Source organism: Mobula birostris, chromosome 12 (assembly GCF_030028105.1).
Source record: "Mobula birostris isolate sMobBir1 chromosome 12, sMobBir1.hap1, whole genome shotgun sequence".
Classification (NCBI taxonomy): Eukaryota; Metazoa; Chordata; class Chondrichthyes; order Myliobatiformes; family Myliobatidae; genus Mobula; species Mobula birostris.
The window spans coordinates 24,810,656-24,954,834 of NC_092381.1; the positions used below are offsets into that span (position 1 = coordinate 24,810,656).

Here is a 144,179-nt window from a genome sequence, read left to right on the forward strand (position 1 = left end):
CACAGATGCTGCTCAACCTGCTTCCAGTATACTGTGCATTGCTCCAGGCACCTACCATTCCTTTAAACTTATCCCCTCTCACCCTTACGCATGTCCTCTAATACTTGACATTTCTACGCTGAGAGAAAAGAAGATTCTGGAAAAAAGAGACAGTCTACCCTATCTAATTGACCGTGCAGTATAAATAAATAGTGTTTTTAAAACTCCCTGCCCTTTCAAGACAAGTAACGTAAACAGACCTTTTTTTTGGCTGAATGTTAAGTCGCCGAAGAGCTCCAATGAGCTCTTGAGGGTGGTGAGACAGGGAAGGGATGCGTTTAACAAGTGGAGCTTCCTGTTGAGACGACAGAGATCGTGGTGGTGGAGAACAGCAGGGAGAAGGAGCTCAGCGTGTAAGAGAGGGTGAGGATAAAGGGCTGGCTGAAAGGGGAGAGTCTGCCAGCTTTCACTGACTTCCGAGAGCCTCTCGCTCTCTCTGGCAGCGTGACCGAGAGGATGGCAGGCGGGAGACCGAGACGGGGTCTCTAAGCGGGGAACCGGGAAAGGGTCTCCCCTCTCGCCGGACGGGGTGAGGGCCGCGGTGACCTTTGAAGGATCAGGCGCTGAGGTGAGGGTCGCGCCGCGTCCCCTGAGCACCCGGCCTCGGTACCCGGCCCCCAGGTAAAGGCCGCGCCACCCGGGAGAGGGGAGGGGGCGGTGAGAGAGGTCCTAGGGATAGAGAGGGGACGAAGGTAGAGAAGATGGGGTTTAGTGAGGGATGTGAGGGGAGGTAAAGAAGGAAGAGATGAGATAGGGTTTAAGGAGCGATGAGATGGGGTTAGGGAGGGATGAGAGGGGAGCAGGCCAGAGGGAAGCCAAGAGGGGAGGGTATGAGGGAGAGATGAGATAACTGGGGAGGTAGGGAACGATAGAGGGGATGTAGGAAGGGCCTGGGGTAGGGGAAGATGTAAGGGAAGTGGGGGATGGTGTTACAGAGAGATGAGATGATTAGGGAGATAGTTGGGGAGGGATAGGGAGGGATGCCAGGGTTCAGGAAGGAAAGAAAGTGAAAATGGTTGTGAGAGGTATGGAGCGGGTTGAATGGAGTCCTGCAGAAACGGTTATACTAGCGAGGCTATTTCTTGTACAGCAGATGAGAAAAGTAAATTTGAAAGTAGTTCAAAGAAATTGCAGAAGTGCTGAAGATAAAACAGACCGAATGGGGGAGAGGGTGAGCATTCCCTGAACAAGAAAACTGTCTGTGCCTGAAGCACTTTTTACTGCATGGGAGAGAAGATGATGTAGTTATTTGATTTATTGAAATTTTAACAATTGTATTGCAGTGCCCTTAGGCTTTTGTGTTGAAAAGGAAGTTGGTTCGACAGGAAGTCACTTGTGTTTCACCAAACTTGTATTCTTAAAAGCCTGAAATGGTTGATGGAAGAAAAGAGCAAAGTGTGGTTAAAGCTGCACTGTAGGCGCTTTGAAAGTATCAACCAGATGATGAACTTAAGTGTTGATTCAAGACTGGAATTAATTATTTAATTGTTTTTTTCTGATTAAGGAGAAACTATTCGATATAGAATGCCTGTTAATTCTTTCAGTTGTACTCCTTGTAATATGTGGAAAATCTGTACAAGGCAGTACAGTTGGTTGTGTTAATGTGGAGTAAAACCATTAGCTTTTGCAGCACTTTCCTAATGTGTGATTCATTTTTATTTTTAAATACAACTCTTGCAGGCTAAATACTTTTAATGTGTTTTTATGCTGACTACATACTGTTAAAACTATACATAGTATTAGACTATGACTTTGTGCTCATATAATAACTGTGGTAATTTTCAAACTTCACTGAGAATGAAACATAGAAAACCTACAGCACAGTACAGGCTCTTCGGCCCACAATGCTGTGCCAAACATGTACTTACTTTAGAAATAACCTAGGGTCACCCATAGCCCCCTATTTTTCTAAGCTCCAGAAGTCTCTTAAAAGACCCTATCGTATCTGCCTCCACAACCGTTGCCGGCAGCCTATTCCACACACTCACCACTCTTTGCGTAAAAAAAAAAACCTACCCCTCTGTACCTACTTCCAAGCACCTTAAAACTGTGCCCTCTCTTGTTAGCCATTTCAGCCATGGGAAAAAGATTACCAAAAATAAATATAAAACTCTATTCAAATGAACCCACTAATCATTTGATATGTTTCTGAAGATCTTTTACTCTCTGTTCCTGTTTGTTTCTGAAAGGAATGAAACTGTTATTGGAATACTTGTGTGATGCATATTACAGTGCTTCATTTCAATAGCTGTACCCTTGCAGGGCTAACTTGTCTCTTGTCTTGGTTTAGCACATACAGCTGCTCAAATTTGTTTTGCTATTCATGGTGATGATCCTAGAACAACATTGAGGGAAAAAATGTCTGCCTAGTTGATATAATTCAGAGTTATAACTGGATATAACCTTTTGTGGTTATGAGGGACCCAATTGGAGTTAGATCCAGTTTGCACTGCTATTTCAACGACAGATTTATGCCTTTTCATGTTTGTTTAGTGATCATATTGATACAGTACAGTATGATTTTACAGTGGGGAGAGGGTAGCATAAGGTGGAGGCATGCTGTTGATGCTCTTTGCTAAACAAGGGATGAAAGATATTCCACCCAGTTAAACAACTTCATGATTTGAATTTGAGGATTTTTGTGCAATTCAGAATAAAAAAAACACAAAATGCCAGAAGCAGTTAGCAACTCTTCCACCACCTTTTGAAAGAGAAACAGTTAATAGTTTAGATTGTAGGCTATTCGTTGGAACACTGATGTTTTATTTCAATTTCCAGATTTGGTGTGGTTTTCTTTTGATTTTGGTTTCAGTTCAATGATAGGTCAACACCTATAGATATGTTTTTTTTGGTTCAAAGTACATTTTATTATCAAAATATGTATTCATTATACAACCTGGAGATCCATCTCCTAACAGGCAGCCACAAAACCAAGAAACCAAAAGAATCCATGGAAAAGAAGATAGTCAAACACCCAATGTTCAGATTTTACACAAGAAGAAATGGGAAGAAGAATAGGTCCTTTGGCCCCTTGAGTCTGCCCTGCCTTTCACTAAGATTATGGCAAATCCAGCATTTTCCCTAAAAAAAAGATGGTCTGACCATAACTTGGATCATCTCAATAAACCTTCTCGAAACTGCCTCCAATGAGATATCTTTCCACAGTGAGTGTATCATAACTGTGGATGTAATCTCATTCATACCTTGTATCGTTCAATTCCACATCACACGCCGGTGTTAATAATCTTGAATCTGATTCTGAGTTCAGTAGCACTTTCTGCTTTAATACTAAAACCCCATTTGGCAACATGTATGGAAAGAGAAACAGTTAAAGTTTTGGGCCGATGAGTCTTCATCAGAACTGCGAAAAAGAGGGAAGTTGTTATCTGTTCCATCGTTGTTCCTTCCAAACTGAACTACTTTACATTTTCCCATATAATATTCTTTGTTATCTTTTTGCTTGTTAAACTACAGTGTCTCTCTGTTAAGGTATTTGCATTTTTCTCACAGTTTGCCTTCACCCTACTTACTCATCTACAAATTTGGTAAGAGTACACTTGCTTTTTTCCTTCCTTTAAATCAGTAAGTATATATTTGTAAATGGCTGTGGTCCCTCACTGATCTCTGTGCACCCTACTTGTTGTAGTTCGTCATCCTGGAAGTTACCCCTTATGCCTAGTCATTGTTTCTGGCTAGTTAGTCATTTTTCAATCCATGCTAATATTATACCTCCAATAGCTCAAGCTTTTACTATGCGAAGTAAGCTTTCGTGCAGCGTTTTGTAGTATAGCACTTGAAAAATCCAAAGTGGTTGCCTGCCATGAACTTTGGCTGACACTTTCTTAAAGAACTGTAATAAACTTGTCAGACAGAATTTTCTTTTCATGAAATCACACTGACTCTGCTTGATCAGATTATGACTGTCCAGATTTTACACTATTAAATAATTATAATGCTCTTCCAATAATACTGTACATGTTGGGTAAACCAGCTTGTCGATATCTACTTATTTTTCTTACCCTTTGATAAAAAATGATCATATCGGTAATCCTTTCATACTACTCCAGAATCCACCCCTTCTGTAAACACACTTTTTAGATTCCTTAGATGCAAATCATGAAGTCCAGGAGACTTGCTTGGCCTTAATTCCATCACTTTGTCAAACACTAGCCTGAAAGTGGTGCCGCAGGTAGACAATGTGGTGACAAAAGCTTTTGGCATCCTGGCCTTTATCATTCAGGACGTTATGCATAGATACCGGAAAGTTAAAATGAGGCTGGTCAGACGGTTCTTGGAGTACTGATGACACTACTTGCAGGAAAGATGTTATTAAACTGGAGAGAGTGCAGAAAAGATTTGCAAGGATGCTGAGAGACTGAGTTGTAGGAAGAGGTTGGACAGTCTTGTTTCCTGGGAGCAAAGGAGTCTGAGTGGTGATCTTAAAATCATGAGAAGCATAGACAGAATGAGTGTACTCTGCCTTTTTCCCAAGGTTGGTGAATTGTGAACTAAAGGACATAGGTTTAGGTTGAGATGGGAGATATTTAATAGGAACTTGAGAGGCAACTTTTTTACACTAAGAGTTGCATCCAAGTTGAATAAACTAGAGGAAGTAGTTAAGGCAGGTATGTTAACAACATTTAAATGACACTTGGAGAGGTACATTGATAGGAAGGGTTTAGAGAGAATTGAGAATAGTTTAGATTGAAATCTTGGTCAGCATGAACCAGTTGGGCCAAAGGGTCTGTTTCAGTGTTGTATAACTCTATGATTAATTCTCGTGATTATAATGGTATTTAGTTTCTTTATTGTAAAATTTATGCATTGTTCATTATGTCTTCCATAAAAAATTAATACAAAATATCAAGTTTGCTCTACCTAGTCTTGTTTTCTAAGGGACTTGTTTTTACTATGACCTTGTCTTTTTAATGCATACTAGTTACTTTTATTGTTGACGTTTATATATCTTAATAGCTTACACTCACAGTTTATTTTCTCCTCTTTGATTTCTTTTATGTCCTCTTTTGCTGGTTTCTGATTTTATTTACTACTAACTCTTGTAGTTCTGGTATATAATCAGATCCTCTTCTGAATGATTAAAGAATATTTTAAAATTAGAGATTTAGAATGAGCTTTTGATATTTGTAGATTTGTGCCCTTAATGAAGTCTGACATCTGGTATAGGAATTGGAAATGCTAAGATGTATGGCACCTTACCCTCAATTCTGCTTATTTTAGCTTGACGTGTGTACTGAGGAAGCTGTTTAGACTGCTGAACCAGAACTGCTGAGATACTGACAACAATCTAAATCTTGGTTTAGTTGATCTGAACAACTGCCTAACTTCTAATCAGTTCTCAGGTAATATAATTATTTCCTAGTATTATGCTTTAGAGAAAGTTAAATCAGATGCAAAGTAAGTTAATATTTTGATCTTTTTTTATCGGAAGCCCTTGCTCTTTTCTTTCCCACCCCGCCCCCCCATTAAAATAAATGGTGGTACTCTTGTTTGCATAATTCAACTTGCTGATCCCTGCCTAGAATGTTCATATCATAAGTGATAAGAAAAGGATAAGACTTTTAGCCTATGAAGAATTTTCCCATGATGTGTATAGATATAAAGCAGTAAGTATGAGTTAAATTTCTGCATGCCGATGCAGATGTTCTCTTCGTGAGATCCATTGGGGTTGAGGATGACTCATTTCAATTTAATTTCTGAAGAGAAGTCAATGTGCGATTTTTGAATCTTTATAAAGCATAGTGTTCATTGTGTGCTAGCCCAGTGGTCCCCAATCACTGGGCAGCGAGCATGTGTTACTGGGCCGCTAGGAAATGATATGATTTGGCTGTATGAAACGATATGAGTCAGGTGCACCGTTCCTCAATCCCTGTCATGCCCACTGTTGAACTTGAACACACACGAGGTCCGCAAGAATATTGTCAATATTAAACTGGTCCACAGTGTGCAAAAGGTTTTGAACCCCTGCACTAGTTAACATAACGGTCCTGACTAAGCAAAATCCTGGTCTTGATGAATCCATGGTAAGGAGATTGAGGATTTTTGGAGATCAGGTTGTGCTGTGCACAATTAGCACATACAACTCTGTAGCCATGTGCACTGTGTGTACAATTTCAATTGTGCAAGGAGAGGTATGTCATGTGTTTAGAAAGCATTAAGTTGTTACTTGCTCCATAGTCTGTTCAGAGCAGCAACAGTTGCACATTGGAGGGTTTTTAAATTGCCATTTTTGTATTTGTATCTGTTATGTTTGGATTGTCCATGAGTTTTTTTGAAGGTTTAAAGGGGTATTGAACTTGCCTTGCTAAAATTTGTGTTAAAGATCCAAAGGACTTTTTACATCAAACAATCCAGTGGAAGACCTCAGCAAGTCAAGCAGCATCTGTAGGTAGAAAGAAATTGTTAACAATGTTGAGTCAATACCCTGCATCAAGAGAGTTGACAAATTCTTTCTCCATATGGATCTTGCTCAATGCACTGAGTTCTACCAACAATACAGACACAAAATCATGAAGGGTCTCGGCTCAAAACATCAGCTGTTTGCTCTTTTCCATAGATGCTGCCTGGTCTGCTGAGTTCCTCCAGCATTTTGTGTGTATTGGATTTCCAACATCTGCAGATTTTCTGTTATTTGAGTTCTACCTGCAGATTGTTTGTTGCTTCAGGGTTCCAGCATCTGCAGATTCTTGTATTTCCAGAAGGACTTGCATGGCTTTAGATGATGTTTTGACTTTTGTTCATTTTCCTTAACTTGCTGAACTTTATAGGCAGTGATATTCTAAATGAATAGATAGGGAGCTCACATGCACCTATGAATTTTCTTCAGTATTTGTTTCTGTTAGAATTCTTTTAGGATTACTGTAAAAAAATCAATTGCTTCATGATGACTTGAACTTCCAGTAGATGCTGCCTGGCCTGCGTTACACCAGCATTGTGTGTGTGTGTGTTGCTTGAATTTCCAGCATCTGCAGATTTCCTCATGTTTGCATTTTTAAATTCACTACTGCGAAGCCTCTTCCAGTGGTGCCTACACTGAAGAAGTTTAAATCTTCTCTTCGGGAGTTTAGTGAAACCCTCTCTCACTGCTCCCCATCTATAATTTCTTTGGCCCTTCAACTTTTCGACCACATTTTGACTCAGACTCGCTACTACAGCCATATATCCTTCCTTGGAATGTGTCTCCGCCGCGAACTTACTCCATTTGGCTTTAGGATTCGTTTTCAAGCCCCTCAATTGGGACCTTCTGAGGATCCCAGATACTCACATTTTATTGACTCTGCCTCCCTTCGGTTCTCCCGTCAAGCTCTGAAGGCGATCCTCTCCGCCATGAAGAGGTACTTGGCGTCGCTATCCCAGACCCTTCCACACTTCCGGGACACCTTCTTTGCCATTTATAATGGACCTCCCCGTTATTTCATCCTCCATCGGATCCATGCATGCAATCGCCATTTCTTTGACTTTGTCATGTTAGGCAAGCATCGCAAGATCTTCCATCTGCAGACCCCAGAGCCTGCTGGCTCCGATGCTGGCAGGCATGAACTTCGGGTTGTGGCCCCCGCCATCGATCTTGGCGGTTCACCAACCCAGGGCATATTCAAAACCCAGACTCCAGCACCATCAATGCGGATTCCAATGACCATGGACACCTTCAAAGCAATTGTGCAACCTCCAGCTGCGACTCCAGCCTTGAACTCCAGGCCGGGTCTTCACGTGCTGCTATTGTGACTCCCGTCTCCCCTTACCCTACCACCACTCTGCAACCCCATCTCCCTCAGATCCCACCGTCAGCTCCTGGGCCCTCAGAGGCTCCATCTTCTTCTCACCCCAACCCTCCCTTCTCCACTGACACTACCAGCCTCCCTCCCCCTCCCCCCTCTGATCCCAGCTCTCATCCGTGCCAGGTCTTTACCATCTCCTCCGACCTTCAACTCTCGAGGCAGAGCGCCCTGTCCTCAGTAAGGGCCTTACCTTTGTCCCCCTTTGCCCACACCTCAGTGAGTTCGGCGTGCGCCATAACGCTTAACTTTTCTTCCGCCAGCTCCGTCTTCGAGCCTACTTCTTCGGCAAGGACTCTCCCACCCCCACCGATGACCCCCTCTCCTGTCTTCAAACCTCCTCCTTTTCATGGACACCCCGCTCTGGTCTTCTGCCTGCTCTGGATCTCTTTATTGCTAACTGCCGACGGGACATCAACCGTCTCGACTTCACCACACCTTGTTCCAATTCCAACCTCACTCCTTCCGAACGCTCTGCTCTCCACTCCCTCCGCACTAATCCTAACCTTACTATAAAACCCACCGATAAGGGGGGCACTGTTGTAGTCTGGCATACTGACCTCTACCTTGCCGAGGCACAGTGACAACTCGCGGATACCTCCTCTTATTTATCCCTCGATCATGAACCCGCTAAGGAGCACCAGGCCACTGTCTCCCAAACCATCACCAACCTTATCAGCTCAGGGGATCTCCCATCCACTGCTACCAACCTTATAGTTCCCACACCCCGCACTTCCAGTTTCTACCTCCTACCCAAGATCCACAAACCTGCCTGTCCAGCTTGCTCCTGCCCCACCGAACTCATTTCTGCATACCTCGACACTGTTTTATCCCCCCTTGTTCAATCCCTTCCCACCTATGTTCGTGACACTTCTCACGCTCTGAATTTTCCCAATGATTTTAAGTTCCCTGGCCCCTACCCCTTTATTTTCACCATGGATGCCCTGTCCCTATATACCTCCATCCCCCACCAGGAAGGTCTCAAAGCTCTTCACTTTTTTTTGGATTCCAGACCTAACCAGTTCCCCTCTACCACCACTCTCCTCCATCTAGTGGAATTAATCCTTACTCTTAATAATTTCTCCTTTGGCTCCTCCCACTTCCTCCAAACTAAAGGTGTAGCCATGGGCACCCGTATGGGTTCCAGCTATGCCTGCCCTTTTGTTAGCTTTGTGGAACAATCCATGTTTCAAGCCTACACTGGTATCTGTCCCCCACTTTTCTTTCGCTACATCGACGACTGCATTTGCGCTGCTTCCTGCACGCATGCTGAGCTCGTTGACTTCGTTAACTTTGCCTCCAACTTTCACCCTGCCCTCAAGTTTACCTGGTCCATTTCCGACACCTCCCTCCCCCTTCTTGATCTTTCTGTCTCTATCTCTGGAGACTACTTATCTACTGATGTCTACTATAAGCCTACGGACTCTCACAGCTACCTAGACTATTCCTCTTCCCACCTTGCCTCTTGTAAAAATGCCATCCCCTTTTCGTAATTCCTCCGTCTCTGCCGCATCTACTCTCAGGATGAGGCTTTTCATTCCAGGACGAAGGAGATGTCTTCCTTTTTTTAAAGAAAGGGGCTTCCCTTCCTCCACCATGAACTCTGCTCTCAAACGCATCTCTCCCATTGCACGCACATCTGCTCTCACCCTATCCTCCCGCCACCCCACCAGCCTCCAGGTCCAACATGTAATTCTTCGTAACTTCTGCCACCTCCAACGGGATCCCACCACCAAGCACATCTTTCCCTCCCCCCCCCCACTCCGCTTTCCGCAGGGATTGCTCCCTACGCGACTCCCTTGTCCATTTGTTCCCCCCACCCCTGATCCCTTCCCACTGATCCCACAGTTCCCTGGCACTTATCCTTGTAAGCGGAACAAGTGCTACACATGCCCTTACATTTCCTCCCTCACCACCATTCAGGGCCCCAGACAGTCCTTCCAGGTGAGGCGACACTTCACCCGTGAGTCGGCCAGGGTGATATATTGCGTCCGGTCCTCCCGGTGCGGCCTTCTATATATTGGCGAGACCCAACGCAGGCTGGCAGACTGGTTCGCTGAACACCTACGCTCTGTCCGCCAGAGAAAGCAAGATCTCCCAGTGGCCACACGTTTTAATTCCACATCCCATTCCCATTCTGATATGTCTATCCACGGCCTCCTCTATTGTCGAGATGAAGCCGCACTCAGGTTGGAGGAATAACACCTTATATTCTGTCTGGGTAGGCTCCAACCTGATGGCATGAACATTGACTTCTCTAACTTCTGTTAATGACCCTCCTACCCTTCTTACACCATCCCTTATTTATTTATTAATTCCCCCCCCCCCTTTTTTCTCCCTCTGTCCCTCCCACTATAACTCCTTGCCTGCTCTCTATTTTCCTCTGGGCTCCCCTCCCCCTTTCTTTCTCCCTCGGCCTCCCGTCCCATGATCCTCTCCCTTCTCCAGCCTTGTATCCCTTTTGCCAATCAACTTTCCAGCTCTTGGCTCCATCCCTCCCCCTCCTGTCTTCTCCTATCATTTTGGATCTCCCCTTCCCCCTCTCACTTTCAAATCTCTTACTATCTCTTCTTTCAGTTAGTCCTGATGAAAGGTCTCGACCCGAAACATCGACTGTACCTCTTCCAATAGATGCTGCCTGGCCTGCTGTGTTCCACCAGCATTTTGTGTGTGTTGCTTGAATTTGAATTTGCAAAACCTATCTTTGGAGTCAGGCAATGTGTTGCGTGTGTAATATTGCAAGTTTCTGGGCTATCTGTGATTTGAGAAATGGCTCATGCTGGGTGTTGCCTCTTCGTATCCTGTTATTAGGACATCACCCTAATTGCTAATTCCCAGAATTTCAAAAACCAGTACTGACTTACAATGGTTGCATGTCAATCCTCAATTAGCAAACTGAATTTAGTAAAACTCTGGGGGGGGTGTGTGTGTGTGTGTATATTTTATGTGATGATCAGCTCAGCAGTGTTTAAATTTTTTTAAAGGTTAGAACTTACAGGATAGCATTTTGGTTCAAACTAAGGGTTAGAATTTAAACAGTGTTACCTGGAAGAATAAGCACAAGATTTTGCAGAATCTCTTATGTGTAGATTCCGCAGACACAGAAATCCAGATAAACAAAAAATTTTGGAGGAACTCAGCAGGTCAGTCAGCATCAGAAGAAGGGTAATCTGTGCTTTTTTACTGTCGCGTTGTTTGCTCGGTTGACGGCAATTGTGAGGACAATTCTAATTCCTTGATTCAAGGTTAGAAGTCTGACTCTGCGACCTTGTGTTGTTGGATAATGAGACAAATATAAATATGGATTGTAAACCAATTATATTTTATCTTGTGCAAACAAATGTTACTGTCAAATGTTCCAGAGAGTAAATATCTCTTTGCTTGAAAGGGGTAATGTGAATGCCCTGGCGGATAATCAGGATAAATATCTTTCACGATCATTTTATTGTGCATACATACAAATGAATAAGGGATAGGAGCAGAACCCTTTGCCCTCATGCTTGCTTTGTCACTGAATAAGATCTGAGCTGAGTTGATTGTAAACTCAGTTCCACGTTCCTGTTACCACCTCCTTGCCTATTAAGTATCCGTATACCTCTGTGTTATTTGAAAACTCTGTTGTCTTCCTCCTTCTGTGGAAGGGAGTTCCTATAACTCACAATTGAGAAAAAAGTGCCTCTTCTGTCTTAAATGAGCAACTCCCTGTTTTTAATCAATGTCCTGCACTTTGAGTCTCCCATAAGAAGAAACATCGCATCACATTCACCTTGACAACATTCTTTAATCTTATGTTTCTGTCAACTTTTGTCTCATTTTTCCTAACTCCAATTGAGTTTTTATTGAACCTTTTCTCATAAGACAAACCCCTCCATTCCTAGTGTTAGTCTAGTCGACCTTCTTTGAACTGCTTCCAAAAACTTAAAAAGATGAATACTGTACCTAGTATTCCTGCACATGTTCTCACCAGTGCTTTGTATAACTAATGCACAACCTCTCATCAGAAAGGCTGTAGATGTGAAAAGTTCCAGCAGGATAAATTTATCTCTGTTGACTGGATACCTACATGCTGGCACCCACTAATCTGTCCACACTGCGCCACAAAATCTCTTTCTGCTTGCTGTAATATAGAACCACAATGTAATGATTATCACATACACCCCAACCCTGGAACTATAGAGAAAAATGTTGCCTTTTTTCGTAAGGGGAGACTAAATTCTCCTGGAAGAATTCAATGCCAGAGTTGGAAAGATTGTAATCTTTTTGAGGGGTGCAATCAGCAAGACAGGAATAGGGAAAGTGAATTCAACAGGTCTCTGACCCAGGCACTGTTATGTGTTAGGTTATGAAATTCTGCATGTAAGTGGCTGCAAATATGCGTGCATCTTCTGCACCATGTTAGATACCATTGATACTTCCACTAACCATGGTCTACTCTTTATTTCTAATATCCTACCCTAAACCAATGGCAGCAACAGGAATGCTGCTGCTAACAAATTATTGTTGAAGGGTCCCATCCCATAGCAACCTACACATTCAGCCTTCCTACCACCAGTCATTGATAAAGTCTAAGGTCATCTGTCGAGAAATAAGTTCCCTGGCACAGATGATATCACTACTGAAGCTTTAACAGATGATGTTGAACTTCATTCACAAATCAACAACTTCGTCTCTTACGTCTGAGGGGAAATATGCAACATCTCCACAAAGTAGTGAGAATCCTTAGCACATGACTGTTCAAAGGAGAATTCCGGATAACTGAGAACCTCTGCGCGCCCCCTGACCTCTCCCAACTGTGGAAGAGTGTGGGCTCCTCATTGACTCCATCAAGACTTTGATGAGAATTTCAAACTTTGAACTCACAGTGGTGGGAAATCACGCTGAATTCCGAGAGACCGCTGAAGGGAAGAGAAAATGGGTGCAGGAGAATCTTGAGAATATTCCCAGCTTCTGTTTTTGTTTTCTTGAATTTCTTTTAGTTTAGTCCTTGAAGTCAAAACTAGGGATCTACTGATCTTTTTAGATTCAAACTTTTCTTAGAAAATTAATTTTATTTTCCTTGGTTCTTATTAATAAAGGGATTGTTTTTATTGTTCATTCTGTATGTGTGCTGTCTAATATCTACTATCAGTTCTTAATTATCCCTGAAATTGAGTGGCTCCTGGTTCACTTCATAGAACCACATCAACCACATCATATGATCTACCAGAGACTGAGCTTGGAGGATTTCCTTTCATGATAAGGCATTTCTGAAGCTGAGGAGTTTTTGATTTCTATTACTGATTGCAAACTTATATTTGAAATTCCAGATTTATTAATTAAATTTATATTCCCCAGGTGCCATGGTGGATTTCAACTTGTTATTCATGTAAAAAGCCCAAGCCTATAGATGCTAGTCTTGGAACTTAACTTCTGTGCTGCCAAAAGCCGTGTTTGGAGAGGTCTGAAATGTCAACTTAAACCAATGTCTGTTGGATTAATTTAGTAGTCTTAAATTTACTTGGAACATTATCACTTTTGTTTTCTTACAGAAGTCGAGTTGTAATGGCTTCACTTGACTGGTTGGTTACAGTAACTAGTTTCACGATATTTCAAATTCTGTTCCATTATTTAAGTGCGAAAATATCAGTTTGTTTCTGCAATGGTTATCAAACACTGACTGACACTAAGAGGATTGAATGGAACTCCAGGTATGTAGTCGGGTGATTTTATGTGAAAAGGCAATTCAAACAATGCCAATTATGAAATGTTTTGCATTCACTTCACTACAATTAACATAACTACAGTTCTGTTTACACCTACTCTCAGTTAGGATTTTCTCCCTCTGATCTTTGTTTTTTGCTTCAGAATTCCCTGATGAAAATGCTATTTTTTTCCCCACTCCTGATGCCTACGTTAACTAATCTTGAAATATAAGAAGGTATTAGATCAAGACAATCTTTCTAAGGTGCAATATCTTCTCAGACAACTTTTCCAGAGTAGTTTCATTGACAAAATTATAAGGTAGAGCTGAAAATAAATTGTACTTTTCAGGTGCAGTTTCTTTGAAAACCAAACTTCATTTAAGAACTGCACTACATATAGAGTATATATTTTCTCTATAAAATCCTTTTTGATTAATGGTTAAAGATTGCAAAGTAAGCTTGCTTTGCTTTAAGCATTATTATTTTTAGGATGTCAGTCTTGGTAGACGGCTGCATATTTTGGCATTTATTGTCTATGCCAAAATATGGTCTTGTTCTCTTTCACAACTCAACATCTGGAATTGACCATGTAGTATATATTGGAACAACATAGGCAGGATCTACACGAGGGATAGATTTCCATTTCCAAAGGAGCCTTTACGACTCCTTATCATTCTCACCCAGAGGAGTTGAAAGCTAATGTTGCTTACAGCATTTTTTGGTCATAATGCACAATTGATCAGATTTACTGACTCAGTAAGAGGGGTGGATATCTAAGTTCACATCTTTTAAATTTCCATAAGTTGCAAACTGAGTACACTATTGTGCTCATTAATCAGCAAATTTGTTTTTAAGAAAAGCTATTATTGGGAAATATTTTAAAATAAAATGAGTAAGTTTTATGGAATCAGTGTAGTTAATTCCATAACTGCATTTCATTGGCTTTGTATCTGTACCCGGCACAATGACAATCAAGTTGAATCTAATCTAATCTAATCCTTAAATTGGCAAAGGTCTCTACTTCAGCAAAAGGAAAATGGAAAAAGTAGGATGCTAAAGTTCATGTGCAGTTTTTAATTAGAATATGCTGTTTGATGTGCGATAAGAACTGGAAATAGCACAAAACAAGATATCATTTGTTTTATATCTTGTTCTTTGATTGGGAAAAGGAAGTGTCAACCTGTAATGGGTATTTGTTTCTGCCTGAAATTATTGCATTTGTCATCAATTGTTCCACAGTTCAGTGCAATAGTCTTAGGCACATTTTAAAACAAATCTGTAAAGTGAAGAAGCTTTCAAAGATAACGAAAAGTTTCTAAATATTAAACAATACTATTAAAAGCAGTAAACAGTAAAAAACTAAATCAAATCAATATTTGGTGTGACCATCCTTTGCCTTTAAAATTGCATCAGTTCTCTTAAGTAGACTGTCCTGCAGTTTTATAAGAAAATCGGTTGGTAGTTTGTTCCAAGCATCTTGGAGAACCTGCCACAGTTTGGCTGTCACGCTTGCTTCTGTTTCTCTAGGTAATCCCAGACAGCCTGGAAATGTTGTGATCAGGACTCTGTAGAGGCCATACCATCTGAAAACATGAAAAAAAATATAGGGTGCCTCTTTTGCACAGTACTGTGCTTATAAATATTTAGTTTATCCTACAGATTTATTATCCCTTACTGAGACAATTAAGAGACTTAAATCAAACTCCTTTTGTTGTGTAACATTTGTAGGGTTAAAGCGGTTTTAATCTGTATGTGAGTAGAATTGAATAGATTGGGATTCTTTTCATTGGAGAACAGTTAAGTTAGATCTGATGGAATATTTTCAAATTTTGGTAGAGAGAGTGTAATTTTGTAAACAAGTCTAGAACAAGGGAAGAGATCTAAAGAATAACCACCAGCAGACAAAAGATATTTGTTCCAGATGCTTTTACTGGCCAAGAATGAGCATGCAGCTATGGAATGATCATAGAGGATTAATTATAGAGTAGCTGGATGTACATATCAAGGAGAAGGGAGCTATGTTACAATGTGGGAAGGCATAATTTGAAGAAGAAATTCTTTGCATGGAATAAAAAGACCAAATGACCCACAGGGTATGTTATACATAGTTTTACATAACTTTAAGGAGTAATCACTACTTCAGTTGAAAATAACTTAATTATGGGATTAAGGGAGAGGGTTGCTATTCGGTATTACTGAAATCTGTAGCAACAAATTTGGCAATCGTAGTTCCTCAAACAAAATGAAGTATTTGGGTATTGTGATGAGTGGAATAATGCTTTAAGATAAGCACCACTTAACAATATCATCTAACATTGACCTAAGAAGAGCAATCAACTATTTATTTATATTAAGGAAGAGAGAGCAGGAAATTAATCCAGTAGATGGGTTGAGCTTGGAAAGAGCAGTAAATGGGTTTTTAGCTTTGGGACACTACATAATATTTTTTGAGGTAAGGATTAAAATGAGAGGGAGGGTTATGAAATTTTGGTGCCAAAAGTATCAAATTTTCTATAAACCAAAAAGGCCCATCAATGTGCAATCAATGTTGCCTCGTCTGACTTTTCACTTCTTGGTTTTTTTAGGGTAGTGTCCACATTTCATGCCCTGCTGGTTGGATCTTTGTGTCTGTACCTGCTGTGGTTTGATGATGCCACTAATGTAGATCCTATCTGGTAAGAAATCTACCTGAGTTATCATGTTAAGCCTCTCTGCTTGGTTTTATAACTTTCACTGATCAGAAACTTGTGTTGAAAATGTATTCTATATGATAATTATACTTTAAAGGAAAACATTAACTTATTCTGATCTAGTCATCAGCATATAAATATCATGATCCCTAATGTTCTCTAATCACAAAAAAGGTATTGGCCTTTATAATCAAAAATTAGAATATAAGGGGCAGAAGTGTTTCCTCAGCAATACAAGTCCCTATTTAAAATAATTTTGGTCGATTGCGTACAGCTTTTTAAGTTGATTGTATAACTACACCACTGGCCACTGAGGTGAGGTTACATTTATTAGGTACCTCCTGTACCCAAAAGAACTGGCCTCTGAGTGTATGTTAATTGTCTTCTGTTGCTGTAGTCCATCCAGTTCAACATTCAACGTGTTGTATGTTCAGAGTTGCTGTTCTGCCCACCACTGTTGTACTGCAGGGTTATTTGATTTACTGTCACCTACCTGTCAGCTTGAATCAGTTTAGTCATTCTCCACTGACCCCTCTTATTATCAAGACACTTTTGCCCACAGAACTGCAGTTCACTAGATGTTTTTGGTTTTTCACACCATTCTCTGTAAACTCTAGAAATGTGTGTGTGTAAACCCCCCATGATCAGCAGTTTATCAGATACCCAAACCACCTCATCTGGTACCAACAATCATTCCAAGGTCAAAGTCTCTTCAAACACGTTTCTTCCCTCATTCTGATGCTTGGTCTAAACGACAACTGAACCTCTTGACCATATCTGCATGTCTTTATGATTGAGTTGCTGTCACATGATTGTCTGATTAGATATTTGCATTAACAAGCAGATGTACAGGTGTTCCTAATAAAGTGGTATGTCAGCTGGTGGAAGAATCTGAACCAAAGTGACGTAACAATAAATTTGGTGTCAAGGCAATTCAGTAACTGTAAATCTGAGAATGACTGTCCGTTGCTAGCTAAGATTGTTACTAAGGGGGTTAAACCGAGGCGGATAGATAGAAAACAGATACAGATCAGTTGTATACCTGTTAAACCACTGTCTGTAAGGAGTTTCTACATTCTTCCCATGACTGCATGGGTTTCCTCTGGATGCTTTGGTTTCCTCCCACATTCCAAAGGCATACGGGTTAGTAGGTTAATTGGTTTCGGGTGTAATTGTGTGGCCCGGGCCTGTTGCGCCAGAGGGGTCTGTAACCATGTTGTATCTATAAATTAAATAAATGTGGATTGTCCCAAGGGACTTCTTGTTAAGATTCTCCCAAGTGAGAAAACAAATCTATAATTTAACATTGACAGTAGCCAGAGATAGTTGGAAGCAATGAGTAGTGTCTGTGTGAGATGGGAAAAGAAGCATGTTTCATTACTCTTGGTTCCAAAACCTTATTGGAGGTTGTCTGGTTTTAGCACAGTAGCCAAATTGTTTGTATGACTGGGAAGGTAATTTTCTATGCAACATGCTGCTTATTTATTATTGTTCTATGGAACAGCAAACGGATTAAGTATTCTGAGATTTCTTTTCTAACATAAAACTTACCCTAAATTTGCAAAAACTTCAAACAGATAATTTACAGGCTGCGGAATAATATGAGGTCATTCAGCCTGTTTGAGTTTGCAACGTTTTTCTGCAGCAGCAACCTAACTACTTCTCTACACTTTGTTCTAAACCCTACAGCTATTTTTGACACCATAGTTGAATCGATGTCCACTACACCACACTGGCATTGCATTCCAGATCCTCAGTATTTGCTAGTTAAGGCAGACAAAAGTCTTCTTAAGTCGCTTGGTCCTTTTGCCACGTTCATTCCATGACCAATTATCTCTCGATCTCTGTCAATGTCTTTCTTTCTGTTCTGTTTAGATTCTTTGCCATTCCTTCCTGATTTCAAATGCCTGTTAGATCACCTACTTGCTCTCTTTCGAAGAGAACTATACTATTTTCTACACACTTCTAAATAAGTCCCTGATCCCAAGAGATATTTTTATAAATTTCTTTTTGCATGCAATATGACCTTCATTTTCCTAAAGTGTGCTCAGAACTGCCAATATTGGTCCACTTGTTGTCAAGCCTGTATTTCATAAAGGTTCATCATGCTGTTGTACTCACTGCCACTCTTATAAAGCCTTAAATCCTGTCTGCTTTTCTCAGCTGTATAACAACCTACCAGGGCACTTTTAGTGAACTATGCACATATATCCTTTGATTATTGTTCCCGAATCCTTTTGGAATAGTGCTATCTAATTTATGTAGCTTTTCCTTGTTCTGCCTGAAATGTAATAATTAGAATCTTCAGCAGCCTGCCTATAATCTCCTGAAGTTTATTACTAATCTCTTCACAGTTCATTACAGGTGCAGTTTTTGTTTAATTTCAGCATGAGGCTTATTCACGTTGACTTTTAATAATTAGAACAAATGTTAAGGACCACTTTATTCTTCCAAGTCTTTCAACTTCAAACAAAAATTAGAAATAATTAGTTTTTGCTGAGGAAATGTAAGATTTTAATAATGGCAAAGGACGTTGATTAAGCACAAAATTATTGAGGAAGTTTAGAACAGATGAGGAGGAATTTCTACAGCCAGAGGGTGGTGGATCTGTGGAAGTTATTGCCACAGATGGCTGTGGAAGCCAAGTTATTGGGATATTTAAAGCAGAGATTGATAAATTCTTGATTAGTGAGGGAGTCAAATGTTACTGGAGAAAGACAAGAGAATGACGTTGAGAGGTAGTAAATCAACCATGATGAAATGTAGAATATTCTAGACAGGCCAAATGATCCATGTCTTTTGTCTCAAAATTATAATATGGAGTTAACTTGCACGTGAAATTGATGTAAAAGTTCCATTACATTTGTCATGTGCTACTCTTACCTGTATTCTCCTATTCAATTCTCCTGTCTCCTCCTTTTTCTCAGTTACTGTCCCCTTATAGGAATACAGTTTGTAATTGAAATTGCTGATCTATGATATTTGATGTTTTTGGCAAGCTATGCATCTGCAAAGCCATCGCGGTTGGTCTCAGTATCGGTGCACCTATAGTATCTAGGATGGGTTTCCTGGTTAGTGAGTCTGCTATGATTACTGAACAAACTGCAGACTGTTTTTACTATTTTGACTCAGTATTACAAAGATTTCATGCTGCAAGCAGTAATTATTATTTTTGTTAAATTTCTGCTTCTTGATATTTACAGGGGAGACCCTACACTAGTAAAATTAAACTTGGGTATTGCCACAGGCTACCTAATTTCTGGTGAGTATCCGTTTTAGTAAAGTTCAAAGTAAATTTCTTATCAAAATACTACTACATTTATATCACCATATACAACCCTGAGAATTGTTTTCTTGTGGGCATACTCAGTAAATCCAAAACCATAATAGAATCAGTGAAAGACCACACACAACAGTACAAACAACCAATGTGCAAAAAACTGCAAACTGCAAATACAAAAGAGAACAAAACAAAAATAATACATAAATCTACAGTAAATATCGTGAACATGAGATGAACAGTCCTTGAAAGTGAATCCATAGCTTGTGGGAACAGTTCAATGATGGGACAAGTGAAGTTGAATGAAGTTTTCCCCACTGGTTCAAGAGCCTGATGGTTGAGGGGTAATAACTGTTCCTGAACCTGGTAGTGTATGTCCTATGGCTCTTGTACCACCTTTCTGGTCGTAGCAGCAAGAAGAGAGTATGACCTGGGTGGTGGGGATCGCTGATGATAGATGCCATTTTCCTGCAACAGCACTCCCTGTGGATGTCCTCAATGGTGGGGAAGGCTTTACCTGTGATGGACTGGGCTCTATCCACTACTATTTGTGGGATTTTACCATTCAAAGGGAATTGATGTTTCCATACCCCGCTGTAATGCAGCCAGTCAGTATACTTCCACCGCACATCTGTAGAGGTTTGTCAAAGTATTAGATATCATACTGATTCTTCACAAGCTTTGAGAAAAGCAGAGGCACTGCTGTGCTTTCTTTGTAATTGCACTTGTGTGCTGGGCCCAGAACAGATCTTCTCAAGCGATATCTAACATTGAGGAATTTAAAGTTGCTGACCCTCTCCACCTCTGACCCTCTGGTGAGAATTGGCACGTGGACCTCCGGTTTCATTCCCCTGAAGTTCCTTGGTCTTGCTGATACTGAGTGAGAGGCTGTTGTTGTGGCACCTCTCAGCCAGATTTTCAATCTTTGTCCTATATGCTGATTACTCTTTCAGATTCATGTAGAGTAAAACTAGGAACAAGCTGAGAAATATCTTCTCGCACAGATTTGTAGCAGACATGCATAAATGTTGAAATTATTTGATGTGGGAATGCTGGTTTCATCATAGGCGGCATTGTAGAGTAGCAGTTAGCATAACGATATTACAGCATCAATGGTACAAGTTCAATTCTGCTGCTATCTATATGGAGTTTGTACGTTTTGCCTGTGAAAGTTTTCTCTCACTTTCCGAGGACGTACAGGTTAATAGGTTAATTGGTCACATGGGTGTAATTGGGTAATGTGGGCTCATTATTGAGCCAGGTATGTCTGTTACTGTGTTTTATCTCTCAGTAAATCATCTTTCTGTGTACATAAATAAAGGCCCACTGGAGAAAGAGAGCCTTTTGGGAATGTATCCTGAGAAACAAACCAGAATTTTGTTTGAGTGAGGCTGCTACTTGGAGACTAATCTAAGAACATACAAATGCCACTTTAAATTTGCACTGATCCATCATGCTTGTAGAGGTGAAGGGAGGGAAGAACAGAATCACCTTTCTGTCTTAGTGTCTAACAAAGGACCTGGAGTCTGAAGGGTTATACAACAGCAGAACAGGCCCTTCACCCCAACTCATCCATGCCGACCAAGTTGCCAATCTGAGTTAGTTTCATGTACATGTGTTTAGACCATATTCCTCTAATCCAAAGGTTCCCAACCTTTTTTATGCCATGGACCCTTACCATTAACTGAGGGGTCTGTGGACTCCTGGTTGGGAACCCCTGATCTAATCTTTTCCTTTCAATATAACAGTCTAAATGTATTTTAAATCTAATTGTACCTGCCTCTACTATTTTCTCATTCTGCATAACCATCACTTCTCTTTGGTAAAAATTTGTTGAGCTCCTTTTAAATCTTTTCTTTCTCATCTTAAATCTATGCCCCTAGGTTTTAGAGTTCCATATCTTGGGAGAAAGACTGACCATTGCATCCTAGGATATGAATTGGCCTCTCCTATTTCAGATTTATTGGATCTGCTAGACATTTTCAGTGTCTATCTTCTGTTTTCTTCTTAAGAACACATATGCTTCAGAAAATTAGTCTTTTTTTATAGTTAATAATTCTGTTTTGATTAGATATTTTATATCCATATTTGTGCTTTATTTTTCGATCAATTTTTGAATAGACATTTATGCAACTTTGGAAGAGAACTTTGCTACATTCCAAGAATTCTTTTTGTAATAGCAATCTCCAAATAAGTAGCCAGGGTTATTTTGAATACATTTAAAGTAACCCTGATTACTTATTACTGTTTTGTGAATGGATTTTCTGGTTTGTCCAAGTTTAAAAAGCCAAAACTAGTGAACCCTTGGGTCTCTTTTTCTGAAGGTCCTGTGTGATTAAACATTCTCTGTACTTTACTAAGTGCAGGAGGAACTCAGCAGGTCACACAGCATCTATGAAAATTAATACACAGTCAAGTTTTTGGGCCGAGACACTTCATCAGGGCTGGAAAGAAAGGGGGCAGACACCAGAATAAAATGGTGGGGGAAGGGGAAGGAGGACAAGCTGGAAGGTGATAGGTGGCTTCACTAAGAACAGATTTCAAGGGTGCATTTCAAATGAAGGTTACATTTATGGTTCATGTAACATTTGTTGTAGCTAAATGTGAGTAACTGAATAAACTCTCACCTCACACCTGTTTCTAATGTTATGTTCTGTGTTGCTTTTTCTAGATCTCCTCCTTATTTTGTGGTACTGGAAAGCAATTGGAGACGTTTACTTTATAATCCACCACTTGATCGGGCTGTATGCCTGCTATTATGTACTGGTGAGTGCTGTATTAGACAATAGCAGTATCTGTAGGCAAGAATGGACCAAGAGGAAACAGCAATAGGCTTGTCCTTTAGCCAGGTGGATGTTAGCAGGTAAATTTATAGGATAATATTAAAGGGGCAGATAGTCAGACAGTGTATACATATCTTGCAAACCCTTCAGTAGTTGGATAGACACCTGAAGAGCAGATTATCTGTTGGATGGAAGTGACCAACAACTCTGATAGAGGCAGATGCCAAGCTTTTAAGCTCACCAGTGGGAGGTGGTGCTTTAGCACTGCTGGCCCACCACCTCGAGGGAGTCTTGATCATTAGCGGGCCGAAACTCCTGAAGACAGGTGGCAAATCAACTGATGATCCCACTGGTGATAGCACAGGACAGTTAACATCTTAGTCCACGTGTATTTTGTAACTCTATAGGATAATATTAAGAAAATAAGTAATTGAATAAGTAATAAATGAAATAATAACTTAATGTTCAACATTAAATTACATTTAGTGTGACAGTTCTCTGAGTCTCTATTAGGCTTCTAAAATTACATCATAAACAATAACAGGTGAGCATACTTTACACCGGGGTTCCCAACATTTTTTATGCCGTGGACCAAAGCCATTAAGCAAGGGGTCTGGACACCAGTCTGGGAACCCCTGCTTTAAACTATTGTGATTTGTGTACAGTAAGAACAGGGTAGTTCATACAACCTTCATTTCACAGACTGTTAAATCACTTGTGCGTAACTGTTAAATACAATGAAGACACAAGAGGCTGCAGATGCTAGAGTCTGGAGCAACACATAATCTGCTGGAGGAATTCAGCGTGTCAGCCAGCATTTGTGGATGGGGAGGGGGAGAGGGAAGGAGTAAATAGTGAGGGACAAAGGTTTTAAGTTGCAGAGAAAGTGGAGATGCGGTGAATAGGATAAAGCAAGTCTGTCTGATAGGATATGGCCAGATAAAATCAGTTAATGTTTGCAGGTAATGGATAAGTATACTTTGTCTGTGTTAGGTGTTGCTAATAACAGGACTTGTGGGACATGTCAGCAAATTGGACACAGAGAGAGCAAAACTGAACCAATGACTAGCAGCAGTTTTGTTACATACTGTAGTGTGCCAACTTGACAAATATATGCCAGTAAAGTTCAGTTTCAAAAGTTGCATTAGACAGCTTTGGCCCAAGCATAGGTAAGAGCAGAATTCCAGAGGTTAAGGGGAAATGCCTGCTCTTGTATTGGAGTGTAATTCTTAGAAGCTGCAAACCTTCCTTAGCACAGTGATCAAGGTGCCAACAGCCTTTTAACTTTTTCCCTTTCCTCCCAGCAAAGATCAGAAATTAGGACAGTCTGATTATACAGAAGTTTTCATATTGCCTTGAAACTGCCCAAATGCACTGATTTTAAAACTTGGTATGCTGAAATTTAAGTAGTTGTACTGAAATGTTTTAAATAGCTGAGGAATGGCAGATTCATCTTTTAAAATGTCATGCCGTATTAGAAATGGGCGAAGTCACTTTGGCTTCAGGCCTGCCTCTGGCTGTACACTTATGGTCCAAAGATTCAGGGGATTTGCATACTGGGTTAGATGATTTCTCTACTGTATTTTTGCATGCAGTATTTGTTTGTAATAGGGACATTCTTCTTCCATCTTTAACTATTGTAACAATTCTTACTCGTACACTTCTCTTCTTGCTTCTAAGTATTTAACTTTGCTTGTACTATCATCTTTAATAAAACATGCTTCCTACTGTTATCCCTGAGTTGTGTTGTCATAATTTTGTTTTTTGTTGTGCTATTCCTTGAAATTTGTCTCATGTCAGGATGTGGTTCCATGAGTAGGCCAGGACTAGGTATATTTTTTTGTTAAAGCTATAATCGAAAGCGTTATTCAGTAGGGGTTCATCTGCATTTTTCCAAGGACCGCATTTCCAGTGTCATTTTATCCTCTCAACTGGAGCCCTGAATGCTAATATTGTGTTTACTTGGCACAGTCCCACACTGATGGAGGTACCCTGAGACACCCTGAGTTGATAGGCTGGTCCTGGACTTATTTCGTAATTTACTGGCATAATTTACATATTACTATTTAACTATTTATGGTTCTATTACTATTTATTATTTATGGTGCAACTGTAACAAAAAACAATTACCCCTGGGATCAGTAAAGTATGACTATGACTAATAAGTCAAAGAGGGTCTTGTTTTTGAGATTTTTTGTCGTAATGGTTTGACACCTTTAAATGAGAATATTAGCACAGAGGATCGATTGAAGTAGCATCGCAATTAGTGCATCACTGTACAGCTTGGGTTGTTCCATAGTTCAGAGTTCAATTCAACACCCTCTTTAATGGAGTTTGTACATTCTCCCCATGAGTGTGTGGGTTTCCTCTCACAGTCCAAAGATCTACTGTTAATTGGTCATTGTAAATTGTCCTGTGATTAGGCTATGGTTAAATAGGTGGATTGTTAAGGGCCTGTTCAGTGCTGTGTCTCTAAATAAATAAAACGATATTTTCCAAAGCTGACATTTTTGATGCACAAATACTTATGCATACTTTATCACTTATGCATAACCAAAGTACTGCCTTGAATGGAACCCACACTAGCAAACTAGTAATACCTCACTACCACATTATAGTGTGAATAAAAACTCATCAATAAATTACTGTCCTAATTTTGGCATTATTGTTGTCTAATTGAAAGTTCTAAATACTGCTACTCTTAAACTTGTTGCCATCGGTGTTTGCAAACCCATTGTATCCCAGGCATCTGCGTTTTAAATTATGAACCCATAACTGTGGGGAAAAATGTGGCTACACAGATGCTGAAAGGATTTCTGCAACAAATAAAAAGATAAATAGATTTTACAGTTCTTGTTGGCAACAGCAGTGCAGTTTGCTGACAGGTATATTGCAATTAGACCTGCTGACATGAATCCGTATATTGTACCTTTGACATCATGATAAGACGGAGGCCAAATTTGCTTTTTTTTGAAGAAAAAAGTCATTCATTTTGTTAATAAAGAAAATTATCCACTGTTCAATTTGACTTGTGATGCAGCATATTTTAACTGTATGTACTGATATTCAAAAGTGCCCTTACAGATGATTTTCCTGCTGTTAGTAAACTCAAAACATTTGAAACAATGTGCAAAGTATACGTTTCTTTTTATTTAAAATATTTCTAATAGTAGTTCGTAAAGCAACACTGAGTGCTGAAAATCCTAAATGAACTGAAAACAGTCTTTTATAATAAAAGTGTGTCGTTTTATGTAATCAACATGAAGGAGCAACAACATGTTTTAAATTAATTCTTTTTGAGCACATGCTACTTGGATAAGAAATCCCGACAATTTTGCTTCTTTTTTTTTTATTTTACAAGCTATTAATGATTCCACTAGAAGAATGGCCAATTTGCACAAAATTATTTGAGTTTGTTTTTTGACTAAAATGACCCCACTTATTATGTTCTAAATGATCTAATGGGAATTACTGTTACTTTTGTATTTACAATGGAGATTGGTAAATGCTTTTCTGTAACATCTTGAAAGCATGCTCCCCTTCCTATATGTTGCTAGTGTGAATGGGTAGAGGCAAAAGTGGTCATAAGTGAAACTTTAAAGTTCAAAGTAAATATATTATCAAAGCACATGTGTCACCATATACAACCCTGTGAATAATTTTCTTGCAGGCATAAATCTAATAACCATGATAGAATTATTGAAAGACCTCACCAACATGGCGGACAACCAGTGTACAAAAGACAACAAATTGTACAAATATATTAAGAAAGAAATAATAAATAAATAAATAAATAGACAAGCAATGAATTTTGAGAACAAGAGATAGTCCACAGGTTGTGGGAATAGTTCAGTGATGGGGCAAGTGAAGTTATCCCCTCTGCTCCAGGAGCCTGATGGTTGAGGGGTAATAACTTCCTGAACCAGGTGGTGTGAGTCCTGAAGCTCCTGTACCACCTTCCTGATGGCAGCAGCGAGAAGAGAGCATGTTGGGGGGGTTTCTGATAATGGATGATGCTCCATGTAGATGTGCTCAATGGTGAGGAGGGCTTTACCTGTGATGGACTGGGCTATATCCACTACTTTTTGTATTTTGTGTTCACCTGTACTGTCACTGATTCTAGGTTACCAGAAAAGGTTTCTGTTTTCCTTTATTGTCTGTTTAAATATGTAGTGTGCACATAACATTCTCAACTTTGACTTTAGGTGCACGAGTGTATTGCTTTTCTGCTAGCTGATGTATCTCTAATACTTTCCCTCTAATACATCTTAACTTTATTCTGACTATCCTTACCAAACTGAAAATGCAAAATTACAAAATGATGAAGTCAATTGATCTAGTGAGCTTCTGTACTTCCTTGCCTGCATTTAGATACTATTGCTGTTTATAGAACAATTATATTGTCTAATACTAAAATGGACTTACCAGAATATAATGGTACTAGTATACAATGCTTCAACCTTGGTTGTGAATCTTTTTCTTTGATTTTATTTATGAATACTTGCACCTATAACACAGTAAGTAAACTTTTAATTATACATAATAGGCATCTGCAAGATTACTACTTTTCCTCACAGGTGTAAAAGTGCATTTGTTGTAAACAATTATGTTTATTTTATATTTGCTAGGGTGTAAGGAGTGGCAGGAATCAAAAAAAGTGTGTCAGGTACTGCAAATTACATAAGTGTGCATCTTACTCATTTTGTCATTATTTTGTTTCAAGTCATCCTTCTGCACAACTTCTAGCTCATGGGTGTTGAAATGTGCTTCTCATAATTTAATCCTATACTGTTGCCTTCGCCCTCTCTGTTACAATATGACGAAGATAAAGCTGTATGTGAATTGAAACCTGTTCTGTGCCACTGCATAAGGTCCTAGAATCATTGCTCTGAGTGTCAAGCATCTAGTTATACTTGTTCCATTTAGTTAAATACTTGTTCCATATGTTGGAAATTCAAATGTTTGCCTAGGTCATCAAATGTTGTGACTTGTTCTATCGCCACCACTCCCTCAGTTTTGTCTTCAAGATTTCAGATGGTCTGCCTCTTACCTTAAATCTGTCCTCTGGTTTTATTCAAATGATCTGGGACATTCAATATTTGCCAGTGAAAACTGAAATCCTGCCCCAGGCTCCCTGGTGAAAGGCATCTGGGAATTCATTGGCTTGAGGCTGTGTAGCAGATATTAATATTTCAGGTAATCCTCCTTTAGCTTCAGAAGCATGAGGGTATAGTATGAATGAATATCTTTGAACTGGACTCTTGGATTGAGGCTCAACAAAGGATCAATATGATTTTTACTTAAAAAATATGAATTACTTTCAAAGCTTTAAAGATATACCTGCCAGAATCAGGCACAATAGGTTTGCCTTCACCTATTGTGACACATCGTCATCTGTAGATTGTAACTTCAGTATGAAACTATCCGCTCTTTTGAAATGATGGACATAGGAATGTTGAGTTATGCTGAGTTCCCTATAGTCATGCTCCAAGCAGATAGAAAACTTATCAAAGGCATTTAAATTGATTTTAAATGTCTTAGAGGCATTTGAAAATTACTCAATGATTTAAATAATTTAAATATTAGAAATAAAAATTAAATGATAGAATACTAGCATATTCAAAGCATTAAAGTTAAACAAGTAAGAGGTCAACCCTTGCCTTTTCCCCCAGGTTAGTGATTCATTCAGATGAATGGAGTTTTTATTCGTATGTCAATCCTTCTTAACGTAAAGCTAAGAGCTCCATGCAGTTCATCTGTGTAGCTGCAGATGGACTGCATGCTTATTTAATGTGGCACAAACTATACTGAAACAAAATTAAATCTAATTTCTGTTGTTAATAGTGGTGATCACAAGGTTGGCACTGTGCCCCGGCATTTTGGGTGATGGAGAAAAGGGATAGATCACGGCAAATTAATTCCCTTCTGTTTAAATACAGGTGGTTGTTAAGAACCAGATACGATGATTTGGGGATAAGAGGCACGGTGTAGAGGAGGAATTTTCAACTTAAGAGGGATGGAGGGGGAAGTGACTTGAAGGTTTGTGAGAAGAATGGAATGGTAAAATATTTGACATTTAACCAAATACTGCAGTTGGACTATTCTTAAGTATTTAGGAATAAGTGTGTTCTCCTTAACCTGCTGTTTCCCACTTGACTAGTGGAGTATTGTCCAGATATTATCACTGACATGTGTCATGAAATTTGCTAACTTAGCAGCAGTAGAACAATGCAATACGTGATAATATAGAAGGGGAAAAAATAAGGAAATCATTAACAGTATATATGTATATTAAATAGTTAGATTAAAATAGTACGAAACAGAAATAATATATTTTTTAAAAAAGCAGTGTTCATGGGTTCAATGTTCATTCAGAAATTGGATGGCAGAGGGGAAGAAGCTATTCCTGAACTGCTAAGTGTTTGCCACTCAGTCAAATTCAAAGTAAAATTTATTATCAAATTACGTATATGATACCTATGCTACCTTGAGATTCATTTTTTGCAGGCATTTACAGAAAATTAAATGCTTTAGAATTTATGAAAAACTACACAAACTGAAAAGCAACTGTTGTGCAAAGGAAGACAAATTATGCAAATTAAAAAAACAGATATTGAAAAAGAATACTGAAAAATAATTTGACAATTATTTCAAGAAATATGCGGTAATAGGAAAAATATGAAGCTGTTAGAAGAACAGGGTGGTAAGGTTTGAGAAATGTGGAGTTTTCAAAGGCTTATATAGCTAAAGGAGGTCAGAAAGGATAGGAACAAAAAATATTGAGTCACAGAGAAGGGTAAGGAGACTGGGCCCTTAAACCCATCAAGGTACCACTGACCATCAAACATCCATTTAAGATAATCCTATATTAACAGGAAGACAGAGTAGGGTAGCTAGTAGAGCTACTGCTTCACCATACCAGAGACCCAGGTTCAATCCTGACCTTGAGTGTGATCTCTGCAGCATAACACATTCTCCCTGTGGCCGTGTGGGCTTCCTCTGGTTGCTCCAGTTTAATTACTGCTGAGTATGTAGGTGAGAGAATCGGGGGGTATCACGATGTCAGAGAATTTTAAAAGGAGCTAGAGAACAGTAGGGCAAATGCGAATTAGTGCAGGATTGCAGCAGAGTTTTGGATAAACTGGTGTCTAAGTAGGATAGCTGAGAGGACATACAAGTATTTGAGTCAATAGGCAATGGGAACATGTTTGAGGATTTCAGTAGCTGACATTGGGGCAGGGATAGGTAATGAGACAGATGAAGCCAGAGTCTCTTGGTGATAGGCGGTTTGGAAGCAAAAGTTTGCTTGGGTCAAATAGAACACCAGAGCTGCAAAAAAAAACCTGTTAGCATGACAGTGCCAAATGGAGGGCGATGGAATCTGTCACCAAACAATGCAGTTTTTCTCAATTATGGCTTTGTTACCTTGCATGTTCAATTGGGAAACATTTCTGCTCACCCAGGACTGGATGTCAGATGAGGAGCTCCCTAAGATGCTGGTCATACAGAAGTTGAGAAGATTAGTCTTAAGGTGGAGATAGGTCTTATCAACATAGATGAGGAATCAGATTGATCTCATTATATTGCACATTTTGAACAATTTGTTTTAGATACTTTTAAAATAGATGTTTCTATTCTTTTGCTGAAGATATGTCATTTTTGTCTTTGTTAGTAACCTACTATGTTTGAACATTTATTTTGCCTGAATGAAAATAAGGAATATATGTGATAGGGTATGGTCAGAGTTTCTATAGGGATACACTGTAGGTGAAGTAATCTAGTTCTTTTTAAGCAAAGGAGGCCAATTGGAGAGATTGAACATGGACAAAAGAATATAAAAGTTGCAAAATGCAGAGCGGTAGGAAATGTCCAGCAGAACAGGATGTTCTCGTAGAGAGAGGAAAAATTGAGACAATGTTACATACAAAAGAATTAACTAATTCTAATATTGAGAAAGTAAACTAAATGTTGATATTATTGAGTTCAGTATTATGTTTTCCCACCTTACATAGAGGTCTGTATAACAGTGTTAATTAGAGCAGAGATAGATGCATGTGACATGAAGAAGGCTGGTCCTCTGGATTGAATGCAGGTGCTCTGCAAAGTGGTTGGTTACCAATCTGCATTTAGTTGCTTCATTGTAGAGACCGTATTGTAGACTGCAAATCCAGTACTCTAGACTGGAAGAAGTGCAAGTGAAACACAATTTCGGTTCCTTGATATGAAAGGAAGACATAAAAGGCACAGGCCCTTTATTTTCTGTGGTGATCTGGAAAAGTGCCTGGACAAAGGGAGTGATTGCTGTAAAGGGAAAAATAGATTAGGGAGTTGCAAAGAGGATGGTGCCTTTGGAATGCCGAAAGGGGAGGGGAGTGGAAAATGTCTGGTGAAGGGATCTCATTGAAGCCAGTGGAAATTGCGTAGAGCATTACTATGATATGGTGAGTTTTTCTTACCGCAGTTAGTTCTTGTTAAAGGTTTGAGATCACATTGTGAAATGTACTTTACAATGTGGGTCACTGGCTGTTCACTAGCTTTTGGCTTCAACAGATATCTCATGCTACAACTCCCAGTAAGTGTAAGGGTCAAGTTTTGCTGTAATTTGTTTGCTGCTGATTCACTTGATAAAGTCTCCAATTAGATCAAACATTTTGTTTCTTTAGTGCATTTACAGAATAATGCTTAATATTTTCATCAAGAGGTTCGTGCATTTCAGCTGTTCTGTCCCTCTGTTCATACTAAGTATTAAATTCATCTCTCTCTTATTCTATTTCCACACTATTGTATTATATAAAAGTTAATCCTCTGGTATGGATGAAATTATATTACCATCTTCCACCAAATGAAGTAGCTTTCTGTTTATGTGTAATATTTTCTGCATTTACAAAGGTTTTATAAAGTTTATAAAGGTTTTTGATGAAAAATATATCTGGGGAAAAAATTAGAGTTCCGCTTTCCACGAATAACACCAGAATTATACATAGGCAAGTCATTGTAAGAGCATGAGTCAGTATACTGTGTAAGAGTGGCTGGTCAGAGCATGCAAGTAAAGTAACACAAGCAGTAAAATTTACTTCTGTAACAAAAATTACATACAAGGCTTTGTTTTTCAGTGATCACATTTGGGCTGTGTTATATTTAACTAACTACTTTTTCCTTTGTTCTGGTTTACAGTTCATTCAAGATATCAACAATGTAACATGTTTATTGTTCTACTTGCAACATATGTTAACATTGTGATTTTTAATTATTTATGGAATATAATTGATGGAAGGACATTTAACAATTTTAGTTTTCCAGCCAGAGATACTTTTAATAATCTAATTGTTTAATCATATGTATTATAGATAAACTTTGAATTTTTAACTTGCTGTTTTAGGTTGATGGAATGCTGCCTTATTTTGCTAACTTTCGTCTGATTGCAGAGTTGTCAACTCCTTTTGTTAACCAGCGGTAGGTATACTAGTACTTATAAATAAAATGACACTCATATTTGTAATGCTTTATTGTACAAAAAAATAAACAGTTGTATTTTGTTTCTAGTTGCAAAATCCTAGAAAGGTCTTTAATAGTTCATATGTGAGTCTTGCTTAAGATCAGATGTGAACAACTTGATGCAAGGAAGAACTTATTCAGTAATCCATGAAGCAAAACAAGTTGCTGAATGATTTACAGTACATCCTTCTGCTTCAGGTTAATGAAATCTTGTGTGTTTTAAGAAATTGCATTTTCATCTAAACTGAACTAATTTCACCATAGAAAGTTGCAAGTTCTATTGAATAAATTATTTTGTGTTCCTTCAGTGCAAATCAATCCCCCCAAAAAGAACAATTTAACATTCCTTAAGACAGTTTTTGTTAGATTTTGATTTTAAATATCTTTTTGTCTTTCCTGTCTTTCAATCCATTTTTCCCCTTTGTAATTGATATGACGTCAGTACATCACGTTTCCCTTTTCTGAACACGAGAAAGCATGATGTACTGACAGTTTGGTGGTGGTGTTAATCCTGTTTTACAGGAAAATCTATTTGCAACTTCAGCAACCAATGTGACAATAGTGCTGAAGGCTGAGAGGAAATAAGTCAACAAAAGAGGCATTCACTGGAAAACCTGGGCAAATATCATTTAAAATCTGCTCATTTTGTTATTGAATTTATTTTTAAAAATAGGATATTTTCAATAGAATGAATTTCAAACGTCATCACTGATTTAATATTTTATACTTATTAGGATCTGGGTACCTTTTTTTCCCCAAGATATTTGTGTGGTAGTTTGTAATTATTTTATCTTCGATGTTATGTGTTGCCCTCTTTTTCTGTTTTTGACTTTCTTGTTATTTCTTTCAACAGTATCAGATTGTGCATACCTGTATGTTCGAAAATAATAGAAAATGCTCAATACAGGTCAAGCAGCATTCGTGGAAAGAGGTGCAGAGTTACTATTTTAGATTAAAGAATGGGAAAAAGTTACGATGAAGGGATTTTGACTTAAAGCATGAACTCAGTGGCTCTTCCATGGAAGCTGTGTGACCTGATGAGTGTTTACAGCAACTGCATTTTTTTCTTTTAACTGTTGTACAATTTGTGTGTCTGGTTTATGTGAAAACTGACCAAGATGTCTCTTTGGTGATGCTCCAAATGCATATGGGGTGGCTTTGCCAAGCACCGCCCTCATGTTCAAAGTTCAAATTAAATTTATTTTCAAAGTATGTATATGTTACTGTATACTACTTTGAGATTCATTTTCTTGCAGGCATTTATAGGAGATAAAGAAATACAATAGAATTTAATGAAAAGCTGTATATAAACATACTGACAAACACCAATGGGCAAATAAAAATAATACTGAGTGCACGTGGAGTCATAATCAGAGTTGTATAGTACAGAGTTGTATGTGCTGACGTTGGAGAGGGTACATAGAAGATTCACTAGAATGATTCCGGGAATGAGAGGGTTAACATATGAGGAACGTTTGTCCGCTCTTGGACTGTATTCCTTGGAGTTTAGAAGAATGAGGGGAGACCTCATAGAAACATTTCGAATGTTGAAAGGCATGGACAGAGTGGATGTGGCAAAGTTGTCTCCCATGATGGGGGAGTCTAGTACGAGAGGGCATGACTTAAGGATTGAAGGGCGCCCATTCAGAACAGAAATGCGAAGAAATTTTTTTTAGTCAGTGGGTGGTGAACCTATGGAATTTGTTGCCACGGGCAGCAGTGGAGGCCAAGTCATTGGGTGTATTTAAGGCAGAGATTGATAGATATCTGAGTAGCCAGGGCATCAAAGGTTATGGTGAGAAGGCGGGGGAGTGGGACTAAATGGGAGAATGGATCAGCTCATGATAAAATGGCGGAGCAGACTTGATGGGCCGAATGGCGGACTTCTGCTCCTTTGTCTTATGGAACAGGCCTACCAGCCCAACTTGTCCTTACTGACTGAGATGCCTGCCCAAGCTGGTCCCGCATGGTTGTAGACTCGCTACCTGGGAAACAAACTATGACTATCTAACTATTTAATACCGTGGACTACACAGCTGCTACCGTGGACTACACAGCTGCCATGGAACAGCAATGAGGATGGGAATTAAAATGGTTGGCCACCGGGAAATTCTGCTGTATTTGTGGATGGAGTGGAGATGATTGACAAAGTGGTCTCCTAATCTATGTTGGGTCTCACCAATACAAAGGAGGCTGCATCGGGAGCAGCAGATAGAGTAGACAATCCCAACAGATTTGCAGGTGAAGTGTTTGGGGCCCTGAATGGAGGAGGTGAATGGGCAGATGTAGCATTTGGCCACTTGCATATTTAAGTGCCAGGAGGGGGATATGTAGAAAATGGAGGAAGTGCAGGTGAGGGTAGCGTCAATGGTTGAGGAAGGTAAACCCTGTTTTTTAAAGAAGGAGGATATCTCTGGGTGAAAAAGTTGTTGCGAAATGGTATTCGTATCAAAATTCAAAGTCATTTTGTTATCAAAAACATATTGTACCTCAAGATTCATTTTCTTGCAGGCTGTTTACTGGAAAATAATGAAATACGATAGGATTTATGAAAAAACACAACAGAGACTTGACAACTAATGCAAAAAGGAAAACAAGTTGTGCAAATTATAGAAAAAAATACTGATAACATGAGTTGTAGAGTCTTTGAAAGTGCATCTGTAGGTTGTTGTGTCGGTGCTGATGTCTTGGAAAGAAAAGCCTCATCCTGGGAGCAGATGTAGTGGAGAGGAAGATGTATGGGAAGAGGTATAGGCAAGATGAATTCCTACACCACTAGGTTCAGGAACAGGTAATACCATACAACCCTCTGGCTCCTGAACCTGAATGGATATCTTCATTTCCTGCTCGGAACTGATTCTACAATCTACAGACTCACTTTCAAGGTCTCGTTATAACTTGTTCTCAGTATTATTTTTATTTAGAGTTTGTCTTTTGTGGATTGGTTGTCAGCCTTTGTTTATATATAGTTTTCTGTTATTAGTGTACAGTCATCAGGTTCCTGAACCAGCATGCATAACTTCACTCACCTCAACACTGAACTGACTTGACAGCCTTCAAGGACTCCATGACTCATGTTATCAGTATTATTTTTTTTGTATAATTTGCATGTTTTGTCTTCCCTTTTACATTGGTTGTTTGTCAGTCTTTGTTATGTGTAGTTTTTCATAAATCCTATTGCATTTCATTATTTTCCTGTAAACAGCCTGCAAGAAAATGAATCTTAAGGTAGTCTATGATGACATTCACTTTCTTTGTTAACAAAATTACTTTGAACTTTGATATGAATACTATTTCACCACAGCTTTTGCCTGACTTTCAACATCAGTTCTCACACAATTAATACCCTTAGGTAGCAATTGACTAGCAATGTAATTGGATCAGAGAGTGGATGAGATTGGAGGGATAGTCTTAATAATTTATCATGAAACTCCCCCTTATGAGGCTAAAGACAGGAATTTGGTGGATTGTTTGCCATTTGCCTGATTTGCTGTAGCTGCCTATAGCAAATATAGGTTAAAACCTAAATAGGTTATTTAGGTTGTGAGTGCCCTTTCTCCTGCTCTCTGTATTGACTCATTTTACCACTGCAGAATGCACAACAGCAACTCTCCAAGCTTCTCAGACTTACAGCATTCTTCTATCAAAAAGAATAAGAGTTGGACTGCATTGCGTCCTGCAGTTCTCTGCCAAATGCCTCTGTAAAAATGCCATTATCAAGAATACCAGAGCCATTTCAGAAGGGCCATCACTGCTTAATCATGTCTTTAATACGCTTTGAAAGTGTGATGTTTTATTCAAGCAAGTGAAAAGTGTGTGACTGTTGGACTGTGACAAACTGAGAACTTGACCTTACAATGCTTGTATATCTAAATACTACGAGCCTGCTTTCTTAGTGCCAATATGGCTAGGTAGCAAATTAGTTAATGTGTAAACCCACCAGTCTTGTAGTTAAGATAAATATTCCAATTTGAAGCAAAAATTAGAACAGCGATTTTAAAACTAAATTTGCACTGTTCAAGTTCAACCTGCAAATGATTAAGTGTGACAGACTTAATGTGACTGAACCAAGATAGGGTCAATGACCTTCCTTGTCTATAAACAATCATTGCATTAATTTAATTATATCCCCAATGCCCTAATGGTTGTCATCAAAACTGAATGTCAAAATTGACTTTTCTGTCATCTGTTTAAACAAAAAGTGCACTAACCAATTCACTGGAGATAAATACAGGTAATTACACTATTTGATTACCTGGTTTTTCTTTGTGTTGGTATGGATGATGGAGAAAACTCAGATTTTTGATTCAAATTCCTTGATGTTAAGAAACAGGGTCTTTTCATATAAAGCTCTATAGCTTTGTGGAAAGGGAACAAAAGACTCACAGGAAATTTTGATGTCATCCTGTTGGGCATCTGGAAGATTGTGGCAAAGTTTGTGCAAAATCTTCTGCCTCCATTCATACTAGCTGTTCTAGTTTGATTTGCATTGCTTATAAAGCTGTATGTGTTGCCAGGAATTATGGTTTCCACACAGATAATCTTTATTGCAGGAAAATATGCAGAAATGCTATTAGACAGCTCTCTACAGATATATCTGTAGAATTTATTTTTTTATTTTAATTCTTTAGTCCTGAATACACTCAGTGGCCACTTTATTAGGAACAGGTTGGAACTCACTGTGATCTTCTGCTGTAGCCCATCCACTCCAAATTTGATATGTAGTGCATTCAGAGATGCTCTTCCGAACACCACTGTTGGAAACGCATGGTTAATTGATTTACTGCTGTCTTCCTGTCAGTTTGAACCAGTCTGGCCATTCATCTCTGACCTCTCTCATTAACAAGGCATTTAGGCCCACAGAACAGGATGCTTTTCTGTTTTTTGCACCATTCTCTGTAAACTCTACAGATTGTTGTGTGTGAAAATATCCAGGAGACCAGCAGTTTCTGAGATACTCAAACCGCTTTGTCTGGCACCAACTATGGTCTATGTTCTATGGTCAAAGTTACCTAGATCACATTTCTTCCCTGTTCTGGTGTTTGACCTGAACAACAACTGAACCTCTTGACCATGTCTGCATGTTTTTATGCATTGAGTTACTATCTCATGATTAGCTGATTAGATATTCGCATTAAATATACCTAATAAAGTGGCCACTGATTGTATACTCAGTTTTGCATGAATATTGCCCCTTTAATGAACTTCTAACTATTGCAATTGGGAAGAGAGAGTGTGACGTAAACATGTGATCTGGACCACAGTTACATTTGGTCGTCGAATATGCTGTCAATTTGTAAGTTTACGGTGGAATTTCCCCATGATGATGATGGTGCAAAATCATAAATTGTATTTTCATTGTATGTTAAATTCAAAGTGTTTCTTATTATTGTGTTTGCTTTTCAGGTGGTTTTTTGAAGCATTATGTTACCCAAAAACGTCCAAACCAAATATTATTAATGGGCTTCTGATGGCAGTGATATTCTTCCTGGTGAGAATTGCTGTTATGCCCCCCTACTATAACAAAATGATTTCCGCATTCGGAACAGAGGCCTTTGACAAACTTGGACTAAAAGCACAACTTTCTTGGATCATTTCTAGTATTGGCTTAGATGTTATGAATGTAATGTGGATGTATAAAATTGGAAAAGGATGCCACAAAGTTTTGCTTGCCTGCAGGAAGGATAAAGCAGATATCCAAGAAAATGGAAAACAGCGATAGAGACTCCCTTTTAACTGTGTCATCTTCATTTTTTTTATATAAGGTACTTGCAGTTGGGATTCTGTACACATAGCCAAAAATGTACTGTTTCAAAGTAATGTACAGCAATACAGGTGTCCATTGCATCTTAGAACTTAAGCTCATAACATTAATGACCATCCAGAGGTTACGTAAGCAAACTGCATATTCACTGAATGATTGATCATTTTTCTTTTGAACCAAAGAGTAAATGGAGGCATTTGAGCTACATCCAAGTTACATCCTACTCTGCGAGATCTGTGTAAAGGCACGCTTTTAGGTTTGCACTGTTTATTTTGGAAAGCTTTGTGATGCTCGGAATGTTATTAGCCAATTGTATGCCCTTATTGGAATCTTTTCTTGCCAAGTTACAATTTTTTTTTGAAACTTGCAAATGACAGCCTTGAGGATACTCAAACCAACCACCTCCAACAACACTCTTCATCTCTGGAAACCTGCTAAAGAATGACTTGCATTTACATTGTGCCTTCAGTCTAGAAAAGAAAGTCACAAGATGCTTTCCCCATTCTTGGGGAATTTACTCCCTGCAGGCTGGGAGGATCAAATTTGTCTATATACATGCAGGAATGAAACTGTTTAATATTTTTAAATCTGCATTTCACTGTCTAATTTCAGGAAGTTTTATCATGAGAAGTCAAAGTTGATCTGCTGGTGATCGGAACATTGTGCACAAGATTGTTGGTTATTTTAGGAGTAATTAATAACTGTGCATTATAATATATACTATAACACACACAAATATTTACATGTTGAACCTCAAAGCTGTTAGTTCTACATATTCATAAAAGTTATAACCACAAATACATAATTTTAAAAATTAGTTTTGCAAAGTATTTACTGGTACTGCAGTACCATTTGTTTCTTGTTTAGAGTGTTATTTTGGTTGAATATACATTTAGGCAAGAATTGTAGATTTTAACATATTAAATTTGGTTTCTTTTAAGAACAACACATAGACATTAAAACCTTTGTTTACATGTGCGATAGTTGAGGCTATATTAAGTGTGCCTTGAATGTAGCAATAACATCTAATCCAGAGTCTGCTAGGACTTGTTATTAAGCCTGTCAATCTCACATTTTAATACTGACAAAAGCTCCTAAATCATGACCTCAATGCCCTACACATATTGGCATTTCTATGTTTGCAATACAGGATTGATACAAAGATTTGCTCCACTTCGATTCTTCTCCACTGTGGAGGCTAATTTGAAGCTGTATGTTTATGAACTCTACACATGGTAGAGTCATGTTTGCATTATTAGTTAACATAAGCATGAAGGTGAACAGCTGATGCCAAAAATCCTAATTTGTAAACAGTTATGCCAAGCAACACCCTTTTGTACTTTGTTTCATGAACAATTATTATTTTTTTTAACTTATTGAAATTCAGGTGGGAATAACCACTTCTGGCCCTTTGAGTCACACCATCCTGCAATCCCCAGATTTTAATCTGAGCCTACTCAAGGGACACTTTACCTGCCAATCAGTACGTCATTTGACTGTGGGAGGAAACCAGGGCACCTGGAGGAACCCCATGCGGTCACGGGGAGAACGTACAAACTCCTTAAAGGCAGTGGCAGGAATTGACTCCAGGTCGCCTGCACTATAAAACATTTTTACAGGGATTCTGTGAGGGAAGTAAGATAAATGACAGTGAACTTAGTTTTGATTGCACAGTAACAGGTAGTGAAGCTGCTGCTCAACTCTAGTGACCCGGGTGAAATCCTGGTCTCTGATGCTGTCCATATGTGGGTTTCCTCCAAAAATATGTGGGTTGGTTGGTTAAGCAACACACGTAAAAGTTGCTGGTGAACGCAGCAGGCCAGGCAGCATCTCTAGGAAGAGGTGCAGTCGATGTACTGGGCTGAGACGAAGGGTCGTCTTCCTCTTCCTAGAGATGCTGCCTGGCCTGCTACGTTCACCAGCAACTTTTATGTGTGTTGCTTGAAATTCCAGCACCTGCAGATTTCCTCGTGTTTGGGTTGGTCGGTTAATTGATCACTAGAAATGGTCCCTTGAGTGGAGGTGACCGGCAGAATGTGGGGAGAGTAAAATGAATGCTGGTAAGAAGGGAGCTTGATGATTGGTGTGTTCTCAGTGGGACAAGGGGCCTGTTTCCTGTATCTCTCTTTGCCACATTATTTTCACATTCACCAGGATAAAAAAGAATGAGTACACTGAACCTCAATGGGCAGCTAAGAATGCATTTATCCTAAGTGAAATCAGATAGGTAATGGCCACTTTTTTATTTTTATATTTAAATATATGTATATTATATTTCCCTACTCAGTAAGGTCACATGATACACCTGAAAACTAACTAGAATCAGAATGGTACAGGGTAGTTGCTCATCACATAGTTCTCTTAAGTTATGCTAAAACACACTTGTTAGATCCATTATCAGTCTACTGTTCAGATGCACCAAGTTTTCTTTAGCACTGTCATGATATGTTAAACAAACTGCAGAGACGTGCATCATTAAACTTTTAAAAAGATTTATTTTAGTTTATCAAACCTTAATTTATTTTGTATATTTTTCCTACACATCAAGTTATTGCCTGTGTCATTGTATATCTGATTTTTAAGATCATTTTTCACCATATCATATATGCTAGTTGGAGAGGTGACCTACCTTGTTTATTATTACTAGAGTATTGTTTTACATTCCTTTCATCAATAGCAATACTACCTTTTCTCTTCTGGTAAATCAAGGAATACAAAAGAGTCACAATTTATATGAAAGAACTATAAGCTTGTATTGGAATTTGATTGTATATTGCAAAGTTAAAGAACGCCTCACCAGTCTGAGGGTACAGTTTATCTGTTGCATTTTAAAGCTATTGTTCCACATCTGTATTACCCAGCCAGCCAATGTTGAAGTTGTGTGATTCAGCAGTCTTCATTTTTGATAAAGTGTGGCCTAACTAATTTGTTGTAAATATGATCATTTAAAATTTTAATTCTGTAGTTCAATACTTAGTTTTGTAGGCTCTGTATGAAGAAACTAATATAGCATGTTTATATACCAAGTTTTCAGGGAATTCTTGTACACCAAAATAAATAGCTTGTGTTTATTTCAGCCACCCTTTTGAGGTATAGATATATGCATATTTAATATTTTTATTATGTAAAAAGTTGAGAATCATAAAAATTGAGGTTTTAAAATTGTTTTGATTTTCCACCACACTTTGTTATTTCAGTTGTTTTATATTAGTCTTGGTGATGGTGATTTAAGGATAGAATTTAGTCTTTTATATATAACATTGCAAAATGTTTACTTTTTCATTTGAAGTCTCATCGAACTTTTGAGCAGATCAAAACTCACCTTGGAACATAAGAAAAACTGTAGTGCCTAGTCATTTGGACAAATTTGTTCCCAGTTTGATTTCTGTTCTGTGAATTTATTAATCTCAGATGAATGTGACATTTAAGCTCCCAAAGACTGCATAAGGAGAAAACTGACAAGGGTTCCCAGTTCTTATTGTTGCCTTTTCTTTAAAAGTATGACAGTTTGAATGTCTGGTATATTATTGTGATATTCTCACTGATTCAGTAGCTGGTTGAAACTTTGCTGTCCAACATCCACATGTGAATCTGATACCTTTATTACAAGTTGGGGTACTATCATATCTGTGCAGTTACCCAAGCAAGAGGCAGCAGCTGATAAAGATAGTTCTTTTTATATTAAACAAATATATATATATTTATAGCATAATTATTCCAAAATTCAAAGAACTATTTATTCTAAAGGAGAAATCTTGAAAGGATTATTATAGTTATATTTCCTCTTTGCCTGCTTTATCCATACATTTTGTTAATGAAGCAGAGAGTGATATTCTTGTAAATTATTTTGAAGCATGATTTGTTCAAATGATGATTAGTCCTGAATATCACTTACATTTCTAATACAAGCTAATATAGTGAGGCAATATCAATAAACTGTTTTATTAAATATATGTTCAATATAGTGAAATTGCTGAATATTAGCACAGTGTGATTTGTTTTCTATTTAAAATCTATGCAAAATGTTAGCAAGTTTTTATAGGAAGGTTTTGATGAGTATGGATTAACTGATTCCAGTGGTGATTAAAGCCTTAAAAATGAAGGCAATTTGTCATGATCTGCCTAACAAGGTGGTGAGTACAGATTCTGTAATAATTTTCAGAATAATTGAATAGATCCTCCAAGGAGAAATATTTGATGGAAAGAAGAAAGGAAAAGTGTTGATTTGAATTCCATGAACCACTATGACAAGCTGGGATAATTGGGCACATGCCTTTATTTTGTGACATGTCTTTTTGAATGATTAAAGATTTCATATTATGAATTGCAGGTTAGCATGACTTAAGAATCAGTAAATTCAGTTCACCTTATCATATGTAAATATTATTTACATATATTTTTGTATGTATTGTGCTGTTGAAAACTTAACCTTCTGAAAATCATACCTCAGATGATACTGAAAGCATTTTATGTAGTAGTTTATTGTTTTAGCAATTTTTAAATTTCTGATTAATGTTTTTCTCATTTTGATCCAGCCTTTGTTTGATATGAATGATTCACTGAAAGATCCTATTATAAAATCAAAATAAAGCATATGCTCTGGTTATTGGTTTTCTGAATAAAAGCATCAATTCCAGCTTGACATTTCAGAAGAACTCTACATGTATGGACTTGTGGATATAACACTGAAAGAAAAACTTGTCAGTATAACATAGTGTCATACCATCAGGTATACAACATATGTAGAAAAATATAAATTGAATATGAATTATAAACACTTTTACCACAAATAACACAAAACCAGAAAGAACACTATTTCCAAAAGAAAAGTTCAGTTCCATTGTGGTGCAAAGTGTAGTGTTGCTGGTCTGAGACACTGATTAGGGTTGTGCAGTTTGGTTCAAGACCTGAGTAGTTGAATCTGCTGCTGTAGCTATATGAAGATGGCATGGTTGTAAAGGTGGGAATCTTTGGTAGATGTTGCCTTCTTAAGACAACACCTCATGTGGATACTCCCAGCAGTGGGGAGCAATGTGCTCGAGATGTATTGGGCTGCTTTCACAATAAAGTTTCTCACGTACGAATTGCTGTACTAGGTCTTAATGCAACCAGTACAGGTGCCTAAAAGAAAGTGGTTGTAGACTTCGTGATGGGTGTGTCTGACTGAATAGCAGGAGAGAACAAGATTATATGTGCAAAATGCTGAGATATGGGGCAGTTAATGGTTTCATGATGGGGGCAGTTTTCTGTCTGGTTTATGTGATATGCGGTCGTCCTGACAAACTTAGCATTAAATTCTAAACAAGGGTTAGGGACAATGAAGCATAAGAAGTATTTGTTCTCAGAGATTACATGTCTGTATAACGAGTGGAGAAAGTGTTTCAAAACAGCACTAGAGATCACAGACTTTATAAATGGGAAAATATTGAACCATTATGAAACATGGGTACAGCTGCATTGGAATGTTGAACCTACATTTGGCCACTATTTTAAGAATAGATGTAGAAAACCAAAATAAGATGCAGAAAAGTTTCAATGAAACGAGCTTGAAATGAGGGATTTCAGTTACGGACAGACTGTTGAGTATGAGATTGTTCTGAAATTTGATTAAAAAAATAAATTACAAAAGGTCTAAGCAAAGGGTATTAAGGAAAATTATTCCTATAAATTCAGGATTGGTAATGAACATAGATTTCAAATAACCAAGGACATGAGGAAAAACTGTTTCACGTAGCAAAAATAATGACTTGGAATTTGGGAGCTGCACGAATAGAAGGAAGTTACCGGGAAAGTGGATGAAGGCAAGGCAACATTGACTTTAGCAAGGCATTTGTCAAGGTCCCGTATGAGAGGTTGGTCCTGAAGGTTCAGTCGCTCGACATTCGAGATCTGGTGGTAAATTGGATTAGACATTGGCTTCGTGGGAGAAACCAGAGAGTGGTAATGGATGGTCGCCTCTCTGGAGGCCTTTGACTAGTGCACTGTGGAGGGATCTGCGCTAGGCTTGTTGTTTGTCATCTATATAAATGGGGTTAATTGGATCACCAAGTTTACGGATGTCACCAAGGTGGGGGTGCAGTGCACAGCAAGGAATATTATCATGGTTTGCAGCGAGATCTGGATCGGCTGGAAATATGGCAGATGGAATTTAATACAGACAAATACGAGGTGTTGCACTTCGATAGGACCAACTAAGGTGAATGGTAGGGTGGTGAGAGTGCGGTAGAACAAAGGGATCTGGGAATACAGGTACATAATTGAACGTGGCGTCACTGGTTGATAGGGTCCTAAAGAAAGCTTTTGGCACATTGGCTTTCATATACAGTATCAAAATATTTAATACAGGAGCTGGAGTGTTATGTTGAAGTTGTATAAGGCATTGCTGAACATTGTGTGCAGTTTTGGTCACCTACCTACGGGAAAGATGTAAATAAGGTTGAAAGAGCGGAGAGAAATTTTACAAGAATGCTGCTGGGTCTGGAGAAACTGGGTTATATAGACAGATTGAATAGGTTAGGTTTTTATTCCTTGGAACCTAGAATATTTAGGGAAGATTTGATAGAGGTACGCAAAATTATGAGGGGTATCGATAGGGTAAATGCAAGCAGGCTTATTTTCCACTGGGGTTGGGTGGGACTAAGGTCGTATTAAGGGTGAAAGGAGAAAAGTTTAAGGGGAACATAAGATGAAACTTCTTCACTCAGAGGGTCATGAGAGTGTGGAGCGAGCTGCCAACGCGAGTGGTGCATGCGAGCTTGATTTCAACATTTTGAATTGAATTGACTTTATTTCTTACATCCTTCACATACATGGGGAGTAAAAATCTTTACGTTACGTCTCCGTCTAAATGTGCAATCATAGTAATTTATAATCACTTATAGTAAATGGAATAGTCAATGTAACATTGAAATACACTCAGATCAGCGTGGGTTAATCTGTCTGATGGCCTGGTGGAAGAAGCTGTCCCAGAAACTGTTGGTCCTGGCTTTTATGCTGCCCGGATGGTGGCAGCTGAAATAAATTGTGGTTGCGGTGACTCGGGTCCCCAATGATCCTTCGGGCCCTTTTTTCACTCCTGGCTTTGTAAATGTCCTGAATCGTGGGAAGTTCACAACTACAGATGCGCTGGGCTGTCCGCACCACTCTCTGCAGAATCCTGTGATTGAGGGAGGTACAGTTCCCATACCAGGCAGTGATGCAGCCAGTTAGGATGCTCTCAATTGTGTCCCTGTAGAAAGTTCTTAGGATTTGGGGGCCCATAGCAAATTTCCTCAACCGTCTGAGGTGAAAGAGGCGCTGTTGTGCTTTTCTCACCACCCAGCCGGTATGTACAGACCACGTGGTGAGATCCTCTGTGAAGTGATGCCGAGGAATTTAAGGCTGTTTACCCTCTCAACCCCAGATCCATCAATGTCAGTGGGGATTAGCCCGTCTTCATTCCTCCTGTAATCCACAACGAGCTCCTTTGTTTTTGCGACATTGAGGGAGAGGTTGTTTTCTTGACACCACTGTGTCAGAGAGATGATGTCTCCCTGTAGGCCACCTCGTTATTGTATGAGATTAGGCAATCAACGTAGTGTCGTCGGCACATTTAATTAGCAAATTAGAGCTGTGGGTGGCGACACAGTCTTAGGTATACAGGGAGTAAAGGAGGGGATTTAGTACACAGCCCTGAGGGGCTCCTGTGTTGAGAGACAGAGGAGTGGAAGTGAGGAAGCCCACTCTTACAACCTGCTGGCGATCTGACAGGAAGTCCAGGATCCAGCTGCAAAAGGCAGGGTCAAGGCCGAGGTCTCTGAGCTTCCTGTCGAGCCTGGATGGAATTATGGTGTTGAATGCTGAACTGTAGTCCAAGAACAGCATTCTCACAGAAGCATCCTTCTTTAGATGTGTAAGGACGGTGTGTAGAGCAGTGGCTATTGCGTTGTCTATCGATCGGTTGTGTCGGTAGGTGAATTGTAGGGGACCAGTGTGGGTGGTAGCAAGCTGCAGATGTAGTCCTTGACCAGCCTCTCAAAGCATTTGCTTATTATTGAGGAGAGTGCGACAGGACGCCAGTCGTTCAGGCATGCTACCATGGTCTTTTTTGGTGCAGGGACAATGGTGGATAATTTGAAGCAGGAGGACATTCTACAGCGGGTGGGGGAGAGATTAAAAATATCTGGAAAGGAGGTTTGGCATATGGATGGTAGGAATATGGAGAGCTATGGTCCTGGTGGAGCTCGATGAGAGCTGGCAGTTTAAACGGCTTGGCACGGACTAGATTTGCCGAAGGGCGCGCGCATGCGCGCGCCATTTCTATTGGTTACCGATTATGCAATCCACGATTAGTTCTTAACGAACGGCAGGCATACTACCCCCTCCCCCCACACACACAAACGGACTAATCACTGAACACATAATAGACGAGCGAAGTAGATCACCAACATGTTATTGAGATTCTCTTAGTGTTGTTTAGAGTAGGGAAGATAGATTTTCATGGATACCAGGGCATGCTGGGGTGAAGGGAAATGAAATTGTGGATGGCATTGCAAAGTCTTCCTTACAGAGCAGGCAAGTAGAAATTAGAGTTCCCCTAGGCAGAGCAGAATTGAGAAGTAGGATTAAAAAAGGTATCGCGAAGAAGTGGCAGGAGAATTGGAAAATTGAATTAAAGAGCAGGCATTATTTTTCTAGTCACCCACTAGTTAAAAAGGTCTCAGACTGTTACCTTTTAAGTCATAGAGATATGGTGAAATTTACAAGACTCAGGTTGGGGCATTGTGGGCTACTAAACTATTATTTAAAGATAATAGGAAAACATCCTACTGGATTATGTGACTCTGGTAGTCCAGAGACAGTCCAGCATGTTTTGCTGAGCTGTAATCGATACAAAATTGAAAGAAGCATGTTGTTCAAGAGGCTGTCTGGCTTAAATTTATTTTGGTTTTCTATTAAATTTTTGTTTGGCAATCAAGAGAATCAACATCTGATTGAAGAGTATTATTCAGTTTATACGTGAGACTAGGTTGTATTCGAGAATTTGAGTTCCTTGAAGTTCTATAATTAATTATACATCCTGCGGAGGGCTGTAACACGCCTAGTTGCGTCTAAACAGCTGGAAATAGAAGAAGAAAAAGAAGAAGAAGAAGATCAACATTTCATTTGAATTTGTACAGATGATGTTGCCTAGCTGGGTAACGAAACGTCTGCAAGCTAACAAGCCAGCTCGGCGAGCCACTCAACAACAAACCGAGCTACAAATCTTTTCCAGCATCTTAAAGCTCTTCATACAACAAACCATTCAATCCTGGAATCATTTTTGCGAACCTCCTTTGAACCCGCTGCAGTTTCCGCACATTCTTTCTAAAAACAGAGGCCTAACCCGGTTCAAAATACTCCGTGAGGTCTCAGCAGTGCTTTATAAAGTTTCAACATTACGTCCTTGTTTTTATATTCTAGTCTTCTTGAAATGAATGATGACATTACATTTGCTATCCTCACCACAGACTCAGCCTGCAAATTATCCTTTAGGGAATCCTGCACAAGGACTGGTCTCGGCCCGAAACGTCGACTGTACCTCTTCCTAGAGATGCTGCCTGGCCTGCTGCGTTTACTTTGATTTGTGTTGCTTGAATTTCCAGCATCTGCAGAATTCCTCGTGTTTCCTTTTCCAGATATGTTTGCTCTTGCGGAATACTGTGTTGAGTTGTATTGGGTCTATGATCTTCCTTATATGTCTCAGTGGTTCTGTACAATTATATTTCCTACTGCACAGTACAACTTCATTGCTGGTTGTGAGCAAAATTATTTAAGTAACTCGCAGTCCAAGGAAATGTGAAGAAAGCTTATCAGGGACTGCGGGACATAGCATAAGAAGAAGGATATTAGATGTGCTTTACTACAGGAGCTGAGAGTACGGCTCGCCACCAACTTTTTAAAGGCATGCAGGAGCTGTGCAACTCACTGTCGCATTTGCCAGATGTCAATTGAGAACCTAGCGACTCGAACTCGGAAACTGCGGGTTAAACAACACTTCAACTCGGAGCGAGGAGCGACCAGGAACAATAGGAGGAAGTGACGCAGCCTGGAAAGCGGTCTATTGGTGCAGCGGGCGCGGGGTGTTGTGGGAGCGACGCCTGCGTTCACCTTGAAGACAGTCAGTGGCGGCCCGGAGTGTGTGGAGGTGAGAGGCAGGTAGGGATCCGGTGGAGGGAGGAATGGTGTCCGGAGTCAGGGGCCGGTTAATTGATGTGAGGGGGACGGAGTTGCTGAAACAGGAGTTAGGGCTGGAGAAGGTTCATCACAAGCAGAATTAGGCCACTCGGCCCATTGAATCTGCTTCGCCATCACATTATGGCTGATCTATCATCCCTCTCAACCTCGTTCTCCTGCCTTCTTCCCATAACCATGACTAACGAGGAGCCTATCAGACGCTGCTTTAATTATACCCAATGACTTGGCCGCCACAGCTGTCCGTGGCAGTGAACCACAGATTCACCACCCTCTGGATAAATAAAAAATCCTCATCTCTGTTCCCTCTATAATGAGGCTGTGCCCTGTCGTCCTAGAGTCGCCCAGTGTAAGAAACATTCACTTCACATGCCCTCTGTTTAGGCCTTTTAATGTTTGATAGATTTCAGTGAAATCCCCTCCGCCATTCTTCTAAACAACAGCAAGTACGGGCTCAGAGTCGTCAAACATTCATACATTAACCCTTCATTCCCGAAATCATTCTCCTGAAACCCCAATGAACCCTCTCTAATGCCAGCAACACACGCAAAATGCTGGAGGAACTCAGCAGTCCAGGCAGCATCTATGGAAAAGAGTACAGTCGATGTTTCTGGCTGAGACCTTCAGGACTGGAGAAAAGACAGATGAGAAGTCAGAGTTAGAAGGTTGGGGGGGGGGGAAGAAACATGAGGTGAAACGTGAAACTGGGAGGGGTGAAGTAAAGAGCTGGAAGTTGATTGGTGAAAGAGATACAGGGCTGGAGAAGGGAGAATCTAATAGTAGAGGACAGAAGGTTATGGAAGAAAGAAAAGGGGGGGAGGATCACCAGAGGGAGGTGATGGGCAGGCAAGGAGATGAGGTGAGAAAGGGGATGGGGAATGGTGGGGGGCAACACCAGAAGTTCGAGAAGTCGATGTTCATGCCATCAGGTTGAAGGCTACCCAGACGGAATATAAGATATTGTTCCTCCAACCTGAGCGAAGCCTCATCGTGACAGTAGAGGAGGCCTTGGATGGACATGTCGGAATGGGCATGTGGAGTGGAATTAAAATGGGTGGCCACTGGGAGACCCTGATTTTCTGGCGGATGGAGTGTAGGTGCTCAGCGAAGTGGTCTCCCGATCTACGTCGGGTCTCACCGATTGTCAAGAAGCCACACAGGGAGCACCAGGTCCAACAGATGACCCCAACGGACTTGCAAGTGAAATGTCGCATCACATTCTTTCTTAGATAAGGGACCCAAACAGTCTTGTGGGGCTTGGGGAGGATGTTGAGGAAATATTTTGCCAGCGTTTCAGGTTGAATCCCTGCAACATGAGTAATGCAGGGTTTTGACCTGAAATGCTGACAATTCCTTTCACTCCGTGGATGCTCTTCGACCTGCTGTGTACCTCCAGCATATTTGTTGATTCAGATACCAGCTTGTACAGTCTCGTCTTCCTTTGTGATTTCAGCCACTGGAGGATTTTGATGTCCACTGACTTCAAGCTTTCCCAAGACATCACGATAGTACATTGGTCAAATTCTGCCTTGGTGTCACCTTCAGAATTCAGCTGTTTAGTCCATGTTTGGACACTATGTCATTATTCTTTTACAATTTTTTTTGTAGTTTTATGTCTTGGTTTGTACTGTTGCTACAGAACAACAAATTTCACGTCATACAGTTCAGTGATAATAAATCTAAATCTGTTCTGTTCCTGAATCTGATTCTGAATATTATGATGTGGTCTGGAGTGATTCTGATGAAACCCAAGCTGGGCCTCTATGACTAGGTGAATGCAAATCAATTGATATGGAATATTCCTAAGAAAAAAAGGAACTGATATTGACTTGTTAAGTTTAAAATATTTTGTGTAACAGCTTGCTCAATTAAGAAAATTGATCTGAAATGCATCCAATGATCCTTTATCCTCTGCCAGCAGGATTGGGATCTCACCACCAGTCACATTTTCCCCTCCCCACCCTTTTCTGCTTTGACAGGGAAGACCCTCTGTGACTCCGTGGTTTACGTTATCCCTCACCGCCATTCAGGGACTCTTCCAGGTCAAGTACAGGTTAACGTGCATCTCCTCTAATCTCATCTATTGTATTCGGTGCTCTTGATGTGGCCTCTACATTGGCAAGACCAATAGACGAGGCAACCGTTTTACAGCGCACCTGAGTTCTGCCCGTACTGGCCATCTTCAGTGTCTGGTTGCATGCCATTTCCACTGCCACAACGAGGCCAAGTGCATACTGGAAAAACTATTCTTAATATTCTGTTTGGGTAGGCTGCAACCAAATGGTAGGAAAATGAATTTTCTATTCTCAGGCCTCTGTGTGCCTTTCTTCTTATTCATCCAAGTTCTTGCTTTTTTCCCTTGCCTCCCTTTTACCAAAATCCAGCTCCCCATTATTGAATTTCCATCCCTTCCCTACCTGTTTTTATCTGGTAATTACCCATATACACAACCCACTGGTCTCCTATCCCTTTCCCCAACTGGTTTTACACAGATCCCTTCTGGATCTAGTTCCATTTATTACCATTGTTACATGTCAGATTTCAGCTTCTGCTCTCCTCTCCCCCATGTGGCTCCAGCTGCCCATCAATTCCTCACCTTGTTCTCCTTTCACCTGCCAGCCCCTGTTTCACTAGTCCTGCCTCTCACTCTCTCGTACACTAAGACCGGATGCATGGTCATGACCTGAAACATTGACTGTCTTTCTGCCTGCACAGATACTGCTTGATTCACTGAGTTCCTTCAGCAATTTACTTTTGCACCAGATTACATTATCGGTAGCATAATCTGTCCGTGCACTGCTAGTTATGTTGATTTCCTCTCAGTTGTAGCATAGCGGAATGCAATCAGATGGTAAATGGTTTAATATTAAATGCATCTGCAGTATTCATCAAATGCTGGCATTCAGATACTTGAAACATTCACAATACAGTCAGGCAAATAATAAGAATATTTGTTTTTTCTTCACTTTTTTTATGGAAGACCTTTGCTGACTCAAAAGTATGGGAGCATCCACTTCAGCAACATCTAACGACGTGCAAGCAGCTTCAGCTACACCACAGGCAAAGTCCACGTTGTCAGAATGCCCGATGCATCAGGCCAAGAAGGAAGGTAAACATTTTAATGTCATAGACTGAATTCAGGTGTTTGACGTGAAGTTAACTAGTAACTTTCTTCTATGGAAATTAGTGTTTTGCTTTAAACTATTTTAAATACTAGATCTTATTAAGTATAGTGGATTCTGGTTAATCGGGACACATCAGGACCTGTAGATTTTGACTCAATTAAGTGGTTGCCCCAATTGGCCAAAGTTTCATGGAAATAGTTTAAAAAGCCAAATTACTGTTTAACTCAGTCACAAATTTTGTATTTAAATGAAATACAGAACAAATGAGAACACTGTCAATAATACTACAGCAGGGGTCCCCAACCTTTTTTGCACCGTGGACCGGCCGACAGCGGGGGGGGGGGGGGGGGGGGTTGTTAGTCAATAGTGATCATGACAAGGAATGAGGAAAGGTGCAGCTGAATCATATCGTTTCATATTGCCAAATCATATCGTTTCCTTGCGGCCTGGTGGTTGGGGACCACTGTACTACAGTACTACTGAATAAAGCTGTGTATTAGTTTGCGTCATAGAAAAGAACAGCACAGAAACAGACCCTTTGGTCTCTCTAGTCTATGCAGAGCCATGTAAGATGCCTAATCCCATTGACCTGCTCCAGCACCATGGCCCTCTATATACCCCTCCAAGCATGTACCTATACAACATTGAAATCAATCTCACATACACCACTTGTGCTGACAGATCATTCCACGTTGTCAAGGCTCTCTGAAGAAGTTTCCCCTCATGTCTCCCTTAAACTTTTCACCTTTCACCCTTAACCCATGTCCTACCTAAGCTCAGTGGAAAAAGCTTGCTTCTGTTTACCCTATCTGTGCCCGTTATAATTTTGAATACCTCTATCAAAACTCCTCTCAATCTTCTATGCTTCAAGGAATAAAGTCCTAACCTATTCAATCTTCCCATATAACTCAAGTCCTCCACCCGGCACCGTCCTTGTAAATCTTCTCTGTACTTGTTCAACCTTATTTACATCTTTCCAATAGGTATATGACCAAAATTGCATACAGTACTCCATATTAGGCCTCACCAATGCCTTACAGAACTTCAACAAAAAAACCCATCTCCTGCACTCAATACTTTATGACCCTTTCAACCTGTAACATCACTTTCAATGAATTATGGACCTGTATTCCCAAAACCCTTTGTTTTACTGCACTTTTCAGTGCCCTACCGTTCATTGTGTAAGACCTATACTGGTTGGTCCTACCAAAATGCCACATCTCAAACTTGACTGCATTATCTGCCGTTTTTCCGGCTGGTTCAGATCCCGCTGCAAGCCATGATAGTCTTCCCTGTGTCAACTACACCTCCAACCATGGCGTCATCTGCAAATTTGCTGATCCAGTTAACCACATTTTCATCTAGATCGTTGATATAGATGACAAACAACAATGAACCCATCACCAATCCCTGCAGCACTGCACTAGTCACAGACCTCCAGTCAGAGAGGCAAACATCTACTACTACTCTCTGGCTTCTCCCACAAAGCAAACATCTAATCCAATTTAATACCTTATCTTGAATGAGAAGTGACTGAACCTTCTTGACCAGCCTCCCACGTGGGACCTTGTTAAATGCCTTACTGAAGTCAATGTAGACAACACCCACTGCCTTGCCTTCATCAACTTTCCTGGTAACTTCCTGAAAAAACTCTATAAGATTAGTTAACATGATTTACCATGCACAAAGTTGTGATGACTATCCTTAGTCAGTCCATGTCTATTCAAATACTCATATATCTGGTCCCTGAGAATACCTTCCAACAGCTTTCCCACTACTGGCTCACTGGCCAATCATTTCCTGGTTTACTTTTAGTCTTTCTTAAACAGTGGAAGAACATTGGCTATCCTCCAATTGTCCGGCACCTCACCTGTCGCTAAGGATGAATTAAGCATCTTCGCTAGGGCCCTAGCAATTTCTGCACTTGCTTCCTGTAAGGTCCGAGGGAAAACCTAGGGATGTATCCATCCTAATATGCCTCAAGACAGCAAACACCTCCTCCTCTGTAACTTGTATGGAGTCAGTGAAATTGACATCGTTTTGCCTTACTTCTGTAGACGCTGTGTCCATCTCCGTCTGTAAATACAGATGCAAAAAATGCATTTAAGATCTCCCCCATTTATTAGTTTCCAATAGTTATTGATAGAGGAATTCATACAGTGTACACTACTGTGTTCTTTTTGTTGACTGTAAGTGAACAAAATCAGCGCAGACACCTAGTGCAGATAATGGACTGTCTTCATTCCCTTCTTGCATGAAGTAGTGTCAAAAGTTACTGCTTTTTTAATTTGGCATTGGTCGGCCCCAATGAATGACATAACACAGCAAACACAACTGATGCCATTTGAAAACCGTTTGTTCTTAGCATGCTGTAGGGCGTAACGACCACACAAGTATGCATGACCTTCAGTAGTTAGAAACTGTTGCATCCTCCAAATCTTCAATTTCATTGTAACATTCAAGATGAATTGTTGATACCTTCAAATTCTTCATATTTCCTAACTTGCTGAAGTAGTGAAGTTGTTTCATTTTCACTCCTGCCCATTTCTGGCATCTCGAAGCTTGAGTGCTTGAAACCGCAGTCTTAACAGCCACAAGAGTGCGCACGACTGATGCTAGTTAGAAACTATTCGGCAACAGTCTCCTACGACAATTAAGCAGCTTGGTGTCCCAAATAAATGAAGGAAATCCTGTTATTTTCTCAATTAATTTTTGTTCTTAAAGAGTTGTCCCAAATATTCGGCTGCCCTGATTAAATGATGGCCCAATTATCCAGAATCCACCATATTTAATCACAAACTACAGATGCTGGAAATCTAAGCAACACACACAAAATACTGAAGGAACTCAGCAGGCCAGGCAGCATCTATGGAAAAGAGTACAGCGGAGTTTTGGTCTGAGACCCTACAGCAGGACTGGAGGAAAAAAGGTGAGTAGATTTAAAAGGTGGGGGTAGGGGAGGGAGAAACACAAGGTGATAGATTGGAGGAGGAAGGGGTGAACTAAGGAACTGGGCAGTTGATTGGTGAGAGATAATAGGGCTGGAGAAGGGGGAATCTGACAGGAGAGGACAGAAGGCCATGGAAGAAAGAAAGGGGAGGAGGAGCCCGACAGGGAGGCGATGGGTAGGCAAGGAGATAAGGTGAGAGGGAGAGGGGGGTTGGGGAATGGTGAAGGAGAGTGGGGGGAATTACTGGAAGTTAGAGAAGTCAATGTTCATGCCATCAGGTTGGAGGCTACCCAGACGGAATATAAGGTATTTCCATTGTATGTCACATCTATGCTCCATCCGCCAGAAGAAGCAGGATCTCCCAGTGGCCACCTGTTTTAATTCCACTTCCCATTCCCATTCTGATATGTCAATCCATGACCTCCTCTACTGTTGCGATGAGACCACACTCAGGTTGGAGGAACAACACCTTATATTCTGCCCGAGCAGCCACCAACCTGATGGCATGAACTTTGATTTCTCGAACATTCCAATAATTCCACCCTCTCCTCCTCCAACCCTGTATCTCTTTTACCAATCAACTTCCCGGCTCTTTACTTCAGCCCTGCCCCTCCCGGTTTCACCTATCACCTTGTGTTTCTCCCTCCCTTCCCCCACCTTTTAAATCTACTATTTGTCCTTTTTTCTCCAGTCCTGCTGAAAAGTCTCAGCCCAAAACGTCAACTGTACTCTTTTTCCATACATGCTGCCTGGCCTGCTGAGCTCCCCCAGCATTTTCTGTGCACTCCACTGTATGTAAGATGTATCTTTGCTTTTGTGTATAGTCTTAAGAAAGAGATCATCCAGTTTGAGTGATATAACTTGGCAGGTTTGAAAGAATGAATATTCTACATGTGACCATTTGTCTTCAACATGAACAAGTACTTTGCACACCTTAGCCTCAGGTTACTGTGTGAATGCTTAATACTTAATGTTCTTGTTGCCACAGCTGTCATGACTTTTAACTGAACAAAAGATTTTAGCGTTGTACTCTAAAAAAGCAACAGAAGAATTTTGAGGTCATTATAATAAAATTGCATTGTTTCATTTATATAATTTTTTTTGCCATTATGCATCAAATCAGGTTGTCCAATGCATCAGGCAACTGCAGCAGCCACTTCAGAAGAAAAGATATCTTCCTCCGACCCAGTGCCATCACATCAAAACAGAGCATATGAGTACGTTGAGTGCCCCATGAGAAGGGATGAGAGAACAGAAACAGACCAAATTGATCCCAGTAATATGGTAAGAACAATGGGTTCATTTTAATCTATCAAATATTATTCCCTGAAATCGTAATTCGGTCAATTTGTTGTGCAGTTATCCTTACTAAGTTTTCCACCGTAGTTAAGCATTTAGACAGAAGCTCTCAGGTTGGCTTTAAATTCTTTTGTAAAAAGGATTCAATGAATACCTTGTTAAATTGTAATGTTTCCATCAAAATTTACCTTAGTTCTGTCCTATTTGTTAATGGAATCTATTTGGCTGCACAATCAAAACCTGGTCTTTAGAGCCTCTGGCCGTCCCCAATCTTTTTGAACTCCATTGAGTACGTGCCAGAGATGGCAAGCATTTTCCGAATGATTGCTTTCATTATATTATTTGATAGATGACAATTTCTACAATTAAGATTTTAGTTTAAAACCAGCTTAAACAGCAAGAAGAACTAAAACACTTATCTAGCCTAACCTCCACATACCAATCAGGCTACATTTTGCCATTGTCCATCTGACCATGCAGCACCTCTTTTCCTGCCTCTTGATCACCAATCAGTCTGTCAAATTATATATTTATTTTATTTATTAGATTATGAAGGCATGCAGTCCTCTTTTATTGTCATTTAGTAATGCATGCATTAAGGAATGATACAATATTTCCTCCGGTGTGATATCACAAAACACAGGACAGACCAAGACTGAAAAAAAACTGACAAAACCACATAATTATAACATATAGTTACAACAGTTCAACAATACCATAACTTGATGAAGAAGTCCATGAGCACATTAAAGGTTCAAAGTCTCTCAAATGTCCCACATCTCACGCAGACGGGAGAAGGAACAAAAACTCTCCCTGCAATACCCGACCACGGCCTGACTCTTGAGTCATCTGAAAACTTCGAGCTCTGATCAGCTCTCCGACACCGAGTACTGAGCGCCATCTCTATACGAGCGATTTGACCTCCATCTCGGTCGCCAACAGCAGGGGAATTTGAGGCCTACCCTCCGAAAGATTCGTGACCACACAGTAACGACAGCATCGAATGAGCGCTTCAGAAATTTTTCCAGGTGTTCCTCTGTGCTTTCACGCCCATCTCCATCAAATCAGAAATTGTCCACGGCCCCTATTTAACAGATACGATATCATTTTCACCGGAGGGCTGCGCACGCACAGCGTGCTGTTTCTTCTCTCCTCCTTCATTAGAGATAGCGTGGTTACAGGCTCTTCCAGGCAGTGAGCCTGTGCTGCCCAATTGCTACCATGTGACCATTTCACGTGTAACCAACCTATAGCTCTTTGGAATGTGGGAGGAAGACAGAGCATTTGGAGGAAACCCAGACAGTCATACTTCTTACAGGCAGTGGCAGAATTGAATCTGGGTTGCTGCAATGCATAACTGCAATGATGTTATGCTAACTGCCATGCTAATGCTTACCCCACGAGACTGATCATTTGATTTACTCTTGATTAATCTTTAGAGAAGATGAGCTTGTATATGTCTGAGGAAAACTAAATTACAAATGAAGATAGCATTAAAGTAATGAGTATCAATAGTGAATTTAGATTTTTTTCTTGTTAAGATTGTAAGTGAAATCTGATCTTTTTTTGTGAAGTAGCTGTATTTACTTTTGTTCAAATATTGATTAGTATCAAGAATGTTTTAAATGCTATGAGAAACTTAACACTTTTGCTTTGTAGATGCCACCGCCTAACCAGCAGCCTGCACCAGATCAGCCATTCTCCCTCTCAGTCGTCAGGGAGGAGTCTTCCATTCCTCGATCTAATTCAGATAAGCGTTGGGTATATCCTTCTGAACAGATGTTTTGGAATGCAATGCTTAGGAAAGGGTACGTAGATGCTCTCTGGTTTCTATTCACAAATATCGTGTATTTTTAAAACTGCCTTCATTTCTCTGTGGAGCCCCATAAGAAAAGTGTTCAAAGAGTAGGATTGACACTGACCCATCAAGGCGCACTTTGGTTGAAGATTTTAATTTCAGTAGTCTGGTTAGAATTCAGATCTACTTTTGTTCAAATTTAATATACACAAAAAGACAAAGCTTCCTGGTTTTACTTTATTTAATTGCCTTCACACAAGAAACCCCAACCCAAAAGGAACAGGAGTAGGCTGTGCAGTTCTGTGCAACTGTCAATGGGATGGGTTAAAGTGCATCTTTAAACTGAATAGTCGGTTCAACAGTTTGGAAACGTGAGGATAAAGGGAAAGAGTACAGGAGGATTACAAAAGTCTCCGCAATAAATTAAAAAGACAAAGTTTAGCATCTGTGTTATAGAAGTTTGGTGTCTGAGTTATAGAGGTTGAGACTCAGAAAAATGATCTAGATATTCCCATGAATTGCTAGGGTATAGAAGACTGGTCTGAGTACTGGTAAATAGAATTGGAATAGATAGGTAGTTAATGGGTAGCATGGGCAGGGTTAGCCAAGAGGTCCGTTACTTGCTGCATGACTGATTTTAAGAAAATTATGTTAAAAATTGACAAAACTGACAGTGCTGCATTTCAGGGTTGTACTTCATTTCCCAATTGTTTTACAGGTGGCGTTGGCGTAATGAAGACATTACAGCCAGTGATATGACAAATATCATTAAGATCCATAATCAGAATAATGAACAGGCCTGGAATGAAATACTCAAGTGGGAAGCACTCCATGCCAAGTTAGTTCAACTATTAAAAGTACACGTGGAATGGAATGGCACAGTGAATGCTGTCTTAATTTGGATTATTTTATTTCTCGAGTGGAGTTGACCTTCAAATGATCAAACTTCGGTTTATTGAAGGTTAAATGCCCACTAATCTTCTCAGAAGACATCTTGTTTCTGAAAATGTTATTTACCGTCAGTCATTGATGCGACAATGTAAGGATGTGAGAAAGATTTTTATCAATTTGTTGAGCTTCTGGCCTTTCATGCCTCACTACCCAGCAACACCCTAGCCTAATCACGGGACAATTTACAATGATGATTAACCCACTAACCAGTACATCTTTGGACTGTGGGAGGAAATCAGAGCACCCGAAGAAAATGCACAAAGCGTAGATTTCTTTGTGGCCACCAATTTGCTAATATTATTTAGGCAGGGTGTGCAAAAACAAATTACCAACTAGGATATCTTCTCTTCTATGTTGAAAGCCTTGTCACACAAGGACTTTCTGTCTCTTTTCTAGGATAGATGTGAACTAGAGTGGGGTTGGGGAATATAATTGTTAGTAACTGTCTAGTTGAATGGATTCCACAAAAGTTTTGACAAATTTGTTTTTGTATTAGTGAAATTTTAGTCATTAATGTATTTAGACAAAATTCATTCATGAGATGGATTTGAGACTAGAAGAGACTATTTAGCTCCTCGAAGTTTTGCTATGTTTAATCAGCGACCTAATTTTGCACTCCCTCTTTTCTTTTATACCTTCTGGTTAATGTAAATATGTCCGACTCCAAAATTAAAATAAGGAATTGAAGCGTTCTGTTAGAGTACCAAGCATTGACCACTTTGCATGTAGAAATGCTTCCTAACTATGAACCTGAAAGGCCTGGCTAGTTTTTCAAATAGATTCTGTCTATGATGACAAATTTTAAAAACTGCTAATATATTTTTGTGTTTGTTATTCTAGAGAATGTCCCTGTGGGCCTTCACTAGTTCGCTTTGGAGGGAAAGCTAAAGAATATTCACCGAGAGCTCGAATTCGTTCTTTAATGGGGTATGTTTCACACTGTTTATTGAAATTATTTTTCAATGATTAGACATTATGACATGCTTTAATATGTCTTGTTTGGTGGAATGTTTGGTTTTTGAGAAACTGATTTTTGAGGGAGGGATTGGTGATTGGAGGAAGTTACCTTGTAGATAAGATACATGTAGTTGATGTGGAAAGTGTATCATGACAAGTGCTTCCATTTGTGCTTTTGTAAGATAGCAGAACTCTGGCAGACCATCATAGCAGAAATATCACAAAACACCACAGGAGTGTCGATAAACCAAAGGTTGTCTCCAGTCTCGTGAAATGAGATAAGCAACCATATGATTGGTCAAAGGGACTGCTTTTAAGGAGTGTCGTTAAATTGGTAGGGAAAGAATTACAGAGTTTCGTTACTCCATGACAATTAAGATGCCTTTAGATTATAAGGACACACAGTCCTCTTTTATTGTCATTTAGTAATGCATGTATTAAGAAATGATACAGTGTTTCTCCAGAATGATATCACAGAAATACATGACAACCTGACTGAAAAACTGAGAAAAACCACATAATTATAATATATAGTTATGACAGTGCAAAGCAATACTGTAATTTGATAAAGAATAGACCATGGCACGGTAAAAAGTCTCAAAGTCTCTTGAAAGTCCCATCATCTCACGCAGACGGTGAACCTCCAGCGCCGCAAACTTGCCGATGCAGCATCCTGGAAGCATCTGACCACAGTCCAACTCCGAGTCTGTCCGAAAACTCCGAGCCTCTGACCAGTTCTCCGATACCGAGCACCGAGCGCCATCTTTGCCGAGCACTTTGACCCCGGCAACAGCAATAGGCAAAGCCGAGGATTTGGGTCTTCCCCTCTGGAGACTCTCGATCGCACAGTAGCAGTGGCAGCGAAGCGGGCATTTCAGAAGTTTGTCCAGGTGTTCCTCCGTGCTTCTCACGGCTGTCTCCATCAAATCAGGATTGTGCATGGCCCCCTAGTTAACACGTATACGATATCATTCGGAACGGCCGCGCGCGCTGCATCATGTCACCATCTTCTCCTCCCTCCTCCCTGCCTTTCTATTCTAATGTAATTTTCTTGTAATGGGGTCAGGGCTGAGGGGACAAATTGTGATTATCCTACCTTGCCTATGCCCCTCATTGTTTTATAAGACTCTGCAATGTCACTTTTGGGGTTCCTTTAGTCCAGGGAAAATAGTCCCTACCTATCCACCCTTTGTAGCTCAAGCTCTCCATTCTAGGCAACATCACAGTGAATCCCATGTGCAGGCTTCCTAGTGCTGTTGCAGTCTGGCAACGAGGACTGCACACAGTGTTTCAAGTGTAGTTTGATGTTTTGTACAGCTGCAACACGACGTTTCAACTCTAGAACTCTATACCCTTCAAAACTAAATGCAGGTTGAGTACCACTTATCCAAAATCCGAACATTTTTGAGCGCTGATATGGCGTCACAAATGGGAAATTTCACAGGGTGCTAGGAAGGTTTCCAGGCAATAGGCAGGTCTTCGTGCTCCACTGACAGTTTTGAGAAGTGACCTCACATATGTAATGAACAGACGTTAATGACAGATAGAAAAACACTGCATAAAGTGAAAAATAAAGTTCTCGATCATGTATTGAAAGCGTGGATTCGTCAGGATTTGGGTGAATATATGCTGCTTAACAGTATGCTGATCATGGAACAAGTAAAGCAGAGAAATCCAATGATTTTGTGGAAATGGTTGCTGATGAAACCCTTAACACTAGAACAAGTCTACAATTCTGATTGGTTTTTATTACCTTACATAATCCTTAAAAAAAGTGAAATACAGTCGGCCCTCCGTATCCGCGGGGGATTGGTTCCGGGACCCCCCGCGGATACCAACATTTGCGGATGCTCAAGTCCCTTATATAAAAGCCTAAGAGAGCTCGTAAGGGTGTTATGAAAAGCGAAAATAGTGTTCAGCATTTGTTTTGCAGCAAGCCGTTAGAGAGGCGGCACGCATCCCGAGCAGCGAGAGTGCTTTATCTCGATTTATTTTGTGCATTCGTTAGCAAGATGTGTCCTAAGGTATCAGAAAAGCCTAAGAGAGCTGGTAAGGGTATTACGCTTGGTCTAAAACTGGATGTAATTAAGCGTTTTGATTGTGGTGAATGAAATAAAGACATTGTGCGTGCGTTGAACTTGCCTGTGACCACCATTCGTACTATTTATACACAGAGAGAAAGAATCTTGAAAGCTGCTGATATTACTGTTGGTTCTGCTAGTAGCATATCATTCCTGCTTTTACTACATGTTAGTGTTATTTAAGGTTTTATGTGTTATTTGGTAGGTTATTTTTTGGGTTCGGCTTACGAAAGGTTTCATAGGAACGCTCTACTTTCAGATATGGGATACTTGTACAGTATTTTCGATCCGCGGTTAGTTGAACCCGCGGATGCGGAGGGCGGACTGTACAAACATAGTGTACTGTAACCTTTTAATCAAGACACGGCATCGTAGGTGAAGACTGAAAGCCTGCCGTTGTTTGTTGTTGAACAGCTGATTCGGATATTCTGATGCTGCTGTGCTGCTTTTGTTACCCTGCACACATTACGTTTTCATTATATGTTGTAGTTTTTAATGTTAAGTACAAGACTTCAAATTCAGAGTCAGAAATGATGACAATCCCAATCTATCTCATTATATATTCCAAAATTCAAAAGAATCTGACACACTCCTGACCCCAAGCATTTCAGATAGGGAGTACTTGCCCTGTACCACCACCACCACTACCTTGTCCACCTGTATTGCTATCTTCAGGGAGCAATGAGCTTGCATCCAAAGGTTCCTCTCTATATCAACATTTCTAATATCCCTTCTGTTTACTATTTACATCTGGCCAGTATTAGATGACCCAAAATGCATTACATTACATTTGTCTGGATTAAATTCCATTTGCCACTGCTCCTCCCAAATTTCCAGCTGATCTTTGACAAACAGCAATAGTCCCAGCACTGATCTTGTGGGCAGTGATTACAGATTTGAAATCAGGAACAAAAACCTCTCTGCCTTATAGCCATGCCAAGTTTGGATCCACTCCATCAAACAGATTGGACTGCATGTGGCCCAATTCTCTGGGCCAGCCTACTGTGCAAGATCTTCTCAAAAGCTTTGCTGAATTCTGTACATATCGCGTCCATTGCCTTAGCTTAATCAATTTCCTTAAAAAATATATATTTATCATTTACAAGTTCCCATTACAAAACTCTTCTGGCTCTCTATCTATGCCTTTCCAAGTGATTATACATCCTATCCCTAAGAATATTTTCTGAATAGTTTCCTGACTACTAACATAAGGCTCATCAGTTTTTTGGCATGCCCCTACTGCCCCTCTTGGATTTGGGAATAACATTTACTAACTTGCAGTCTTCCGGAACCTTGTCCCTTGCTAAAGATGATGCAAAGATCATCTTTGGAGCCCCAGCAGTCTTCGCCCTTGCTTCCTAAATCTCCGTGGATAGACTTCGTCTGAAGTGGGGGGGGGGGGGTGTAAGATGGCTTTTGAAAGGAGCAATGTGAAAAAACAGGATTTAGAAGAAGATGCAATCTGGTGTCAAGGTTCCTGCACTTGTGATCTGTAAAACAGTTTTCTGGGCAAATAATTGAAAAGTCCAGTATTTATAGTAAACTAATGTTACCTTTTTTGCAATTATTTGATGTTTATATGAGGTGTTGAAATCGATTGCAGTTTGTTATTTTGTTTATTTGGAGATACAGCACGGAACAGGCATTTCTGGCCCAATGAATCACACTGCCCAGCAAACCACCTATTTAACATTAGACTAATCACAGGGCAGTTTACGATAACCAATGAGCCTAACTGGTATGTCTTTGGACAGTGGACCCATGCGCTCACGGGGAGAACATACAACTCTTTACAGCTGGCGCTGGAATTGAACTCTGACCTCTGGAAAGTCCTGAGCTGTTACAGTGTTGCACTATCTGCCATTCTTCTGTGGCATCCCAAATTCTTTGAGATGGTCATCCGAAGATGTCATTGGCATGGAGGGTGGTTATTTAAATTGTCTTCCTTTTTTGTTTGTGGTCTTTTAATCACAAATGCAATTTTCTCACCCTCTAATTTTGCACGCTCAGTAGTTCATCAAAATGTTAATGAATTTTTTCATTGGTGGATTTGAGGCTTAATGGCTAAAGAAACATTTCCAAAGAATCAAATGTGGGTAATTCTAGCTGGACAGATGTAGCAAAGCAAGAAATATTTTTAGATGGTAATTGGAAAAACAGATGAGGAATCTTGGAAGTTGTAAGAGGGATTAACTTTATTTTTATCAAATATGCATCAAAACATTGAAATACAGTGAAACACATAGTTTTGCGTCAAAGACCAATGTTGTCTGAGGATTGTACTGGGGGCAATCCACAGTGTTGTCACCTTTCTGGCGCCAACATAGCGTGCCCACAACTCATTAATTCTAACTATGTCTGTAGAAGGTGGGAGGAAACCAGAGCACCCGGAGTAAACCCATGTGATAATGGGGAGGAGCATACAATCTCTTTATGGGACAGCGACATGAATTGACCCCTGCTTGATGATCGATGATGCTATAAAGTAATTGTACTAACCACTATTCTACCATGCTGCTAATTTAATATCCAGGATCTAAGTGTAAAATATGTGGCATACACAAGAATAAAGAAATTTGCTTGGGTGAATGCAAAATGAATGGGGAGCAGATCAGAACAGGTTAGGAGCTAGACACCCAGAGGTTAGCTGGTTCAAAGATCAGTATATCAAAGAATACTGAGTGGATTGACATATCGTGGGTGAGTTGGCAGAAGTCAGTACTTTGGAGAAGGAGCAAATATTTTAGTTTTAATATGAAAATGTTTATAAGTCATATACATATGGCTGTATAAGCTGAGCTACATGAATTTGAAAGCACAAAATAAGATGAAGCGGCACTAACAAAAAAATGTGTAAAGTTAATGCTTTGAAAAATGTTATCAATTCATGACCTCACTTCCATGTCATTGCAGGTATATAGGCTACTATAGCTCAAAGCTTCTGACAGTTTTAAATGGGTAAACCATTAATATTGTTTTACAAGATGACAAACATTCTTTATATAGTTGATTTATTTTAAATTTCTACTAGGTATGAGCTACCCTTTGACCGGCACGATTGGATTGTGAACCGTTGTGGAAAAGAAGTACGATATATAATTGATTATTATGATGGAGGCGAGGTTGACAAGTCAACTTACCAGTTCACTGCTTTGGATGTGCGTCCAGCTCTGGATTCCCTTGGTGCAGTGTGGGACAGAATGAAAGTAGCATGGTGGCGCTGGACTTCATAAACTTTAAATGAGTTGTATTATTTACTGCACATGCACCTATGCAAGCATTTTGGAAATTAAAATGTAATTAACTATGAATAATGTCTAGACACAGTTGTACACACTCTGCACTAGCTTTGACTAGATATTTCTCATTTGGAAGATCATCTACTTTACACTCTACTATTTCTGTGCATACAGCTGGTCATTATCCATATACATTGCGTATGGTTTACAATTTTGCTGTATTGAATTCTACATGTGATGTTTGTAATTGTTCAGACAGGTTTAAAAACTCATCTCATTTACTATGAAGTTATTGAAAAAAATGCTCCTGGGAATTGCTATTTATGGGTATTTCAATTTTAGTTTCAAAAGTTACACCTGATGGCATTTCAATTTTTACTTTGAATTTGAGGCTAGATGGAATACCAGGAATATTGTAGCTATTTGATTGTTCATGTGATTTACTTGAAAATTGTTGTGTTGCCAGGGCTGAACCCAGTACTCTCTTGCCTTTGGTACTAAGCTAAAGCATGAAACTTCCTGATAGAAATGGTTGAATTTGCGTAATCGTCCATATGTACCGGGGGCTGATGCATTGTGAGAAACAGATTACAGCTACCACTTTTAGGTTTTCAGTGAAAGCTTTAGAAAGCCACTGGTCTGTCTTGTTACTTTTTTGGAGTATCCTTATCACCTTTATGCAGACAAACTTATTAATATCTTTAATCCAGATTATTCCTTTAATGGTAGTTAAATTGACTTGATTACCTGTAAAGCTATTTTCCACCTGACTCATATTCACCTGGTTCATATTTGACTCTAATTTTTGATATTTTAGGAGATGGGTCAGCTGTCAGTATTCATCATAAGCACAAAACCATTCATATCCACCGCAACTATACCAACTTTCATGTAGCTACCTGTAATTAATCCTTTGCAAACTTCCACTTTGTTTTTTTTTATTTCCATAGATAATGCCTGGCTTTCTGAGTTCCTCCAGCAACTTGTGTGTGTGTTGCTCTGGATTTTCAGCATCTGCAGAATCTCTTGTGTTTGATGTGCTGCTCCACTGCAAAGTATTCACTTCTGTTGATGCTGCCTGACCTGAGTTCCTCCTGGATTTTCTGTGTGTTACTCTAGATTTCCAACATCTGCAGAATGTCCTGTGTTTATATTTGTTTCTCCATATGTAATGTATGCTCTAGCAAGATGTTCCACACCAGTGACTTCATTGTTGTCCTTTCCCTCCACCACATTTGACAAAGCTGCCTCTTTATCACACTTCTCTCACCCCGCCTTCCATGTCAGAATAAGGATGGAGTTCCTCACCTTCCACTCTTCTAGTTTCCACATTTGATATGTCATCCTTCATAATTTCTACCAGTTTAAACCAGATTCCTTCATCACATACACCTTCCCCATCTCTCCATTTTCAGCTTTCTGGAGGGCTGATAATTCCTCCGTTTCCACCAACTAGGCTTTTTGTTGGTGCTTTCTCAAGTAACTGTGGGAGATGCAATACCTGCCCTTGTGCCAGTCCCCAGCATTCATGGACTCAACTGTTCTCTTCTGCCTATTTTCTAGTGTAGTGTATTGGGCTTGGTCAATGTGGTGCTCTCAGCATTGAAGAAACCAAATGCAGATTTGGTGACCATCAAAGAGTTCTGTTCAGTGTACAAGGGATAATCTAAGCTTCTAGTTTATCTATCTAGTTTTCCATTTCATTTTCACACTGGCCCTATATACTGTGTGCTTCCAGTTAACCAAGAAAAACAATGCATATCTCATCAGGCTATCTTGCAGCTCCTGGTGTGGTATTTCATATGACTTGACTTGGAAGTCCATTGATAAGAGGTGATGTTTAGGAGGAATGGCACGTCTGGCAATCAAATAGCATTGTACAGAAATTAGAACATTATTATAATGTGGCAGCAAACACATCCTCTTGAAAAATGAACTCTCACAACACACTGGAGGAACTCAGCAGGTCGGGCAGCACCCGTGGAAACGATGAGTCGATGTTTCGGACCGGAACCCTTCGTCAGGACTGTAGGGGGGAGGGGCAGAGGCCCTATAAAGAAGGTGGGGGGAGGGTGGGAAGGAGAAGGTTGGTAGGTTCCAGGTGAAAAACCAGTAAGGGGGAAAGATAAAGGGGTGGGGGAGGGGAAGCAGGGAGGTGATAGGCAGGAAAGGTGAAGAAGGAATAAGGGAAAGCACAATGGGTATTAGAAGGAGATGGAACCATGAGTGAGGTAGTAGGCAGCTGGGGGAGGGGGCAGAGTGAAATTGGGATGGGGAAGGGAGGGGGAGGGAATTACTGGAAGTTGGGGAATTCAATGTTCATACCATGGGGCTGGAGATTACCTAGATGGTATATGAGGTGTTGCTCCTCCAACCTGAGTTTAGCCTCATCATGGCAGTAGAGGAGGCCATGTATGGACGTATCCGAATGGGAAGCAGAGTTGAAGTGGGTTTTCACCTGGAACCTACCAGCCTTCTCCTTCCCACCCTCCCCCCCACCTTCCTTATAGTGCCTCTGCCCCTTCCCTCTTCAGTCCTGATGAAGGGTTCCGGCCCGAAACGTTGACTGATCGTTTCCACGGATGCTGCCTGACCTGCTGAGTTCCTCCAGCATGTTGTGAGTGTTGCTTTGACTCCAGCAGCTGCAGAGTAGTTTGTGTTTACTCTTGAAAAATAATCTGGTTTGCAAAAAGTAGCTTTATTTCTTCTGTGCCCATTCCCTGACCTTTCAAAGAAAAATTATCTAATTCTTCTTTAAATACTTTGACGCTCAAAGCAGTTGCACAGGTTGACTCTGTGGTTAAGAAGGTGTATGGTGCATTGGCCTTCATTAATTGTGGAATTGAATTTAAGAGCCAGGAGGTAATGTTGCAGCTATATAGGACCCTGGTCAGATCCCACTTGGAGTACTGTGCTCAGTTCTGGTCGCCTCACTACAAGAAGGATATGGAAGCCATAGAAAGGGTGCAGAGGAGATTTACAAGGATGTTGCCTGGATTGGGGAGCATGCCTTATGAAAACAGGTCGAGTGAACTTGGCCTTTTCTCCTTGGAGCGATGGAGGATGAGAGGTGACCTGATAGAGGTGTATAAGATGATGAGAGGCATTGATCGTGTGGATAGTCAGAAGCTTTTTCCCAAGGCTGAAATGGTTGCCACAAGAGGACACAGATTTAAGGTGCTGGGGGATAGGTACAGCTGAGATGTCAGGAGTAAGTTTTTTTACTCAGAGAGTGTTGAGTGCGTGGAATGGGCTGCTGGCAACGGTGGTGGAGGCAGATGAGATAGGGTCTTTGAAGAGACTTTTGGATAGGTACATGGAGCTTAGAAAAATAGAGGGCTATGGGTAAGCCTAGTAATTTCTAAGGTAGGGACATGGTCGGCACAGCTTTGTGGGCCAAAGGGCCTGTATTGTGCTGTAGGGTTTCTATGCTTCTATGTTATTCCCAATGTCTAGTCTCTACAATCAGAGTAGAAAATTAGAGCATTTGTTAGCCCCTGTGAGAACTTTCTACATAGTTTTAAATTACCACTTGCTATTCTTGTAACTCTTCCCTTGTGTGAGGTACTCACGCTAGAGCAGGAATTCCCAACCTGGTGTCCACAGATCCTTCAGTAATGGTAAGAGTCCATGACTTAAAAAAAAGGTTGGGAATCCCTGCAATAGAAGAAACATTTTGAATTCTACTCTGTCATTTCACCTTATGGATCTTATACATTTCAAAAAGATTCTTCTAAACTCTTGAGAACTATCTTAGCTGCTTATGGTAGAGCAGCCCTCCCATTGCAGGAAATGGCTTAGTGAACCTCTAAGACAACTTCCAATGCTGATATATTCTTACATAAAGAGACCAATACTGAGCATCTGTCTGAACTACTGATTTTTGCTTGTCTTAAAATACGTTGCCTACTTTTTAAAATTGCTTCATTTGAAAGGAATCCAGTTGAAATATCTCCATTTTGTAGAATGATAGTGCACACTTCGCTGACAATACTTTGGCTATAGTATTTTGTGTTGGTTTCCATACATCAAAAGTGATGAGCTAACAGAAATATTTCTTTTTGCTTTGGTAATTTTTATACATGTGAGTTCAATATTTAATACCCATCTCTAATTGCACTTGAGGAGATGCAAAGGGCACCTTTTTGAGCCCATGGGAGAGGAGGTTCTCGGATTTGGATGCAAAGAAAATTTACCAGCACTGATGTACCCAAGCCAGAGAGCTATGAGCTGAGGAATATTTACATTCACGCATGCAAACTGCCCTGGTTCTAGCTGACAGAGGTTATAGGTTAGACAATTTAGTTAAGGAGCATTGATAACCTGTTGCAGAGGATTCCATAAGGTGTGCTTCCTGTACCGAATAAAGTGACCACTGAGTGTATATTCATGATCTTCTGGGGCTGTAGCCCACCCACTTCAAGGCTTGATGTGATGTGCATTCAGAGATGGTTTTCTGTACACCGCTGTTGTAATGCATGATTATTTGAGTTACTCTCAGCTTCATGCTAGCTTGAGTGGCCTTTCTTCTCTGACCTCTCATTAACAAGGCATTTTTGCCCATAGAGCTGCTGCTGACTTGATGTTTATTTGTTTATCACATCATTCTCTGTAAACTCTGGAGACTTGGTGTGTGAAAATCCCACATCAGCAGTTTCTGAGATTCTCAAATCTGACATCAACAATCATTCCACAAAGTCACTTGGATCACATTTCTTCTCTATTCTGGTGTTTGCTCTGAACAACAACTGAATTTCGTGACCATTTCTGCACTGAGCTGCTACCACATGATTGGCTGATTAGATATTTGCATTAACGAGCAGGTGTATCTAATAAAATGGCACTGAGTGTATTAGCCAAGGCAAATTGGTGGTGGAAAGAGTGGATTTGCAGAATGTTAAATGAGATATTAATCAAACACGCTGTTGTGTTCGGGATATTATAACTGCAGTCATCCAAGTTAATGGAAAGTATCACATCATATTCTCGACTTGAACCTTCTAATTGACTCCTTTGGGAGTCAGAGCATGAGTCATTGGGACTGTATTTTTTTATATTGACGCAGTTCTTTTAAGTAGTAATGTTTGAGAAAAACTGATAAAGGTAATGTCTGTTGGAGGTGGTCAAACTGAAGGAAAAGGCGTCATTGCTTGGTACGGTTGTGTCATGAATGTGTGTATCATTTCAAGACTTGCTAGAACTGGAAATGTTTATACACAACTTGCTTCATTTTTTTTCAAATAATTACAAATGGAACTCGAGAAATATAGCAAATGCAAATTTCTTGAAAGACCTGAAAATGGTTGTGCCTGAGCTACTGCTGTGATCCCTGAGGCTGAGTTGATTTACCTCAAATACCAACAGATGTATTCCTTTGTGCTCTGAAAGCGTGTGGAAAGTTTTTCCACTGATATCTTTTGATTTACCAAACTACTTTGATGCAATAAATGGCCAAATGATGTCCAGAGTAGTCATTTCCACCTGGTGAGGCTGTACTGCAACAATTTACCTAAAGGTTTGAACATCAAAAGCAGAGATGCTATTGGGCACCAAAGTCTTTGTCATAATCCAATAAGTTCATCTATTTCTTGATGTCATGGGAATGAAATGATTTGACCTAAAGCCAAGGAGGGGGAAGTCTGTATATATCATCTATTTAGAAACTGGGCTAATCTGGTGTTCTCCCCCCTGCCCCCCTATGGCTTGGTCAGTAGTTATATCCATCAGCAAGACATAGCGGAAGAATTAGGCCACTTGGCCCATCGAGTCTGCCCTGCCATTCCATCATGGCTGACTGTATCTCTCTCAACCCCATTCTCCTGCCTTCTTCCATAACTTTTGGCGCCCTGACTAAAGAAGAACCTATCAATCTCTGCTTTAAATTTACTTAGTGACTTGGCCTCCACAGCTGTCCATGCCAATGGACCACAGATTCACCACCTACTGGCTAAAGAAATTCCTTCTCATCCCTGTTCTAAATGGATGTCTGTCTATTCTGAGGCTATAGCCTCTGGTCCTAGGCTCACCCATTATAGGAAACATCCTTTCTACCTGCATTCTGTCTAAGTCTTTCAATATGAGTCATAGAAAAGTACAGCACAGAAACAAGCCTTTGGCCCACCTAGTCCATGCCGAAACCATTTAAACTGCCTCCTCCCATCAACCTGCATCGAGACCATGGCCCTCCATACTTCTCCCATCAATGTCCTGTACTTATCCAAACTTGGCTGAAAAGTTGAAATCAAGCTCACATGCACCACTTATGCTGGCAGCTCATTTCACACCCTCACCATCCTCTGTTCCCCTTAAGCTTTTCACCTTTCACACTTAACCAACCCATGACCTCTCAAGGTACTGCTCAATTCATTTAGTATGCATCCTCGAGTTAACTGTTTTGCAACTGAACACATTTATCTTTCTGATGTAGCCAATCATTTCTGTTTTTTTTCAAAATATTATCATCGCCTGGTACTCAGTGTTTATGAATCCGCGGCTGTACTCATTGCTTGTTAATTTCGTCCATTTAATGCCTTTTTTAAAAACTCAAATGTCTCTCTCCTCTTCTGAAGCCGAAATGTGCTGCGCTTCATCAGGTAGGTCGTCATCTCACGTTCATTTCAAAACTTCCTCAACGCTACTGTTATGTTTTGTAACTCCAGAAACTAATTGCAAGAAGACACAGGATGCATGTCTACCTACTTTTTCTTTAGTGAAGCACTCACATATGACGTGGTGACAAAATGATGTATGCCATTCACATTCTTACATATAAATCACATTGAATTATGTAAACAAAGAATGCTTACTTAAACAATATATTTACAATATTACACATACATTACTGAAATATTAAATACACAACATGTTCACCCTTTTACTAGCTGACTCCTGGCTAAACATTGACTAATTTGTCAAATGCCTACGATTGACTTCAGATCACTTCATGATTTTGTGCCATTTGTCCATAAACATCCAGTGTGCTAATGCACTCTGATGTTTGCTTTCTGATTGTGGCTTCTTTGTCATATCCGGATTGAATTGGGATTAGTATATTCTTGTCACATGTACTGAAATACAGTGGAAAAACTTGTCTTGCAACTTCATATGGAACACATCATTACGCAGTGCTTTGAGGCAGAACAAAGTAAAACAGTAACACTGCAAAATGAAGTGCAATGGCTGCAGAGAAACTGCTGTTAAACAATAAGGTGCAAGATCATAATGCTTATGAGGCCAAGAGTCTAATTTATCGTACTGTAACAGTAAGGAACTGCTCAATAACCTTTTAACTGGGTTAGAAACTCTCCTTCCACCTAGCGGTATATTCTCTCAGGGTTTTGTATCTTCTGCCTGACGGGAAAGAGGAGAAGAGAAATTGTTTGGGTGAGTGGGATCTTTGGTCTCTTGGCTGCTCTATGAGGTAGCGAGAAGTATAGACTGTCCATGGAGGAAAGGCTGGTTTCCGTGATATGCTGAGCTGCGTCCACAACTCCCTGCAGTTTCTTGTGCTCGTGTGCAGAGCAGTTGCCATACCAAGCCCTAATGCATCCAGATAGGATACTTCCTGTGGTGCTTTAAAAACACTGGTAAGTGTCGATGGGGATTTGGCAAATTTCTTTGGCCTCTTGAGGAAGTAGAGGCATTGGTAGGCTTTCTTGATATTGACATCTATGTGGTTGAACCAGGACAGGCTATTGACCCCTGGAAAACTAGAAGCTCTCAACCTCAACACCATTGGTATAGACATGTGCACTGTCCTCCTTGCTGAAGTCAATTACCGAATCTTTTGTTCTACTGACATTGACGGAAAGGTTGTTGTCACAACACTTTGTTACTAAGCTTTATCTTCTTCCTTACTCTGCCTCATCATTACTTGAGATACAGCACACAGTCTGGCCATGTGGTTATCAGTGTACAGGAAGTAGAGCGGGGCAGAGGACACATGGTTTCAGCTGTCAGACTCTATCCATAGAGTTCATGGAGTTTATTCCCTGAATGTTTTGTCTGTCATAGCTTCAACCCTGCCCTTCTGGCCAATCTTTTAACTATCTCCAATAAGGTGTCCTTTCTGGTTTGGGTCCTCGTAATGTTTTGCCCTATTAAAGCCAGTTCACAAATGTTGATCCCAATGCCTATAAAGTGGTCCATCCTTTTGTAATGCTTTGCCATTATGTTTTGGAATGATTGTGCAGCTTGTTCAAGGCCGGCTTTGGGTCTGAAGCCTGAATGGCTGGCAGATTTCCTTCCCTAAAGGGCATTTGAAATCCATATGCATTTTTATGACAAAATAATAGTTTCATGGTCACCATTACTAATGCCAGGTTCTTAATTCCAGACTTATTAAGTGCATTTAAATTGCCCAGGTCTCCAGAGTTTTGAACACTTACCTCTGGGTCATTAGTCCAGTCACCTGAATTATAGTTGAGTTACATAACCTCGGTGATACCAGACACCCTATCTGATAAGTTGTTTAATTGGCACTGAAGGGTGATTATCACTTAATCATTTCACTGAATCTAAAATGAATGTTAACGTTTATCAGTTTTCTTATAGAGAGCAGTTTATTCTTTTCATTAATTCAGTTTTGCCACGTATTGCTTTCGTTTCTCAGCAGCAGTAACGCTAGCTGCAGTGAAGATGGATGAGCTGTAATTTCAGGTGATTATTACCATTCGGCCACAACCCATTGTACAGTCATTTAAGATGTTGTGTTATCCTACAAACAAGACAAATGCGTTGAAAAGGCAAAACCTATTTCACGGTATCCCCAGTCATGGCTTTGCAGGGCTAGTATACAGAACATTTTTTAAAGTTGAATTACGTTAATTGAAAGGAAAAAAGTTCACAGTACCACTTCTAAAAGCAGGGAGCCAGAAGGTGGGGACTATTTGAAATTCAACTAAGCAGGGGCTAGATCTTGCTTCTCTTTCCTCTCTGATGGGACAAACTTAGGCAATGTGGACAGTGCAGATGAGTTTGTGTATGTTTTCTGCTGCATTACTCTAAGATCTTAAGGAAGAATGAACTATTACATTTCCTCTCTCACAGGTACACACAGTGGCCACTTTATTAGGTAAACCAGCTCATTAATTTTAATATCTAACCAGACAATCATGTACAGCAACCAAATGCACAAAAGCATGCCGATATGATCAAGAGGTTCAATTATGGATAGGACCAAACATCAAAATGGGGAAGAAATGTGATCTAAATGACTTTAACTGTGGAATAATTATTGGTGCCAGAAGGGGTGGTTTGAGTATCTCAGAAACCGCTGATCTCCCAGAATTTTCACGTACAACAGTCTCTAGAGTTTACAGAGAATGGTGCGAAAATCAAAAACCATCCAGTGAGCGGCAGATTGTGGGTGAAAACACCTTGTTAATGAGAGAGGCCAGAGGAGAATGGTTGCACTGGTTCAAACTGACAGGAAGATGACAGTAACTCAAATAGTCATGCAGTACAGCAGTGGTGGGCAGAAGATCATTTCCGAAAGTACAACACATCAAACCTTGAAGCGGATGGGCTACAGCAGCAAAAGACCACAAACACACACTCAGTGGCAACTTTATTAAGTAAAGGAGGTTCCTAATAAAGTTCCTAATTGAGTGTATTTTTTTCTTATGAAACCATTGTGTTCTAATGATGGGGCACACAGGAAACTTAGTGGAGGAAAGGATCTTTTCCTAGACAGGTGTGAATACTTTGAAGGCTTCAGAACAGATACATTTTCCACCAGCTGTATGCAGAATGCAGTGAAAAGGAACTGCAGTAATATGGGATGTGCTGCAACTGAGATGAATTGATAAAGTACAGGATTTGCCTTCTGACTAATACAAACGTATACAACCTCTTCAGAGATTTAAAAAACCTAATCCTCTGACTTTTTTTTCCTTAGTCATGCTGTTCACAATTCATTGACTCATGTAGATTCATACATACACTTTACTATTTAACCTGCTGCCTAAACATCTGTCCTGTGTGTGTGTGTATTTGCCACTGAACAGTGAGTATCGCCATTGTGTTCTTCCTGGGGTCATCACAAATGTCTTTTGTTCACTTAGTCTTCCAGCTGGTGTTGGTGATAAATGTATGAGATCAGGAGCTACATTTGATCTTATTCTTGTTTCAGCTCCCAGACATTGTGAAGCTCTAGAAGCAATAGAAAAGCTTATCAGCCAAGGCCAGGGATTCAATGGAATCTTACTGAGCTGAATGGCATCATATCATTCTTCATAGAGCCAGCAGGGGGAGCCAAAGTCATATACTTGGAAACAATGCTGGGCAATAAACATTTGAATGTTCTTTAGTAGAGCCATTTAAACACTTTCTGTAAATGACTACCTTTTTCTAGTAAATATGTATTCAATAGCTCTGTATAAATAGTAATGTAAATGAACAGTAAAATATTTTATATGTATAAGCCTATTTTAAAGTATTGCTGATGTGTCTTAAACAAAAGAGATTCTGCAGATGCTGGAAATCCAGAGTAACACACTTAATATGCTGGAGAAACTCAGCAGGTCAGGCAACATGCATGGAAAGGAATAAAGAGTTGACATTTTTGGCTGAGACCCTTCATCAGGACTATAGGTGTGTCTTAAAGGTTTCATATCACTTCTTTAATATTCCAATTCAGATTCAGGTTAATTTATTTATTACACGTACAGTGAAATGTGTCATTTGCACTAACAACCAACAGAACGTAAAGATGTGCTAAGGGCAACCCACAAAGGTCACCACACATTCCAGCACCAATATAACCTGCCCACAATGTTCAGCAGAACAAAAGAACATCAAAACAAGCCCCTTTCCTCCCTCTCACCCTCCCCCCCCACCACACACATCCCTCCAACCTTAGCAGGGCAGTCACCTCTGGGCATCCAGTCTCCAGTGGACTTGGGTACTCACAGACACTGGGCCTCCGATTTCCCTGGTGGACTCACAGACCCAGGACTTTGGCCACTGGATCTCGATCTTTGGACTCGTTGCCTTTGGTCTTCAACTTTCGTGCTTTGATCTTCAGTACCAACCCCAGGACCCTGAACTCCAGTCCTTGAACTTGTACTTGCTGACAACAGGACCCTGAACTTGCCAATTTGCTGACGACAGGACCCTGACTTGCCAATTTGCTGGGGGGGGGGGTGGGCAGTGGGGGTCACTGGCCCTTGTGACACCTACTCGCATAGACCCCCAGTTCTCGCACCTGCCGACCTGGAGATACCCCCCAACTTGGGGGACCACCAGTTGTTGTCCTTGGTGGTCTTCCTCTGTGGTGTTTGCCAGCCCGTCATCTGTCCACGGATGCCCTTCGTCACACGTCCACATTGCTGGCCTTCGAATGTAGAGCGAAGGCCTAGACTCCAAGTTATACTTTATACTTTATTGTCGTCAAACAACTGATACTAGAACGTACAATCATCATAGCGATATTTGATTCTGCGCTTCACACTCCCTGGATTACAAATTGATAGTAAATATTAAAAAATTAAATTATAAATCATAAATAGAAAATAGAAAAATGGGAAGTAAGGTAGTGCAAAAAAATCAAGAGGCAGGTCCGGATATTTGGAGGGAACGGCCCAGATCCGGGTCAGGATCCGTTCAGCAGTCTTATCACAGTTGGAAAGAAGCTGTTCCCAAATCTGGCTGTACGAGTCTTCAAGCTCCTGAGCCTTCTCCTGGAGGGAAGAGGGACAAAAAGTGTGTTGGCTGGGTGGGTCGTATCCTTGATTATCCTGGCAGCACTGCTCCGACAGCGTGCGGTGTAAAGTGAGTCCAAGGACGGAAGATTGATTTGTGTGAGGTGCTTCACTGTGTTCACAATCTTCTGCAGCTTCTTCCGGTCTTGGACAGGACAACTTCCATACCAGGTTGTGATGCACCCTAGAAGAATGCTTTCTATGGTGCATCTATAAAAATTCGTGAGGGTTTTAGGGGACAGGCCTCCACTGAGCTCTAACTCCCCCATATCCCTGTACCTAAACTCTACGCTGTCCCCTAACCTCCCTCCCTGAACCCAAAACTATACCCACAAACCTAAAAAAACAACTAAATCTGAGCCACAGCCTTGACAAAGTCAGTGGCATCTACATCAGTGTAGATCATAGATCAATGTTGTAATGATTGTTATACCAACTACAACAGTAACTATTAACATGGTATAAGGCAGCGAAGCTAAGCATGGTGATCAGTCAAATCAAAAATAATATTAATTGCAATGAATATGCTGAAACAAGGTTATGCTTAGAGCTTGCAAGATAATGTTGTGGTGCTAATGTGCATAGAATGTGTTGAAGCAGCTTTGCATTGTAGCCATCATTGTGGAGGTCTATAACTTTGGTAGATGGACAGAGGAAAAGTAGTAGTTGCAAATAAAACCAGGGATACACTGTCTTGTAGAGACACGCGAGGCTGCAACTGCTGGAATATGGAGTGATTAGCTGGAGCTCAGAAGGTAAGACAGCATCTGTGGAGGGAAAAGGATGGTCAACATTTCAGGTTGAGGCCCTTTATCTTGAATGTAAGGTAGAGAGGAGGTGGTCAGTGTGGAGATGTGGGGTGAATGGGTGGAACAAGGGCCAGCAAGTGATGGCTAGTGATTTTGATTCTACCCCGCCCCCCCGCCATTCCCAAGCCACCCCGTTTCTCCTCACAAGCGAGAGAAGATCTGCAGATGCTGGAAATCCAAGGAACACACAGCATTTTGTCGACTCTTTTCCATAGAGAAGAACTTACCTCTGACTTGGCCCCTAAATGTTCCTCCAATCACTTTAAAATTATGCCCCCTTGTATTAGCCATATCCACTCTGGGAAAAAAGCTTCATGCTATCCGTTATGTATTTTCCTCATCATGTTGTATGCCTCTGTCAAGTCACCTCTCTTTCACCTTCACTTCAAAGAGAAAAGCCTTAGCTCACTCATCCTATCCTCATAAGGCATGCTCTCTTGTCCAGGCAGCATCCCGGTAAATCTCCTCTCTAAAGCTTCCATATCCTTTATACTTTATTGTTGCCAAACAATTGGTACTAGAATGTACAATCATCACAGCGATATTTGATTCTGCGCTTCACACTCCCTGGATTACAAATATTAAATATTAAAAATAGTTAAAATTAGTAAATATTAAAAATTTAAATTATAAATCATAAATAGAAAATAGAAAAATGGGAAGTAAGGTAGTGCAAAAAAACCAGGAGGCAGGTCCGGATATTTGGAGGGTACGGCCCAGATCAGGGTCAGGATCCGTTCAGCAGTCTTATCACAGTTGGAAAGAAGCTGTTCCCAAATCTGGCCGTACGAGTCTTCAAGCTCCTGAACCTTCTCCCGGAGGGAAGAGGGACGAAAAAAAAATCCTTCCTGTAATGAGGCGACCAGAACTGAACACATTGTTCCCAGTGTGGTCTAACCAGGGTTGTTTGTTTGTTCGTTTATTTATTAAAATACAGCATGGAATAGGCTCTTTCTGCCCTTCGACCACACCGCCCAGCAACCCCTGATTTAATCTTAGTCTAATCATGGGACAATTTACAATGACCAATTAACCTACCAACTCTTTTTTAATGGTGGAGTTTGTGGGTTTGGGAGATGCTGTCAGAAGAGTATTGTTTTAAGAAATGGTGGCTGAGATTGCTAGTTGCTGTATTGTTTTGGTGTAGAACTTGCCAGTCTTGGTAGTCCTCGTCTGTAGAGAACACCATTGCAAGAAATGCTGCATCACACAACTTAAGTTGGTCACAAATTATTTACTTTGTTTAGTTACTTAAATAAATTAAGTGCTTTTGTTTGTAAGTTTAAGTCACTAACCATCTGAAAGCAGGCCACCTGGTTCTAAGATTCGCTATGATCTTGGCTGATCTGCTCCTGGACTTAGCTTCTTTTCAAATAACTCCAACAATTTAGCCATGACAATCCTCCAGACCAGCAAATTCTACCGAGTTAACACGAGTGAATAAGAAAGGATCCTGAAACATGGTGTCAGAAATGCTGATTGATGTAACTATAAAATTTAGATGATAAATCTGAATTTAGTTGTCAGATGTTGGGCCTAGTCTCTCACAATTGAGGTAACTCATGGACATGTAGTGAGAGATGTTAAGCTGCATGATTTGATTGAAATTGTATTGGAACATAGAACAGTACAGCACAATATGGGCCATCAATGTTGTGACAACCATATAAACCCAGTCCACTATCAATATAATCCTACCCTCCTACCCTCCATTTTTATTATGTGTCCCTATCTAAGAGTTCCTTCAATGTCCCTACTGTATCAGCTCCTACCACTACACCCAGCATTGCTTTCTAGGCACATTCCCCTCTCTGTGTAAAAAATCTGCCTCTGATATCTCCCCTATATGTTCCTCCACTCACCTTAAATGGACCTTCTCAGGAATTGACCATTGCTGCCCTGGATAAAAGCTGCTGGCTTGCCTCTCTATCTATGCCTCTTATTATTTTGTACACCCCTATCAAGCTGTCTCTCATCCTCCTTCACTTCAAAGAGAAAAGCCCTAGCTCACTCAAACTTTCCTCATAAGTCATGCTCCCTAATCCAGGCAGCATCCTGGTAAATCTTGTCTGCACCCTCTCATAAACTTCCACATCCTTCCTATACTGGGGTGACCACGAGTGGTCTAACCAGAGTTTTATGGAGCTACAACATAACCTCATGGCTCTTGAACTCAATCCCTAACTACACAAAGAGGGTTATCTGTGCCGTTGGACTTCCAGGCAATAGAATGGAGCCAATGGAATGAAGAATTTACACTCTATGTTAAGTAAGCTCAACCACACATTAAAAATGTTATTGCATTCAAAGGTTTTAAGGGAGGAGAATTGTACCATGCCATAGACCCCTCAAGTGACACCTTTAAGAATGCATTATATGTATCACAAGTACATTGTAACAACTTAAGAGATGAAACAGTTCACTTTATCCATTTTTCTCTCAATATTTAGGGCAGGGGAAACCTTAAAAATAAGAAAAAATGCTGCAAATATTCCATAGTCAGGCAGAATCTGTGGAAGGAGAAACAGAGTTAATAAAGAGACTGGAGAGACAAGGTCTTTTCTCCCTGGGACGGAGGAGATAAAGACATGGTATAGTCGGGTTTATTGTCATATGCACAATTGGATGTATTCTAGATGCAGTGAATCGCAGGCACGTGGCAGTAATCATAATAAAACATAAACATAAATTTTACACAATGTTTGCAAAAGAGAACACAAAAAGGTAAACTTTAGTGCAAAGTGATCATAATGTTGCTAAACTGCAGTGGTTTGGGTTTGTTCAAGAACTGAACGGTTGTGGGGAAGCAGTTGCTCTTCAACAACACACACACAAGATGCTGGAGGAACTCAGCAGGAGGTGGTGTGGGACCTCCAGGCTTCTGTACCTCCTCCATCTCCAGCTGTGAAAAGATGACGAAACCCAGATGGTGGGGAACTTCAATGATAGACATTGCCTTATTGAGGTAGTACCTCCTGTAGAGACTACCAGTGGTGGTGAGGTTGTGGCTGTGATGTACTGGGCAGAGCCCACTACTGTCTGCAGCTTCTTACGTTTGTGCGCATTTGAATTACTGTACCAGACCACGATGCAACGAGTCAGGATACTTTCAATAGTACATCTATAGAAGTTTGTTAGACTGTTCACTGAAAGCCAAACCTCTTTAGCCTCTTAAGAAAATAAAGATGCTGGCGTACTTTCCTCACGATCACATCTGTCTGCTAGGCCCAAGACAGGTCATCCGATACGTTAACGCCCAGGAATTTAAAGCTGCTGACTCCCTTCACTGCCAATCCCCCCACTGTACACTCCTTTCTAAAGTCTTTAGCTTTGCTGGTGTTGCATGTGAGGTTGTTGCTGTGGCCCTTCTTAACCAGCTCTCCTACCTCATTCCAGTAAGCTGGCCCATCTCTGCCTGCCATTCAAGAGACGTGATTGAGGGATAGAAAATTACCAGGGCTTAGTTAGAAAGTATAGACTGCTGGAAAAAAATATCCCTGTATCTAAGGTGAATAAAACAAGAGGACAGAAATTTAGGTAAGAGATATGAGATTTAGGGGGAAATCTGTGAGGACCTTTTCCACCCAGAGAGTGGCGAGTACTTAATGCCCGTAGAGAGTAGTGGAAGCAGGGTCTCTGACAGCATTTCTCTAGACTTGCACTTGACTTCCCTGGGCATAGAAGGCTATGGACCAAGCACTGAAAGGTGGGAAGAACAACAATGGATACCAATGGGTCAGCATGGACATGGGTGAATGGCCGGTTTTCATGTTGTTTATCTCTATGGAGGTTCACACAACCTTAATTTGAGAGAGGTGATTCCTTCTCTGGTTCTGAGTTCTTCATGAGGGGCAAAGTGGAGACTTTTCAGTGGCCTCTTGGATATGCAGTCCAGGTGATAACACTGGAGATGTTGTGGTCCCAGACAAATGCAAACAACCATGTAAAGCCCAAAATGATTTAGCATCACACTCAAGTGAAGTGTTTACTTTGCCTTGCTTCACACGTGTGATTTGTTATGGTATAAACAAACATTAATTATAATACAAATGATACCATTTTGCAAACAGGTATACTATTCCAACAATAAATATGAAACAAAATATATTGAATAAAATTCTGACAGCTTTAAGAGGATGTAATTTCATTTTTATTGTAGGCAATCTGAATGACTGGTCAACACTGTGGTCAGCTACATCAAATGAGAATCTTTGAATTATCTTTTAAGTTTAGCATGTGTGTTATCCCAGCAATATAGCAGTGTTTTGTGTAAATTCAGGTCTTCTGATTGCTGAAACATAAAGTGAGCTAGTAATAATTTTAAAGTTTGTTTCACTTTTCTCTGTTCCTTACACTATTTTATATTTCTCTTCCCTCACAGATTACAACAGTGTCAATACCAGACCAGCTTTATTTCTCATGCTTAAAGATCTTTAACAGATTGAGTAAAATTTGATTGCATAGGAAATAGTTATACCAACCTTTATGCCTGGACATAGCTAGAGACCCTATTCCTTCCCAAGTCTATAACATTGATTGATATCACCCTTCCCTCCCCCGCCTGACTTCATCTGCCATTCAAACCATCCTCATGTGAATTTACCTATCATTTGCCACGTTTCTCCTTCACCTCGTTATACTGGCTGTCTCCCCAGTCTACTCTATCGCTCCAGATGAAGGGTCTTAACCTGTAAATCTGACTTGTCCATTTCCCTTCAAAGACGCTCCCTGATCCACTGACTACATCCAGTGGCTCGATTTTTATTACAGATCCTGTGAACTTGTCTTAACCCTGAAGGTAATGCAATAATAGTCACAGCATCACAAATCCTTTTCCATCCCCCCAAACTGCACACCACTTATTGGCAAAAGCACCTACTGTATGTAGTGGATGGTATGGTGCCTTGAAGACAGAGGTTTAAACTTACACCCGAGAGATTCTGCAAATGCTGGAACTCCAGAGTAACACACACAAAATGTTGGAGGAACATTAAAGAAAAGCAAACCTATAGGGAAGAAATTTGTTTTTCTGAGGAAAAATAATATACATCCAGTGGTCACTTTATTAGGTACACCTCCACACCTGCTTCTTAATACAAATATCTAATTAGCCAATCATGTGTCAACATCTCAATGGATAAGAGCATACAGACATGGTCAAGAGGTTCAGCTGATGATCAGAACAAACATCAGAATGGGGAATAAATGTGATCTAGGTGAATTTAACCATGATTGAATTTAAGAATGTTTGTTGATTCTAACAGTGTGGTTAGAGTATCTGAGAAACTGCTAATATGAAGAGCATGGCCAGACCTGTCATTTCAAGCTGACAGTAACTTATATAACCATACGTTACAACAGTTGGGTGCAGCAGTGGTGTCCAACTCCGACCCTGACCCCGACCCCAACCACAGCCCCAGCCCCTCCCCTGTATATCATCTTTATACTTTATACTTTATACATTATTGTCACCAAACAATTAGTACTAGAACGTACAATCATCACAGTGATATTTGAATCTGCGCTTCACACTCCCTGGATTACAAATATTAAATATTAAAAATAGTTAAGATTAGTAAATATTAAAAATTTAAATTATAAATCATAAATAGAAAATAGAAAAATGGGAAGTAAGGTAGTGCAAAAAAACTGGGAGGCAGGTCCGGATATTTGGAGGGTTCGGCCCAGATCCGGGTCAGGATCCGTTCGGCAGTCTTATCACAGTTGGAAAGAAGTTGTTCCCAAATCTGGCTGTACGAGTCTTCAAGCTCCTGAGCCTTCTCCCGGAGAGAAGAGGGACAAAAAGTCTGTTGGCTGGGTGGGTCATGTCCTTGATTATCCTGGCAGCACTTCTCCGACAGCATGCGGGGTAAAGTGAGTCCACAAATGGAAGATTGGTTTCTGTGATGTGCTGCGCCGTGTTCACGATCTTCTGCAGCTTCTTCCGGTCTTGGACAGGACAACTTCCATACCAGGTTGTGATGCACCCTAGAAGAATGCTTTCTACGGTGCATCTATAAAAATTTGTGAGGGTTTCAGGCTACACTCTCAATCCTGATGCAGCATCCCAACCAGAAATGTTGACCATTCCTTTATTCTACAGATGTTGCTCAAGCGGCTGAGTTCTGAGGGGGTGCAGAGGAGACTTACAGGGATGCTGCCTGGATTACACATTGCTGGGGGTTGTAGTAGAGGCAACAAACACAAAATGCTGGAAGGGCCTCAGCCTGAAACGTCGACCGTAATTTTTTCCATCAATGCTCCCTGGCCTTCTGAGTTCGTCCAGCATTTTGTGTGTGTTGCTCAGATATCCAGTATCTGCAGATTTTCTCCCATTCTTAGTAGAGGCAGATACTTTAGGAACACAACAGTGGTTCACCTCATCGACAACAATGAGGTCGAGTGGCCAATGGACTGGTATGAGAACAACAACCTAAGTCTGAATGTGGAGAAGACCAAGAAAATCACTGTGGACCTTAGGAAGGTACAGATGAACCATCCCCCTCTGCACATACATGGTTCCTCTGTGGAGAGAGTTAAGTGCACAAAGTTTTTGCGAGTTCCTATCACCTGGGATGACCTCACCTGGTCCCTCAATATCACCTCCCTGAATAAGAAGGCATAGCAATGCCTCAACCCCCTATAGAGTTTGAGGCATGAGGCTCCCCCATCCCCATCTTAACTGAATTTTACAGGAGCACCATTGAGAGTGTCCTGACAAGCTACATCTCCATCTGGTATGGGAGCAGGTGAGCATTGGACCAGAAGTCCCCACAATGGACTGTGAGAATGGCTGAGAGGAGCCTCCCTACCATCCATTGGAGACATTTATCAGGAGCGCTGGACACCCATCCATCCAACATCCTCTTCGACTTTCTACCATCAGGCAGGAGATTTTGATGCATAAGAACAAGAAAAGCCAGGATGAAAAACAGCTTCTTCCCTCAGGCCATTAGGCTTCTGAACTCCCTGCTGCATCGCATTTGAGGTGTCACTGTACCTTACAATATTTACTGTAATTTATGCACTTTACTTTGTTTATTTGTGAGTAATTCATTTGTAGTTTTTTAAATTCTTACTTTCCTAAGTTATTTTGTGTTATATGTGTGTTATATATAACACACCCTGGTCGGGAGAAACATTGCCTTGTTTGACAGTGTACTTGTATATAGTTAAAGGACAATAAACTTGACTTGTCTTAAAAGATAGGTACATGGATGAAAGAAAAATTGAGGATTATGTGGGAGGAGAGGGTTAGATTGAACTTTGAGTAAGTTAAAAGTCGTGGGCTGAAAGGCCTGTACTGTGCTGTAACGTTCTAAGTTCTGCCCGCACTTTGTTTTTTGCTCTCGATTCCAGTATCTGCAGTCTTGTGTGTTTGCCTAGTATCACCAATGTCAATTGTAACATTATCCACAGATTGTTCTCTGGGAATCAGCGGGACCAATTATCTGCTGTGTCCTTCATTCGTCTCCATTCTTCTCATCAAAGGCGTTGGCACCTGTGGGCAACTATATTTTATTCTCAAATTATCTATATTTCTCTTTATGAGCAAAGTGCAACCTGATCACAATTACCCCTGGCTGCTGCCCCAGCACTCTTGAGAGTCTACGTGCTGATGTCTATTCTACTCTCCTTCCTGATCCTACTGCTTTTTTCCCTTCCTTTTATGTCCATTTCTCAACTGCAATGGAAAGTGGTGAAGCAGCAGCTGTCTTGAATCTCTACCCACAGTTCTTTTTCTCTGGCTGAATTGTGCTGGGTACAGTAGCCTTACTGAAGTTGTCTTTTAAAATTATTTTTGGGTCATTTATTTATGTGGCCCCCATTCAGTACACATCAGGCTATTTGATTGTAGTGACTGCTACTGGTGCAAGGAAGATACACCAGTCGCTATATTTCATTAAGAGTTTGAAGAGATTTGGTGTGTCATCAGAGACTTTAGCAAATTTATGCAGACGTACCACAGACTGTTTGCATCGCTGTCTGATATGGAGATGCAAATGCGTAGGATCAGAAAAAAGGTGCAGAGGGTTTAAACTCAGCCAGCTCTATCGTAGACATCAGCCTCTCTACCATCAATAGGCAATGCCTTAAACAAGGCGACATCCATCATTAAGGGCCCTCCCCACCCTGGACATGCCCTCTTCTCATTGCTACCATCAGCAGCCGGAAGACACACACTCATCTTTGCAGGAACAGTTTTTTATGTACGGCATTGCTCCTCTGCCGCAAAGCAACATGTTTCACAATGTACTGTAAGTCACTGATAGTAAACTTGATGCTGAGTCTGATATCAACATTCAGCCCTTCCATTGCTAACAGACTTCCTGCAGCAAGGACTCGTTACAGGATGAACTACGGTATTATTAATTTGTTGAGATTATATTCAGAGCACATCCCAGCCCTACAACTTGCACTGACAAGAAGTTTAAGTAAACACCGTGGAAAAACTGTTGTCGCCAAGTTATGCAACATTTTTTATGTGCATTTATCATTCCCTAATTAATGCTGCAATTCCTAAATGAAAATTCAAGGCACAAGTGTTCTTCTTGTGTCCACCCACCAAAATCATGGTGTCAGTCTACTCAATGAGTGATGATAAATGGAACACCAGTCAGAAAAATTCCCAGGTCCACAATAGAAACTTTCCTGATGTGGCTCTGGGACTGAAACAATTCTAAGAGTTGGCTCAATGCACTGACTTTGTCAACTTGCATAGTTTGTTAAGCTGTTTTTTTTTCAAGTGTCTCCATGGGATCAGAATTAGGCTATTTGGTCCATTGAGTTTGCTCCGCTGTTCCATCATGGCTGACTTATTATCCCTCTCAAAGCCATCCTCCTGCCTTCTCCCTGTAACCTTTGATGCCCTGACTAACCAAGAATCTATCAACCTCTGCTTTAAATATACACAATGACTTGACCTTCACAGCCATCCATAGCATTGAATTCTACAGATTCATCACCCTCTGGCTAAAGAAATTCCTCCTCATCTCCGTTCTAAACAGACGTACCTTTAATCTGAGGATGTTATTGTACTCAGATAGATTATTGATCCCAAAGGAAATTACAGTGTCATGGTAGCATTACAAGTGCACAGATATACAAATATTAGAGAAGAAAGAAAGAATAAAAAATAAGTAAGCTTAAACAGTCTAACAGGAGGGTGACATCACTTCCCCAGCTATAGGTTGACCCAGCATAGAGTCTAATGTCCAAGGCATTGAATATGAACAAAATCCTGATTGTTGTTTTCTGCTTGTGATTCATGCAGTCTTCAAACTACATACAGTTATATTCTGCACGTTGACTTCTGGGTGCAGATTTGATAACTTTTAGATAATGTTAGGAGGCCGCACATACCATTTATGGAGGGAGGTACATTTTTCCAGACTTTACTCTGTCTTTACAGCAGGTTTCATTAAATTTTTTGGCAACAGATCTAATGTGTGTTAAAACCTTCTACAGGAAATTTAGTCAATTTATCACCTTGGACAATTCCCACTCACAGATAAGTGGTTAGATGTCTTTTTGTCTATATTTTCCATGCATCATTCTATTATTAAAAACGTGTCCTCCTTGCAGAATATGTGGTTTATTTGTAGGAATGTCAATGTGTTTGGTAAAGTCTTTATATGTGATCTCTGTAATTCTACAAGTCTGAATGACTTTCATATAAGCAATGTAAATTCCAACTGCACCTTTGAGAATAAAATGAAGAGTTTAATATCTTTGCATTTACCTTTTGGAAAGATGTTTTCGTTCTCTCACTGCCTTTAGCATTTTGAAATGGCTCCTTCTTGCACCGACAAACGCTGCTCGACAACTTTTATGTATATTTTATAGCTTTATGTTGAACTCAGGACAGATCTGGCAAGTTTTGTAAAGAAAACCAGAATTCACAAACCTTTTTTTCACTAGTTCACCCAAGACTTATGTGATGTGGATTTTCCTGTGATGCTGTTTTCCAGCATAGTCAGAACGCAATCATCAAGTGATTGCGTATTCAGTGGGGTGGTGGTGTGGAGATACTTCTCTATCAAAGGAGGTCCTCCACCACCTGGATCAACATGTTGACATCGTGCGGATGCTTGCGTGCTTCGAGGGCTCCATCAAGCGATGCCAGCTCAGGGCCACCCATGACAGAACGGCTGTGGATGAGATGCCAGACGAAGATTGATCCAATCCTGAGTCCCAAACGGACAGACTCATGTCTGCCCCTCCCGGACCACACTTGAAGCATTAGAAGTGTGAAGAGAGAAACACCTGCCATATGAGGTTTAAGGCACATCTTCCCTCCGCTAGCCTACTGGTCACCCTTGGGCAAGTTGTAACACCTGCTTAGCCTCCTGACCAGGAACACACAGAGCCATGAGAGCGGGTGGTGCATGGTTGTATGAGCATATTACAAGCCCTGATTAAGCAATCACAGACAATCTCTGAAGAGTATTGATAATGGCTGGGGTATCTTGCCTTGTAAAGACACTGCCCAGAAGGCAATAGCAAACCACTTCTGTAGAATAATATGCCAAGAACAATCACGGTTGCCTACGTCATACGACATGGCACTTAATGATGATGATGATGGTATGTATGTAGAGTTTGCTTTCCACTTAGAATAACTCTGTTAAACATGTTTTACAACCACAGATACTGCTTTACCTGCTGAGTTCTTCCAACACTTTACATTTTGTTCCCAATTCCAGAATTTGCAGCCACTTATGGTGCTGTTTCTTAAATTAAGTTTTTTTTTTGCAAGATTGAAGAATAGTTTATAGAGTTAAATGAAGAAAAATTGTAAATCTGAAATTCCTTGCCACAGACAGCTGTGGAGGCCAACCCATTGGGTAAATACATTTAAAGTGGAAGAACATTTATTATCAAAGTATGTATACTATATACAACCTTGAGATTCGTCTCCTTACAAAGAAACCCAATAGAATGCATTAATAAAAAGATCATCAAACACTCAATGTAGAGGGAAAAAACAGCCATGACGGAATGGCGAGCAGTCTCAATGGGCCAAATAGCCTAATTCTTCTCCTATGTCTTATGGTAAGTGGCTTGAGTGGAGCATAATTCTCAATATGGCCTTCTTCTGGGATGATTGACTGTTCCTTTATTGTGCCGGTGATATAGTGGTATCTGCACCCGGACTTCGGAACAAGAGATCCTGGTTTCAGATCCAACCGGCTCCTTGAATGCTTTCCACCCGTGCTGGGTTGAGTGTCGAACTAGCAGCCCGGCCTTGTAAAACAGACAAATGCTAAGCAAACAGCGAAGTTGCCACCTAATGCGCTAAACAAGATGCAGGGACGAACTCTACTTTTACCTTTTATTCTCACTGTGTCTAAATTCTGGAATTCCATCCCAACAACACTGTGGGAGTAAACTCATCTGATGCAAGGGACCCTTCCCTTGGCAGTCATAGCTACATCCTACAAATACCAAACTCATTTGAAAACTGTATCACATCTATGGTCGCTGTCACTGCTGAGTTCAATGACAGCTTTTTTTCTCCAGTCCTGCCGAAGGGTCTCGGCCCGAAACGTCGACTGTACTTTTTTCCCATAGGTGCTGCCCAGCCTGCTGAATTCCTCCAGCTTTTTGTGTGTGTGTTACTCAATGACTTGCTGAAGCAAGTTATTAGGGACTCACTTAGGACCAGAATCACTTCACAACCAGAAATATGTTTTGTCACTGTTGTGTCAAAGGAAGCATGGCAGAGCACTACAAATACTACAGACTGGCCAGATTATTCTGCTTTCCACAGATGTTGGTTGAGGAGTAAATGTTGGCCAGAATAAATATATTGTCAAAGTATGTCACCATATAATACCCTAAAATTCATTTTCTTGCAGGCATTCACAATAGAACAAAGAAATACAATGGAATCAATCAAAAACTTCCCGTAAACGAAGACTGACAAACAACCAATGTGCAAAAAAAACAAGTTGTGCTAATACAAAATAATAATAATAATAGTAAAGCAAATAAATAAATAATACAGAGAACATGAGTTGTAGAGTCCTTGAAAGTGACTCCACAGGTTGTGTTCAGTGATCAGTTCAGTGTTGAGGTGAGTGAAGTTCTCCATGCTGGTTCAGGAGCCTGAAGGTGAAGTAATGGTAATAACTGTTCCTGGACCTGGTGGTCGTGGGACCTACAGCTCCTACACCTTCTTCCCAATGTCAGCAGCAAGAAGAGAGCAAAGCCTGGCTGGTGTGATTCCTTGATGGTGGACGTTGCTTTCTTGTGATAGCGTTCCTTGTAAATGTGCTCAATGGTGGGGAGGACTGGGCTGTGTCCACCACTTTTTGTAGGCTTTTCAATTCTTGGGCATTGGTGTTTTCCATATTGGGCTGTGATGCAGCCAGTCAGAGAATCTGCACTGGGCATCTATCGAAGTTTGTCATAATGTTAGATGACACGCTGAATCTGCGCCAACTTCAAAGGAAGTAGAGGTGCTAGTTTGGCTTCTTCGAAATGGCACTTACATGCTGGTCCGAGAGCAGCTCTCTGATGTGATAATACCAAGATACAGACCCTCTCCATCTCCTATTCCCTAATGAGGACTGGCAAAAGACCCCTCGATTTCTTCCTCATGTAGTAAGTAATGAGCTCTGGTGTTGGTGATGTTGACTGAGAGGGTATTGATGTGGCACCATTCAACCAGATTTTCTATCTCTCTCCTATATACCAATTTGTCACCATCTTTATTTCGGCTACCAACAGTAGTGTCATCAGCAAAAGTAAATATGTTGCTGGAGTGTAACGTGGAAGCAGGTTCTCTGGTTTGGCAGTTGTTGTTTCATGTGGCAGGTGTTTCTCTCTTCACACTTCTAATTGGTTTTTGTTAAGCCACTCCTCCAGCTCGTAGAACATATTGAAAAGTTGGCTTGGTTCATGATAAAGTGTGGCCCGGGAGAGGGAGATACAAGTCTATTCATTTGGGAGCTGGGGTTGGAGTGTGAGACAGAGACACTGAATATGAATTAATCACTTATTTACAAACAGTAAAACATTCGACCAAACATCCAAGTCCCCACAAGTTATACAACTACACATTCAGCAGAGAGGTACTTAGCTGAGAGTGCGAGTCTGGAGCATACTTTCCCACAGTTCTTCAGCACTGGTCGCGATCATCTCGGTGTGTGAAGAGGCCCTGGAGACAAAAGGAGAAAGTCTGAGCCTCCTGCATGTGCTATTCTTATACCCCTGAGGTGCTTGAAACCAGACACTGGTGCCGTGGCACATAAGGCAACCAATGGGAAAGAGCTGTGCATCCTTCCAACGGGCTATTCGATGACCGGCATGATGGAAGTGGCTTTCAACTAATAGGTAAACTAAACCCCGCATGACTTAGCCTGACAGTCAACATAAGTATAAGACAAGTAGAGCAGGGCTGAACACGTAGTCTTGAGTGCACCTGTGCTGATGGTGAAAAAAAATCAAATTAGTCAAAAACATAACCAAGCCAAGATGGAAGCGAAATACTGGAGATGTTGGAAATCTGAAATAAAGCACTGAAGCTGCCCAGCGGGTCTGACAGAGGAAGGGAATTATTTTTTCAGCTCAATGATTTCATTGCTCCTCAAAATAATCATGTTGTATGTTTTATGTCCCACCTGAGAGTATTTCAGAGTACTCCATGGAAGTTCAGCGTCATGGCAATTGGCTCAGATACAATTGGACTATCCATTGTTGTATACTGTCTTGGTCTAACTGAAGTTCTCCTACCTAAAGAGAACTATTAAAGGCACTATGTGCATGACAACCCAGATATACAGCGGTGGAGCTCTGATTAGCAATTCAGTATGACTACTGAGTGTATCGAGTCATTTTATATGCTGCAGATACTTACCATATTAAGTCATTTAAAAGGACACAACAAACAGCAATGCTCTTTGCTACTATATGTTTATGTTAACTCATGTCTGTAATTTATACTGTGTACTGTATGTAGGCACAGAACAATGAACTTGAACCTGAAGTTGTCCCCCCCTTTTGTAGTTTAAAGAAATACAATAAACCTCTTTGTTTCTCCTTTATTTTTGAAAATCATCCTAAAATCTTTTGGCCAAGCTAATCTGAAGAAACTTTCTGGACATCTCCTCTAATATGACATTCAATGGGTTCATACCGTTGTAAAGCACCTGGCACTGATTTTGGTGAACTCAAGCCTTTGCATAAACAATGTTGGTTGCTGCAAGAGGAGGAATAGGTCATACCAAATCCCTTTTTAAAAATTCAGAATAAATTTATTATCGAAGTACATATATGTCACCATTTACTACCCTGAGATTCATTTTCTTACAGATTTTAGTAGTAAATACTACAAAGAAACACAGTAGAACCAAAGAAAAACCAGACACAAGACAATCTATGTGCGAAATGCAACAAACTGCAAACAAAAAGAATAATAATAAATAAGCAATGAATATCGAGAACGTGAGATAAAAGGTCCTTGAAATTGAGTCCATAGATTGTGGGAGCAGTTCAGTACTGGGGTGAGTACAGTTGGGTGAAGTTATCCTCCCGGTTCAAGAGCCTGATGGTTGAGGGGGCATATCTGTTCCCGAGGCTGGCGTACCTTCTTCCTGACGGCAGCAGCGAGAAGATGGTGGGGATTCTTGATGCATGCTGCTTTCCTAGAACGGTACGCCTTGTAGATTTAATACCTACAAATATCCTTGTTTGCAAAGTCTGTTCAGCGTCAAAATCTTTTCAGTGCTGTTGGAACAGTTCACCCTGTCTCCCTCTCTCACCGACAGTCGGCACTGCAGCAGTTCCAGACAGCGCTCCCCGAGCCTTGCCGGCGCCGAGCAGCGGAAGAGCGCTCCGGCCCGGGCCCCGGTCCCCGCCCCGCTATGGCCGCTCAGGAAGAGACAGCCGCCCTCCGGGCCATTTACGGCGGTGACTTCCAACTCCTCTCCCATTCAGGTGAGGGGGCTGCAGGCTCCTACCACCCCCTTCCCCGGTACCCGCCCGGCGCCGCTGCAAGGAGCCAAAACCCAAGGGGGTGCCACCTCACCCGGGAGCTGAGGCTGAAGGGCCCAGGCGGGCCACTGGATCCTTGCATTGAATACTGCTGCTAGGGGTTTGTCACTTCCAGCGATGTTAAAGCCCAGCTGGGTGGGGGTTAGTGCGGGAGGGCGCCGGGCCCCGACCAACAAGGGTAAGGACCTGAGGTAATCCTCGTCCCGGTTGCAAACTTGAGTTTGAGTCCAAGGGGAGGGTTGGACGTCTCTGACCGCAAGGAGAATCAACACCTTGAGGGATGGAGCCACACAGACTCAGAAAGATAAATATTAACTTTATTTGTCACACGCACATCGAAACATAGTGAGATGCGTCATTTGTGTCAAATCCGCGAGGATTGTACTGGACAGTCTGGAACTGTCGCTATGCTTTCCAGCGCCCACATAGCATACCCTCAACTAAAACTAACCAACCCTAACTGTACAACTTCAGAATGTGGGGGGAATCCTACACGGTCACGGGGAAAGCGTAAAAATCCTTTACAGTCAGCGGCGGGATTTGAACCCTGATCGTAACAGCTGGCTGTCATAAAGCGCTATTTATTCTAACCACTACGTTACCGTGCCCCTTTCTTCAGCTCGACCGGTCCATACTGATCAAGATGCGGATCTGAACTAGTCCCATTTGCACTGGGAGTTAGTGTGCAGAGAGAGCAGAGTTCGGTTTCTTCTTTGTGTGGAGTTTGAGGCTCAAGGAGGGTTCACTCCAAGACCTGTAGCTTTCAAATTCTGGGCTGCAACACAGATGAGGAATGTGCATTGTTGATATTTATTTTAGGAATTAATTTTATCAACCATGAAGTCCGCAAGCACACTGATGTTCACTGTTTATTCCTTACTGGTACATACATTTCATGGCAGGGATTGGTGTTCTGGAGGTGTAATGTAGTCTCAATTTAGGTGGGTTAAAGGTTTCCTTCCCTGTAGGACATTAGTAGAACAGATACAAGAGATTCTGCAGATACTGGAAATCCAGAGAAACACACACAAAATACTGGGGGAACTCAGCAGGTCAGGCAGCATCTATGGAGGGGGATAAAGAGCCCATTTTTCAAGCTGAGAGGCTCCCACCTGAAACATCAATTTTTTTATTCCTCTCCACAGATGCTGCCTGAGTTCCTCCAGCATTTTGTGTGAGTTACTAATTAAAACGAACTGCTAATTATCTGATTTAGATATTTACTTGAATTTAAATCCTGTAGCTGCTGTCATGGGGTTTGTTCATATTCCTCTCTGTTAGTAGTCTTGTCCTGCTGCTACACCAGTGCTATAGGCCAGGACATTACCAGGTGGATAGCATTTAGCAAGGAAGTTGAGCGACACCAAAGGCAGCAACATGTAAGAGAAGTTTGGATATGTACATGGATGGGGTGGGGCGGTGAAGACCTATAGTCCAGGTGCGATTTGATGGGACAAGGCAGAATAAGAGTTTGGCACGGACTAGACGAGCTGAACTGCCTGCGTCTGTGGTGTCGTGCTCTATGACAGGAGATGCATTAGGTCATAGGTGGAATTGCAAAGTCCTCAGACCAAGCTGCCACATTTAGAAATTAAATCCAATAAATGTCACCCTTATTTCTTTTATCTCTTGAGCGGGAGGTGGGTGGTCACATTCATTAGGTTTGAGAACAAAATCCAGCTGGGCCAATCCTTTAATGACAGAATGCAATACAGTGCATTTCAGATCTGAAGCAAAACTGACTCCTCCAAATATTAGTAAGAAATTAATTGCTTCTGAAGATGTTGGCCAAGTGCTGAGTGTTAGCTAAGACACTAGGAAGACTGTTCATAAACACAAGTGATTCTGCAGATCTTAAATCTTCTCTTCGATGGGAGTTAGGTGAAACCCTCTCTCAACTGCTCTTCCTCTATGATCTCTGCTGCCCTTCGACTCTTTGACCACGTACTCTCCCTTATCACCTTCTAAACAGCCTCCTTCCCCTCCCACCACCTTCCTTTTCAGTCCCAAAGAAACGTCGACTGTTTATTAATTTCCATACATGCTGCCTGACCTGCTGAGTTTCTCCAGCATTTTTTGTGTTTTGCTTTGGATTTCCTGCATCTGCAGACTTTCTCGTGCTTAGATTCTGCAGATGCTGGAAATCCAGAATAACCCACACAAAATGCTGGAGGAATTCAGCAGGTCAGGCAGCATCTATGGAGAGGAATAAACAGTCGATGTTTCAGGCTGCGACCCTTCGTCAAGACTGAAAGCATGGGGTAAGAAACCAGGATAATAAAGCAGGGAAGGGGAAGGTGTAAGTGCTGGCAGGTGATAGCTGAAGCCAAGTGAGTGGGGAGGGAGGTGGGTGAACTGAGAAGCTTGGGGATGATAGGCGAAGGAGGTAAACGACAGGGAAAAAAAAGGAATCGGACTGGAGCGGATAACAGACCATGGGAGAAAAGCAAAGGGGAGGGGTACTAGTGGGAGGTGATGGACAAGTGAGGAAAAAAGGGGTAAGGAACGGTCAGAATGAGGAATGGAAAAATAGTTCCTCCAGCATTTTGCATGTCTTGCTCTAAATTTCCAGCATCTGCGGGATCTCTTGTGTTTATTAAAAAGTTGTATTTGTTTCCGTCTTTATGGTCTTCTGTAGTGTATGTGAGAGGGAAGGTGCATACGTGACCTGGTATTGATGGGAGTGCTGCACTCAGTTATATTAGAAGTCATATTTCTGACAACTGTAATGCTTGTTTATTTGTCTGTGAAGTCCTGGCCTTTTTTTATTTTGAGAAACATTCATATCTTTGAGGGAAAATTTCACAAAACAATGCTAACTTTATGAAATCAGTGCTAACTTTGTAATTTGTCCAATGTATTGCAGAATCTGAAGGGATTACTTTCCAAATCGGTGAGACCTATGAACGCCAGGCAAGGAAAATCCAGTTGAAGGTTACCTTTCAGTTGCCCCCTGGCTACCCGAACTGCCTGCCAGATATCTCCATCAGCTCAGATCAACTCAGCCGTAAACAGTGCTCTGATTTGAAATGGGACTTGCAGCAGTGTGCAGTGACTCTTCTTCCCCAGCCCATGGTTTATGAGCTAATGATGTGGCTACGACAGAACTTTGAGAACAGCCTGGGCCAACCAGCAGCAGGTAAGGCTGATGAAGGTGACAACCAGCGGAAGCAGAGTAATGCAGGCGACGGCACGTGGACGGCTCTTTTGCATTTAGATCACATGAGAGCCAAAGCAGAGTACATTAGAAGAATAGAAAAATGGACTTCTGACCTAAGACTCACAGGAAGGCTGATGTTCATGGGCAAACTCATACTAATTCTTCTGCAAGGGGAGAGAAAAGATATCAAGGTATTATTGTTTCATTCTCAGTGATGTGATGTGATATACCCCTTCATTTCAGTTATGCTACATTCCTTTACTTGCCAATATTCACAATCAGGCAGTCCCAAAGGGCAAACACAAGAGATTCTGCAAATGCCAGAATAAGAAGGTGGGGGGAGGGGAAGGAGTACCAGTTGGCACATGACAGGTGAAACCAGGTGAGGCCCAGAGGGTTGTGTTTCCTTGCTGCTGAATTCTCTGTAAAACTCGTGTTGAGATAAGTCTGGGTTCTGTATTTCCCTGACACTGGGAATTCAAGAAGTTGCACATGATAACAAATCCTTTCGGCAAATCTGAAGGTGTCGGAATTACTTGTTGCCCTTGTACCAACCCAGCCAAGATCAGCACAATCAGTACCAAGCTTGATGTCAGCACATGATAAAGTTGTTGAATTATTTGGAACATTGCAGTTTATTTCTGCCTGCCATTCTGAATTTGATGCTAATACATCTGTTGGAGATGAGTGTATACTCTGCAGATCAATGTGGTGCCCTGTTACATTAAATTCCTTTGAAATAGCCTTACTGTTAAAAATGATCTAGCAAAGGCCAAGAGTTGAGAAAATTCACTATCAGCTGTTTTTAAAATTACATAGCTGAAATGCTATCTCTGCCTTCTGCTTTGTAACTTAACTTATGTTTTTATTTTGTTTTTAAAATGGAAGGAGTATCTTGTTCTTCAGAAAACCACCAAGGTGGATGTGGATTCCAGTGGAAAAAGATGCAAAGAAAAGATGATCAGTGTTCTTCATGAAGAAAAACTTCAAGCAGAGCACGTTAGGTAAAACCCATCAATGGACATCGCATTCTGGAGTGTCAGAACTGATTAATAGGTTCAATCTGAATATTGCGTGAAAGTTATTGATTTAAAAATAATCTATTTCCATTTTAGGCTTACAAGCTTTTCTGTGAAAGAATTTACATTGGGGTGTGAGTTACACCAAGAATTTGAGGCTCTGGGTTTATCTGACCTCTATGACAAGATTGTACGGTTCTAAAGGTTCCTTTAACCTGGATGGAAAGAAGAAAATAAGACCATGGCCACGGACTTAGTGCAGAAAACAAGGAATTGAGCAAGACTCCGCTTCAGTGGGTTTAGTAATAAACCGACTGAAGTCAATGACGTGTGGGCATAAACTCTAGTATAAATCTCTACAAGAAATATTAAGAAATCTGTCAACTAGTCTATTTTCCTTGTCTATTAATAAAATAAATGGAGTTAAAATGCTACTTGTATAAGCAGATCTATAATCTACATTGAATTGATATTTACAGAATAATTTTTAATGTTGAATTATTGAAAATAGATATAACATTTTCTTGCAGACTAGTTAGTTATCACGTGCACAACAAACAGCTTGACAATATGTGAACCATTAGATCAATGGCATTATACCTTTAACTGCGGTGGTCCAAAATTAGCAAGGGAAAGCTACCGTGTTTTGTGTAAAATGATTGTAACAAAGTCAGGGTTGATGCTGGAACTGAGTCTGGGAAAATAGCACAACGGAACTATTTTGTGGCCATTAGCCAGAGGTCAAAGCTTCAAGCTAGTTCAAGGATGGACTACCGCTGCTTAACTCTACTCTGAGATTCATTTACTTGCAGTCATTTTTTTTTGTGATTGCCTGCAAGAAATTGAATCTCACAGTAGTATATGGTGACATATACTACTCTGATAATAAATTTACTTTGAACTTCGAACTTTACTCTGCCTCACTCTCACCAGCCTCTTCTTCAGGGTGAACCTGGTTGACTCTAGTTCTAGGATAAAATAGCATTAAGCAAAGATTTCCTCTGACAGGAAAGTGTAGGAGTATTAATTTGTTTTGTGAGCCAATGGGCCATTGAGTGTCAGAGGGTAAAGGTAGGTGGATAAACCATGGAGTCATATAGACCTCTGGCCCACCAAATTCATGCCAATCCTCAAGCACTCATTTACACTGGTATCATTTTATATTCGCCTTACATTCCCAGCAATTATCCGCAGATTCTACCATCAACCTACATGAGAGACAATTTATAATGGCCAGATAATCTACCAACACACAGGTCTTTGGGATGTTGGGGAAGACTAGAGCACCTGGAGCAAACCTGCACTGTCATGATAAAATGTGCAAACTCCACACAGATAGTACTTGAAGCAGTTGATTGAACACGAGCAGATGGAGTTATGCCATCTTAGCCACTTCTCAGAAACATTTCCCACTTGTCAGTATTGATATAGATACTTCGGCTGTTGTCTCAATTGCATCTTATGAAGAAGAAAATAAAGACAGCAGTAAGCATTTATTACACTGTGAGTTCTATTTCTCACCTTGGTTACCTTGCTGAGTGATTTTTTTCAGTTCTCAGCTGAGTTATTTACATGGAGGATTGTCTGCATGACAACACACATCAAAGTTGCTGGTGAACGCAGCAGGCCAGGCAGCATCTCTAGGAAGAGGTACGGTCGACGTTTCGGGCCAAGACCCTTCGTCAGGACTAACTGAAGGAGGAGCTGGTAAGAGATTTGAAAGTGGGAGGGGGAGGGGGAGATCCAAAATGATAGGAGAAGACAGGAGGGGGAGGGTTGGAGCCAAGAGCTGGACAGATGATAGGCAAAAGGGATATGAGAGGATCATGGGACGAGAGGCCCAGGGAGAAGGAAAAGGGGGAGGGGGGAAAACCCAGAGGATGGGCAAGGGGTATAGTTAGAGGGACAGAGGGAGAAAAAGGAGAGAGAAAGAATGTGTGTATAAAAATAAGTAACAGATGGGGTACGAGGGGGAGGTGGGGCATTAGCGGAAGTTAGAGAAGTCGATGTTCATGCCATCAGGTTGGAGGCTACCCAGATGGAATACAAGGTGTTGTTCCTCCAACCTGTGTGTGGCTTCATCTTTACAGTAGAGGAGGCCGTGGATAGACATATCAGAATGGGAATGGGATGTGGAATTAAAATGTGTGGCCACTGGGAGATCTTGCTTTCTCTGGTAGACAGAGCATAGGTAAATGACAGTTGACGTTAGGTCAGTATTAATCTAAAATCTGAGAGAGGTGCAATATGTTTTTAACCAATCAAGTGTACTTTGGGATAAGGTCGAGTGAAGTTAGGAGATAGGTCAGGTGCAATCTCAATGAGTTCACCATTGAGCACATCTACAGGGAACACTGGCACAGGGAAGCAGCATCCACCATCAAGGACGCCCACCATCCAGGCCATGCTCTCTTCTTGCTGTTGTCATCAGGAAGGAGGTACAGGAGCCTTAGGTCCCATACCACCAGATTCAGGAACCGTTGTTACCCTCAACCATTAGGCTCCTGAACCAGCATGGATAGCTTCACTCACCTCAACTCTGAACTGATTCCACTACCCATGGGCTCACTTTTGAGGAATCTACAACTAAAGTTTTCAGTATTATTTATTTATTATGATTTTTTAAAAAAAGTTGTATCCGAACAGTTTGTCTTAACACATTGGTTGTTTGTCAATTTTTTGTGTAGCTTTTCATTAAATCTATTGTATTTCTTTGTTCTATTGTGAATGCCTGCAAGGAGGTGAATCCCAAGGTAGTAAGTGGTGACATATACAAACTTGGATAATAAATTTACATTGAAATTTGAATGGCGTACAGTCCTTTGGGGCCAAACGGTCTGCTCCTGTACCCATAAGCAGCACAGTTATCTGCTTTTGTTTAATGTTGTAACTTCACCAGAAGTCCAAATTTTCCAGCCAGAATCAGCTGGGGAAAAATATTCCAGGTCATACTGGGGGATGGAAGATGGCAGGGAAAGCTATCCAGGCAGATGGGGGAAAATATTCCGGGTCATACTGGACAATGGAAGATGGCAGGGAAAGCTATCCAAGCAGGTTTTGACATTTCATACCTTTGAAATGGCTGGGTTGATTCTGACATCTAGGGATTTAAAAGTCTAAATAAATTAAAGTGTATTTTAGATCATGGATTATAAAGGCAAATTGGTATAAATTGACATACAAGCACTGCTTTCCTCTAAAAGAAATGTCAACATAAATGTCCTGCCAAAACGTCAACTGTTTTTTTCTATAGATGCTGCCTGGCCTGCTGAGTTCCTCAGGCCTTTTGCGTGTGTTGCTTGGATTTCCAGCATCTGCAGTTTGTCAACATAAACACTGAGATATGCTTGTTCATAGTTGTAGAGATTCAAGCTGAGATCTCCCTTTTGCATTGTGATGGTATGCTTCTGTGTTGTCAATGGCCTTGGTATGATAGATCTAATGCAGGGGTCCTAACCTTTTTTATGCCAATGAGCCTGACCATTAGCTGTGGGGTCCATGTCCCTAGGTTGGAACCCTTGATGAAATGGAATATTGACCTGCTGTTGGCTCACTTAATACAGGAGCCATTCAGGAGATCTTTCACCTGGGGAATTAAGCACTGATTTGCTGTGGCTGCAGTTCCACACAAGAGACCTTGACTCAAACTCATACAGCTTAGATACAGGCCCTTTGGCTCAACTCATTCATGCTAACCAAGTTGCCTTTTGAAGCTAATCCCATTTGCTTCTGTTTGGCCCATCCTTACCTACTGGAGTTTAGAAGAATGAGGGGTGATTTCATTGAAACCTACTGAATATTTAAAGGCTTATATATATTGGACATGGAAAGGTTGTTTCCAATAGTGGGGGAGCCTAGGACCAGAGGGCACAGCCTCAAAATAGAAGGTTATCCCTTTAGAACAGAAATGAGGAAGAATTTCTTTAGCTAGATGGTGGTGGATCTGTGGAGGCAAGTCATTGGGTATATTTAAAGTGGAGGTTGATAGGTTCTTGATTAGTAGATGCGTCAAAAGTTACAGGGAGAAGGCAGGAAAATGGCGTTGAGAGGGAAAATAAATCAGCCATGATTAAGTGGAGAAGCAAACTCAATGGGCCCAGTGGTCTAATGCTGCTTCAATGCCTGATGGTTTTATGTCCTTCGGAACTTCCCCTCTAACATGGTGATGAAAGCTGTACACAATACTCGCAGTGTGACCTAACGAACAATCCATACATCATGACATCCCAACTCCTATACACAATGCCTCAGCCAATAACAGCAATAGCCCTGAACAATAGTTTTCCTGGAGCCATGGACTGTAGTTGATGCAAACCAGACAATGCTGATTAACGTTCATTTTGGGTGTCTGGAGTGTGGGTGCGAAGAAGGAGGCGTGTAAAAACTATATGTAATTCAAAGGAAGCATTGTAGATACATTGTAACTATAGGATTGTCCTGCTGTTACTTTTGATCTTTAGCATATAAAATGTCGTGTAATATTGGGTTGGGAGGCCTCCTCCTCCAAGAGTGTCTCAATATAATGCCTATTGCTTATTTTTGTTGAATATAACACTCCTGCGTACATTGGCTTCAGTATCTCTCCAGTGACTTTGTTCACGTTACAACACCATGATTAAACTTCCCAAAATGCACCACTTCACTTTCCATTCTGTTGGCCATTCCCTTGCCCACTGTTTTAGTTGATCCCTGATCCTGTTGTAACCCTAGGCAACCTTCTTCCCTGTCCACTATGCAACCACTTTTGGTGTTCACTGCAAGCTTACTAATCATGACATCTATGTTCTCTTCCAAATCATTAATATATCTGAGGAATATGGTGAAGAAATTATCCGAAAAGGAGCACAGTGAACACCCGTTCCTTTGCTTTACTGCTGAAAGTTGTAGTGCAAGAATTGTACTGACAGTTTCAAGATTACTTTTTTCATTTGTTTTGTATCCTTAGAAATGTAATTCAAAATGTTCTGCTTCAAGGGATGGCATGAGGAGAGAGAGACAGGAGCAATAAATATTGTTTCTGGCAACTTAGCACAAGCAGATGGGCTGGGAATAGATGTGCTGAGATGTCTGGAGACACATCTTCATTGAGGATTACAGTGTAGAGACAATGGTGTGGTAAGTCCAGAGGAGGATAGCTGCAGGAACATCAGAATTAAGGGCAGAAAAATTGCCCACATACTCTTACTCAGCTTCTCAGGTGACACAGTGAAGGCTGTTGAAAAGAGTACCTAGGATCCTAACCTTGTAAATGGGCGTGGTTCAAAAGCAAGGGCAACCTCTTAAACATTAATTGATCTTGAATGGACTGTTAAGTATGTATTTTAGGAAGATAGACAAAGATTAAAGAGGCTGTAGTCGGAATTTGGTTGAATTGAACCTCGGAACCTAGATAGGCAGATGGATGATAGAATGGAGGACGACGTGGGAGGGAAGAATTGATTATTGAGTAGGTTAAAAGGTCAGTACAACAGCACGGGCTGAAGAGCCTGGTCTATGCTGTGGCATTCTATGTTCTATGATCCAGGGGTAAATGCCTGAGTTACATGGACAGATATGAGAAACTTTGGGTGCTTTTCCTAGGTGAGGGACCCAAGAAGCATTTAATTGGAAAGTATGAACCTCGAATGGTTTCAATGGAGTAAAAACTGCGAAATTATAGCCAGCAGCAGAAAAGCATAGATTTAAGGTGACTGGCAAAAATGTTGGAGACAAAGTAGAAATTGACACAGTGAGTGATTACTGGAAGAAGATGGTGCCAGTGAACAACACGACCGAAGACGACATCCTTCAGACAGTTCACAAAATTACTTCTTCTTCTTTGAAATACGATTCTGCTACTATTGGAAACTGTGATTTACATTTTGATGGTGTGTTTGCGGGCCGACTGAGCAATCCGGTGCCTTGCTGTGTCCAAGGGAGTTCGGTGAGGTTTTGAGTAGAGTGTGCAGCACGGTTGACTACGTTTCTCGCCAGCCTTGCTGATCAATGTGTCGAGCAAGATTGAAATCAACGAGGATGAGAGCAGAAGTCGAGCAGGTGCTCAGCGGCATTTGCCTGAGTTTGAATGGTCTCTCCCTCTCACTGGCTGCTGTTACGAGGAAGGGGCCTGTGTTTGACCGGTCTCTCTTTCGCTTTTGCTTGCTGCTCCTGGAGGAAGGTTCCTGTTGTTTTGACTGGTGTCTCTTGCTCAGTGTTCCTGGAGGATGGTGCCGGAGTCTTGGGTCTTGGGCAAGGTTTAATTGGCATGGTTTGTGATTGGACTCTCTGCAGGTCATGTTCTATGTGTTTCTGGTTACCAAGGGTCTCGGCCCGAAACGTCGACTGTACCTCTTCCAATAGATGCTGCCTGGCCTGCTGTGTTCACCAGCAACTTTTATGTGTGTTACTCCTATTGCTATTTTTTGCGATTTTGTTTGGGATGGGCTGGCTCTGCAGCATGTAGTCAGCAAACAACACAGTGCCATACTCAACTGAACTGAACTGTTTCAATGACTCTGTGGTTGAATCTTTTATATTCCGTGCTTTTTGCTCGTTTTTGCCGTTAGTGCGATTTGTTCCTTCTTTGCGTGTTGGGTGTTTGACGATTCTTTGGAAAGGGTTCCACGGTGTCTCTTTATTTCGTGGCTGCCTGAAGAGAAGACAAATCTTAGGGTTGTTTATGGCATACATACTTCAATAATAAATGTACTTGGAGCTTTGAGTTATCTGGTCTGCAGTGCGTTGCCAGAGTGGAAACAGATTCAGTTGTGGCCTTCAAAGAAAAATTGAATAGTTAGTCGATTAGGAAACATCTGCAGTGCTGTGATGAGAAGGTGAGGGAATGGGCTGAAATGGATAAGTCTTTCAAAGTAGCCAGAGGCTCAATGGGGCAGATAATTTTCTTCCCTCTTCCTTTGATCATAAGACAATAAGATGTAGGAGCAGAATTAGACCATTTAGTCCATCAGGCCTACTCTGCCATTCCATTGTGCTGACTTACCCCTCTCAACCTCATTCTTCTGCCTTCTCCCCGTACCCTTTGCTGCTGTTACCAAATACGGACCTATCAATACCCTTTTTAAATATCTCCAATGATTTGGCCTCCATAGCCATCTGTGACAATGAAATCCACAGAGTCACCATCCTCTGGCTAAACAAATTCATCCTCATCTCTGTTCTAAAGGGACATCCTTCCGTTCGAAGACTGTGTCCTCTGGTCCTAGACTGTCCAACCGGAGGGAACGTCCATGTTGTATAGGCCTTTCAATGTTCAATAGGTTTCAGTGAGGTCCCCCCTCATTATTGGGTTACAGTTCTGAGAGAAGGTTTGTGACTGTGATTTCTATTCCTGGAGACCTTTTATATCTGTGTGGTACTGTAAGTAACTTTTCCCATGGCACACTTACCTTGTACACTGTTGGCCAAAGAGTCTACTTCTGTACTGTATGCCTCTAAATACTGATGACTTTGGTCCAATGTTCATCAGTGTAATGGAAGTTTTCTGTCCACAGTCATATTAGTTAGCATCTTTTCTAGCTGCAGTCGAGCAGTTGAAATGTCACTAAATCCCACTACTAGTTTGTCCCTCATCATTTCTTCTGTGGACATATCTTGTCTGTACTCAGTATTCTGCTAATCTCCAAGGCTCAATTCCCTAAGCTTTCTGACCTGCAGTTTTATGAAGTTTTATCCTTGTGTAAATAACATTTATTTGGATGGTGAAATGCCCAGCAAATGTACCTTTTGCTCTTGCGAAGTTTTTAACCATCAGGTTGAATGATGTAAGTTTATATTCTTGTCTTATCAGCCATCCCCTAAATCATGCTTATCTAATTCCTAGCCTCTGTGTCAATTCTGATTTGATACAACGTCATACCCCCAGCACCTTGTGTAGCTGCAGCCATCCTTCAGACTTGGGGAAATAAAGTTTCATTAATGGGGGCAGATAAGAGCTGAGACTTTTTCAGCACAGAAGGCTGTTGTCTGACCCATTAGATCCTCTTCACCAATAATATCCACACCACTGTCACTGCCCTCCCACCTTCCTGTAGCCCTGTATCATCGTCTTAATAAGTGGCTCACCAGCAGCCCATTTTTCTTTTGAAAATCTATACTGGTGATTGGTTCCATTTCAAATGCGTGTCAAAGCATTCCTTGCTCCAGTAATTTGTTTGTAAAGAAATTACATCTGGTCTCTGAGTAACGCATACGAAATGCTGGAGGAACTCAGCAGGACAGGCAGCATCTATTGAAAGGAATAAACGGTCAACATTTCGAACCGAGACCCTTTATCAGGATCTGAAAAAGTGGTCTCTGCCCAAAACGTCGATAGATGCTGCCTGACTTAAGTAGGGAGTAGAGTCCACCTAATGTTTCTCTGCTTATCTTTTGTTGTTTTCCTCATAACCCAGTTAATCACCAGATTAAACAATATCGCTGACATTACACAGCTTTGCCTGACTCTTATCTTGACTTCAAAGCTAAAATTGCAGTCCCCAACTGTGCAGATAAAATTACAAAGAAACTCTGGATAAACTGGTCAATTTTGGAAGGGATCCCTTATGATCTGAGAATTTGCCAGAGGCTCTCTCTTTGGATGTTATCAAAAGCGTTTTCATAGTCCACGAAATTTACGTACATTTGTCCCTGCCACTTGGTGCACTGCTCTATGATGTTACGCAGCGTGAAGATCTGGTGAACACAGCCTCTGTTTTTCCTGAAGCCATCTTGCTCCTTCCACAAGCGCACATCGACAGCATCTGCAATCTGTTGGACAATGACTTTGGCAAGAATCTTGCTACATCTGTAGCAAGAGTGCAATTCGCCCATCACAACCAAATGCCTCCATATCTGTGTGCGACAGTATTTGGTTACCATGGGTTAATCACATTCTTGCTGCGGGTTTAGCTGCACCGTCAAGCAGTCAGGTGGGTTGTCACATGACCTGCTTGTTTTGAACTTCCACCTTTCACTGTGCTTGCTCGGAAGTCTAGAGTGAGCTGCTTTGCGTGGCTGGCAAGATGGTGATTCCTATGGGAACCATTGGCATCAGATAGCATAATTCAGTCAATCAAAACCCATCATAATGTTTAAAGAATAATTTAAAGATAATAAGAAAAGATGCTATTTGTTCTTATGTGCAAATTAGACAATAATTTTTTGCCAGCTCACACATATCGCTGAACATGTATAGAACACAGAACGGTACAGCACAGAACAGTTTATTCGGCACACAAGAGGTTGTGCTGACCTTTTAATCTACTCTAAGACCAACCTAACCCTTCTCTCCCACATAGCTCTCCGTTTTTCTATCATCCATGTGCCTACCTAAGAGTCTGTTAGTGGCCTGTAATGTATCTGCCTTCACCACCACCACTTTCTGTGTAACAAAAACAACCTCTGCTATCTCCTCTATACTTCCCTCCAAACACAAAGTTTAAAACAAAATTCCTACCTCCGCAATCTAATTAAGACGATAAGACATAGGAGCAAAATTAGGCCATTCGGCCCATTAAGTCCACTCTGCCATTCCTTCATGGCTAATTTATTGTCCCTCTCAACCCCAATGTCTATCCTTCTCCCCATAATCTTTGACACTCTTACTAATCTAGAACCTTTCAACCTCTGCTTTAATGACTTGGCCTTCACAGCTGCCTGTGGCAATGAATTCCATAGGCTGTGCCCTCTGGTGCTACACTCCTCCACTATAGGAAACATACTTTCCACATCCACGCTATCTAGGCTTTTCAATATTCGATAGATTTCAATGAGATTACCCCTCCTAATCTTCTAAACTTAAGTGAGTACAAGTCCAGAACCATCAAACGCTCCTCGTATGTAAATCCTTTCATTCCTGGAATTATTCTTGTGAACCTCCTCCAGACCATCTCCAATACCAGCACATCCTTTGTTAGATAAGCGGCCCAAAACTGTTCACAATACTCCAAATTTGGTGTGACCAATACCTTATAATGCCTGAGCATTACTGTATCTGATTTGACACTGAATTCAGTATTATAGGCATCACTGTCTATTTCAAAGCCTGTCCAAGTTCAAAGGTTCAAATGTTGGTTTATTATCAAAGTATGTATCTATATACAACTCTGAGATTCGTCTTCTGATACCCGTGAAACAAAGAACATGAAAGTCATTCAGAGAGGAGCATCAAACCCACACGCCCCCGCACAAAAATGAACGGCATCCCGATCATCAACACCCGAACACCACGGAATAAAACGGAATAAGAACATCGACCCCAAAATCCTCCTCCCCCACACAAAATGGAACAAGAACATCAACTCCCAAACCCCTCTCCTCATAAAACAAACCAGAAAGGAATGGACGAAAAACACCAAATATAAAAACCATAAGTCTGAAAAAGTCCACAGTCCATAAATTCAATAGTCTAATCCATAATGCAGAACCACAGTAACACATCAGGAATGATTCAACAGTCTGGTTTAAGAGGTATGCAGTTTTGGATTTTACTCCCGGTTGCAATGTCTCTGTGTCCTCTGGATGCTTGATTCACAACAGCTTTTGGTGCAATTCTCATGGCTAACAGGCTGAGGCAAAGTATAATTTTATCGTGGAGAGGTAAATACCATTCATTAAGTCAATTATCAGCCGTTTTGGACTAAAGTAACCAATTTCTTTCCCGTAGCTATATTTCTAATCTTTGACATCCTCCCTGCTAATCCACACAATGGCTTCAATCTCCTTTTCACAATATAGCACCAAAGACTGGATCTGGTATTCTATGTGTGATTGTCTGAACTTTGTAAAAATGTGCCATTTATTTTTAATCTGTCTTACACTCTACTCTTGATACTCATTTGGCTTCATTCTCATTTATGCTAAGAATGCTTCAAAAGTTTAACAGTCCTTTCATTTAGGATTTGGCATTTGGTTCCATGCGAGATTTGGAAAGCACATGGACTTCAACCAGTGGGAGAGACTAGACTGAATACAAAGACACTAAATGCTGATGGAAATGAATTAATCATTGAGAGTGCAAATTCATTGACAGCCTGATCCAACTTTGGTCAAATGAATTTGTTACATTTACAGTTACATGCTGAAATCAATTAACCAGTAATAAGAAATAAATTTTGGGTTAATTAAATACTGTTTTGTATCTTAGAAAGTGAGTCGTTGTGCAGCATATCTTTCACTCTGCCGTTACTATCAAGGCCCTGGTTCTATGAGGGGTGGAGAAGAGCTTCTTGGGAGCAATATGAGACATTATAACCTCAACTCTGAGCAACACACACAAAATACTGGAGAAACTCAGCAGGCCAGGCAGCATCTATGGAAAAGAGTAAACACTCGGCATTTCGGGCCAAGACCCTTCATTGGGACCTAAATCTGATGAAGTGTTAGCAAACCGGAACACCATGTGTGAAATTTAATGCAGACAAGCGTAAGGTGTTCCACTTTGGGAGGACAAACCAGGGTCAGACTTGCACTGTGAGCAGTAGGGCACTCAGGAGTGTGGTAGTACAAAGGGATCTGGGAATACAGGTCCGTAATTCCTTGATGTTGGTGTCACAGGTAAAGAGAGATTTTGGAGCATCAGCTTTCATAAATCAAGGTGCTCAGTACAGGAGTTGGATGTTATGTTGAAGTTGTATTAGATGTTGGCCATATGATATTTGGAGTATTGTATGCAGTTCCGGTCACCTACGTACAGGAAAGATATCAATAAGGTTGAAAAAGTGCAGATAAAATTTATAAGGACCTGAGTTATAAGGAAAGATTGAATAGGTTAGGATTTATTTTCCATGGAGCGTAGGAGAATTGGGGTGGGGGGTGACTTTATACAGGTATATAAAATTATGAGCGCTATAAATAGGGTTAATGCATGTGGGCTTTTCTCACAGAGGATGGGTGAGACCAGAAATAGTATGGTTAACACTGTAGGTTAAGGTTGAAAGGTGAAATATTTAAGAGGAACCTGAGTGGGAACTTCATCATTTAGAAGGTGGCGCTAGTGTGTACTGAGGTGCCAGCGGAAGTGGTGCGTGTGGGTTCGATTGTACCACTTAAGAGAAGTTTGGATAAATATATGAATGGGAGGGCGATGGTCCAGGTGTGGATTAATGGGACTAGGCAGAATAACATTCTGCAAGGACTAGATAGGTCACAGGACATGTTTCTGTGCTGTAGTGCTCTATGTTTGTATGACTCTAGGTGCTAATTAGCAAAAAGAACATGCAATAGATAGGATATTAGAATTAGTTTATTATTGTCATATGTACCAAGATACAGTGAAAAGCTTGTCTTGTTTACTGTTCATACAGATCAAAATCATTACACAGTGCACTGAAGGTAAAACAATAACATTGCAGAATAAAGAGTAACAGCTACAGAGAAAGTGTAGGTAAATTACAAAGTGCAAGATCATAACAAGTTAGATTGTGAAGTCAATAGTTCATCTTATATAAAAGCTCTGTTTAAGAGTGTGATAACAGCAGCTAAACTATTTCACAGCCAGCAGATCAAATCAATGCTCTGCCACATCTAGATACGGGTGGTGGTGGGAAATTATACAGCCAACGGGAAGTGGAGGTCACTCCAAGAACAAACGCTCTGTCAATAATGGTGATTTGTCTCCCTCTCATCTGTTGTAGGAGCGATCTCTCTTTCTCTCGCTAGTGAGAGGGAGAGCCTGCTTGAGATGTCAATGTGTTGGGATGGACAGTAGTTTTTGATTTTCTCTAGTTCATGGTCTCTGGGGGGCTTTGCTGTTGATTGCACGGTGGGTGGTGGGGGCTGATGCTTTTGCAGGAGCAAATGGGGGGAGGGGAGAGTTGTTGATGCTTTTGTTGCTACTTGATATGTGGGGCAGGGGCAATTTGGGGTTCTAACATTTTCTGTCATTCATCCTTTGGCATTTTTTCTTGTTTTGTGGATGTCTGCAAAGAGCAAGGATTTCAGGTTGCATTCTGTACACATTCTCTGATATTAAATTGAACCATTGGACCATTGTGAGTGCAAGAGGCCAAGATGAAGCATTCATAACTTTTCGTGGTTTTTATTAACGACCTGGATGTGGGGGTAGAAGGGTGGGTTGGCAAGTTTGCAGATGACACAAATGTTGGTGGTGTTGTAGATAGTGTAGAGGATTGTCGAAGATTGCAGAGAGACATTGATAAGATGCAGAAGTGGGCTGAGAAGTGGCAGATGGAGTTCAACCTGGAGAAGTGTGAGGTGGTACACTTTGGAAGGACAAACTCCAAGGCAGAGTACAAAGTAAATGGCAGGATACTTGGTAGTGTGGAGGAGCAGAGGGATCTGGAGGTACATGTCCACAGATCCCTGAAAGTAGATAGGGTAGTTAAGAAAGCTTATGGAGTGTTAGCTTTCATAAGTCGAGGGACAGAGTTTAAGAGTTGTGATGTAATGATGCAGCTCTATAAAACTCTGGTTAGGCCACACTTGGTACTGTGTCCAGTTCTGGTCGCCTCACTATAGGAAGGATGTGGAAGCATTGGAAAGGGTAAAGAGGAGATTTACCAGGATGCTGCCTTCCGTAGAAAAATTTGCCAAGAACAATCATGGTTATGGAAAGACCTTCATCATCCATGTCATGTGATGCGGCAAATACGAATAATTTTCATTGTTACAAGAATTCGGAGAGCAAGTTCTGAGAAACGCAAGTCTTTCTCACTAAATCCATCAGCCACTCTAAGAAAAGATATCTTAGAGAATTTAAGAAACTTTATGATTAATAGATCTGGGCCCATCATAAAATAGTCATGGTGTTCCTGTGACAAGATGCTTTGACATCTGGAGAAATAAAGTGCAAGTTAGCTTCCTGCAGTTCTAGAAGAATCACGAGTGTGAGAAAAGGTGTTGAGGTCAGCTGTTGAGTGGCCCTCTCTTTAGATCTTTCTCTAAGCTATATTCTTGGGCCTCAGTAAAGCAGCCAGCATAATTGAATGAACGGTACTCAATAAATCCAATAACCAGAACAAAATCAGTGAAAGACTGCACCCACAGAGTGGACAACTTGTGTGCAAAAGACAACAAATTGTGCAAATACAAAAGAAAAAAAAAGAAGTAGTAATAGTAAATAAACAAGCAATAAATATCAAGAACATGAGGTGAAGAGTCCTTAATGGTGAGTCCGTGGGTTGTGGAATCAGTTCAGTGATGGGGCAAGTGAAGCTGAGTGAAGCTATCCCCTCTCACTCAATGTCAGCAAGACCAAGGAGCTGATTACTCACTACAGGAGTAGAAAACTGGAGGTCCATGGGCCAGCTCTCATCGGTGGATCAGAGGTGGAGAGAGTCTGCAACATTAAATTCCTCAGTGTTATCATTTCAGAGGATTTTTCCTGTGCCTAGCACATACTTGCCATCACAAAGAAAGCACAGCAGCACCTCAACTTCCTTAAAAGCTTGCAAGGATTTAGCATGACATCTAAAACTTTGACAGACTTCCATAGATGTGTGGTGCAGAGTGTATTGATTGGTTTATCATGGCTCGGTATGGAAACACCAATTCCCTTGAACAGAAGATCATACAGAAAATAGAGAATATGGTCTAGTCCATCACAGGTTGTGCCCTCCCCAACATTGGGAACATCTATATGGAGTGCTATCGCAGGAAAACCGCTTCCATCATCAGGGACCCCTACCATGTAAGCCACAATTTCTTCACATTTCTGCCATCAGGAAGAAGGTGCAGGAAACTAAGGACTCACATCACCAGGTTCAGGAATCGTTGTTGCTCCTCAACCATCAGGCTTTTGAAGCAGAGGGGTCAACTTCACTCGCCCAACACCGAACTGTTCCCACAACCAATGGGCTCACTTTCAAGGACTCTTCATCTCATGTTCTTGATATTTATTGCTTATTTACTTATTATTATTGTTATTTTTTCTTTTCTATATGCAGTTTGTTGTCTTTTGCACATCGGTTGTTTGTTTATCCTGTTGGGTGCAGTCTTTCATTGATTCTATTGCGTTTCTTGGATTTACTGTGTATGCCTGCAAGAAAATGACTCTCGGTGTTGTATATGGTGACGTATATGTACTTTGACAATAAATTTATTTTGAATTTTGAACAGTAGGTGGTGAATCTATAGAGTTTATTCCCACATATAGCTATGGAATCATTGGGTATATTTAAAGCAGAGGTTGACAGGTTCTTGATTAGTAAGGGCCTCAAAGGTTATGGAGAGACGGCAGAAGAATGAGGTTGAGTGGGAAAATAAATCAGTCATGATCAAATGGCTAGTCCAAATGACCTAATTTTGCTCATAGGTCTTATAGTCTTCTGGCCTTACACATTCCCATTGGTTCTTTGAGTAGTGAAGTTCCTCAGATGGATCCATATTTTGAAATTAGATTTACTTCAAAGCTAGAAATGACCACTCTGACTGGGGATCAGCTAATGAAAGTGTCCTGACGAAGGGTCTCGGCCCGAAACAATGACTGTACCTCTTCCTAGAGATGCTGCCTGGCCTGCTGCGTTCACCGGCAACTTTGATGTGTGTTGCTTGAATTTCCAGCATCTGCAGAATTCCTGGTGATCAGCTAATGATGTCTGGTATGTGTGCTGTTACTCACCTACAGAACAACTTACACTTACCAGATATTAATGGCTGATGTAGCATCTAGGCAGTAAAAAGCTACATTCCCGATCGATAAGCTGCAGAACCTAGAACTCTGTACCTCCCTTTGCAATTGGATCCTCAACTTCTTAACCAGAAGACACAATCTGTGCGGATTGCTGATAATGTCTCCTCCTTGCTGACGATCAACACTTGGCACACCTCAGGGGTGTGTGCTTAGCCCACGGCTCTACTCTCTCTTTACCCATGACTGTGTTGCTAAGCAAAGCTTAAAATACCATCTATAAATTTGCTGATGATACAACCAATGTTGGTAGAATCTCAGATGGACTCAAGAGGGCGTACAGGAGCGAGATATACCAGCTAGTAGAGTGGTGCTGCAGCAACAACCTTGCACTCAATGTCAGTAAGACCAAGGTGCTGATTGTAGACTTAAGGAAAGGTAAGATGAGGGAACATAAACCAATCCCTAGAGGGATTAGAAGTGGAGAGACTGAGTAATTTCAAGTTCCTGGGTGTCAAGATCTCTGAGGATCTAACATGGTCCTAACATACTGATGCAGCTATGAAGAAGGTAAGACAGCGGCTATACGTTATTGGGAGTTTGAGGAGATTTGAGCCCTATAAACACCACCCCACTTTTTAAAATATATTATTCCTGTTTTAGCACTAGTTTTAATTTTAACTATTATATATATATATTTGCTGTAATTGATTTACTTATTCCTTTCTATATTATCATGTATTGCAATGTATTGCTGCCGCTATGCTAACAGATCACTACATACGCAGGTGATATTAAACCTGATTCTGATTCTGTTAATTCTATCCAGTCAGTGTGATTATACCATTTGGTAACTCATTTGAGGGTGTAATATGAAGTTGGACCCTGAGTTAAACCTGTGACTAATCAGAGTGAATATTGTTACCTACTGCATTGTGTGATGGACCAGATTGTTAGCTAAGAAGATTTTACAATGATGTGATAGCCTGAACCTGAAGACTAAGGTCCAGATGAGGGGAAATGGTTGATGCAGATTGAAGTCTCTGTTTTCCTTCTTGGACATCATGGAGTCATAGAGTCATAGAACACCACAGCACAGAAACAGCCCCTTTGGCCTATCTCATCCATGCCAAACTATTATTCTGCCTAGTTCCATCCACCTGCATCTGGACCATAGCTCTCCATACCCCTGCCATCCATGTACTTATCCAGGCTTCCCTTACATGTTGCAATCGAGCCTGCATCCACCATTTCCACTGGCAGCTCATTCCACACTCTTTCCTCCTTCTGACTGAAGAAGCTCCCCCTCATATTCTCCTTAAATATTTAAGCTTTCACCCTTAGCCTATAAATATATATAAGTACATATATACATGCCTGGTTGTGTTTTTACATTCTAGTCTATATGTGCTTGTATGTGCGAGGTCTGGGCCTGGAAGCTATGGTGTCGCCTAGAGGGCATCAGGGCCAGTCGACAGATGATATTAGTGGGCTGGGGCAGAGGTGGTTCTGGACTATGTAGATATGCATATTCTACGTACGTGTTTGTTGACTTGTATGCATCAAGCCGTGGTGTTGCGGTGGGGGTGGGCCTTGGGACTCATATTATGTGAGTTTGATCTTGTGTGTGCTTACTGTGTGTGACTGTTGGTAATGTGTCTTTGCACTTTGACCCCGTAGTAACCCTGTCTCATTTGGCTGTATCATGAATATTCGTGTATGGTTAAATGACAATTAAACTTCAATTGAATTGAATTGAACCTATGACCTCTAGTTCTGATCTTACTCAACCTCTGTGGAAAAAGCCCACTTGCATTAATACCCCTCATAATTTTGTATATCTTTATCAAATCTCCCCTCATTCTACACTCCAGGTAATAAAGTCCTAACGTATTCAACCTTTCCCTTTAACTGAGGTCCTCAAATTCCAGCAAATCCTTGTAAATTTTCTCTCTATTCTTTCAATCTTATTGAAACTCAGGACTATAATTTTCAAAGAGTGAGATTGATTCTATAGTGTTCCTCTTAATGTTGAAAAGAAAAATGATGAAACTAAGGAAGCCTAAACACAAGAAGTTCTGCAGAAGCTGGAAATCCAAAGCAATACACACTAAATACCGGAGATACTCAGCAGGCCAGGCAGCATCCATGGAAATGAACAAACAGTCGATATTCTGGGCCGAGACCCTCCTTCATTCTTGTTGGTGTGCAGGACTGAAGAGCAGGTGCAGCCTAGCAAGTATTTGGCAGTGAGCCAGCCAAATATCTGATCATCACCAGAACCTCTGCTGTCCTTGATTTGTGTGGAGTCCTGCTGCGAGCATGAATTTACATATGAAAATATCACATTAACGGCTGCCGTTGGTCAGGATAGACTAGTTTGTCCCTGCTGTTCTTTGCATTCTTATATATGTACATTAACTGCATTACCTGACTGTAAAACCTACTTCCTAATCAAAATTATGCAGCGATTACCTTGGACACGGATCACATGTAGTGTGTGATGTTGGTCTCTTCAATTTTGATTTTTTTTTCTGAGGATTTAAGATACCATCAAAGTTCTTAAGAAATGATTACAAACATGAGAAATCCTGCAGGTACTGGAAATCCAAAGCAACACACACAAAATGCTGGAGGAACTCAGCAGGCCAGGCAGCACCTACGGAAAAGAGTAAGCAGTTGACGTCCTGAGGAAGGGTCTCGGCCCAAAACGTTGACTGCTTATTCTTTTCCATAAATACCTCCCTGTACTGCTGAGTTCCTCCAGCATTTTGTGTGTGTTCTTAAATAAATGACTAGTTGGTCTCTAGTGTGTATGACTTGATATACTGTAGTAAGTTCCTGTATGTGAAGGAAGTCATAAATAGTAATGTGTGCTTTGTAGAAAAGGTTTAATTGAAGAAAAGATTAATAATATCTCTCTTGTGGAATTGTGCATTGATGGAAATGTCATTATTGTAATTAGAGCCAAACTTTGTTTTGAGAGTTTCTATGTAATTGTTACCTTGATAACTTTTGTCTGCACACTGATATAGACATTACCTGTACCTCTCAATCCCTCACCTCTGCAACATTTTTCCATTTTTCATTTTTCGAGTTCTGCCGAAGGGACCTTAATGTGAATTGTTTACTGTGTTTCACTCGCTGTGGATGTAATTTGACCTGCTGAATGCATCTGGCACTCTGTGTTTCTGTCACGTTATGGTAGGTAGAGTGTTGAAGTGGGTGAAAAAGCATCTGCGCTTTTGGTCAGATTATGACAGCAAACTGGGCAAAGCTGGCACACCAAGGTTTTGTTGACCGTTTCTCAAAGGGAAATAAATAAAGGATTTTCTTACCCAGGAGAGAAGTGATTTTCTCACCTGGCAGGCGTAATAAAAGTAGATGTGCTCCATTCACATACCACATAGCAATAAATAAACATGAATATTGTGTACTGTAGCTACATAAAAAGCTTTTAAATGCAGTGGCATCATTTTTCCTGACAGTTACCTCCGATAAAGTTGAAAAGTAACCCCTGCACTGTGCATTTATGATTATTTATGTAGCAATGGTATGTGAAGGGAGAAAACATACTTCCCTATTTAACTTTAGTACAAACAAAAACACTACCTTACTTAGCAACACACACAAAATGCTGAAGGAACTCAGCAGGTGAATTGAATTGAATTGAATATTGAATTGACTTTATTTCTTACATCCTTCACATACATGAAGAGTAAAAATCTTTACCTTACATCCCTGTCTAAATGTGCAATGTGCAATCGTAGTAATTTATAATTATTTATAATAAATAGAACAGTCAATGTAACATCGAATATACTCAAATCAGCGTGAGTTAATCAGCCTGATGGCCTGGTGGAAGAAGCTGTTCCAGGAGCCTGTTTGTACTGGCTTTTATTCTGCAGTACTGTTTCCCAGATGGTAGCAGCTGGAATAGATTGCAGTTGGGGTGACTCAGGTCGCCAGTGATCCTAGGGCCCTTTTTACACACCTGCCTTTGTAAATGTCCTGAATCATGGGAAATTCACAACTACAGATGCACTGGGCTGTCCACACCACTCTCTGCAGTCCTGTAAGTAAGTGAGGTACAGTTCCCATACTGGGCAGTGATGCAGCCAGTCAGGATGCTCTCAGTTGTGCCCCTGTAGAAAGTTCCTAGGATTTGGGAGCCCATACCAAACGTCCTCAACCGTCTGAGGTGAAAGAGGCGCTGTTGTGCCTTTTGCACCACACAGCTGGTGTGTACAGATGACGTTAGGTCCTCGGTGGTGTGGATGTCAAGGAACTTAAAGCTGTTTACCCTCTCAACCCCAGATCCATTGATGTCAATAGGGATTAGCCCATCTTCATTCCTCCTGTATTCTACAACCAGCTCCTTTGTTTTTGTAATATTGAGGGGGAGGTTGTTTTCTTGACACCACTATGTCAGAGAGATGACTTCTTCCCTGTAGGCCACCTCGTTATTGTTTGAGATAAGGCCAATCAATGTAGTGCAGTCGGCAAATTTAATTAGCAGATTATAGCTGTGGTTGGCGACAGGGACATGGGTATACAGGAAGTAAAGGTGGGGGCTTAGAACACAGTCCTGAGGGGCTCCCGTATTGAGAGTCAGAGGGGTGGAGGTGAGGGAACCCACTCTTACCACCTGCTGGTGATCTGACAGGAAGTCCAGGATCCAGCTGCACAAGGCAGGGTCATGGCCGAGGTCTCTGAGCTTCAGGAAGAATTGATGGATATTAATAGATACTTGACATTTTGGGCCAATACCGTCCTTTAGGACTGAGAAGGAAGGAGGAAGACACTAGAATATAAAGGTGGGGGGAGAGGAAGGAGGCTAGCTGGATGGTGATAGGTGAAGCCAGGTGGGTGGGAAGGATAAAGTGCTGGAGAAGAAGGAATCTGATAGGAGAGGAGAGTGGACCACAGGTGAAAGGGAAGGAGGAGGGGACACAGGGGGAAGTGATAGATAGGTGAGAAGAAGTAAAAGGTCAGAGAGGGGAATAGAGGAAGGGGCAGGGGGATTTTTTTTTACTAGAAGGAGAAATCAATATTCATGTTACCCAGATGGAATATATGGCTTTACTTAGTTTGTAGGAAGCAGTTGAAGACACAATCAGTTCATGGCCTTGGAGTCTTGAAATGCAGTTCACCAAAACTCAATCTGAATCCTATCAAACAGCCTTTCCAGCACTTACCTTTTGCAAAGACATAACCTTGGACTTCCTATTGAGAATGTTATGCTTTACATTCCTTTTATAAAGCAATAAGTTCTTGTACTTCTACAGTCCTTAATAAAATAATGTCTTCATTGCCTGATGCAGATAGATTTTTGCACAGCCCTGAACAAGCATAAAGGGCTTAGAAATGAAAAGTACTGACAGAACAGTGCCAAACTTAGTGATGTTATGATAAAACCCTGGTGTATTAATTCAACCCCCACGCATTTGTCCTCACAGTACTTTGTGAATCATTTGTAGGTGAGTAGTGGGTGGTAAAGGGCAAGATTACTGTGAATTAAATAAACTACAACCACTTTGATACTAGATCAGAGTTCTTGACTAAATGCTAGGCGAGAATCTGAACAAGACAGAAATTCAAAAAACACAATCACAGACTGACTAAAGTTGAGCTAATGATTGTGCACCGATTCTCAGTTCAGGTGCTCTTTAAATATTAAAATCCTGGTGCTAAAGCGTGATTGCCAATTAGCACAGTGGGCCTGAATCAAAACAGCAGCTGGGATATGGATTACAAATTACAGCAGGAGATAGAAAAGGCGTGTCAGAAGGGCAGTGTCATGATAATCGTTGGGGATTTTAACATGAAAGTAGATTGGGAAAACCAGGCCGATACTGGACCTCAAGAGAGAGAATTTGTAGAATGTCTAAGGGATGGCTTTTTAGAACAACTTGTTCTTGAGCCTACTAGGGATTTGCTGTACCAGATTGGGTGTTGTGCAATGATCCGGAGGTGATAAGAGAGTTTGAGGTTAAGGAACCCTAAGGGAACAGTGATCACAGTATGATCAAGTTCACTTTGAAACTTGAGAAGGAGAAACTAAATTCCAATGTGTCGGTATTCCAGTGGAATAAAGGAAATTACAATGGCATGAGAGGGGAACTGGCCAAGGTTGACTGGAAAGGGACACTGGCAGGAAGGACAGCAGAGCAGCAGTGGCTGGAGTTTCTGCGAAAAAGGAGGGAAGTGCAAGACAGATATATTCCAAATAAGAAGAAATTTTCAAATCGAAGAAGGACGCTACCATGGCTGACAAGTGAAGTCAGAGCCAAAGTAAAAGCAAAAGAGAGGGCATACAAGGAAGCCAAAGCTAGTAGGAAGATAGAGGATTGAGAAGCTTATAAAAACTTGCAGAAGAAAACTAAGGAGGTCTTTAAGAAGGAAAAGATGAATTATGAAAAGAAACTATTTATATAAAGAAGGAATTTTATAAAGTGTAAAAGACAGTTGAGGGTAGATAATAGGACCAATAGGAAATGACATGGAAGATATTGTAATGAGAGACACAGAAATGGCAGAAGAACTGAATGTGTGTTTTGCATCAGTCTTCACAGTGGAAGACATCTGCAGTATACTGGGCATTCAAGAGTGTCAGGGAAGTGAAGTATGTTCAGTGAAAATTACGACTGAGAAATTGCTCAGGAAGCCTAATGGTATGAGGGTGGATAAATCTCCTGGTTGTGAAGGAATGCGCCCTCGGGTTCTGAAGGAAGTAGCTGGAGAGATTGTGGAGGCATTCACAATGATCTTTCAAGAATCAATAGATTCTGGCATTGTACTGGATGACTGGAAAATTGCAAATGTTACTCGACTATTTAAGAAGGGTGGGAGATAACAGAAAAGAAACTATAGACCTGTTAGCCTGACATCAATGGTTGGGAAGTTGTTAGAATCGATTGTTAGGGATGGGATTATGGAATACCTGGATGCACATGACAAGATAGGCCAAAGTCAGTATAGTTTCTTGAAAGGAAAATCCTGCCTGACTAACCTACTGCAATTCTTTGAGGAAATTACAAGCAGGATGGACAAAGGAGATGCAGTAGTCGTGATGTACTTGGATTTTCAGAAGGCCTTTGACAAGGTGCCACACATTAGGCTGCTTAGCAAGATAAGAACCCATGGAATTACAGATAAGTTACTAGCATGGGTGGAGCATTGGCTGATCGGCAGAAAACAGAGACAGGAATAAAGGGATCCTATTCTGGCTGGCTGCCAGTTACCAGTGGAGTTCTACGGGGGTCGGTGTTGGGACCGCTGATTTTTATGATGTATGCAATGAATTGAAATATGGGATTAATTGATTTGTGGCTGAATTTGGCGATGATACAAAGATAGGTGGAAGAACGGGTAGTTTTGAGGAAACAGAGAGCCTGCAGAGACTTAGATAGTTTAGGGGAATGGGCATAGAAGAGGCAAATGAAATACAAATGAAAGTGTATTGTCATGCACTTTAGTGGAAGAAATAAATGGGCAGACTATTACTTAGATGCAAAGGGACTTGGGAGTCCTCATGCAAGATATCCTAAAGGTTAACCTCCAGGTTGAGTTAGTGGTGAAGAAGGCGAATACAATGTTGACATTCATTTCCAGAGGTATAGAATATAAGAGAAGGGATGTGATGTTGAGGCTCTATAAGGCACTCATGAGACCACACTTGGAGTATTGTGTGCAGTTTTGGGCTCCTTATTTCAGAAAGGATACACTGACATTGGAGAGGGTTCAGAGAAGATTCACGAGAATGATTCCAGGAATGAAAGGGTTACCGTATGAGGAACGTCTGGCAGCTCTTGGGCTGTATTCCCTGGAGGTCAGGAGAATTGGGGGGGGGGGGAGATCTCATAGGAACATTCCGAATGTTAAAAGGCCTGAGCAAATTAGATATGGAAAAGTTATTTCCCATGGTAGGAGAGTCTAAGAGAAGAGGGCACAACTTCAGGATTGAAGGACGGCCATTTAGAACAGAGATGTGGAGAAATTACTTTATTCAGAGGGTGGTAGATCTGTGGAATTTGTGCTACGAGCGGGTGTGGAGGCCAAGTCATTGTGCATTTAAGGCAGAGATAGGTTCTAGATTAGTCATGGCATCAAATGGTATGGGGAGAAGACAGGGGAGTATGGATGACTGGAAGATCAGCCTATGACTGTACTACTGCAGTTGTACAAGGCCTTGGTGAGACCACACCTGGAGTATTGTGTGCAGTTTTGGTCCTCTAATCTGAGGAAAGACATCCTTGCCATAGAGGGAGTACAAAGAACGTTCACCAGATTGATTCCTGGGATGGCAGGACTTTCATATGATGAAAGACTGGATGAACTAGGCTTATACTCGTTGGAATTTAGAAGATTGAGGGGGTATCTGATTGAAATGTATAAAATCCTAAAGAGATTGGACAGGCTAGATGCAGGAAGATTGTTCCCGATGTTGGGGAAGTCCAGAACGAGGGGTCACAGTTTGAGGATAAAGGGGAAGCCTTTTAGGACAGAGATTAGGAAAAACTTCTTCACACAGAGAGTGGTGAATCTGTGGAATTCTCTGCTACAGGAAACAGTTGAGGCCAGTTCATTGGCTATATTTAAGAGGGAGTTAGATGTGGCCCTTGTGGCTACGGGGATCAGGGGGTATGGAGGGAAGGCTGGTGCAGGGTTCTGAGTTGGATGATCAGTCATGATAATACTGAATGGCGGTGCAGGCTCAAAGGGCCGAATGGCCTACTCCTGCACCTATTTTCTATGTTTCTATGTTTCTATGATTGAATGGCGGAGTTGACTCGATGGGCTGAATGGCCTACTCCTGCTCCTGTACCTTGTGGTATTATGGTCTTAATCTTTAAAGAGGCTGTACCAGCTAGCCATATTCTGGAATATCAGAGTGTCTAAACCTTCAAAGCTGGTATGGTCAGGTGTGTACCGTAATACAGTCAGTAATAGACGGACTTCTTTGTCGAAATTGTTAGCTTCAACTATTTGTTAATTCATGATTGCAAGCCAAGGAATAGCAAAGTCTAATTGCTTAGGTTTTTAAAGTATTGACATTTAGTTAGTTGATCCAACAGCTCTTTGGTAATGTGGGATTGTAGCCAATCAAGATTGATTGTTGTTCCAACTTTGTTTCAAGGACCAAGGATTGACTTTATTCGCCATATTGGTTTTCCTAGTACCAATGAAAGATCATCAATCTAAAATGCTGAGTTGGTTTCTCCTTCACAGATACTGTCTGACCAGATGATTACTTCTATTGTTTTCTGTTTTTGTGTCACAGTGCGTAGTACAGCGCAGGAAATGCCCCACCATGTCTGAAATTAAAGAGATTTAAAGACGAATTTATTTGTACATACAAACATTGAACCATAAAGTGAAGCACGTTGTTTGTGTCAGCGACCAACACAGTCCGCGGATGTGCGGGGGTAGCCTGCAAGTATCACCATGCCAACATAGCACGCCCACAACTTACTAACCCTAACTTGTATGTCTTTGGAATGTGGGAGGAAACCAGAGCACCTGGAGGAAACCCATATGGCCATGGAGAGAACGAACAAATTCCTTACAGACAGCGGCAGGAACAGAACCGAGATTCCTGGTGCTATAAAACTTTGCTAACTGCTATGCTACCATGCTACCCTGTGCAGAATATGATGTCAGATTAAACTAAATCTCTTTTGCCTATGCATGATCCATATCTCTCCATTTCTTACATACTGGGCTGTATGTTTTTTCTATGTTTCTATATTCATGTATCTATCAAAATGCCTCTTAAATGCCACTATCATAGCTGTTTTCATCACTATTTCTGGGACTCTGATCCAAGCATCTACCACAGTCTGTATGAAAATCTTGCCTAAAACATCTCCTTTAATTACCTCCCTTCTCACCTTACAAGCATGTCCTCTAGTGCTTGGCATTTCTTCCCCTGGAGAAAGATTCTGACTGTCTGGTCCAGTGAGAATATATGGCACTTCCTGGCAGTGTGCCACTTTAATTTCTGAAACTAGCAAGGTCACAAACATCAAGCAGTTTCTTTGCAACAAGTCGAATGCTCGGTGGGAGAGATATTCCTTAGTGCCTATTGCTCTGACGTTCTCCCCATGACCGCATGGGTTTCCCCTGGGTGCTCTTGTTTCCTCTCATTTACCATAAGTTGTGGGCATGCTGTGTTGGCACTGGAATAGTGGCGATACTTGCAGGCTGCTCACTGATGTCATTTGACACCAATGACGCATTTTGCTGCATGTTTTGATATTTCTATGTACTCTTGACCAATAAACTTTATCTTTGAACCTTATCCTTATAGAAGGAATGCCAGAGGGTTCCAGTATCTGCACTCTTTGTGTCATGATTGTTGGTGTGATACTCTTCAAATTGTGAATATTCCACTGTGAATGCCTGCTAGAAAATTAACTTCAGGGTATACATGGTGACATACAGTATATGTACTTTGATAATAAATGTACTAGAGGTGCCTTTCCTTCATGAATTAATTTTGGGAAGAAGACATTTACTTTTACAGCTAAAAAAAAAGTCTTTAGTGAATGTTTATATTTTAACATAATAATTGATAAACCTAAAATTGCTGATAGATTGTAGATGGTATAGTGCTAAGAACAATTGCACTATTAAAGATTGTCAGGTCTGATGGCCATCATGGCTGAAGGATGGTTGTAGTTGGGAGCTGAACATCCAAGGTTACACGTAGTAATGGAGGGATAGGATGGTAGGTAGAGGGGCTGGGGTGGCTCTACTGGTAAAGAGTGACATCAAATCAGGAGAAAGATGTGACATAGGATCGGAAGATGAATCCTTGTAGGTTGAATTAAGAAAGTGCAAGGGTAAAAGGACCCTGATGGTAGTTATATGCAGGCCTCCATACAGTAGCTGAGAGGTGGACTACAGATTGCAGTGGGAAATAGAAAATGCGTCTCAAAAGGGAAATGTTATGATAGTCATGGGTGATTTCAACGTGCATGTCGATTGGGAAAATTAGGTTGGAAATGGATCTCAAATTAGGTTGGAAAATTAGGTTGGAAATGGATCTGTTCCTATGTGTTATGGTCTAAGGAGTGAGGGTTATAATTTAACTGATCGTGTACATCTCGATCTGGATCTGCTACAACAAGTCAGCCTGGTGGAGAGTGCTCTGCTGATAAATTGCTTTGAAGTTGCTTTTCCAGGCCATGTGTTGTTTCTGGGTCACAAAAGTGTAGCCTTCCACTCCCTGAGCACCCAATATCAGCACCATATGCTCCTCAGATAAGAGTTAGCACAACTTGATTGCAGAACAGAATTAGTGCTGTTCTGTTTCACACTAATGATACAAGTCAAGCTCAAACAATGGACAGAGCTGACTATTTGTGGCAGTGGGACATTTCAACTTCTGGTCCAACCAAGGTTGCAAACTTTAAGCAGTTTCGTGTAGCAGGTCCAAGGCCTGGTGGGAGGGACATTTCTTGGTACCCATTACTGGCACCAAGCTTTAGGGAAAGAATGTCAAAGGTTACAGCCTAAATGATGGATTGTCGTGTATGCCTCTACTGAATATTCTCATCAGTGTTTATTCCATACCTAGTGCTAATAATATGTCCACGTATCTTCCAAATGTTCAGTTAGTTTCACTACTACTTTTAATTATTCGTTTGATATGTGCTGTGTCATATGATGTAGGTGATTGTGGTCTTTCCATGACCATGATTGTTCTTGGCAAGTTTTTCTACAGAAGTGGTTTAGACCATAAGACCATAAGGTATAGGAACAGAATTAGACCATCTGGCCCATCGAGTCAACTCTGCCATTTCATCATGGCAGATCCAATTTTCCTCTCAGTCCCAATCTCCTGCCTTTGTCTCCTATCCCTTCATGCCCTGACCAATCAAGAAACTATCAACCTCTGCCTTAAATATACATAAAGACTTGGCCTCCACAGCTGCCGGTGGCAAAGAATTTCACAGATTCACCACTCTATGGCTAAAGAAATTCCTCATCTCCATTCTAAAAGGAAGCCCCTCTACCCTGAGGCTGTGTCTTCTGGTCTTAGTCTCTTCCACCATAGGAAACATCCTCTCCACATTCTCTTTATCAAGGCCTTTGACAATTTGATAGGTATTAATGAGGTCATCCCGCATTCTTCTGAATTCCAGCGAGTACCGACCCAGAGCTATCAAACGCTCTTCATGTGACAAACCATTGAATTCTAGATTCATTTTTGTGTACCTCCTTTGAACCCTCTCCAGTTTCAGCACATCCTTTCTAAGATATGTGGTCTAAAACTGCTCACTATACTCAAGTGAGGCCTCACCAGTGCTTTATAAAGTTTCGGCATTACATCCTTGCTTTTAAATTCTAATCCTCTTGAAATGAATGCTAACATTGCATTTGCCTTCCTCACCACAGACTCAACCTGCAAATTAACTTTTAGGGAATCTTGCATAAGGACTCCCAAATCCTTTTGCACCTCAGAATTTTGTATTTTCTCTTCATTTAGAAAATAGTCAACCCTTTCATTTCTTCTACCAAAATGCATGACCATACACTTCCTGACACTAGATTTCATCTGCCATTTCATGGCCCATTCTCCTAATCTGTCTAAGTCCTTCTGTAGCCTTTCTACTTCCTCAGAACTACCCGCCACTCGTCCTACCTTCATATCATCTGCAAACTTTGCAAGAAAGCCATTTATTCCATCACCAAATCATAGACATAAATGTAAAAAGAATCGGTCCCAACACAGACCCCTGTGGAACACCACTAGTCACTGGCAGCCAACCAGAAAAAGCTCCCTTTATTTCCACTTTTTGCTTCCTGTCAATCAGCCACTGCTTTAGTGATGCTAGAAACTTTCCTGTAATACCACGGGCTCGAAGCTTGTTAAGCAGCCTCATATGTGGTACCTTGTCAAAGGCCTTCTGAAAATCCAAATACACAACATCAACTGATTCTCCTTTGTCTATCCTGCTTGGTATTTCTTCAGAAAATTCAAACAGATTTGTCAGGCAAGATTTTCCCTTGAGGAAACCATGCTGACTACAGCCTATTTTATCATATGCCTCCAAGTACCCTGAGACCTCATCAATAGTAATTGACTCCAGCATCTTCCCAACCACTGAGGTCAAACTAACTGGCTTATAGTTTCCTTTTTTCTGACTCCCTTCTTGATGAGTGGAGTGATATTTGCAATTTTCCAGTCTTCCAGAACCATTCCATAATCTAGTGTTTCTTGAAAGATCATTACTAATGCCTCCACAATCCTGACTTGTGGAATCACTGACCATCCTGACCTGGAAACATATCCCTATTCCTTCATTGTTGCTGGGTCAAAATCATGGAATTCCATTCCTAACAGCACTGAGGGTGTACCTACAGCTGATCAAGAAGGCAGCTCATCACCACCTTCTCAAGGGCAACTAGAGATGGGCAATAAATTCTGGCTTAGCTGGCGATGTGCACATCCCGTAAATGAATTTTAAAAATCTCTTCAGCTACCTCTTTCAGAACTCTGGGGTGTATCCTATCCGGTCCAGATAACTTATCCACCTTCAGACCTTTCAGTTTCTGAAGAGCCTTCTCTCTAGTTATGGTAACATCACACACTTCATGGCCCCTGACACCTGGAACTTCCACCATACTGCTGGTGTCTTCCGCAGTGAAGACTGATGCAAAATATTTCACTGCCATTTCGTTGTCCCCCAATACTACCTCTCCAGCATTGTTTTCCAGTAGTCCAATATCTACTCTTGCCTCTCCTTTGCACTTTATGTTTGCTCATGCCTTCTTCTGGGCAGTGCTCTTGCAAGACAGGTGACCCCCAGTATTATCAATAGTCTTCAGAGATTATCTGCCTGGTGTCAGTAGTCGCATAACCTGGCCTTGTGATTTACACCAGCTGCTCATACAACCACTCACCACCTGCTTCCATGACTTCTCTTGACCCTGTTCAGGGTGGGAGGGGGTTTAAGCAGATGCTAAACCTTGTCCAAGGGTGACCTGCAAGCTAGCGGAGGAAAGGAGCACTTTACACCTCCTTTGGTAGGGATTTATCTCCACCCCGCCACCAAACCTTTAAGTACAGTATACAAACAATAAATATAATTTGAGAGCAACTTCAAATAAATTAAAGTAAGAAATCCCATTAAATTAAAACAATAATAATGCTGTTATTTTTAATCGTTACTATCATGGTGGAGAGTTGGCTGGTCGGCAGAAAATGGAGAGTGGGAATAAAGGGATCCTATTCTGGCTGGCTGCCAGTTACACAGAGTTCCACAGGGGCTGGTATTGGGACCGCTGCTTTTTACGATGTATGTGAATGATTTGGACTACAGTATTAATGGATTTATGGCTAATTTTGCCAATGATACAAAGATAGGTGAAGGAGCGGATAGTGTTGAGGAAACAGAGAACCTACAGAGAGAATTAGATAGTTTAGGGGAATGGGCAAAGAAGTGGCAAATGAAATACAATGTTGGAAAGTGTATGATCATGCACTTTAGTGGAAGAAATAAACAGGCAGACTATTATATAGATGGGATAGAATTCAAAATGCATAGATGCAAAGAGACTTGGGAGTCCTTGTGCAAGATACCCTAAAGGTTAACCTCCAGGATGAATTGGTTGTGAAGAAGGCAAATGCAATGTTGGCATTCATTTCTAGAGGTTTAGAATATAAGAGAAGGGATGTGATGTTGAGGCTCTATAAGGCACTCGCGAGACCACACTTGGAGTATTGTGTGCAGTTTTGGGCTCCTTATATACTTATATACTTATATCCTTATAAGGGATATACTGACATTGGAGAGGGTTCAGAGAAGATTCACGAGAATAATTCCAGGAATGAAAGGGTTACCATATGAGGAACGTCTGGCAGCTCTTGGGCTGTATTCCCCAGAGTTCAGGAGAATGAGGGGGATCTCATAGAAACATCCCGAATGTTAAAAGGCCTGAACAGATTAGATATGGCAAAGTTATTTCCCATGGTAGGGGATTCTAGGACAAAAGGACGTGACTTCAGAATTGAAGGATGTCCATTTAGTACTGAGATGAGGAGAAATTACTTTAGTCAGAGGGTGGTAAATCTGTGTTGCTATATGCGGCTATGGATTCCAAGTCATTGGGTATATTTAAGGCAGAGATAGCTAGGTTCTTGATTATCCAGGGCATCAAATAGTATGGGGAGAAGACAGGGGAGTGGGGGTGACTGGAAGAATTGGATCTGCCCATGATTGAATGGCGGAGCAGACTTGATGGACCAAATCTTCTGGTCTTCTGGTCTATATGTCATATAAAATCTCCCTTTTGCTATTACAATGATAAAGTGTATGTGCTTAGAGTCTAATCCAAAGTTGATGTCTGCTTTCTGATGGGCTCCACTTTGTGTTAACTGCAAAAAAGAAACAAAGTGAAGACAAAATGAAAAAAAAAACAGAATTACATTAAACACAAGAGACTCTGTAGATGCTGGAAGTCCAGAGCAACCCACACAAAATGCTGGAACTCAGCAGGTCAGGCAGCATCTATGGAGAGGAATGCTTCAGGCTGAGACATTGTACATGTGACAATAATGAACTAGCTACCAATTAGAGTGGTAGACTGCAGGGATTAGAATTTTTCCTAATTTCTCTGAAGGAGTGGGATGAAGGGACTGAAGGTATTGTTCCTAAATTTGGTGATGACACAAAGGTAGGTCAGAAAATAAGTTGTGAAAAGGATCATTCTCATCATTATGTGCTGTGACGTATGACATCATCATTGTGTGCTGTGTTGTATGATGTGGGCGATCATGGTCCTATCTCTACGATTGTTCTTGGCAAATTTTTCAACAAAAGTGGTTTGCCATTGCCTTCTTCTGGGCAGTGTCTGGCCAGAAAAGGAGATGGATCTGTTAAATGAGGGGCAAAGGTCCATCAATTAGTATAATGTTGCAAAATGTGAAATTATCTATGTTGTCAGGAAAATCAAAAAAACTTATTATGTGACAGATTGCAGAGCTCAGTTACAGCAGCATCTGCAGGTCTCAGTGCTTGATTCAATAAGCATTATTATTCAGTTACAGCATGTAATTAAGAAAGCTATTAAATGTCTTTGCTTATTGCAAGGGGAGGTGAATACAAATCTAGTGAGTTTATATTTAAGTTATATAGGGCATTAGTGAGACCACATCTAGAGTACAGCATGCAGTATAGGAAGCACGTTATTGCTTTGAAATGTTCCGGAAGGTTTCCTAGACTGAGATCTGGATGTATGTCATCCACACAAGAGATTCTGCAGATGCTGGAAATCCAGAGTAACACACACAAAATGCTGGAGGAACTCAGCAGTCCTGATGAAGGATCTCGGCCTGAAACATTGTCTCTTTATTCCTTTCCATAGGTGATGTCTGACCTGCTGAGATCCTCCAGCATTTTGTGTGTGTTACCCTGGATTGTACAAATTATCTTAAAAGGAAACTGTGGACAAACCTGGCTTTTATTTAGAATTTATCTATTTAGAATTTTATCTGCCATTTAGAAGAGTGAGCAGGACTTACCTGAAGTATATAAGATCCTGAGGAATTTTTGACAAGGAAGATGTGAAGAGGACACGTCCTCTTATGAGAGAATCTATAATCAGGAGCCACTACTTAAAGGACTTTATACTTTAAACCTTATTGTCGCATAACAATTGATACTAGAGCGTACAATCATCTCGGCGGTATTTGATTTGCCCAGATGATGCAAAACTTTTTCTCTGAAAGTGAATCTTCAGAATTCGCTTTCGCGAAGGGAGGTGGAAACAGCATCTTCATATATCTTTAAGGCAGAGATGAAAACCTGAGGTGAAAGGTCACTGGTGCTGATTTGAGGTTACAATCTGATCAGCCAGGATCTTATTAAATTGTGTAGCAGGTGCTGGGGCTGAGTGACTTACTGCTGTACCTAGTTTGTATGTAACACAAACATAATAATTTGTAGGGCTTGGCTGGCTATCTGAATGAATTGCTCATATTGCTTTTTGCTTATATTGCCTAAATGTTTATCTTTCCCCTGGAAGGCTGCATTTGAATCGTTCATATTTAGTTGGAGATTGGAATCCATAATTTGTGACCATGTTAAGGAGATACTCATAGATGATTTGACATTGTCTGTGTGGCTGTGTAACTCATGCTACTCTTAGGATTGTTAATTGGTTGATTATCATATTACTTACTAAAGTTGGCCTAAGTAATTTTTATCTGGGGAATGATTAATTGCTCACATTTATCCTCTCCTCGATGACAGTGTGACCACAGCTGCTATTGTGTGAAAGTGCAAACGTGCGAGTGATGTGATTGCCTAGATCTGATTGATAGTATCTGATAGTGTGTGAAAGGGCACGATCTCTAATCGTACTGATGTAACAGAGGATTTCCACGTCTGATGTGTCCCATGCCTAGAGTCAAAAATGGCATATTAGGCCAAAGATCCTTACCTCATTCACTGGGAAGCATAATGTCTTAATTATAAGAGAAAAAAAATGAAACACGTTCCTGTAGTGATGCCCACCATTTGATTCAAGTCATACTCGAGCTATTTTTAGTAAAGTAAATGCCTACTGACTTGCTACATACTAATATTCTACTGGTAGTCCACAGCGTAGAAAATTCAGAAAAGGTAGAGTTTTCAGATTTTTATTTATATATAAAATTAATTATTTGGGTAGATAACAGTATTGATTTATCTCTTCAATAGGTTTAAGTATTTTTATCTAGACAGTATACATATTTAACTCTTGAAATGGTTACCTTTCATCTAAAAATCTGTCTTACTGTTTTGGTATCAATCACCAATTGAGGATTGAGGCATAGAGTCACAGAATCATATAGGGTCTTCAGCCATTCGTAACCATAGCGACTTTCAAGTATCCATCTATATCAATTCCACTTACCAGCACTGGTGATTTAAGTGCTAGTCTAGAACCCCTTTAATGTTGTGAGAAAACTGACTTTTACAACAAATTTGGGCTGAGAATTCCAAACTCCAGAACCTTCTTGGTGAAAAAAGTAATTCTCCTCAGTTCTCCTGTTACTCTAAACCTATTTTTAGATATCTCTGCTGTGGTGAGTAGTTTTCAACTATCTATTCTTACAACGTCCCTTATTAAGTCTCGTTTTTCTCCAAGAAAACAAGCCTAGTTAGATTAGCAACTAAGCGCTTTATCTGATGGTGCCAGTCTGAACTGACTTTTTCAAGGACATATGTGGATAGTTCTCTAAATCTAAAATAAGCTTAAAGATGACATGAAGAGCAATAATTCTGATTGGTGGAATTTGCTTTTGCACTGCTGTTTTGGAGCAATGACAGTGTTAGTTTTATATTTCTTTACCCTCCAGTTCCATAAAACACTGTTCCCTAATCATGAATGAAAACAGAAATTGCCTCTCCGTAGATGCTGCCTGACCTGCTGAGCTTCTCCAGTATTATATGTGTGTTCCTCTGGATTTCCAGCAGCTGCAAAATCTGTTGTTTTTACGAATCACTCAAAATACTCAGCCGCTCAGGTAGCATCTATGGAGAAAAATAAAGAGTTATTGTTTCAAAATTGATGACCTTTCATCTGAACTGGAAAAAATTAGTGGAACAACAAACATATTTTAAATTGCAAAGGACGGGATGGGAAATATCTATGATGGGTGGAGATATCATAGCAGTAGTGTGATTTCAGCTCAAGGTGTCAGAGTTCAGAGTTCAGTTCTGGTGCTGTCTATAAGGAGTTTTTAAGTTTTTCCCGTGACCACCATGTGTGTTTCCTCTCACAGTCCAAAGATGTAGCGGTTAGGTTAATTGGTCATTGTAAATTGTCCTGTGATTAGGCTAGGGTGAAATAGATGGGTCGCTGGGTGGTACAACTTCTTGGGCCGGAAGAGCCTATTCAGCACTGTATTTCTAAATAAAAGATAAAAATAAAATAAAGGACAATTGACAGCAAAACTTGGGGTTGATTGGCAGAGGTTGAAGGAAACCAATTTGCCTGGCTGCAGTGTAAATGGTGGGAATATAAAGAGAGAAACAAAAGGCAAAGAAGTATATTGAACGCATGAGATAGCGTTCACAGCAGGCACTGGAAATCTAAAATAAAGGAGAATTCTGGGAAAATCCTGTGGATAAAGAAATACAGAATTACTTTCAAACTGGGCCAGGGATTAAAGAACAATAAAACTGCTGATGTTGGAAACCTGAAACAAAACAAAAGGTGGGAAACTTTCACTTGGTCAGACTGCATCCACACAGAGAGAAACAGGCAAGGCCCGTGATAGGTCATCGACTTGATAGGTTATGGCAGTTGTGCTCCCATTCCCATGGACACTCGACAAGCGATCAGACATCCCTAAAATAAGACATAAGACATAGGAGCAGAATGAGGCCATCCAGCCCATCGAGTCTGCTCCACCATTCCATCAAGCTGACTTATTATCCCTCTCAACCCCATTCTCCTGCCTTTTCTCTCTAACCTTTGACACCTTTCTAATCAAGTACCTATCAACATCAGCCTTATGTACACCCAATTTTTACACCATAATTAGCTAGTCCTGACACAACTGGAAAGGTACCTTATCTAAATTTATTTAAATCAGTGCTGATCCCAGAGGAATGATAGAGATAAGGTGTTGTTCCTTTAGCCTGTGTTTGATTTCATTAGGATGGAGGTCAAAGATAGAGAGGTGATTATGGGAGTGGGATGGAGCATTGAAGTGACATTAGAGCAGATAGAAACTGGAGATTACTCTTTTAGATTGAATGGTTTTATGCAATGTGTCCCCAATTTATGTTGGTTACCCCTCATCATGAGCACTAGGTATAGTTCCCTAATTTGAAAGAATTCCTGCTTCAACTAGATGGAGTGTTTCAGGCTCTGTAATTATTAGTTCTTATGACGGTATCTTGACCTGAAATTTTAGCTCTGTGCCTCTTTTCACAGATGTAGCCTGACTCCAGCATTTACTGTTTCAATCACCTGTTTGTTGGTAATGCCCTGCTACGTCATCGTGCACTACCCTAAGATTCATTTTCCTGTAGATATTCACAGTTTTGTCACAGTTTTTTTGCAAGAGAGGGGGGATGGTGGGTTGATGCTATTGTCACTGTTCTTTTGCAAGGGAGGGGGTTGGTGGTTTGACATTATTGTCACTGGATTTTGTGAGGGTGGGGATTGGGAATTTGATGTTATTATCACTTTTTTTTACAAGAGGTTGGGGGTTTGAGGTTTGTGAGGTTTGTTTCTTTTTTCCTTTTGAGTAGGGAGGGTGTTAATGTCTTTTTCTTTCAATGGCTCCTGTTGTTTATTTTCTGTATTTCATGGCTATCTGGAGAAGATGAATATCATAGTTGTATTGTACGTACATACTTTGACAATAAAATGAATCTTTGAACCTTTTGAACCTTTAGAACAAAGAAATACAATAGATTCAATTAAAAACTACACACAAATAAAGACCAATGTAGAAAAAGAAGACAAACTCTGCAAATACAAAATATAAATGAAATAAATAAAACTGAGAACATGAGTTGTAGAGTCCTTGAAAGTGAGTCCATAGAATGTGGAATTAATGTGAGTGAAATTACCCATGCTGGTTCAGGAGCCTGATGGTTGAAGGGTAAAAACTGGAGATGTGGGACCTAAGGCTGCTGTACCTCCTTCCCAATGACAGCAGTGAGAAGAGAGCCTGGCCTGGATGGTGGGAGTCCTTGACGACGGATACTCCTTGAAGATGTGCTCAAAGGTGGGGACTGCTTTGCCTGTGATGGACTCTGATGGTCTCGATGTAACTCCCTACATGTTACTGACATGTTAGTTTCCAGTATCTGAATGATGCTGTGCCCTATTAATTCCATTGAGCACACAAGCTTACTCATTACCAGTGCTGAAGAAATTGATCAGATCTTCATTTCTCATTTTGGCAATGGTGACTTTGAAGCTTAATTAAGCACTGGTGAATATGATGAAACATGTAAAATTAGGCCAGAGTGGATTATTTAAGTGCTGTACAATTCATTAGTTAGGTCATATTTGAAATACTGATTGCAGTTTTGGGCACCTTACCTTCAAAAGGACATTGAAGATTATAGATAGATGAGGGAATAGTAATGAGGATGTTATGGTGAAGTTGAAAGAATTTGACTTGTTTGAGATATGATATGATTCAGGTCTTTGAAGTGTTCAAAGTCATGGATAATGTATATGTAAGAAGATTTATTTTTAAATCTTGAACTATGAACAAGGAACTGGAGGGAACGAACAGAAAATTACAAGCCTCAATGAGGATTATAACATTTAATTTTCATTCCAACAACATAGTAAATATATATAACTTTCCTCAGAACTGAACAAATCCCATTAATCTTCAGTCTGGATTTTCCACATTAAAAATTCATATAATCTTAGCAGACACCACAGTTATAATACAAGAACTGTAGTGATGTCAGAGATGACAATCTTTGGATAGGACATTAAATAAAGGCTTCACTGATAAATGATGCCTTTGCTTTTTGAACCATTGTTTAATTTCCCATTAAAATAATTTGTGGCACCTGATTCAACAATTTGTGACTTCATATTACTATAAAACTTTCTTCGACAGTATCCACCAAAGCACCTTTTCTTCTTCACACAGAAAATGAAGTACGTCTCTGGCCATCTGCTCCTGAATGTTTAGCTCCCCTGTTTGCAATATGTGGCCCATTTTCACCATTTACTGAATCTGCAGAAGAATTCAGTCCCTCTAGTCTGTTCAGCTATTCAATTAGATCATTGGCTGGTTGATAACTTTAGTCCATTCACTTGCCTTGATTCCATATCCCTCAATGCCATCCAAAAAAACAAAATTCAGTAAGTCTCAATGATTAAACTTTCAACTATTGGTAGCCTCATCAGCCTTTTGGGGGACTCTTCCAGCTTTCATCTTTCAGAGGTGGTGGGATAGAGATCAGGCTAACCTGGCATATCAAAGATCAAGGATCAACTTCATTCTCCATATAGACTCAGTGACCACTTTATTAGGTACACCTGTATACCAGCTTGTAATTGTAAATAGCCGATCGGCTAATCATGTAGCAGCAACTCATTGAATAAAAGGATTCAGGCATGGTCAAGTGGTTCAGTTGTTTTTCAGACCAATCAACAGAATGGGGAAGAAATGTGATCGAGGGTGACTTTGACCGTGGGATGATTGTTGGTGCCAGATGTGGCGGTTTGAGTATCTGAGAAGCAGCTGATCTCCTGGGATTTTCACACATGACAGTCTCTAGAGTTTACAGAGAACAGTGTGAAAAGCAAAAAACATCCAATGAACAGCAGTTCTGTGGGTGAAAATACCTTATTAAACAGAGAGGTTAGAGATGAATGGCCAGACTAGTTCAAGCTGATGGAAAGTGACAGTGGGTCAAATAACCACCCATTGCACAGTGGTGTGCAGAAGAGCATCTCTGAATGTGCGACACATTGAAACTTGAAGTGGATAGGCTACAGCAGCAGAAGACCATGAGCGTACACTCTATTGTAATTTTATTAGGTACTGGAGGTATCTAATAAAGTGGCCACTAAGTGTAGGTTGCCTCCTATATTTTATACTTTAGGTTTGTGTTGAACAATGGACATTATCGATAGTCACAACTGTAATATTTATAAATTTGACAACACAACTCAACATTGAATGGCTTGGGTTCAAGCCAAGGCTGGCACAGGTAGATCCAGAGACAATGGACACAGTTTGCAGCACCTTCGAGAAAGGAATAAGCAGGCTCAAAAATTTGGAACTAATTTATTAGCTTAGTGAAACATTATTATATTCTAAAAAAGCAAATTAATTACACCTTCCCTATTTTGAAAGTTTTGAATTCAAAGAGAGAAAAACAGGTTTGGTAAGAGGCTGGACTGTGGAGATACCTGTTCTCAGGCAATGATGATTTATTATGAATCCACTTGATCACTTTGTACTTGGAAAGGGATTTTAACAATTTGTTATCTTCGCTGTATGCTTGTATCGGCTTAGGCTGGGCTTCTTTTCAGCATGAAATGTTCCTATCCAGCAGGCCAGAGAGAGTGAAACATCAGGAGGACAAATCTCAATTCAATACCTGTGTAGCAATCTTTGACAAGAAGGGATTTAACAAAATCATTACTAGAACATGCCCATGGTCATACAATGTACTTCTTTTCTTTAAGGATCATTGTTGAAATAATCCTATTGCAGTGCCATTGAGATAAGACTAGAATATTACTTTTAGACCTCAAGGTAAGATTTAATTCTCACAAATCAGGCCTATACTGTATTGTCAAACATCTCCAGCAAATTATTTTTAATTTAATTTTTTATTGTCTTGGACAACATGTGCTTAGGACTTAATATCCAAATTCATATTTTTGACAGTCACAATGAATGCAAACCATTACATATAATTAGCTTTTAAAACTGCATTTAATAATTTCTGTTGCAAGAGCTAAAGCCGGTTATGCCCGCAGGATAATTCATTTGTATGCAAATTGTGAAATGCAAGCAAAATAACATGGTGATATTGTACATCGACTGATTTGCAGAGGATTGCAGTACTTCCAAAACCCCTCAGTTCTATATTATGAACTGTCAACAATATTCCTTCATCTCTCTCCACACTGTTATCAACATCATTTCCTGCCTTTAACCAAGCTGGTGGACTAGCAACAAAATAATTAGGTCTACGGTGTAGGGTCAGGAACTGATTGCCTTTCAACTATTAGTATCCCATTTGGCCGGCTATTCTCAATCTGTATAGAATCTTACATTGATAACCAATGTCCTTTGCAATCTGTATGCAATTGATGTTTGCTTTAAAATCTATTCTCCATTTACTCTACAGTTACATTTGCAACAGTAGTTGTGAAAGATAGGAACTGAAATTTTACTCTCTGTGTACCTTAGGGAAAGAAGCTCTTCTTTCTGATGGGTTAAGTTCAGAACGAGGGAACGTCATCAGTAAATTAGAAATAGGCCCTTTGGGTTGTGGTCAGAACATAATTCTTCACTCAAAGTGGAAATCTGCAACGTTCTCCCTCAAATGTCTGGGAATAAAAATAAAAATGATATTCTTAAAATTGGTAATTTTTATTTACATGAGGATCTCCGTTGGTCGGATGTTGTAGCCTAGCTATCTATGTATACGCAAAACAATACAGAGGCCAAGGCAGTACGATATGGAGTGTAAGTTGTTGCCCGTGCAGCAGCCACCCCTCTCCACGCAGCCAATGTATCCAAATGAACGGCAGACACTGATACAGTTTGGCACCAGTGACACTACTAGTCGGGGTTAAACTCTACCTAGGACTGCCTTAGAAACTCCAGCACTGTATTTTTTCTTGGAGTTTACTCCTGAAGCCTTCTCCATGAGTGAGTATAGCTACAAGGCAGCAGAGGTCTGAGATCAGAGTTTACCTTCTTCAAGATGAGCTGCCAACCACGGCTGAGGAACCCTATCTACCCAAAGTGACTAGATTTAAGGCATCAGTAACCCACCTTTACCCCTTCTCCTGTCAGTAGAAACAGTTTTGCTGGACTTAGTAGCTAAGGCACATATGAAGGCCAAAGATGGACTCGTTGTCAGAGGCTATTCGAGACGCACGTCATTGGGGGCATTTAATAGGAATGGAAACTTAACCCTACTACTCTAAGACCATGAGACATAGGAGCAGAATTAGGCCATTGAGCCCATTGAGTCTGCCATTCCATCATGGCTGATCCCAGATCCCACTCAACCCCATACACCTACCTTCTCACCGTATCCTTTGCGTTAAATATACCCAAGGACTTGGCCTCCACTTCAGTCTGTGGCAGAGTATTCCATAGATTCACTACTCTCTGGCTAAAAAAATTCCTCCTTACCTCTGTTCTAAAAGATACCCCCTCAGTTATGAGGCTATGCCCTCTAGTTCTGGATACCCTCACCGTAGGAAATATCCTCTCTACATCCACCCCATCTAGTCCTTTCAACATTCAGTAGGATTCAATGAGATTCCCCTGCATTCTTCTAAATTCCAGTGAGTACAGGCCCAAAGCTGCCAAATGCTCCTCATATGTTAACCCCTTCATTCTCAGAATCATCCTCATGAACCTCCTTTAGACTCTCTCTGATGACAACACATCCTTCTGAGATATGAGGCCCAAAACTGTTGGCAATAATCCAAGTGTGGCCTGACTGGTGTCTTATAAAGCCTTATACCACCCCTCCCCCCAGCTAGATAACCCGAAGGAGCATTTTATTTAAGAAATACTTTTTATTTATCTAATAATAGAACCAATAGGGCAAAAATACAGATCAAACATCATTTGGTTGAATGGTAGGATAGCTACAAAGGCTTAATGGCCCACTCTGGTTTCTAAATAATCATGGATTTGAGTTATGGACTGCAAGTACCAAATTTTGAGTCCTTTGTTCTATTTTTTTGTGTGCTGAATTGAAGCACCATCACTCCATCCTCAACAGGGAAGATTTTCCAGTGGCCAACAATTTTAATTCCACTACCCATTTCCATTCAAACATGTTGGTCCATGGCCTCCTCTATCGCCACGATAAGGCTACTCTCAGGTTGGAGGAGCAATAGCTCATTTTCTGTTTGGATAGCCTCCAACCTGATGGCATGAACATTGATTTCTTCAACTTTCAGTAATTTCTCCCCCTTCTCTCCTTTTCCATTCCCCATTCTGGCTCCCCTCTTTTCTTCACCTGTCTATCACCACCCTCTCCTCCTTCCCTGTCTCCTATGATGCTCTCTCCTCTCCTAACAGATTCCTTCTTCTTCAGCCCTCTACCTTTTCCACTTGTCACCTCCCAGCTTCTCACTTCATCCTCCCTCCCCAACCCACCTACCTTCCCCCTCACCTGGCTTCACCTGTCATCTCCCAGCTTGTACTCCTTCCCCTTTCCTCACCTTCATATGGCTTCTTCTTCCTTCCTTTCCAGTCCCGATGAAGGGTTCTGTCCCTAACCATCAACTGTTCCTTTCCATAGATGCTGCCTGACTTGCTGAGTTCCTCCGGCATTTTATGTGTGTGATACTTCCCTAATGCTCATTTATTGGTACATGTATTGAGATGCAGTGAAAATCTTGGCTTTATTTGTCACCCAAATCATTCCAAACCACCAATATGGATTCCATCCATCAAGATAGTGCAGAATCAGAATCAGGTTTATTATCACCGTCTTACACAATGTGAGATTTGTTGCTTTGCGGTAGATTACAGAGCAAAGACTTAAATTACTAAAACTTACAATATTAATAAATTTGGTGTAAAATAATGAGTAACAAGGTAGTGTTTATGGACTGTTCAGACATCTACTGGTGGAGGGGAATGAGCTGTTTCTGAGTCTTTGAATCTGGTTCTTCAGTCTCCTGTACCTCCTCCCTCATGGTAGTGATGTGAAGAGGCACGTCCTGTTGTAGAGGGTCCTTAATGATAATGATTGCTGCCTCCTTTTTGAGGCACCACCTCTTGAAGAAGTTCTCAATGGTGTGGAGGCTTGTGCCCTGATAGATCAGTTGACGTCAATTGTACATCTATATAAATTTGCAAGTCATTGGTGACATACCAAATCTCCTCAAACTCCTCTCAAAGCAATGCCTTGTGTGCCTTCTTTGTGACTGCATCAATGTGTTGGGACCAGGATAGATCCTCCTTCAGATGTTGACAACAGGAACTTAAAGCTGGCCACCTTTTCCACTGCTGATCCTTCCACGAGGACTTGTATGTGCTCTCCCATCCTCCTAAAGTGCGCAATCAAGTCCTTGGTCTTGTTGCAAAGGGAAAAACAAGAATAGAATGCAGAGTCACAGATACAGACACAATGCAGTGCGGGTAGACAAATGACAGAGTGCAGAATAGAGTGTCACAGTTACAGACACAATGCAGTGCAGGTAGACAAATGACAGAGTGCAGAATAGAGTGTCACAGTTACAGACACAATACAGTGCAGGTAGACAAATGACAGAGTGCAGAATAGAGTGTCACAGTTACAGACACAATGCAGTGCAGGTAGACAAATGACAGAGTGCAGAATAGAGTGTCACAGTTACAGTCACAATGCAGTGCAGGAAGACAAATAAGGTGCAAAAGACATGGTGAGGAAGATTGAGAAATTAAGAGTTTGTCTTTATTGTATAAGAGGATCTGTTCAATGATCTTATAAAGACGGGATAGAATCTATTGTTGAGCCTGGTAGTGAGCGTTTCCATGCCTTGGTTCCAGCTTGCCACTGGCTAAAGTGGTTTCTAACCACTTTTAGCATTTTGTTAGTAGTTGTGAAAGCATTGTTAGGCCAAACTTATTGGATAACAGGCTGCAAGGATCCCATCTGGAGCAAATATAAGACCATAAGATATAGGAGCAGGATTAGGCCATTTGGCCCATCGAGTCTGCTCCGACATTTCATTATGTCTGATCTAATTTTCCATTAAGCCCCAATCTCCTGCCTTCTCCCCGTATCCCTTCATGCCCTGACCAATCAAGAAACTATCAACCTCTGCCTTAAATATACATAAAGACTTGGTCTCTACAGCTGCCTGTGGCAAAGAATTCCACAGATTTACCATTCTCTGGCTAAAGAAATTCCTTCTCATCTCCATTCTAAAAGGGTGCCCCTCTATTCTGAGGCTGTGTCCTCTGGTCTTAGACTCTCCCACCATAGGAAACAACCTCTCCCCATCCACACTATCAAGGTCTTTCACCATTCAATAGGTTTCAAGGATGTCTCCCTTCATTAGAAACATAGAAACATAGAAAATAGGTGCAGGAGCAGGCCATTCGGCCCTTCGAGCCTGCACCGCCATTCAGTATGTTCATGGCTGCTCATCCAACTCAGCACCCTGTACCAGCCTTCCTTCCATACCCCCGATCCCATTAGCCACAAGGGCTATATCTAACTCCCTCTTAAATATAGCCAATGAACTGGCCTCAACTGTTTCCTGTGGCAGAGAATTCCACAGATTCACCACTCTCTATGTGAAGAAATTTTTCCTAATCTCGGTCCTAAAAGGTTTCCCCTTTATCCTCAAACTGTGACCCCTCGTTCTGGACTTCCCCAACATTGGGAACAATCTTCCTGCATCTAGCCTGTCCAATCCCTTTAGGATTTTATACGTTTCAATAAGATCTCCCCTCAATCTTCTAAATTCCAACGAGTATAAGCCTAGTCGGTCCAGTCTTTCATCATATGAAAGTCCTGCCATCCCAGGAATCAATCTGGTGAACCTTCTTTGTACTCCCTCTATGGAAGGATGTCTTTCCTCAGATTAGGGGACCAAAACTGCACACAATACTCCAGGTGTGGTCTCACCAAGGCCTTGTACAATTCTTCTGAATTCTAGTGAATGTGGGTCCAAACCCATCAGATGCTCTTCATATGACAAGCCATTCAATAAAGAACAGCAATTGATTAATGCTCAACTTTTCAACACAGTAAACAAGGGGCCAATACGCAGTCAAAAAATATGTCAGGCTCAACAATGTCTTAAAATATTTCACTGCATTATAAATGTAAGAAATACTTAAAATGGAAAAAAAACTAAAATTTTATGTTAAAAATACTTGCATTTTAAGATTGTCTGGGACATAATGCACTTGGATAAAAATAGATAATTTTCTGATTTCTGTATCACACCTCATTTCATCATTTATTTAGCGGTACAATCTAAACAAAAAGAGCACAACAAAGATGCTTTTAACACAAAAGTGATTAGACTTCAAGATGAGTTGTAGATTTTAAATAAAATGTGACTGGGCATTGATTGCTCTTAGTCTGTTGTGCATTAAATACCAGACAATTAAGGAACATTTTAGTCTAGATGTTGGCTTTTTGTAGTTTAATTGTTGAGCTTAGATCAGAAATTCACTACGTCAGGATTCAGTAGGAAAGAGTTTATCTTCTAGCATGGTGTTCAATAGGATGAATTAAGAGGAGACCGGAAGAGATAGCGCTGGTGAAATACAGCGACGCCTTACCAGCAACAAACAAAACTACTAACTGCTTTATTAATCACACTTTTTCTGGGCAACGATCACTGCAATCAATGGCGTCTAACTTCCCTTTTGGAGTTCAGCCTGTACAACCTGGCATTTTTGCAGTGTGAACTGAACTGAAGTCTTGGAGGAGCAGGAGGCTGCTTGGCCTGGGCTCGAGAGCTTGGGACGAGGCTGGAACCGACTCGAGGAGGCAGATCTGAAGCGAGGCAAAGTTGAAGCGGAGGATCCCCGTGCCTGAAAGCGAGGGACGAGCTGATGTTTGGTCGACTTAGGTGCCAGACCGGATTGAAAAGGTTGGGGTGGCAGGACCAGAAGCGAGGGAGGGGCAGATGTTCAGCTCGCTGCTCATTGAGGTTTTCTTGACTCTGCTCTGAACTGAGGATTTCACCTGCAACTAATGGGCTCCTGGACTGGCTGCAGTGATGAACTGGCTTCGGGAACTCATTTTCATGAACTTCAGTTCTGAATGCTGTTTTCTTACTTAGATTAGATTATGAAGACACACAGTCCTCTTTTATTGTCATTTAGTAATACATGCATTAAGAAATGATACAATATTTCCTCTGGTGTGATATCACAAAACACAGGACAGACCAAGACTGAAAAAACTAACAAAACCACAGAATTATAACATATCGTTACAGCAGTGCAACAATACCATAACTTGAAGAACTGTCCATGAGCGGAGTAAAAAGTTCAGAGTCTCTCAAACGTCCTACATCTCACGCAGACGGGAGAAGGAAGAAAACTCTCCCTGCCATGCCCGACCACAGTCCGACTCTGAGTCGTCCGAAAACTTCGAACCTCCGCTCAGCCCTCTGACACCGAGTACCGAGCGCCATCTCTATCCGAATGATTCGACCTCAATCTCGGTTGCCAGCAGCAAACAAAGCCGGGGATTTTGAGGTCTTCCCTCCGGAAGATTCTTGATCGCCCAGTAACAGCAGCAGCAAACTGGTGTTTCAGAAATTTCTCCAGATGTTCCTCTGTGCTTTCATGTCTGTCTCCATCAAATCAGAATTGTCCACAACCCCTATTTAACGGATACGATAGCGTTTTCACTGGAAGGCTGCGCGCGCACGGTGCGCTGCTCTCACTCCTCCCGCCTTTTTATTGTTTACAATATTTGTTCTTTTTTATCGCACATTGGCTGTTTGATGGTGTTCTTTTTTAATGGGTTATATTGGGTCTCTTTGATTTGTGGCTGCCTATAGGGTAACGAATCTCAAGGCTGTATATAGCATGCATACTTTGATAATAAATATATTTTGAACTTTGAACTTTGAAGTGCTTTAGCCAGCACTGAAACTGAATGCGAAACGGTCTGATATAGTTTGCTCTAAAATAGAAGTGATTTATGAAATGTTTCACTCCCCTGATATTTTATCGTGGTGTATGAGTTTTTAAATTGGCAGTTTTAGTTGGTTGCTTTATTTTTTTCACTGACAATGCATTACAGCAAAGAAGGCTAATCCTTGCAAATTTAATGTTAATAGAAATATTTTAATTCATCATAAAAAATTGCTAAATGCTGGCTCAATTGCAATACCCTTCATTTCCTTTATGTATCACCAATGACCATAAAACACACTGACTGCCCTTTTATTGATGCTCATTCTGTGTGGGAGTTATTTGTTGAAAAGTGGGCGGACAAAAATAAGCTTTTGCTTAAGTGGATGTGTTTTTGTATCTGAGTGTCCCCAGTTTTAAAGCAACTATAATCACTTATCAGCTGTAAATGTGTTCAGGAATTTCAAATGCACATTCATCATTTCTTAATTTAGAATATTTAGATCAATACTAGTAGCATTATGTGGCAACAACAAAGAGATGAATTAGGTTAGGATCTAACTATATTAAAGGCTGGCTATCATTGGAAAGAAAACCAGAATTAAAGTTTCCAGCCCGGAAACTTTCATTAAGTTCAAAGGACCTCAGAAATAAAACGTTAACTCTGTTTCTTTTCCACAGATGCTGCCCGACCTGGATAGTGTTTCCAGCAACTTCAGCTTTTATTTCAGATTTCCAGTATCTGCAGTTTACATTTCAATGTCTTTCAGCATTCGTAATTTGAAATAATTTGATTTAAATGTTGTTTGTATTTTTAAAAATCTTATATGTCTTTCATCACCCAAAGCTCGTTCATTTATAGCAGGTGTATTAAGATCGCTAGTGTGGTGGGGTGGAGATCCATCTCTACCAAAGGAGGAGTGAGGCGCTCCTTCCCTCCACTAGCCTGCAGGTCACCCCTGGGCAAGGTGTTGCCCCTACTTAGCCCCTGATTAGGGTCAGGTAAAGCCATGGGAGCAGGTGGCGGAAGGTCATATGTACTTATCATAGGACCTGTTTATGCGACCACTGATGCCAGGCAGACAATCTCGGAAGAGTATTGATAATGGTTGAGGTCACCCACCTTGTGAAGACACTGCCCAGAAGAAGGCAATGGCAAACTACTTCTGTGGAAAAAATTGCCAAGAACAATCGTGGTCATGGAAAGACCATGATCGCCCACGTCATATGACATGGCACATAATGAGCAATTTTTATTGTTACAAGAACTTGGAGAGCAAGTTCCTACTCATGGGAAACACATATCTTTCTGATTAAATCCACCAGCCACTCTATGAAAAGATTGAGTTCCCAAATAGACCTTAAAGAATTGAAGGAACTTTATGATTAATGGGTCTGGGCCATCATAAAATAGTCACGGTGTTCCTGTGACAAGACGCTTTGAAATCTGGAAAAGCAAATTAGCTTCCTGCAGGCTAAGCAGAACCGTGAGTATGAGGGGAGGTTTTTAAGTCTGATGTTGAGTGACCCTCTCTTTAGATCTTTGTGTATGCTATATTCTCAGGCATCAGTAAAGCAGCCAGCATAATCAAAGAGGCCACCCTCCGTGAACATCTCCTCACCTCTTCCACTGGGTAGAAGTTACAAAAGCCTGAGATCATGTACCTCCAGGTTCAAGGACAGCTTCTATCTTGCTGTCTTAAGACTATTGAGTGGTTCTCTACTACAATAAGATGGATTTGTGACCTCATAATCTACCCATTACGACCTTGCATTTTATTGTTGATCTGGATTGCACTTTTGCTGGACTGTTGCACTTCATTCTGCATTCTGTCATTGTTTTACCTCAATGCACTGCGTAATGATTTGGTCTGTATGAACAGTATGCAAGACACCTCAGTACGTGTGATAACAATAAACCAATTCCAATTCCAAAGGAGAGCTATAGGATGGCAGCTGCTATGGCTAACCTTTGCCTGAATTCTTTCATACAGAACAGCTCCTACAATCCTTTGTTCCGTGAGGGACAAACGTCTGGTGTCAAATGCTGGATAAACACCAAAGGAATATTTGCATAGTATTCCAGCTGCTCTACTACCAATGTCAATAACTTATTTTGCTGCAGATACTGAGGTGATGATCAATCAAATGTATTAAAATATACAAAACAAACAACACAGATTTGTTGGAATGCTCCTAGGTACTGTTCATTTGAGAAGAATCCCGTCAAAGCCAGGGCAGCTCACACAAAATACTGGAGGAACTCAGCACGTCAGGCAACCTCTATGGAGAGGAATAAACAGTCAACGTTTCCAGCCGAGACCCTTCAGCAAGAATGGAAAGGAAGGGGATGGAAGTCGGAATAAGAAGGTTGGGGAGGGGAAGGTGTTCAAACTGGCAGGTGGTACGTGAAAGAGGAAGGTATGTGAGTGAGGAAGTCAGATGAAGTAAGAAGCTGGGAGGTGATAGGTGGAAGAGGTAAAAAGGCT

General features: G+C 40.8%; 3 protein-coding genes across 8 annotated transcripts; all 3 read left to right on the top strand.

The window, feature by feature from the left end:
- The first annotated feature begins 346 nt into the window (after positions 1 to 346).
- On the top strand, positions 347 to 39,313 carry tlcd4a (TLC domain containing 4a). 4 transcript variants are annotated; one of them, XM_072273499.1, is made up of 8 exons: positions 347 to 402; positions 5,278 to 5,399; positions 13,361 to 13,519; positions 16,099 to 16,188; positions 19,407 to 19,465; positions 22,155 to 22,249; positions 31,646 to 31,719; positions 37,168 to 39,313. In XM_072273499.1, exons 3-8 carry the CDS (start codon positions 13,374 to 13,376, stop codon positions 37,481 to 37,483), a joined length of 780 nt encoding a protein of 259 aa, XP_072129600.1. In that variant the 5' UTR covers positions 347 to 402; positions 5,278 to 5,399; positions 13,361 to 13,373; the 3' UTR covers positions 37,484 to 39,313. The 4 variants fall into 4 exon arrangements, with proteins under 4 accessions (XP_072129600.1, XP_072129601.1, XP_072129599.1 ...); XM_072273498.1 differs by having other exon boundaries at positions 353 to 660; XM_072273497.1 differs by having other exon boundaries at positions 353 to 607.
- Positions 39,314 to 47,614: 8,301 nt separating this feature from the next.
- Positions 47,615 to 64,212, top strand: hccsb (holocytochrome c synthase b). 3 transcript variants are annotated; one of them, XM_072273501.1, is made up of 7 exons: positions 47,615 to 47,701; positions 50,718 to 50,846; positions 54,936 to 55,096; positions 56,771 to 56,919; positions 57,628 to 57,747; positions 58,701 to 58,787; positions 63,930 to 64,212. In XM_072273501.1, exons 2-7 carry the CDS (start codon positions 50,738 to 50,740, stop codon positions 64,129 to 64,131), a joined length of 828 nt encoding a protein of 275 aa, XP_072129602.1. In that variant the 5' UTR covers positions 47,615 to 47,701; positions 50,718 to 50,737; the 3' UTR covers positions 64,132 to 64,212. The 3 variants fall into 3 exon arrangements, with proteins under 3 accessions (XP_072129602.1, XP_072129603.1, XP_072129604.1); XM_072273502.1 differs by having other exon boundaries at positions 47,616 to 47,690; XM_072273503.1 differs by lacking the exon at positions 47,615 to 47,701 and adding an exon at positions 49,484 to 49,508.
- Positions 64,213 to 91,434: 27,222 nt separating this feature from the next.
- On the top strand, positions 91,435 to 97,536 carry rwdd3 (RWD domain containing 3). Its single transcript, XM_072274603.1, has 4 exons — positions 91,435 to 91,591; positions 94,515 to 94,999; positions 95,697 to 95,812; positions 95,924 to 97,536. Exons 1-4 carry the CDS (start codon positions 91,519 to 91,521, stop codon positions 96,027 to 96,029), a joined length of 780 nt encoding a protein of 259 aa, XP_072130704.1. The 5' UTR covers positions 91,435 to 91,518; the 3' UTR covers positions 96,030 to 97,536.
- Positions 97,537 to 144,179: the final 46,643 nt, after the last annotated feature.

Excerpts from the sequence above, each read along its gene's own strand:
- hccsb (XM_072273501.1), top strand. The coding sequence starts at position 50,738 with ATGGGAGCATCCACTTCAGCAACATCTAACGACGTGCAAGCAGCTTCA. Across the intron at positions 50,847-54,935 it reads GCATCAGGCCAAGAAGGAAG|GTTGTCCAATGCATCAGGCA; the intron begins GTAAACATTTTA and ends GCATCAAATCAG. Across the intron at positions 58,788-63,929 it reads CGAATTCGTTCTTTAATGGG|GTATGAGCTACCCTTTGACC; the intron begins GTATGTTTCACA and ends AATTTCTACTAG.
- rwdd3 (XM_072274603.1), top strand. The coding sequence starts at position 91,519 with ATGGCCGCTCAGGAAGAGACAGCCGCCCTCCGGGCCATTTACGGCGGT. Across the intron at positions 95,000-95,696 it reads GGGAGAGAAAAGATATCAAG|GAGTATCTTGTTCTTCAGAA; the intron begins GTATTATTGTTT and ends TTAAAATGGAAG. Across the intron at positions 95,813-95,923 it reads CTTCAAGCAGAGCACGTTAG|GCTTACAAGCTTTTCTGTGA; the intron begins GTAAAACCCATC and ends TTTCCATTTTAG.
- tlcd4a (XM_072273499.1), top strand. The coding sequence starts at position 13,374 with ATGGCTTCACTTGACTGGTTGGTTACAGTAACTAGTTTCACGATATTT. Across the intron at positions 19,466-22,154 it reads CACAGGCTACCTAATTTCTG|ATCTCCTCCTTATTTTGTGG; the intron begins GTGAGTATCCGT and ends TGCTTTTTCTAG. Across the intron at positions 22,250-31,645 it reads ATGCCTGCTATTATGTACTG|GTTGATGGAATGCTGCCTTA; the intron begins GTGAGTGCTGTA and ends TTGCTGTTTTAG.